The following is a 123,817-nucleotide window of genomic DNA, read 5'->3' as shown; positions in this document are numbered from 1 at the left end:
ATTTTGTTAAAGTCTGGGGATATTGTGCAGAGTTATGGTCCTTGGACTTGCAAAACTCACTCAAATATTCAATTCTCCAAACATTTTTCGTCATGATTGAGGATATTGATTTGATAACACATTGTTTCATCATGACAATTTATAGGTCAAGTTTGAATTTGTTCCGGTTTTATGATTTTGTGCAGAGTTATGGTCCTTGGACTTACAAAAATAACTCAAATAATCAGTTTTCCAAATTTGTTTTGTCATTCTTGAGGATGTTGATTTGATAATAGGTAAATAGTTTTATCTTGACAAGTTACCAAGCTCGAAATTTGTTTGTCTGATGATTTTGTGCACAGTAATGGCACTTGAAATTAGAAAAATTCACTTAAATAATCAGTCATGCATGAAGATATTGAAGTTATAGATAAGTGAGCATTTTGTTCAAGTATAAGTAATTTTTAACCAGTAGAGGACTATGTATTACCATGCAATACTCTTAGAATGCTTGTTATGTTAATTTCTCTTCTTTTGTGAGAAAATTATTTGGTATATTAGATCATTGTAAGATCTAGATGTTCATCAGACAGAAAAGCCTAGGGCTCAAATGACTTCCCGTGAATTTGTGTTCTCTGTAAAATTTTGTTGATTGTGTATTGGAGATTCTAGCAGGTGGTTAATTTATTCCATGTTCAGATAAAAGAATTAATGTTAGGTGTACATGTCTGTCTGGCATTTTCCTCTAAGTCGATGTTTAGATTTCGGTGATTGATTCTGTAACTCAAAAAAAACCAATAGGTTCAGGAGATGTGGTTTGATAAGACAACTATCCATCAGAGAGCATATGAAGTAGAGAAGATGTTGGAAACTATACATGTACGTTACAACAATGAGCAAAACCCATCCAGCAGATAGGATAGCAAGCTATGCCAGGCTCTGACTCTACCTTGTTGAAAACAATGAAAAAAAACAAAAAAAACATCCAAAACAACAGTTCTGTCTGATTATGTACAAATCAAAGAATGGAAACTGGTATAATATATACAATAACAAACATCAACCTATAATGTCCTATATATATATATATATATATATATATAGAGCTATTTGGTGTATGGATAAAAGTAAAATAACAAATTTACTGAACCGTGAGAAAAATTCTAAACATAAGTTCCTAATAAACGATAAAACACATCAAACGAATGGACAACAACTCATATTCCTGACTTGGTACAGGCATTTTCAAATTAGAAAATGGTGGATTAAACCTGGTTTTACAGGGCTAAACCTCTCACTTTTGCATCAAATTCCATTACTGGTATATTTACAACAATGCATGGACAAAACAGACATAGTTTTGTTCTTCTCATATATTTTATGATAGTATGCTACTAAACCCCTAACAGGAAGGATTGTGCCTGATATTCATATGATGAAAACATAATCTTTCCATCAGTTTATTTGAGGGGTGGAGCTGGCATGTCAGTTAACTGCTAGTAGTCTTGTTATTTATGTATTATTGTCATTTTGTTTATTTTCTTTTGTTACATCTTCTGACATCGGACTCTGTCTTCTCTTGAACTGAATTTTAATGTGCGTATTGTTATGCGTTTACTTTTCTACATTGGCTAAAGGTATAGGGGGAGGGTTGAGATCTCATAAACATGTTTAACCTCGCTGCAATTTTGCGCCTGTCCCAAGTCAGGAGCCTCTGGCCTTTGTTAGTCTTGTGATTTTTAATTTTAGTTTCTTGTGTATAATTCAGAGTTTAGTATGACGTCAATTATCACTGAACTAGTATACATATTTTTTTAAGGGGCCAGCTGAAGGACGCCTCTGGGTGCGGGAGTTTCTCGCTACATTGAAGACTCATTGGTGGCCTTCAGATGTTGTCTGCTCTATGGTCGGGTTGTTGTCGCTTTGACACATTCACCATTTCCTTTTTCAATTTCATCATAGGTAAAATTGTCAAAATAGGGGTACAGCAGTCATCACTGTGTCACAATCTCAATCAGAACAAAAACAAACAAATATTTAACAAAGAAGATTGTCTGTCTGTTATGGTTCATCTGACCTTGGCCTTGTTTTTATGATAAGTTTGTAATATTTTCAACGTAAATTCAATCATGATCAGTATCCTGTATCTTTCTATAATATAATCCAACCCAATGATAACTATAGCAAACTTCGTCTTGTAAAAAAAAGAAGAGACCCCAAAGGCAAGGTTGCGCAGATTGTTTCTAAATTTTAGTGTCTCACCAACAATATACTGATCACATCTAGAACTTTTAAAAGTAGCCCTGCTCTGACAAAAGATATTGCTTTTGGTGTTTTAGCTTACTTTAAACTCACAAATAAATTTACATCAATAAAAATAATAGAGTGGGAAATATATTTTGAGCCTTAATTTACTTGTGCATGAACATGATGAATAACAATTTAAGGGTAGATCTGGTAGATACCTAGTTTGATATCAAATAAAATTTTCAAAAAACAAGAGTGCTTTATATTAACAATATGCAGAGTTAATGTGACAACAAAGGATCAATTGTTATATAAAATTTTGACTGATCAGAGTCCAACACACTTTTGTCTTCTTTGTTATACAAGTAGGGATGCTTAGTCAGTGAGGTTAAGTTTTACATATTGGAGATATTTTAAAAATAATAGAATATAATTATAATTGTGACCAACATATCATTCTTTATTGTATGCAAATCTTAATCATTCATTTCTGAGGTACTTGCTGCTCTAAAATTGTGTCAAGGGAGACAAATCAGAATCTCAATTCCAAGAAGGACAAACACCAGCATAGACAAAACAAATAAGTCAAACAATGGCCTACAATCTTATTTAAAAAACATGAGATTAAACAATAATGGCATTATAAATCTCCATTCCAGATGTTTGTTTGCTCTGACCTGAATGAATGAATGAAATGAACTAAAACCTTAAATAAAATGGACAAAGTACAATAATCTATTTAGAATTTATTATAAACAGCATAACATGCATAACCTAACAAACAATACACATTTATAAAACTACCTGTCTGATTGAGTATTATCATCAGAACACCAGCTATTAACGTAATATATTATGTATGTAGTAATTCTGTCATCTATCAAGCATTTATAAAAAAAAACCTAATTGAAATGTAACTTTAACAATGCGGTAAAAACTTGTAGTTAATTCTTTAACAGTGCTGCAGTAAATTTTTAATTTAAAAAAAATATAAAAGCAAATGGTTTCTTCAAATCATTTTGAACAGTTTAACTGACACAATACACTTTTAATATGATAGTCTTTATAATATGTGTGAACAGATGCATGGTAGCGTTGATCTTAAACAATGAACATGGATATCTCTTATATAGGTACATAGTCTAACAATGAACTTTAATGTCTCTTACATAGGTACAACTTTAATGTCTCTTACATAGGTACATAGTCTAACAATGAACTTTAATGTCTCTTACATAGGTACAACTTTAATGTCTCTTACATAGGTACATAGTCTAACAATGAACTTTAATGTCTCTTACATAGGTACATAGTCTGACAAAGGATATGATGCAACATTAACTGATTCTTGAAAAGAATTTCAAAGGATAGGGTTCTTTTCAACAATTATCTGTTGCTGATATCTAATCTTTATTTGTGTACAATTCATTCCAGATTCTAAAAGGAGACAGTATCACTTAACTGGCTGATGAATCATTATCTCATGTGCGTACTAATAGTAGAATTTAAAAATAAAAAAAAAGTGCTATCATGATTTCAGAATCAAGCATCAACGGATCATAATACATAATAACCAAGACAACACTAGGTCTTTGAATGTAGTCGTTATTATTAGAACTAGATATTACAAAAGATAAAAAGTCAAAATAACATTGGTACTCAATTTGGAAGATAACAATGAGTGACATGTACCATAAACTGTAGAGTCTATATATTACCAAAAACAATACATTTAAAAAAACTTTAAACTGTAACAGACTATGAGTGAAAAGGCACATTAAATCATAACATAATGACATAATTATACAAAATAAGCAGCTAACTGTGACATTTTGTCTTTTGGTTTTCCTCTACCTCGACCTCTTGACCTTCCTCCTCTACCACGCCCACCTCTACCAGCTGTTCGACTAGCACCTCCCCTTCTTTTCATTCTTGCATGATGTTTTTCTACCAATGGTTTAAATACCGGGTCACAAAATACACAGCCTGAGTGTTCAGTTTCGTCTCCTTCTAGTGGGGTTTTACCCTATAAAAAAACATACAAAATACAATGTTTAATCTAATTCTAATAGTATGATTGTATCAAACAAATTTTGTATTTTTTAACACAGGCTGTGATTATCCCTCATAAAAGCAACTGCTTCTAAACAAGAGGGAGAAGATATATTTTCTCATTTCTATCCAAACTGCTTTTCTTTATTATCTCATAAAAGTTCTCTCTGACCCTCACACTCCCAAATAATTGAAGTGCCAGCTGTGTACTTATTGCAAATCACTTTAAGCCTAAGCTTGTAATCAACTTGATCTTTTACCTCTGACAGTTGAAATCAATGGTGTCATTGAAATCTTTTCATGTTTAATGCAGGAGGACAGACTATCGTTGCAATATTTCCTTGCACACATTTATTGCAAGGGAATAATATCCAGTGATAAGTTGTTCAAACTTAATCCACAGGATTAGCCACTATGAAGGGGAAACAGTTGAAACATGATTGCCTTATTTAAGGTCACATGTCGCCTGAGAACACAGTTATTTCATACATAAATATGCACATCAAAAAAATTTGCACCAGCTTTATCAAAAAATACATTTTGAAGGTGTAGTGTAATACTTTTGGGAAAATTATAAAAGGTCTATTGACTCCAACTCTAAATAGGGACAATATTATGCCAAGGGGTCTATACATACATATTTTTGACCTTTTCAAACTACTTACTATATAATGCTTAAATTAATATAAAAAAAATTAATTAGGTGTATGTAAAAAATTTGCAAGTTAAACACTGTCCATACTAGGGATTCTATTTGTAGACAACAAATATCAAAGGATGATAACTGTGTCCTTGGACCATGTACTGTAAAGCAACTTATTTTTGCGAGCGATTTATTTTCGTGACTTTCGTGAGTACAAAAATAACGTGATTATAAATCATCGCAAATATGTAAAACTTAGATCTTTCCTTATTAAATTTCATCAAGTAAATCAGAAAATTGCGAAATTAAATAGCCGCGAAGTGGTCAAGAAAGGGTAGAACGCGAAATAAAGTATCCCCAAAAATAAGTTGGTTTACAGTATATACTTATAAAACATACATACCTTGCTAAAATCTACATTAACAATGTGTGAACCACAGTCTTCACATATATATAGGTATAAAACATACATACCTTGCTGAAATCTACATTAACAATGTGTGAACCACAGTCTTCACATATATCTTCTGATACTGATACTTTATGGGCATTGTCAAAAAAGTTGATCACAACATTACACCTAAAATTAAATTAACATTACATGTACACACACACAGTTTATGGAGTTTTTTTAAGAAATATATTTTGTTGTCTGCTCTATGGTCGAGGTTGTTGTCTCTTTGACACATTCCCCATTTCCATTCTCAATTTTATTATTAATAAACAAGTGCCTGAATTTTTACTAGTGAAAAATATGCCATTTTAACTGGATTTATGACTTAAAATTCGGTTATTGATTTGAGAATGTATGTTAAGCAGACGGTCGGGCATCTGGCTGCAGTGTCCATGCATTTATCCATGAACTGTTCAACCAAAGCTTTTCAATTTTTAATATGTTGTTACTGATGACAAAATAGAGGTAAGGTTCGATATTGATGATTTTCACTTTCACCATTCAGGAGTTTTGGTTCTTGAAAGATTGAAATATGGTGTTTTCAGTCGTGTCCATGTTTTAACTCATGAACCATTCAACCAAAGATTTTCAAATTCTAATAAGTTGTTAATGCATAACCAGATGCTCTGTAGGGCGCAGCTTATACAACCGCAGAGGTCGAACCCTGAACAGTTGGGGCAAGTATGGACACAACATTCAAGCTTGATACAGCTCTGAATTTGGATTGTGATTAAATAGTTGACACAACATAGGTTTCTGACACAGAATGAATGTGGTGTAAGAACTTAAACTTAACAACTTAAAAATTCAAAATTGGACATTTACCTATTATGGTCCAATATCCAAGATCTAAATACATGGATGGATTCAGCATATCAAAGAACCCCAAGAATTAAATTTTTGATGAAATCAAATAATGTTCAATTTTGGACCCTTTAGACCTCAATGTGGACCAATTTGGTAACTGGGCTTAAATATTAAAAATCTAAATACATGGTTAGATTCAGCATATTGAAGAACCCCATATATTCAATTTTTGTTGAAATCAAACAAAGTTTAATTTTGGACCCCAATTTGGACCAACTTGAAAACTGGGCCCATGATAAAAAATCTAAGTACATGTGATTCAGCATATCAAAGAACCCCCATAATTCAATTTTTGATGAAATCAAACAAAGTTTAATTTTGGCCCCTAATTCCTAAACTGTTGGGACCAAAACTCCCAAAATCAATCCTAACTTTCCTTTTGTGGTCATAAACCTTGTGTTAAAATTCATAGATTTCTATGAACTAATACTAAAGTTATTGTGCGTAAACCAAGAAAATTGCTTATTTGGGCCCTTTTTGGCCTCTAATTCCTAAACTGTTCGGACCAAAACTCCCAAAATCAATCCCAACCTTCCGTTTGTGGTCATAAACCTTGTGTTTAAATTTCATAGATTTCTATTTACTTATACTAAAGTTAGAGTGTGAAAACCAAATGTCTTTGGACGACGACGACAACGATGACAACGACAACGTCATACCAATATACGACCAAAATTTTTTTAATTTTTGTGGTGGTATAACAAAATGGAGGTCAAGTTCGATATTGATGATTGTCACTTTTACTGTTCAGGAGTTATGCTCCACAAATAAATGTAAAACAAATCTGGTTTACTGTCACTCTGACAGCCTCTTTTTAGATTATTTTCACTTCACTTTATTGCAATCTAGTGTGCTTGGCAGATCTTGTCTAACTGAGGGATGTTCTAGAACTGATTATTTGAGGGGGGTTCCGAAGGATTCCAATAAAAAAATGCTGGGTGGTGGTTATTTTCGAAAGATGGCATAGGAAATGGAAATAATTTTGTACTTTTATGCATGGTTGAGTAAACTAAAACGTGCCTTCTGATCCCCAATACAATATAGTAAACTAAAACGTGCCTTCTGATCCCCAATACAATATAGTAAACTAAAACGTGCCTTCTGATCCCCAATACAATATAGTAAACTAAAACGTGCCTTCTGATCCCCAATACAATATAGTAAACTAAAACGTGCCTTCTGATCCCCAATACAATATAGTAAACTAAAACGTGTCTTCTGATCCCCAATACAATATAGTAAACTAAAACATGCCATCTGATCCCCAAAACAATATAGTAAACTAAAACATGCCTTTTGATCCCCAAAACAATATATATTTTCAGAAACAGCCTAAATCAATTGAGCTGTTCAGCCTTTCATGTATTTATATAGCATCTAAAAAAAGCCAAAATATTGACTTCTTGTAAAGAGTCATCTGATAATTTTGTGAAAATGATATTTGAAAAATTGAGACACCTGCCAGATTCTATCTATCATGGTTGATAAGACAACTTTATTTGACTGAAGTATATAAGCAAGAACATACAGAAAGAAATACACATACAGTTTATTCTAATGCAACAACGTTTGTAACGTTCATTTTGATTGGATAACGTCACTTATTTACATGGCATCAATTGACAATTGATGCTATGGGACGTACGCGCAAGCGCAGACGGCATATGACAGATTTTAAATACATGTTTTAACGTTGTTTTCTATCAGTTTCATTAGAATGGAGATAACTGTATTGTATTTTAAGCTCCGACGGCATCAATTGGGGATTTGATGGTCGCAAATACCTGTTTACTGTCTCCGCTAACGCGTCGCCAGTAAACTTAATTTGCGACCATCAAATCCCCAATTGATGCCGTCGGAGCTTAAAATACAATACAGTTATCTCCTAAATCTATGAAACAATTTTCATGTACAAAGTGAAAAATATTATTCTATATTTTATATTCAGTTAATTTCATGATTATCTGTTTCCATGGTCTAGAAAAAAAGCTTATTTTTCAGAATATTTCATCTTACTAAACTGTGTGACAAGATCTAGAGGAGAGACAATAACCTTAATATGACTCATAACAAAATTATTTGAAGAAGTCTGCAAAATTGAACTACAAGCAGTATAAAGTCCTCTTACATATTGCAGGCCATTCTCCATTTTGGAGCTGAAGTCTGATCTAGCACCAAGATACCATTCTCACATTCTACACATTCTGATACCCCTGTCTGTGATAATCCATGCTGGCATGTTGGATGGGTACACTCGTTACAACCAAATCCTTTCTTCATGTCTTTGAATGGTGGATTATTGTAACAATAAGGACAAAGAGGGTAACACTGTAAAATAATAATTATTTCTACTCATTAATAAAAAATTTGTAAGGATTCGTGAAACCCAGTGTCTTGCCTACTTTTGCTTTTTTTCTAGTGTGATAGGGGTATGCTCAACAAAAATGGTGAAAAAATTATTAAAAACTTTCCTCTAGATACTATCTTTTGTTTTAAAAACTTTAAATGTAGAATGTGTGTTATGTTAACTGGAAGAAAAACTAAGTCTCTTCACAAATAATATACGGAAAAACAGGAAATAAATGTTTTTAAATTTCCTTCTTGATACTAGCCTTTGGTCATAAACAAGCTTCTGTTAAAGTTTGGCCTGATAACATTATTGCAGACTTACCTTTCCCTTTACACCAGTTGTCCATAAAACTAGTTCATAATCATCCAGTGGACATTTTAATTCTTTATAAAGTTTGATATTCCCATTCTGTGGCAGTGTGAATGTATCATCACAGTTAGAACAATGGAGACGACTAGGTTTCGCTTGGATGAATTTCATAAAACGACGACATTTACCACATCTGAAAAATACAGAAAAAGGGATGATTACTTTGCTTGTGTGATTTCTTTAAATCTATAGCTATTACCGTGGATTCATTTATTTTCATGGGTACCAATTTTCGTGGATGAAGGAAATCTCGCATATTCGTGGATATTTAATTACATGGCTTTGCAAAGTCGCATGTATAAGATTCGTTGAACATTTAATTTCCTGGTTAACCTGTACCAACCAAATCCATGAAAATGGTATCCCACAAATAATAATGAATCTATGCATAGTATCATCCTTCCTTGTAGAATAAATTGCTTCGCTGAGCGCAGCTGGATATGACCGCAGAGGTCCAACCCTGAACCGGGGCAAAAATGGACACAATATTAATGCTTGATACAGGTCTGAATTTGGATTGTAATTAAAAATTTGACACATAATAGGTTTCTGACACAGAATAACTGTTGTTAAAGAACTTAAAATTGGTGATATGATTTGAATTTATACTATTTTTTTTGCTTTTGTGCAATATACTATGCTGTTGCAAATTGCAATATTCATTTCTAAAATAAATTTCTTATATATTATTCATATTGAATCATTTTGGGCACATAATTACGAAAAAAAGGACAGAGAGGTGATTACTAAACAAACTAAAAATTTATATCCGACAGCTTATATACATACAAAAGTGTTTAGGTTTTTGTGTTGTTGCTTTCTCACTGATGAATACCAAACTTCTCCTTGTATTTATGACAACAAGACAAAGTTTATTTTTCAGATAAGATATGTAGGATATATACCTGGACAAAGATTTACCACTAGTACATACCTGGACAAAGGTTTACCACTAGTACGTACCTGGACAAAGGTTTACCACTAGTACGTACCTGGACAAAGGTTTACCACTAGTACGTACCTGGACAAAGGTTTACCACTAGTACGTACCTGGACAAAGGTTTACCACTAGTACGTACCTGGACAAAGGTTTACCACTGGTACGTACCTGGACAAAGGTTTACCACTAGTATGTACCTGGACAGTACGTACCTGGACAAAGGTTTACCACTAGTACATACCTGGACAAAGGTTTACCACTGGTACGTACCTGGACAAAGGTTTACCACTAGTACATACCTGGACAAAGGTTTACCACTAGTACGTACCTGGACAAAGGTTTACCATTAGTACGTACCTGGACAAAGGTTTACCACTGGTACATACCTGGACAAAGGTTTACCACTGGTACGTACCTGGACAAAGGTTTACCACTGGTACGTACCTGGACTTCAGAAAGAAAAGTTGATTGAGATTGCTAAAAGATGTAAAAATTCTCTCTGGAAGGATGTTTTACTATGCTTTTCCACTGCAAAACCTATTGCTGAGATTTCTGTCAGTGACATTTTATCCTTAGATATTTTGAACTTTTCTTCTTTGGATGATTTCCCATATTACATTCAATGGGAAAAGGGGGGTGTGCAGTCAGTAAGTGACCTTTTTAATCGTGAAAATATGATTTTTTATAAATTTGAGCAATTTCAAGAAAAAGTACAAACCAACAATTTTATTAAATATTATGGTTTGATATCAAAAATCCCTAACACTATGAAAAAATGCCTTAAAGATAACTGTCTAAATCAAGATTTAGATAAGTCTAACCCTGGTGATACTTTCTTAAAAAAAATCAGGTGTAATGTGAAAGCCAAATTTGTATATAAAAACTTAGTAGATGAAGTTATTCAACTACCAACAATTAAATTTTTGAAATGGGCGGAGCTGTTAGTTATTGATACTACAGAATGGTCAGAGTATTTCATGATAACAAAAAAGTCTTGTAGAGATGCTTATTTAAGAACCTTTCAATATAAATTTTTGCATAGAATTATAGCAACTAATACCTTTTTGTACAAAATCAAATTAAAAGATACCAAGTTATGTACTTTTTGTAAACTTGGAAAAGAAACCATTGAACACCTGTTTTTTGAATGCCCAATAACTTTTCAATTGTGGCAGTCTTTCTCCAATATTGTGAAACTTTTTTTTGTAAATTTTGATCTCAACAAAGAGAATGTGTTTCTTGGTTGCAAACATGAAAGTTTATTATTGAATCTGCTAATCATAATTACAAAGAATTATATATACAAATGTAAATTAAATGAAACAAAACCAAATATGATTGAGTTAAAGAATAAAATAAAGAAATACCAATTTCTTGAAAATCATATTGCAAAGAAAAATGATAAAGTCCAAGTTTGTGAAAAATTTTGGTCTCCTTTACATGTAATATTTAACTAAGTGTTGTTTTCATATTATCTATGTTTAGTTTAGAGAAAAGAAATAATTTATAAATTATGAGCAAATTTATTTCTTTAAAAAAATTGTATTAAAAAGTAAGTCATGATACATATTGTAGCAAAACAGATGAGTGAAAGTTTTAGTGTTGTATGTGAGTAAGTCAGAGAGAGAGAGAGAGAGAGGAGAGATAAATCAAATACAATTTATATGTAACCTAAAATATTTCTATTGTTAAAAATTAATTAGTCAGAGATTCTTTTTGTATATTGCTATATTTTTTTCTTATATATTCTGTATTTACCCCTTGATACCATTGTCAGGTGGTAGTTTAATGGGGTGTGTAAAATCCTGACTATTGAAAAACAAATAAAAGATAAAAAAAAAAACGTACCTGGACAAAGGTTTACCACTGGTACGTACCTGGACAAAGGTTTACCACTGGTACGTACCTGGACAAAGGTTTACCACTAGTACGTACCTGGACAAAGATTTACCACTAGTACATACCTGGACAAAGGTTTACCACTAGTACGTACCTGGACAAAGGTTTACCACTAGTACGTACCTGGACAAAGGTTTACCACTGGTAGGTACCTGGACAAAGGTTTACCACTGGTACGTACCTGGACAAAGGTTTACCACTGGTACGTACCTGGACAAAGGTTTACCACTGGTACGTACCTGGACAAAGGTTTACCACTAGTACGTACCTGGACAGTACGTACCTGGACAAAGGTTTACCACTGGTACGTACCTGGACAAAGGTTTACCACTGGTACGTACCTGGACAAAGGTTTACCACTGGTACGTACCTGGACAAAGGTTTACCACTGGTACATACCTGGACAAAGGTTTACCACTAGTACGTACCTGGACAAAGGTTTACCACTAGTACGTACCTGGACAAAGGTTTACCACTAGTACGTACCTGGACAAAGGTTTACCATTAGTACGTACCTGGACAAAGGTTTACCACTAGTACGTACCTGGACAAAGGTTTACCACTAGTACGTACCTGGACAAAGGTTTACCACTAGTACATACCTGGACAAAGGTTTACCACTAGCAGCCAGTGATGAAAAAGTCACTTCAAACAACTCATCCATCCCATTTATATTCTCCACAAAATATTTAAATTTCAGTCTGAAAATGTTAAGTGCATGATGTAGAACATCCTGGAAGTCAGCTTTACCGTGGGCGATGAGATTCAATTGTTTTTCTACGGCAGATCTCATGGTAGACAATACTAGTTCTTGATCAATCTGAAAAATAAATTAAAAAAAGTCTTATAACTTTTAACAGATCATTTTTATGGTATCAATATATGAAATTAACAACTATAGGTCATTGTACAGCCTTCAACAATGAGCAAAGCCCATACCACATAGTCAGCTATATAAGGCCCCCAAATGATAATATAAAACAATTCAAACGAGAAAACTAACGGCCTGATTAGAGGTTATTTGACATGTGTAAAAAGTTACTAATAGGAACTAGATGGAATGGGGAATCTGTATTAATAGATGAAAAGTAAAATAACAAAAGTACAGAACTCCAAGGTGAATTCAAAACAGAAAGTTATTATAAAAAGCTCAAACACATCAAACAAATGGAAAACAACTGTCATATTCCTGACTTGAAGTATTTTGAAATTTTATCACTTGGATTGTTGATATGAAAAATTGAACTCCCTAAACCTTCAACAACTTTTGTGCTATGTTTTAGTCCTTAACAGGCTGTATATATATACTATTATCTTCTGAAGGATAAATTCACAGAAGAACTCAGTAAACAATAAAATTAGTATGTATCTTTGAATAGGACATTCAAATTAGGTCATCTATTTTCAGAATTTAATTCCATTATGACTTTTTCATTTTCATCAATCATAAACACCTCTATCCTTCATTACTAAAGAATGATTTATTTTCTCTGATCACAAGTTTCATACACTTGTATGTTTGTGGATCATGGTCAAAGTCTCATACATGCATATAGAATTATTTTACTTCATTGAAATTTAAATTTCTTGCCAACCTATACCAAGAAAATTGGTATCCCACTAATACTAATAAATAAATCCACACTATGACCTTTTTGATAACCATGGACCCACAAATGATAAATAAATCCACACTATGACCTTTTGGATAACCATGGACCCACAAATGATAAATAAATCCACACTATTACCTTTTGGATAACCATGGACCCACAAATGATAAATAAATCCACACTATGACTTTTTGAGAACCATGGACCCACAAATGATAAATAAATCCACACTATGACTTTTTGATAACCATGGACCCACAAATGATAAATAAATCCACACTATGACTTTTTGATAACCTTGGACCCACAAATGATAAATAAATCCACACTATGACTTTTGGATAACCATGGACCCACAATTCTAATGCAATTGTTTTGTATCAATGGTTCTGATTGGATGACAGTCAGCGTAAGATTATCTATCTCCTTGTCTGTAACTAAGAAAGCCGACATTTTGAATTGCTGAATGTATTGACATGTAATTTCTACAATAATAAGCCAAAAAACTCACATGTTGCACCAAAAAATCTTCTTTTTATCAAATTTTATTACATTCTGAAGCGGCACAGAAGCCAGAAAAGGCCCGGTGTTTATGTTTGACGCCGGAAGCACACCTATGACGTCACCTAGTGTAAGGACCAAAGAAGATAACATCTTTTCGCGGAATTTTCTTTAATGAAGATTTTACACTAAAATAATAATTGAAATTTAATTTTGAACTTGTTTTGCATTAGAATAGAGATAACTGTATTGTATTTGAAGCTTTGCGGACATTCATCGGTAGTTTTACTGTCACAAATACCCATTTACCTGTCTCCGCTACGCGTCGCCAGGTAAACTAAATTTGCAACAGTAAAACTACCGATGGACGTCCGCAAAGCTTCAAATACAATACAGTTATCTCTTAAATGATAAATCAACACTTTCACCTTTTGATAACCATGGACTAACACTATTCCAAGTGGTGTGGGTTTGAGCTTCCGTCCAGCTATTACATTGACATAATTTCTCTCACAAATGTTGTTTATATGTACAGATATACTGGCATCAGTTCCTATGCCATGTTTCTCCATCAGTGTAATCAATTCACTTTCAGTTAAATAATCTGGAGGGCTGGTTTGTCTCTCAGCAAGCTTTGCCTGCAAACAATGACACAACAGTGTATAAAACTTTCATAAAAATGTCTCAATCGATGTTGATTCAATGTAATTAAAGTATAAATAACTGACTGGCAAGCCAATCACTTTAGTCACAATTTGTAAAAGAAAAAACATTAATTTCATATATATATATTACCTCCCCCATATACCATTTTTACTTAGTAACGTCAATTATGATCAAACAGCAGGAGACAATTATTATCTTGTCAAATCACCTGGTTTCATTCCTGTTGCAGTTCAACAATTCACTCAATTTTTGTTAATAACCTCAATTTGTCTTCTTACTTTTTGAACTATGTCCAGTGCACAATGTTTTGTCGATATTGTCAACATCACAATGTCAACTTTATAGTGTCGTTATTGTGTTTACATTGTATCCTATCAATATGTTCTACACCTTTCTGTTTACATCGTTCACATTGTATACATCGGGATGTTGACAATATCGTGTCGACATCATGTTTATATTGTATATATATAGAGTCTATAGCTTTCTGTTTACATCGTTCACATCGTATGCATCGCGATGTTGACAATAACGTGTCAACATCGTGTTTATATTGTATATATATATATATATAGTCTATACCTTTCTGTTTACATCGTTCACATCGTGTGCATCGGGATGTTGACAATAACATGTCAACATCGTGTTTATATTGTATATATATATATATAGTCTATACCTTTCTGTTTACATCGTTCACATTGTATACATCGCGATGTTGACAATATTGTGTCAACATCGTGTTTATATTGTATATATATATATGTAAAGTCTATACCTTTCTGTTTACATCGTTCACATCGTATACATCGTGATGTTGACAATATTGTGTCAACATCGTGTTTATATTGTATATATAGAGTCTATACCTTTCTGTTTACATCGTTCACATCGTATACATCGCGATGTTGACAATATCGTGTCAACATCGTGTTTATATTGTATTTATATATATAAAGTCTATACCTTTCTGTTTACATCGTTCACATCGTATACATCGCGATGTTGACAATACTGTGTCAACATCGTGTTTATATTGTATATATAGTGTCTACACCTTTCTGTTTAAATCGTTCACATCGTATACATCGTAATGTTAACAATATAGTGTCAACATCTTGTTGTTGTTGTATATACATTTTTTTTCGTTCTTTTTTTTAAAAATAAGTTAACATGGTTAAGCAGTTAGTTTTATAGTTAAAATTGTTTCCATTTTTCATGTCGGCGTCTTTTATTGTTAACTATGCCATATAAACTTTGCTCAATGTTAAAGGCCATACGGTTATCTATAGATGTGCCAGTTAGTATGTATGTACTGAAAATGTTACTTATTTGCAATCACACCACTTCTTTTTTTATATATACCTTTTTGTTTAAATTGTTCACATAACAATGCTAACAATATTGTGCCAAAATCGTGTTTTTATTTTATATTGAGTCTATGGTACGTATATAAACGTTAAACTAACTGCATTTGTTTGCACCTGTCCTTAGTCAGGAATCGGTCGTTCAGTAGTTGTCATTTGTTGAATTGTTCATACGTGTTTCTGGTTTCATGTTTTTTACATTAGACCTTTATTTTTCCTGTTCAAATAGTTTTACACTAGTGTTTTTTTGTGCCTTTCATAGCTTGCTACTCGATAAAAACCAAAAGTCTGCATTAATGACAAACCTATTAGGGTTAACTTATAAAAGATGTAACTTAAATAAAAAGTTGTCTCATTTGAACTTATACCACATCTTCTTATATGTATACATCGCTATGTTAACGATGTCAACGATGTAAACAATATATAAGAGTTCAAACAATGTTAACGAAGTTGACTAGATATCGGTTTAATATTGTGTACATCGCGATGTTAACGATGTCAACGATGTAAACAATATATAAGAGTTCAAACAATGTCAACGATATTCACACGACATCGTGTTAACCTTGTATACATCGCAATGTTAACGATGTCAAGGATGTAAACAATATATAAGGGTTCAAACAATGTAAACGATGTTGACAGGACATCTTGTTAACATTGTAAACATCGCGATGTTAATGATGTCAACGATGTAAACAATATATAAGAGTTCAAACAATGTCAACGATGTTGACACGACATCGTGTTTACATTGTATATATCGCAATGTTAACGATGTCACAATGTAAACAATATATAAGGGTTCAAATAATGTAAACGATGTTGACACGACATCATGTTAACATTGTAAACATCGCGATGTTAACGATGTCAACGATGTAAACAATATATAAGAGTTCAAACAATGTCAACGATGTTGACACGACATCGTGTTTACATTGTATACATCGCAATGTTAACGATGTCAACGAAGTAAACAATATATAAGAGTTCAAACAATGTGAACGATGTTGACACCACATCGTCTTAACATTGTATACATCGCGATGTCAACGATGTATACATTATATAAGGGTTCAAACAATGTAAACAATGTTGACACTATATCGTGTTAACATTGTAGATATCGCGATGTCGACAATATTGAATAACCATCCTTCATTGGACATGAATGTACTTTTTTTCAAGATTTGAACTACTGTTGTCTTACTTTTTTCATAATACTTGGATAGAATACTTTTATTCTTTCAAACTTATAACTTTTTTAACTTACTTCTTCAAGGCTGAATGTTTGATCCTTTTTAAACTCTGGAAGTGTTTCATCATCCATAGCTTTCCATGTCATGACAGATGTGAACCCCGGATCAACAATCACATGACCTGTACAAGAAAATTTCTCAGGGCCTATCTCAAAATACACTTTTGTCTGAAGATATTTACAATCTGGCATAATCTGAAAATGAAAATTATAAACAATTGTAAAAACACAAAATCTCTATAAATCATAACATTTCTAAAACCTAAATTCTAAATTTTAGTTCATCATGATGCACTTTACTTTGGTATTAATAACATAAAATTAGATATACTACTATGAAATATCTGGTAATAAAATTGTAAAGTCTTCAGTTATCTGCCCCTAACTCTATCAGAATTTACTGTAGCAATAAAATATCTGGTAATAAAATTGTAAAGTCTAAAGTTATCTGCTCCTAACTCTATCAGAACTTACTGCAGCAATTAAATATCTGGTTATAAAATCTTAAAGTCTCCAGTTATCTGCCCCTAACTCTATATCAAAACTTATTGCAGCAATATAGTGCGGTGACAGAAGTGTAAAAAGTCGTCTAGATCGCGAGTTTAATCTCCCCAAATAACACACGGCTAAAAATGGTCTTAACTTAAAGACAAATATGTCTTCTTTAGTTTTTGCCCTGTCGTCAGAATTTCGTACGGTCACATTTTTCTAAAAAGTCGTTTTAATGACTAGTAGTATATTGGAGAGTTTCAACCCCCCTTTTTCAAAATGAAAAATTTTGTACGTTTGCTTACATTTAATTGAAATAGTTTTTCCTGAAGCCATTTTTATATGTCAAAATATTCTATTTAGTATTTTATTTTCTTCTAATCTATAAAATTTGCGAAGTTTGGACTGTTTAAAATTGAGGTAATTTTAATTGCAAATTCAGGCACAAACTTTAGTTTCTTCTTCATATTAGTAATAAAAATTATCCCATAATATTTTAAGCATATAGTATTTCATAAAACTAATAAACGATAAAAATTTCGGAACTAAAATATAAAAAAAAACCTTAAGAAATCAATGGACTAAAAACTTCAATTTCAACACGGAACTTAATCACTTGCCTTCCGTCACATTTTGTGTATTAGTCAATAATTTGCTCTCAACTGATATATGAAATTACTACTTTTTTCGCTATTATATACACACATTTTCAATTAAAGTGCACATATATGCCACATACTTTGTTTTTATATGTTTATATTCTATGTTTTTTTGTTATAAAACATCAAATATACTTTGTCAGAAAAGTCTTATTGTAAAATCAAAATAATTGACGGATAGTTTCAGTAAATATTCCGTGATATGTCAAGTCCGTTGCAACTTGCTCCAATAAGTCCAAAGAAAAGACAAAAGTCGTTCAATTTTATGCAGTGCTTAATATGCGAAAAAAAAAAAACTCGACTGGAATTTTGAGTCAATTTACCCATATAGGGAAGTCGATTTTTGTATCTGCATCGAATAAAAGATTGGATGAGGTGAACATCAAGATGTTTCATGCACAGGCACTTGTTTCTGTCAATATGGTGCAATTATCCATACCCGTACGAAAAATCACCCTTGTGATATTCCGTACGGGTATGGATAGTAAACCCCATATTGACAGAAACAGGTGCCTGTGATTTCATGCGATAGCTGTTAATTCGAAGAACTCCATGCAGGCAGTTTATCATCGTTCATGCTACAAAAGTTACACAAGTTAACATATTTGTGCCCCCTTTTAGAGCGAGGAAGCTTCTTATCTGATATTTAATGACGACATACAATTATCGGACTGTTGTCCCCCAGTTTCGAGTATTTGTATGCGTTCAACTGGAGCGCTTGTATATTTTGTTGCAACAAAACATTTTAGAAATATCAAAAACTACTCGAGTTTGAATCAGATGAGCGTATGAAGAATGTTTTATCCGTGTCAGATAAAGTTAAAATTGAAATAGTTTTTCCGTCTATCTTTTAAATTTCAAGCACTCTGTCATTTTGGTTGCATTACAAATCATTTGCTAAAAACGAAAAAAGACCAACAAAAATCCAAACCCGTGGAAGCAGATATCTCAGATCACGATACTGCTTTTACTAATTTTATTTTGGCTATTGACAACGATTTAATGGTCATTCCTCATGACACCGTTACTTGATAAATATAGATCTTTTCTTCCGACTGACTCTAATTTAAAATATTCTACTTGTAACATGCGGTCTAAACTTATTGATTTATATAGAAATTCAGTTGTCAAACAACTTCAACAAGTTCAAGGCAAATATAACATAATATATAGTAGCAAAATAACTATTTGAGATGCCATATCAGCTGCTAGGCAATTGAAAACTGACCTCAAAATCTCAATGTCAACGGTAATAGACACAAATAACGGACAGATATTTCATTCCGCTGCAAGTATACTTAGAAAAGACATCGGAACTCTAAAGAAGAATACATAACTTCGGATGAATTGTCTCTTCCTTCTTCAATTCAGTCAATGCCTTCATATTTATTGCAATTCATTTTATAGTTACTCGATCAAACTGAATACAACCAAGACTATTCTCAGGAAATGGCACCAGAGAAATTGCGTAAATGCTAAGCAATTGTTAAGTCAATCGTTTGTGTGACCAATTTTGTTTTACTCTTTTTCATTTAGGATTGGCTTTACAAATGTACCATTAATGTTCAAAACACCTTGTTGAAACATTGAATGCCAATGGATTTTATGCTTCTTAAAGTAAAGTGCGACCCTATCTAATGTGTTGCCAACCATGAAATTGAGCGAATTCAAGATAGTGTGTACATCTCGTATATTTGTTTCCTCAGCATCTTTGCAGACACGCATATGGATGTCATCAGACCTTCCTAAACCCCCTTTTAGATCTCTGTTAAATCTTGGATGAATTGATAGGGATGGTTTGAAGCTGGTATTTTTTTTAGGAACAAATGTCTTCGGACTTCCTACAATACCTTGTCTATACTTGTAAAAAAAACCTCAAAATAACGTGTTTGCTTTGAGAAGAACCTTTCATGTGTCTTGTCATGTCTTGTGACGGTTGATCAAAATGAAGATGATGAAGATAACGGTTGATTTGGTATAAAGCTTGCTGCACTGGTACACCCAGGTTAGGGGAGTGTTGGCGCGTCCTTAGAAAAGTTAAACCCCGCCACATTCTGTATGTGTCAGTTTCAAGTCACGAGACGGTAATGCAGTGTTTGTTGTTTGTTTCTATATACTATATTTGTGTGTTTCTAATTTATTTTGTACATTGATCGGGCCGTTATATTTTTCGTTTGTTTTACATTATTTATTTCGGGAATTGAAGACTTTGCAGTATGAATTTTACTCATTGCTGAAGCCCGTACGGGACCTATAATTGTAAGTTAATTTATGTCTCATTTGCAATCATATCACATCTTTTTTTTTATATGGAATACATTTGAAGTTTGTGGTACGTTGCAAGGAAAAAAAGGGGGGATATAGGTACAAAACCTATAATGTAATAGATTTTAACCAGAGTAAAATATACAACAACAGATAATACTATGGAAGCAGTAATAATTGTGAAAAAAACCAAAAGCAACCAGTAGTCTATAAAAAAAACCTGAAGTATCCGCAAATTCAATTTTAGGTTATATTTGACTGTAGTGTTCTATTGCTTTGGTTTGATACCTCACCCAATATGATAGTTTAAAAAATAATTTTAAAGTATTGTCCTGCATGACACTTGATGTTTACCTGAAATTGAAATTTGTCATAAGGTTAAGGTGCTCTAAACATTTTAAAGGTTGAAAACTTGATTTTTGAAGTTTTGTTTATAAAACGTCGTTTTATGAATTTTTTTGATAAAAAAAATCTCAATGATTAAGGTTTATGTATAATAACAAACATTACTAAAGCCAAAACAGTATCATTTGTATTTAGGTAGAGTTTAGAAATTTAAAAAAAATGTCAAAATTGGAACCTTCCCAAATTTTCACAGATTTTTACATATGACTTTGACCTCAATTTTAAAAAAAAGTGACCATATCAAGTCTTGACGACAGGCATATTATTATAGTACACGATTTCTTCTTTCCAATGATATATTATATAGGTGTGTGTTCGGTGGGGAGATTAAATTCAAAAAAATCTGCCTTCAGTCACCGCACTAATAAACTATCTGGTAATAAAATCATAAAGTCTCCAGTTATCTGCCCCTAACTCTAGTCTTTATCAGAACTTACTGTAGCAATGAAATATCTGGTAATAAAATCTTAGTTTCCAGTTATCTGCCCCTAACTCTATATCAGAACTTACTGTAGCAATAAAATATCTGGTAATAAAATAATATTCTCCAGTTATCTTCCCCTAACTCTTTCAGAACTTGCTGTAGCAATAAAATATCTGGTAATAAAATCATAAAGTCTCAAGTTATCTGCCCCTAACTCTATCAGAACTTACTGTAGCAATAAAATATCTGGTTATCTGCCCCGAACTCTATCAGAACTAACCGTAGCAATAAAATATCTGGTAATAAAATCGTGAAGTCTCCAGTTATCTGCCCCTAACTCTATCAGAACTTGCTGTAGCAATAAAATATCTGGTAATAAAATCGTAAAGTCTCCAGTTATCTGCCCCTAACTCTATCAGAACTTACTGTAGCAATAAAATATCTGGTAATAAAATCGTAAGTCTCCAGTTATCTGCCCCTAACTATATCAGAACTTACTGTAGCAATGAAATATCTGGTAATAAAATCATAAAGTCTCCAGTTGTCTGAGCCTAACTCAGACTCTGTTGCACTTCTCATTGGTGTGATCGGAGGGTGATCCCCAGCGTCTGTTCCTTTCCTTAAAATAAACAACACATTTGTCAGGTAAATAGTACAATGATTATGAAAATCACAATTTTGACTAATTTGATAATTTTGACCCGCAGTTGACCTTGATCATATGTTCAAACTAATATATTTGCTTTTGTTATGCAGTGTTTAAGCTATAAAAGTAACCACTGCAAAAAAAACCCAAATATTTCATAAAATCTAAGACAAGTAAAAGTGATAGTAAAGAACTCCTTATCAATTATAGCTACCCTTTAATTACTGCATAGTTACCTTGGTTTCTGTATACCAGTACTCAATAGTTCCCTGACAATAGTTCCCCAATCAGGTGATGACTGCTGTTGCCTCAATGTCCCCCTGTAATCATCAATATCAATGTTAAACAAGATGAATATTATTTATTAATTAAAGTTATACCTCTGAATAAAAAAAATACCAACATTAAACATAGGTGAAAGTTATAATTTAGAGAAGTAGAGAGCAACATAACAGTAGATGGTCATAAAGTGACAGATAATTGTATACATTAATATAGAGTGGAGGAATCGGCCACAATCACCAGTATTCATGGTGAGAGTCACTAACAAGTATACATTAATATAGAGTGGAGGAATCGGCCACAATCACCAGTATTCACTGTGAGAGTCACTAACAAGTATACGTTAATATAGAGTGGAGGAATCAGCCACAATCACCAGTATTCATGGTGAGAGTCACTAACAAGTATACATTGATATAGAGTGGAGGAATCAGCCACAATCACCAGTATTCATGGTGAGAGTCACTAACAAGTATACATTAATATAGAGTGGAGGAATCAGCCACAATCACCAGTATTCACAGTGAGAGTCACTAACAAGTATACATTAATATAGAGTGGAGGAATCAGCCACAATCACCAGTATTCATAATGAGAGTCACTAACAAGTATACATTGATATAGAGTGGAGGAATCAGCCACAATCACCAGTATTCATGGTGAGAGTCACTAACAAGTATACATTGATATAGAGTGGAGGAATCAGCCACAATCATCAGTATTCACAGTGAGAGTCACTAACAAGTATACATTGATATAGAGTGGAGGAATCAGCCACAATCACCAGTATTCATGGTGAGAGTCACTAACAAGTATACGTTAATATAGAGTGGAGGAATCAGCCACAATCACCAGTATTCACAGTGAGAGTCACTAACAAGTATACATTGATATAGAGTGGAGGAATCAGCCACAATCACCAGTATTCATGGTGAGAGTCACTAACAAGTATACATTGATATAGAGTGGAGGAATCAGCCACAATCACCAGTATTCATGGTGAGAGTCACTAACAAGTATACATTGATATAGAGTGGAGGAATCGGCCACAATCACCAGTATTCACGGTGAGAGTCACTAACAAGTATACGTTAATAAATATAGAGTGGAGGAATCAGCCACAATCACCAGTATATGGTGAGAGTCACTAACAAGTATACATTAATATAGAGTGCAGAAATCAGCCACAATCACCAGTATTCACGGTGAGAGTCACTAACAAGTATACATTAATATAGGGAGGAGGAATCGGCCATAATCACCAGTATTCACGGTGAGAGTCACTAACAAGTATACATTAATATAGAGTGGAGGAATCAGCCACAATCACCAGTATTCACAGTGAGAGTCACTAACAAGTATACATTAATATAGAGTGGAGGAATCAGCCACAATCACCAGTATTCATGGTGAGAGTCACTAACAAGTATACATTGATATAGAGTGGAGGAATCAGCCACAATCACCAGTATTCATGGTGAGAGTCACTAACAAGTATACATTGATATAGAGTGGAGGAATCAGCCACAATCACCAGTATTCACGGTGAGAGTCACTAACAAGTATACATTTATATAGAGTGGAGGAATCTGCCACAATCACCAGTATTCATGGTGAGAGTCACTAACAAGTATACATTGATATAGAGTGGAGGAATCTGCCACAATCACCAGTATTCATAATGAGAGTCACTAACAAGTATACATTGATATAGAGTGGAGGAATCAGCCACAATCACCAGTATTCACAGTGAGAGTCACTAACAAGTATACATTAATATAGAGTGCAGAAATCAGCCACAATCACCAGTATTCACAGTGAGAGTAACTAACAAGTATACATTGATATAGAGTGGAGGAATCAGCCACAATCACCAATATTCACGGTGAGAGTCACTAACAAGTATACATTAATATAGAGTGGAGGAATCAGCCACAATCACCAGTATTCACAGTGAGAGTCACTAACAAGTATACATTGATATAGAGTGGAGGAATCAGCCACAATCACCAGTATTCATGGTGAGAGTCACTAACAAGTATACATTGATATAGAGTGGAGGAATCAGCCACAATCACCAGTATTCATGGTGAGAGTCACTAACAAGTATACATTGATATAGAGTGGAGGAATCAGCCACAATCACCAGTATTCACGGTGAGAGTCACTAACAAGTATACATTTATATAGAGTGGAGGAATCTGCCACAATCACCAGTATTCATGGTGAGAGTCACTAACAAGTATACATTGATATAGAGTGGAGGAATCTGCCACAATCACCAGTATTCATAATGAGAGTCACTAACAAGTATACATTGATATAGAGTGGAGGAATCAGCCACAATCACCAGTATTCACAGTGAGAGTCACTAACAAGTATACATTAATATAGAGTGCAGAAATCAGCCACAATCACCAGTATTCACAGTGAGAGTAACTAACAAGTATACATTGATATAGAGTGGAGGAATCAGCCACAATCACCAATATTCACGGTGAGAGTCACTAACAAGTATACATTAATATAGAGTGGAGGAATCAGCCACAATCACCAGTATTCACAGTGAGAGTCACTAACAAGTATACATTGATATAGAGTGGAGGAATCAGCCACAATCACCAGTATTCACAGTAAGAGTCACTAACAAGTATACATTGATTTAGAGTGGAGGAATCAGCCACAATCACCAGTATTCACGGTGAGAGTCACTAACAAGTATACATTAATATAGAGTGGAGGAATCAGCCACAATCACCAGTATTCACGGTGAGAGTCACTAACAAGTATACATTAATATAGAGTGGAGGAATCAGCCACAATCACCAGTATTCACGGTGAGAGTCACTAACAAGTATACATTAATATAGAGTGGAGGAATCAGCCACAATCACCAGTATTCACGGTGAGAGTCACTAACAAGTATACATTGATATAGAGTGGAGGAATCAGCCACAATCACCAGTATTCACGGTGAGAGTCACTAACAAGTATACATTAATATAGAGTGGAGGAATCAGCCACAATCACCAGTATTCATGGTGAGAGTCACTAACAAGTATACATTGATATAGAGTGGAGGAATCAGCCACAATCACCAGTATTCATGGTGAGAGTCACTAACAAGTATACATTAATATAGAGTGGAGAAATCAGCCACAATCACCAGTATTCATGGTGAGAGTCACTAACAAGTATACATTGATATAGAGTGGAGGAATCAGCCACAATCACCAGTATTCATGGTGAGAGTCACTAACAAGTATACATTGATATAGAGTGGAGGAATCAGCCACAATCACCAGTATTCATGGTGAGAGTCACTAACAAGTATACATTAATATAGAGTGGAGAAATCAGCCACAATCACCAGTATTCATGGTGAGAGTCACTAACAAGTATACATTAATATAGAGTGGAGGAATCGGCCACAATCACCAGTATTCACGATGAGAGTCACTAACAAGTATACATTAATATAGAGTGGAGGAATCAGCCACAATCACCAGTATTCACGGTGAGAGTCACTAACAAGTATACATTAATATAGAGTGGAGGAATCAGCCACAATCACCAGTATTCACGGTGAGAGTCACTAACAAGTATACATTGATATAGAGTGGAGGAATCAGCCACAATCACCAGTATTCACGGTGAGAGTCACTAACAAGTATACATTGATATAGAGTGGAGGAATCAGCCACAATCACCAGTATTCATGGTGAGAGTCACTAACAAGTATACATTAATAAAGAGAGGAGGAATCGGCCACAATCACCAGTATTCACAGTGAGAGTCACTAACAAGTATACATTAATATAGAGTGGAGGAATCAGCCACAATCACCAGTATTCACAGTGAGAGTCACTAACAAGTATACATTAATATAGAGTGGAGGAATCTGCCATAATCACCAGTATTCACGGTGAGAGTCACTAACAAGTATACATTAATATAGAGTGGAGGAATCAGCCACAATCACCAGTATTCACGATGAGAGTCACTAACAAGTATACATTAATATAGAGTGGAGGAATCAGCCACAATCACCAGTATTCACAGTGAGAGTCACTAACAAGTATACATTGATTTAGAGTGGAGGAATCTGCCACAATCACCAGTATTCACAATGAGAGTCACTAACAAGTATACATTGATTTAGAGTGGAGGAATCTGCCACAATCACCAGTATTCACAATGAGAGTCACTAACAAGTATACATTGATTTAGAGTGGAGGAATCAGCCACAATCACCAGTATTCATGGTGAGAGTCACTAACAAGTATACATTGATATAGAGTGGAGGAATCAGCCACAATCACCAGTATTCACGGTGAGAGTCACTAACAAGTATACATTGATATAGAGTGGAGGAATCAGCCACAATCACCAGTATTCACAGTGAGAGTCACTAACAAGTATACATTAATATAGAGTGGAGGAATCTGCCACAATCACCAGTATTCACAGAAAGAGTCACTAACAAGTATACATTGATTTAGAGTGGAGGAATCTGCCACAATCACCAGTATTCACGGTGAGAGTCACTAACAAGTATACATTAATATAGAGTGGAGGAATCAGCCACAATCACCAGTATTCATGGTGAGAGTCACTAACAAGTATACATTAATATAGAGTGGAGGAAACTGCGACAATCACCAGTATTCACGGTGAGAGTCACTAACAAGTATACATTGATATAGAGTGGAGGAATCTGCCACAATCACCAGTATTCACAGTGAGAGTAACTAACAGTGATCCTTTAAAGGTCATAAGCTAACAGATATATAAAAAAATTAAAATGTGATTTTGTTTGTTTGTTCAATCAATAATGAAAAAAGATAATGATTTGCTTTTAGCAGCCAGTTTATTTCAATTTTGTCAAAACAAGATAAGAAAATCACTAGTGAATTATTCACTTGCAAGGAAAAGTATGTCAACATTGAAAGTAATACAAAGGTGAACAATTTGGTGACTGATTCAATCGACAAAAAAAAAAACCAACTCTTATACAGATAAAAACAAAGATGGACTTATTTTTTTAAACCTTTAAAAAGGTTGAAATTAAACAGACCTAGAAAAATCCAATTGCATATGGTCACAATCTATTTATACTTATGTTTATTTAGAGTTATGACCAGTTGGCAGTCTTATAAGGTTAAATAGATGGATTATAGACTAAAGTACATACTAACTACTGATATATTATTTACTCCATGCTTTGTTTATAATTCATTTTAGACTTATTGTAATTTGGATATACAGTTTAGTTTGTTATAAATCAAATATGAGAATTTGAGTAAAATTGGTGAAGTGGAATCTGACCGCTAATGCCCCTTTCACTAATTATATAATTCATCTTTTGTCAGCTATTTCAATTTACAGTATTGGTGTGATTACAGAGAGATAAGGCTTTCACATTAATAATCAGAATATTGCATTGTTTCCGTTCTAGGATAACTTATGAAATAACTTACACTAAATCAAAGTTCTCAGGATATTGTGTTGTTTCAGTTCTAGGATAACTTATGAAATAACTTACACTAAATCAAAGTTTTCAGGATATTGTGTTGTTTCCGTTCTAGGATAACTTATGAAATAACTTACACTAAATCAAAGTTCTCAGGATATTGTGTTGTTTCAGTTCTAGGATAACTTATATAATAACTTACACTAAATCAAAGTTCTCAGAATATTGTGTTGTTTCAGTTCTAGGATAACTTATATAATAACTTACACTAAATCAAAGTTCTCAGGATATTGTGTTGTTTCTGTTCTAGGATAACTTATATAATAACTTACACTAAATCAAGGTTCTCAGGATATTGTATTGTTTCCGTTCTAGGATAACTTATATAATAACTTACACTAAATCAAGGTTCTCAGGATATTGTATTGTTTCCGTTCTAGGATAACTTATATAATAACTTACACTAAATCAAAGTTCTCAGGATATTGTGTTGTTTCAGTTCTAGAATAACTTATATAATAACTTACACTAAATCAAAGTTTTCAGGATATTGTGTTGTTTCAGTTCTAGGATAACTTATGTAATAACTTACACTAAATCAAAGTTCTCAGGATATTGTATTGTTTCTGTTCTAGGATAACTTATATAATAACTTACACTAAATCAAAGTTTTCAGGATATTGTGTTGTTTCAGTTCTAGGATAACTTATATAATAACTTACACTAAATCAAAGTTCTCAGGATATTGTGTTGTTTCTGTTCTAGGATAACTTATATATTTATAAATGTAATAACTTACACTAAATCAAAGTTCCCTGGATATTGTATTGTTTCCTTTCTAGAATAACTTATATAATAACTTACACTAAATCAAAGTTTTCAGGATATTGTGTTGTTTCCGTTCTAAGATAACTTATATATATATAAATGTAATAACTTACACTAAATCAAAGTTCCCTGGATATTGTATTGTTTCCGTTCTAGGATAACTTATATAATAACTTACACTAAATCAAAGTTCTCAGGATATTGTGTTGTTTCCGTTCTAGGATAACTTATATAATAACTTACACTAAATCAAAGTTCTCAGGATATTGTGTTGTTTCAGTTCTAGGATAACTTATATAATAACTTACACTAAATCAAAGTTTTCAGGATGTTGTGTTGTTTCCGTTCTAGGATAACTTATGAAATAACTTACACTAAATCAAAGTTCTCAGGATATTGTGTTGTTTCAGTTCTAGGATAACTTATATAATGACTTACACTAAATCAAAGTTCTCAGGATATGGTGTTGTTTCTGTTCTAGGATAACTTATATAATAACTTACACTAAATCAAAGTTCTCAGGATATTGTGTTGTTTCCGTTCTAGGATAACTTATATAATGACTTACACTAAATCAAAGTTCTCAGGATATTGTGTTGTTTCAGTTCTAGGATAACTTATATAATAACTTACACTAAATCAAAGTTCTCAGAATATTGTGTTGTTTCAGTTCTAGGATAACTTATATAATAACTTACACTAAATCAAAGTTCTCAGGATATTGTGTTGTTTCTGTTCTAGGATAACTTATATAATAACTTACACTAAATCAAGGTTCTCAGGATATTGTATTGTTTCCGTTCTAGGATAACTTATATAATAACTTACACTAAATCAAGGTTCTCAGGATATTGTATTGTTTCCGTTCTAGGATAACTTATATAATAACTTACACTAAATCAAAGTTCTCAGGATATTGTGTTGTTTCAGTTCTAGAATAACTTATATAATAACTTACACTAAATCAAAGTTTTCAGGATATTGTGTTGTTTCAGTTCTAGGATAACTTATGTAATAACTTACACTAAATCAAAGTTCTCAGGATATTGTATTGTTTCTGTTCTAGGATAACTTATATAATAACTTACACTAAATCAAGGTTCTCAGGATATTGTGTTGTTTCAGTTCTAGGATAACTTATGTAATAACTTACACTAAATCAAGGTTCTCAGGATATTGTGTTGTTTCAGTTCTAGGATAACTTATATAATAACTTACACTAAATCAAAGTTCTCAGGATATTGTGTTGTTTCAGTCCTAGGATAACTTATATATATATAAATGTAATAACTTACACTAAATCAAAGTTCCCTGGATATTGTATTGTTTCCTTTCTAGAATAACTTATATAATAACTTACACTAAATCAAAGTTTTCAGGATATTGTGTTGTTTCCGTTCTAAGATAACTTATATATATATATAAATGTAATAACTTACACTAAATCAAAGTTCCCTGGATATTGTATTGTTTCCGTTCTAGGATAACTTATATAATAACTTACACTAAATCAAAGTTCTCAGGATATTGTGTTGTTTCCGTTCTAGGATAACTTATATAATAACTTACACTAAATCAAAGTTCTCAGGATATTGTGTTGTTTCAGTTCTAGGATAACTTATATAATAACTTACACTAAATCAAAGTTTTCAGGATATTGTGTTGTTTCCGTTCTAGGATAACTTATATAATAACTTACACTAAATCAAAGTTCTCAGGATATTGTATTGTTTCTGTTCTAGGATAACTTATATAATAACTTACACTAAATCAAAGTTCTCAGAATATTGTGTTGTTTCAGTTCTAGGATAACTTATATAATAACTTACACTAAATCAAGGTTCTCAGGATATTGTGTTGTTTCCGTTCTAGGATAACTTATATAATAACTTACACTAAATCAAAGTTCTCCGGATATTGTGTTGTTTCAGTCCTAGGATAACTTATATAATAACTTACACTAAATCAAAGTTCTCAGGATATTGTGTTGTTTCCGTTCTAGGATAACTTATGTAATAACTTACACTAAATCAAAGTTCCCTGGATATTGTATTGTTTCCGTTCTAGGATAACTTATATATATATAAATGTAATAACTTACACTAAATCAAAGTTCCCTGGATATTGTATTGTTTCCTTTCTAGAATAACTTATATAATAACTTACACTAAATCAAAGTTCTCAGAATATTGTGTTGTTTCAGTCCTAGGATAACTTATATATATATAAATGTAATAACTTACACTAAATCAAAGTTCCCTGGATATTGTATTGTTTCCTTTCTAGAATAACTTATATAATAACTTACACTAAATCAAAGTTCTCAGAATATTGTGTTGTTTCCGTTCTAGGATAACTTATATAATAACTTACACTAAATCAAAGTTTTCAGGATATTGTGTTGTTTCTGTTCTAGGATAACTTATATAATAACTTACACTAAATCAAAGTTCTCAGAATATTGTGTTGTTTCTGTCCTAGAATAACTTATATAATAACTTACACTAAATCAAAGTTCTCAGGATATTGTGTTGTTTCTGTTCTAGGATAACTTATGTAACCTTGTGTATACAATCTTTCAGCTACCTGCATTGTATGCTGTGGACTAATACCTGTAAAACCATTCATATAATTTTTGATAAAGAAAATAAAAATTCTGCTATATTTGTATCCTGTAACAACCTTAATTTTAAATGAAATCAAATTTTTTATCAAGCACCATTAAATTTGGGGAAAAATTTCATCAAGTGAGCTACTGCTCACGGAGGAAACCCCCGACCAATTACTTCGCGTTAAACAGGAAGTTGCTGAGCGATGAATCTGAAATCTCATCAGAACAGTATAGCTGACTTATATAAAAACTAAAACCAAGTTTTAAAAATCCTTGTAATGCAGTTCCTGAGAAAAATGTGACGAAAGCATTCAGCTTGGATGTCATGTAAAAAAATAATGTAAGTGTTTTCCATAACAGGAAGTTGTTACGAGATGAATTTGAAAACGCAACACATTGTTAAACTAACTTACATAAACCTTGAAACCAAATTTCCGAAATCTTTGTAATGTAGTTCCTGAGAAAAATGTGACAAAAATGTAAGTGTTCAGTTAACAGAAAGTGTTGAGTTGTGGTTCTGAAAGCACATCAAATGGTATAGCTGACTTATATAAACCCTGAAACCAAATTTAGAAAGCCTTGTAAATTAGTTCCTGAGATACATATTCATTGAGACTGACGGGTGGATGGCTGATGGATAGACAGAGGTAAAACAGTAAACCCCCACTTTTTTAAATCGGGGGTATAGCTATATTATCATTAAGACAGAAGGCCCTCTAGTTTCTGTACTTGTTGGAATCTTATATTGAAAGCACCTCTTTTTTATTTACTATGACATCACAGTTGTGTAGCTTTAAAACATATTCACAGAAGTTAATTAATTTCCATTATAATTGGCAATATCTAAAGAGAAAGTTCTTACAACAAACAACATGGACAAATTGATGATTTTCTGTTATAGTTTTAAATTTAGATTTCATTTGCATCAAGACTTGAAGAGTGGAAAACAGAAAAAAAAACAAGGCTAATCAAGAATCTTCACCAGGATATATACTGAAACAATCCATTTATATCTTTTTTAATAAATGCTCCTTATTTGTTTAAATAAAAAACTTACTGCGACTTGTCTTTAATAACAAATAGTGATTATAACAAAATTTAAACTTCCCTTTAAGTTTTAAAAACAAACTGGACTTAATATTTTATATTTGTGCATTTTACCTAGTCCAGAACTAGCTGATCGTAACATTTCTATAGTATTTAGAGCTTGTGGTCGACCTTTGAACTTTTCCTCTTGTACAACCTTTGTAACTCTGTAATAAATTCATGAACAAAAATTATGTATTTTAGAAAGAAAAGATAGGACAATCAAAAGTATAAATATGAACTTCAACTTTCATTCAGAAAAAAATTATTGTCATGTTGTTAACAAGCTAGCTCAGAAATTGATAGTTTCAGCCGGCCAGTCTTTGCTCTTTTTGCTGTTTACATTTAACCTAGATCATATACTATTCTAAATTACAGCCCAAAACTATAAAATTGATATTTCATGGCAATAATTCTAACATTGTTGACAGATTCTGAGGGTAGATACAACTTGTCCATCTTGTCATGCTGATCCTTTTTTATAATTTTACACCTAGCTCATCAAGTTTTCACAATAACAGCCAATAACTGAAAAAAGTTTGGATATTTCAGGGGCAATAACTTCAAAACATGTACCGGTAAACATTTTTTTCTCCGGTTGTATGCAATTTGTCATGCTGATAATTTTGGCATTTTACACTGTTAAGCAAGTTTCTATAGGAATAATACAATCTATTATGCAGTTTTAGAGGAGTATATTTTACAAATATCAGACAGACGTAAAGTGATAGCAAAAGTTCAAATTCTGTTACATTCTTACCTTGCTGAGTCAGCAGATTTTATCATATTAAGGAACATCTGTGCTACTTCTTTATCAAAGATTCTGACTCTGTCCCAGTCCAGATAAATACTCCGTCCACCAGGGTGAGCTATCTGTAATATGGACCATGTTTTACAGAAGATTTCACATACAAATGGCCTCTTAGGTGACAGATTTACTGTTATAAAATAAGGCTTTTAGTTTTTTTGCATTTGAATTGTCTCCCATTTTTTATGTCAGACCCTTTTAAAGCTTACTATAAGGTACGGGGTTTTCTCATTGTTGAAGGCCTAACAATGAACTATAAGGTACGGGGTTTTCTCATTGTTGAAGCCCTAACAATGAACTATAAGGTATGGGGTTTTCTCATTGTTGAAGGCCTAACAATGAACTTTAAGGTATGGGGTTTTCTCATTGTTGAAGGCCTAACAATGAACTATAAGTTATGGGGTTTTCTCATTGTTGAAGGCCTAACAATGAACTATACGGTATGGGGTTTTCTCATTGTTGAAGGCCTAACAATGAACTATACGGTATGGGGTTTTCTCATTGTTGAAGGCCTAACAATGAACTATACGGTACGGGGTTTTCTCATTGTTGACGGCCTAACAATGAACTATACGGTACGGGGTTTTCTCATTGTTGAAGGCCTAACAATGAACTATACGGTACGGGGTTTTCTCATTGTTGAAGGCCTAACAATGAACTATACGGTATGGGGTTTTCTCATTGTTGAAGGCCTAACAATGAACTATACGGTATGGGGTTTTCTCATTGTTGAAGGCCTAACAATGAACTATACGGTATGGGGTTTTCTCATTGTTGAAGGCCTAACAATGAACTATACGGTATCGGTTTTTCTCATTGTTGAAGGCCTAACAATGAACTATACGGTATGGGGTTTTCTCATTGTTGAAGGCCTAACAATGAACTATACGGTATGGGGTTTTCTCATTGTTGAAGGCCTAACAATGAACTATAAGGTATGGGGTTTTCTCATTGTTGAAGGCCTAACAATGATCTATACGGTATGGGGTTTTCTCATTGTTGAAGGCCTAACAACGACCTATAAGGTATGGGGTTTTCTCATTGTTGAAGGCTTAAAATGACCTATAAGGTATGGGGTTTCTCATTGTTGAAGGCCTAACAATGAACTATAAGGTATGGGGTTTTCTCATTGTTGAAGGCCTAACAATGAACTATACGGTATGGGGTTTTCTCATTGTTGAAGGCCTAACAACGACCTATAAGGTATGGGGTTTTCTCATTGTTGAAGGCTTAAAATGACCTATAAGGTATGGGGTTTCTCATTGTTGAAGGCCTAACAACGACCTATAAGGTATGGGGTTTTCTCATTGTTGAAGGCCTAACAACGACCTATAATTGCTTTTATCCTCCTTCCCTTTGCCTATATAACTAAGTTCAACCACTCTGATATTTTACCATTGTGTATTGATTATTTTACATTGGATACCAATTTTCATGGCTATTGTGGTTACCTGGAAATTTTTTCTATTGTAATTTATGAAGAATTTGGCGATACAACAAAATCAAATATCAATCCAAAAAAAATGGTACCAACAAAAATAAATGAATAAACATGTACAGTATACCATATATCTGTTTTTTTTGCGTGTGTTTAATTTTAATTTACATCTGTTCTTTAAACATTTCATAGATAAAACTGTTAATTATAGAATTAATATTTTATGTACACTCATTTAACCCTAAAGGAAACATTACATTTGTATGTAAAATCTGTCTTTTGTGTTGATTGGAAAATCAAAAGAGTATGTTTAATTAATTGAGATATCTTGTTTTTTTAATAATTAAATTTGCTAATACATATCATATCTTTGACAACACAGAAGTTAGTTACATGTTCAAAAATGTTAATTACCGACGCCTATTGATTGTTGTCATAACTCGATAGTGTAAAAATTCAATTAAAATATATCACATTTTAACGGATATTTACACATATATGCTTTCAAAATTATCTGTTATACATGCACAAACTTGCATAAAATCATAATTTTTTACCATGCCACAATGGACATGATTAAAGATCTATGATAATGTGTATTTAAGTTTGTAGTACACATATATATATGAAATCAATTATCTGCCAGTCATTTACATTTTATGTTTAACTGTACATCTTTAACAATATAATACAGTATTTTTTTGCGTGTATTTTCCCATTAAGCAAAAATTTAACCTTCCTATTTTGTCATCAAATCACCAAAAAAAGCTGACTCGAAAAAAACCTGATATACGGTATCTTTTGTAAACTATCAGCATATATATATATGTTTATATTCAAATCATTTGATCATAGTTTTCTCATTGGCAATCATCCAACATCTTCTTACTTTCATCAATAGACTAACCTGTAAGTTAATGACCCAGTAGGCCTCTGGTTTAAAAGATTGTATCTTATCATGTCTGTCCACACATAATCCTAAGGTAGGTGTCTGGCAGGGTCCATAAGATATCAGGGTACTGTCTAAATCTCCATATTTACCCTACAAATAGAATACTATAGATATCAGGGTACTGTCTAAATCTCCATATTTACCCTACAAATAGAATACTATAGATATCAGGGTACTGTCTAAATCTCCATATTTACCCTACAAATAGAATACTATAGATATCAGGGTACTGTCTAAATCTCCATATTTACCCTACAAATAGAATAGCTACAGATCTATAAGTTAAAAAGGAGAGATGCAGTGTAAAAAAAGGCAATGGTCTACATTTATTGAAATGTTTGTTGACTAATATGTTGACTGCCTGTTGTTTTCTGGTCTGTAGGAGTGGTTGTTTTCTGGTCTTTATAGTTGGCAATCCTGTTTGTTTAAGATATATTTGACACATATTGATAATAAACAGCTGCGCCATGAGCGCATGATACGCCGGACGTCTGGTGTGAAAGTTTTTAGCAATAATCATAAATAGTTTCCGAGAAAGTTTTTAGCAATAATCATAAATAGTTTCCGAGAAAGTTTTTAGCAATAATCATATATTGTTTTTCAGATACGGCGGGACATGTGAAACATCCCCCCCCCCCCCCCCCCCCCCCCCTCTTTCTCTTTTTTTTTAAACGAAAAACTAAATATCACTAAAATAAAATTTTGAATCAAAACCAAAAAGTATACAGATCTTTAGATTAATATAACAAAGAAGTGTGTAAAGTTTAAAGCAATAATCATAAATTGTTTTTGAGGTACGGCACGATATGTAAAAACAAGAGTGCACACGCTGAAATGTCTCGCCTTCTATACTAATCATTGATATTATGTCGATAGTCCTAAATATAAAGCTAAGCTTTATTACAACTGTCACATAAACTTAACATTAACCAAGATAACTAAACAAAGACCAATGAACCTTGAAAAAGAGGTCCAGGTCAGATGAACCATGCCAGGCAGACAGGTACAGCTAACAATGCTTCTATACAACATATATAGTTGACACATTACTTATAGTTTAAGAAAAATAGACCAAAACACAAAAACTTAACACTGTGCAATGAACCATGAGAATGAGGTCATGGTTAAATAAAACCTGCTCGACTGACATAAAGATCATAAAATATTTCTTGTTAAAATCCTTATTCTTTCTATTATATTTCCAGAAACATCTAATCTTTTTCACTTTAGATACATTTATTTTGTTTCTATGTTGATAAAACATTTATTAATAACAATAAACATTACAATACTAATTAATATCAAATAGTGGTATTAATAAGAAACATTTATTGAATCCAGTACTTTTCATACATTTCGTTTTCAGTTCATGTTTATATGTCTTTTTTTTTTTTTTTTTCAAAGTAAATATCTTTTATTATATATCTGCTGCTTTAACAATTTACTCGGATTACAGCGAGTATCCCTGTAATTAGTTACTGAATTTCCAGGGAAAAAGTTCAGTAAAGTATTAACGTGTTTACATCTTTGACCCAGTTAATTGTACTTGACCTTTTGTGCTGGATTAGGTACAAATCATTGTCCGAAAGCTAGTGCAAAAGGAAGCACATGTTTGTTGTGAAAATAAATTTTTGGATTAGATAAAACTTGTTTGGTAAGTGTTATTTACTATTCGTTAACGATTTTGTCATAGAAACAAAATAAATGTATCTAAAGTGAAAAAGATTAGATGTTTCTGGAAATATAATAGAAAGAATAAGGATTTTAACATGTGATTTGATACCAACAAAGTGAACATACACACAATATATTACTTGATGATATTCGGTGTAAATTTAACAAATCAGTGTTGAATTATAATCATTTTAGTTTTATATATTACATTAAATAAAGTGTCTTGTTTGGTTTGTTTTTACATACAAAAAATGAAAAACCAACAACTACAACATACATGTACAATATAAAATCTAGCATAGCTATTGATTATCACACCACACAATTGTATACATTTCAATTACATATAATTTTGAATATTTTTAAGCATCTTACTTATTGTTTTATTTCTATACTCCATCAGATGATATCTGTATTTAAATTCTTGTTTAAAGAAGCTTATTTAATAAAATACAAATTTTATTCCAAAAAACTTTAAAATAAGTACATTCCATGAAATTGTGTTGATAAGTATCTGGTATCCCACACACTGAACACAGATTGGTGTTTTTAATTTTCCATGTGAAAAGATGTGTACCTACAGGTAGTATATAATGTAATAATTTCCATCGAACCATTTTTAATTTATTGTCTTCTAAATAATTAAAGATAAAATTTAATGTGTATTTAATTTTTGGTTGAATTTTATCTATATTTAGTTCTTTCCGCCATTTTGTAAACCCTATAGGAATATCTTTATTTACATTAGATAAGATGACATAAATATCTTTATTATTAATTTTTTGTAAATCATATATAATTGCGCCTTGTTTTAAACATAGTTGTTTTTTACAATTAACAATAGTTTTTAATGAGTTTTGTTTTTGTAATATATCTTTCCAATGATTTGGTATGCTCTTTCTTATTTGTATTATTTCTGCAATCCAATTTCTTTTACATTTTAACTTATTGAGTATTTTTTCTTTTGATATTCTTCCTCTGTCATCAATTATGTCATTTACATAGATTATGTTGTCTTTTATCCAATGATTAAAAACTAAACTGTGCCCATTTAACTTTATGTATTTGTTACCCCATATAATTTGTTGTCTAATGGTTCTAAAGTTTTCTGGTTTATTAGTTTGACCACCGCCATATTTTACCCAGGTTTTAAGTATTTCAAAGTAAAAATTAGGGATTTTGTTGTTTTTGATATTTATTGATTTTAAATTATCCAGATTCATGTGAAATATTAAAAAATTTGATCCATATTGATTAAAGTATAATGTGGGAATAATTTTCCAATTTGACTGTTCACCTTCTATTAATCTTTTTACCCATTTAATTTTTATTGCATCAATAAACTTGTCAATATCTATCATTCCAAGTCCTCCCTCAGTTTTTTTCATGTTAATTGTTTTTCTTTTAATTTTTTCTTTTTTATGGTCCCAAATGAATTCATAAATCATTTTTTTAAACTTAAATAGTGAATCTTTGTCGATATCAGTTACAGAAGCTAAATATGTTATATTTGGTATAACTAGAGATTTCACGACAGTTACTTTTCCGATCATTGTTAGCTTTCTTTTTTTCCATGAGTTAAGAATTTTTTCAGATTTTTGAAGTTGTTTTTCTATGTTTAAATTCATACATTGAGATTTATTATATCCAAAGTGAATGCCAAGGCTTTTAACAGTCTCTTTGCTCCAGTTAATATTCTCAAAATTGTCTTGAATATGTTTTAATTTTCCGAAACCTAATCCTTCAGTTTTACTTCGATTTAAAATAAGTCCTGATAGAGAACCAAATACTTCAATTATATTAAATGACTGAGATTTCATCTTTAGAGCAGAGAAACAATGTAGTATCATCAGCTAACTGGCTTATTATAAGGCTGTGCGTTTTTCCATCTAACTTTATATTTATTCCCTTAAGATTATTGTCGTTTCTTATTCTACAGGCTAATATTTCGACTGCAAAGACGAATAAAATGGCGCTTAAAGGACATCCTTGTCGAATTCCTCTAAAAATATTCAGTGGGCTTGAAATCCATCCATTATTAGAAATACATGCCTTGATATCTGCATACAAGGTTTTGACCCATCTTAACATAGAATTTTCTATACCAAATTTTGTTAGTGATTGATACATGAATTCCCACTCTAGGGAATCAAAGGCTTTGGAAAAATCTAGAAAAAGTATAGCTCCATCTATTTTTAACTTTTCTGCATGATCTATAATGTCTTGTATCTGACGTATATTAAAACCTATATAACGGTTTTTAATGTATCCATTTTGGTCACTGTGGATAATTTTTGACATCACAGGTTTTAATCTTTGGGCTAATGTATATGCAATAATTTTAACATCAACATTTAATAGTGTAATTGGTCTGTAATTACCTAATTCAGTGGGGTCTCCTTTTTTAAATATTAGAGAAATTAGGCCTATTTTTTGTGATTCAGATAACATTCCTTTTTTATAGCAATAATTAAAGCTTTGAATTGCATAATTCTTTAATTTGTCCCAAAATTCTCTATAAAACTCTACTGAGAGTCCATCTAGGCCTGGGGATTTATTTAATTTCATTTGAAAAATTGATTTTGTACATTCTTCTGTTGATAGAAGTCCATTTAGAGAATTGCTTTCTTCTTTACTTAATGATTGTTTAATATTTGTATCCTTAATATATGTGTTTATAAAATTTTTATCTGGTTTAGTGCTTGTGTAAAGCTTTTCATAATATTTCTTTTCTAAATTTAGTATTTCTGATTGTTTTGTAATTATCTCCCCTTTATCGTTTTTTAAATTTATTATATTTTTTCTTGTTTGTCTACTTTTCTCTAATCCTAGAAAAAATTTAGAATTCTTTTCCCCTTCTTCTATCCATTTTATTCTTGAACGTATTTGTGCACCTTTTGCTTTATAACTATAAAGAGATTCTATCTCACTTTCTAATAAATTGATTTCGTTCTTTTCTACTTCACTTGGTTTATTATTATCCTTTCTTTTCTGTAATGTTTTAAGTTTTTTTTCCAAATTTTGAATTTCATTTTTCCTTTGCCTAGATTTATTTTTGCAAAACTGTATCGTTGATTCTCTTACTTCAATTTTAAACAGGTCCCATAGTTGTGATAAATTTTCAGTGTAATTGCTTTTAAGTATAAAATAGTCTATAACTTTTTCTATTTTATCTTTATAAGATTTGTCAGTTAGTATGCTGTTGTTTATTTTAAAGAACCCTTTACCCTTATTATCATTGGACATGTTAATTTTCAATGAAATTGCCTGATGGTCTGTACTAGAAATTAGGGCTGGTCTTATATCTGTAGACTTTATCATAGTTCTCAATTCCTTACCCGTTAGAAAATAATCTATTCTACTTGCCTCATCGTCTTTATTTTTACGTTTCCATGTATATTGATATAGTTTCGGATGTAATTGTCTCCAAATATCTTCTAGTTTGTTTGTTTTTATTAAAGTTTTCAAACTATTTGTAATTTTTTGTTCTCTTTTTTTATTATTATTCTTTCTATCTGTACTACTCAATGTTTCATTCATATCTCCCCCTACTACTAAAATTCCGAGACTATGTTCTTCAATTATTTTATTTACATTTTTAAAGAAGATGTTTCGCTTTTTTTTCTCATTAGGTGCATATAAATTTATTAAAGAAAATATGTTGTTGTTTATTTCAACATTTACAAGAATTATGCGACCTTCTTGATCAGTAAAAGTATCAATTATCTTTGGGTTTATTGTTTTTTTAATAAATATAGCTACTCCTTTTGATTGTGTTGTGCCAAAACTGTGAAAAATATCTGCGTCATATTCATTACTTACTTTATTTTCTATTTCTTTAACAAAATGAGTTTCTTGGATAAAAAGTATATCTGTTTTTTTATATTTTAACCAAGTATAAAGCCTATTTCTTTTTTCTTTTTGGCCTAGTCCTTGACAATTTAAGGAACAGATATGTAAAGTTTTATTCATTATTCTTATATTTTTTGTAGCTTAAAGCGAGTATTTTAAAACTAAATACATTTGACAAACATACATGTATACAACAACAATAACATGCATAGTATAAGAAAATATATATATACATTAAGAACAACAGTATATTTAACATGATAATAATAACTATACATATAATAAATACATGATCTTTTATATATATTTTATCTATCCTAAAAATTGGACACCATTTCAGGAAAGGTGTACATGTTTTAAATAATTTGTGTAGGGATTTTCCCACATCTATAAATAGCCATAGTTTGCTCATGTAATTTCTATTAATTGTTTTTGTTCTGTTGAATTCTATTGGTTCTAATAATGCACTTATATTGCTATGTTTTGTTTTAGTTGAAGTTGATTGTATCAATTTTGTTTTTATTTTTGTAGGTACTTCGGATATATTCGACACCATTTGGTAACAGGATAAATTTTCTTGTTTCACAAGAAGACTAAAACTCTTGGATTTAGTGATGCTGAAGACTTTTACAAGAATACATACGTGTGTGAGCAATACTATTGCTGGATTTTGACTAGGAATTCCTTCCCAGTATCTATATCTGTGCGTGTATTTGTATAGTGATGCAATATATTGAAGCCAAAAGTTAATACGAACGAATTTACATGTACAGTGTGTTTTTTTCCAGATGTAATTATGATCTGCAGTTAAATGTTGCTGGATTACTGGTTGGTTCATGGATTTATTTTCCCAGCTGCATAAGATTGGAATTTTGAGATTCTTACTCCAGTAAAACTGTTGGAAGTTATATTTTGTTTGAAAACTGTTCTTTCTAGTATGATAATACATACATAAAGGAATCGATATTGCAAATTTATGGAATATTATTAGATATTTATTGTGTATAGGTCTGTTTATTAAAGAACATTCTTTAATTATGTTTGTATTCTTTGCATGATCCAGTTGATAACACAAACCAATACATTTTTTTTTTCTATTACTCTTTGACATTATGTTATAACATACAACATTAGTTCTTTTCTATTTTACTCTTCTTTCCATTACTTCTTGAAAGTATGAAATCTAATATTCCATCACAATCATCACTACATATTTTGGTATTTTTACTGTTTTTTTTTAATTTACATAAAAAGCATTGTCTTCAAGGTGGTTGTTTACCTTTAGGAATATGCTTGTCATACATATATGTATGAATAATAATAAAAATATATACAAACAAATCATTGTAAGCAAAAAAGTATATAGAGATGATAAACCAACAGAAAAAAAAGGAGTTAGCTACATAATTGTTTATACATGTTTATTTCTCCTTTTTAACTTTGTGTTTTTGGTTTGGTTGTTTGATTCTCTCTATCGAAAAGGTCTGTTGTAGGAGTTGTTGCAGACCTTTTTGAGACTTTATTTCCAGGAGTGGTTGCACTGGTTTGTTTCTCAACTAGAAATTGTTGCATTGAACTTTGTTTTTCGTCTTTCGAATCATTTTGACAAGTTGTCTTCTTTTTACCAGATTTTTTTTTAGCTTTTTTAGAACTTGGTGTTGCTGCATCTCCTGTATATTCGTCATTCTCTTCATTGGTGATTGATTGAAATGAAGGTTGAGATTGATGAGTAGGTACCTTTTGTGAATTTTTGTTTTGAGTTTTCTTCAGATCAAGAGTAAGCGTTTCCTGTGATTGTTCGTTAGGCATGTCCTGCATTTGTTCAACTTCAGGTTCATGTTGTTGAGCATGTGCAGCCTCATCATTGTTATTGTCATCAGTTTCTGAATCTGTGTTGTCATCATCAGTGTTTGTTGATTCGTTTTCATTATGTTCATTGTTGTTGTCTGAAAAGGGCTCTTCACATTCTGATTGTTTGTGTCCAGATTTTTTACATATATTACATGTCCAATCATTTGGACAATTGCTGATGAAGTGGCCCTTTTCGAGGCATTTTTTACAAACTATGTCGTCTCTGTTTTTAGTTGGCTGACCTTTATGTAAGATTGTTGCTCTGTAGTTTCCTATTGTTACTTGTCTTGGAAAAGGATGTTCCATCGGTTCACAATAAAATATTCGGTCTCCTGATAGGCAGTTTGTTATTAAGCCATCAACTCGTATGCGCTCCCTAAAGTATCTGTGTACTAGTATTTTACACCCTGCATTCTCTAAGAAATAGGTTATCTGACCATCGTCAGCCGAGCATGGAATGTCTTTTACTCGAATTTTAACGTGATCTGGGTTTACACTACCTTGGAATCTAGGGTTTTGTGAATAAAAATTCACCAAACGGTCTCTTACCACAATTCCTGATATTAGAAGCTTGCTGCGATCGTCTTTACTCTGTGTGTAGACTCGCCACATACCTCGAACTCTTTGAAGCGCTCTCAGATGGGAAGAGGGTATGAGTTGACCAATTATTTTGTAAAGTTCGTGATGCAAAAGGAAATCTTTGTCAGAGGGTTTTGGACCAAACATATCTGATTCCAATAAGAAAATTGGTTTCACACTCATGTCGTTGTTATTACCATTTTGGACTACCTTTGAATATGTTTCCGCCATTTTTTCTTTGTTTACAGTTGAGTTGGCACTGTCGAAATTCAATGATTTTGTCATTCCAAGACTCAAAAGAGCAAAGTAATTGTACCATATAATGGTTACTAATAGTTTTAAATACTGTTCTTTCAGAAATTTGACAAATTATCGTTACTAATGATTCAAAAATCTAAATTTTGTAAGAGCTCAGAAAAACTCCGTAGTGTCCACTGGGCCGCTTAGCACTTTCAATCTAAAAATCACAAGTAAACTGCGAGCTACTGCTCACTGATGATACCCCCGCCGCAAGTGGATAATATTAATAGTGTAAAAATATGCAAGTGTTCGGTAAACAGGAAGTTGTCGAGTGATGAATCTGAAAACGCATCACACGGTATAGCTGACTTATATAAATCCTGAAAAAAAATTTCAGAAATCCTTGTATTGTATTTCCTGAGAAAAATGTGACGAAAATTTTCAACTTGGCTATCATGTGTAAAATCGTACAAGTGTTCGGTAAACAGGAAGTTGTCAAGTGATCAATCTGAAAACGCATCACACGGTATAGCTGACTTAGATAAACCCTGAAACCAAATTACAGAAATCCTTGTATTGTAGTTCCTGAGAAAAATGTGACGAAAATTTTCAACTTGGCTATCATGTGTAAAATCATACAAGTGTTCGGTAAACAGGAAGTTGTCAAGTGATCAATCTAAAAACGCATCACAGGGTATAGCTGACTTAGATAAACCCTGAAACAAAATTTCAGAAATCCTTGTATTGTATTTCCTGAGAAAAATGTGACGAAAATTTTCAACTTGGCTATCATGTGTAAAATCGTACAAGTGTTCGGTAAACAGGAAGTTGTCAAGTGATCAATCTGAAAATGCATCACACGGTATAGCTGACTTAGATAAACCCTGAAACCAAATTACAGAAATCCTTGTATTGTAGTTCCTGAGAAAAATGTGACGAAAATTTTCAACTTGGCAATCAAGTGTAAAATCATACAAGTGTTCGGTAAACAGGAAGTTGTCAAGTGATCAATCTGAAAACGCATCACACGGTATAGCTGACTTAGATAAACCCTGAAACCAAATTTCAGAAATCCTTGTATTGTAGTTCCTGAGAAAAATGTGACGAAAGTTTCATGGGACGGACTGACTGACGGACGGACTGACGGACGGACTGACGGACAGACAGAGGTAAAACAGTATACCCCCCCTTTTTTAAAGCGGGGGTATAATAAAATATTTCCATACACCAAATATAGTTGACCTATGGCATATAGCATTAGATAAAAAGACCAAAACTCAAAAACTTAACTTTGACCACTGAACCATGAAAATGAGGTCAAGGTCACATGACATCTGCCCGCTAGACATGTTCACTTAACAATCATTCCATACAACAAATATAGTAGACCTATTGCATATGGTATGAGAAAAACAGACCAAAACACAAAAATTTAACTATAACCACTGAACCATGAAAATGAGGTCAAGGTCAGATGACACCTGCCAGTTGGACATGTACACCTTACAGTCCTTCCATACACAGAATATACTAGCCCTATTGCTTATAGTATCTGAGATATGGACTTGACCACCAAAACTTAACCTTGTTCACTGATCCATGAAATGAGGTCGAGGTCAAGTGAAAACTGTCTGACAGACACGAGGACCTTGCAAGGTACGCACATATCAAATATAGTTATCCTATTACTTATAATAAGGGAGAATTCAACATTACAAAAAATTTGAACTTTTTTTTCAAGTGGTCACTGAACCATGAAAATGAGGTCAAGGACATTGGACATGTGACTGACGGAAACTTCGTAACATGAAGCATCTATATACAAAGTATGAAGCATCCAGGTCTTCCACCTTCTAAAATATAAAGCTTTTAAGAAGTGACACTACACGAAATCCCGGATTTGAAGAGGTATGCAAATGTTATGTTAATGTATTCAGAGACCGGCATTTACATATGTTTACAAACCGCTGCATTTAGTTTATCTTGTCTTTACATGTAGTAAATATCAACATTTCTTGTGCTATACCCTCCTATGGGCGGTTATGAGAGACCGCGGTTTATAAAATATATTAACACCTAATGAAACCATTTTAAAGTTTAGAATTTGCATATATTTATAACCATCTCAAAACTTTCGCAAACTTATGTATTTGTTTACCTCTGCAAATGGAAATCTTTGTCATGTATTTTTCTATGATGTAAATTTATCCGCAAATGTGTTTCTTTGTCTAGGTAGCAAAGCATCATCATTCAAATAATTTTATAGGGGTTATAAAGTGTAAGGTGCATCTACATTTGCCTGGTATGTAAACCAATTGAAAACGAGAACTTTATAGAGGGGTGTAAAGCATCATTTCCTTTAATCTGCAGAGACCTGTCAAATGTATTGTAAAGGAATATTTTTGTTAGTCTTTCTAGTCGGCTGAAATGTATGTCAAATCAGAACATATCAAAAGCCTTTGAGCATATTCCTAAATGTATGGTAAATACATAGATTTGCAGACAATTTGTTTAATTAAGAAATGTGGCCAAATGATAATATCAATGACATGTGTAAATATATTGGGCATATGTAACTTTGAATACATATGCAAAGAAATGATAAAGAAAGATATTTCAGACAGCTAGAAATGTATGTGTAAATATATTGGGCATATGAAACTTTGAATATGTATGCAAAGATATTATAAAGAAAGATATTTAAGACAGCTAGAAATGTATGGTAAATAGTTATATTTTCTTTTAGTTTGCTGATATATTTGAAAGGTGCAGATTATATGGACAAATATTGCCATAGCTTTACTAAGCTATGATATGACAAATATAGCTGCTTTGGGATTGGTTTTGGCATATTGGTAATATCATTTATTATACATATATTTTAATAATTTCGTTTTAATAAAAAAAAAATCGGGTCTACAAAATCGGTTCTTGATCTCTTGATGTACTGCGTGAATTTCTTTATCCATCAAAATCTTCTACTCTCGAGAAGTTATGATGGTTCATTCGCGTAGCATAACACGATCGTTTCCTTTGAGTATCTCTTTGAAACTTCTGGAATTGCACGAGTCATAATTCACTCTGTTTATAAAACATAGAATTTACTTTTTTTAAAAGAGACATATACACTACATTATGTATTATATGCTACTGCAGAGACATATATACTATATATATATATATATATGTCTCTTGTTACTGGTAGAAATAATACACATATACAAATTAAGCCAAAGCAATACTAGATAGTAACAAATTTAAAATCGATAGCATTCGGAAGGTTATCGAGCGATTTATCAAGTTTTTATAAAAAGTCCAAGTTTCTGAAATAGTCTAGAAATATTCCTTCATCTGTAGTAAAGTTGCCACATAATATTTGACACAAAACACATCTTGAGAGAATGCTTTTTTTTTTAAAAGAATCGGCTAGTTTGCACACATAACTATATAAACGTTAAATCTATTGACGAATATTTTCCTTATCCGTTAAGTCCTGTCACGAGATGTTGAACTCCGTGTGCTTCATGAAGCGTCCTCTGCAAAAACTTTCTTGTTAAAGTTAAAAATTACAAACAAAGAACCAGTGAGTCACGTGTCATAATTGACACACAATTTACCAATGAAATCAACAAATGGAAGTTTTTAACGACCTTGACTGGCTATACAGCCCTTGCACGGTCGGTCCAATGAAATCAAACAAAATCGATAGATAATATCATTCCATCAACGAGATGTCGCCCTTCCTCCGATCGACGGGGTTTATCAGCAGTTAAGTGTGACAATTATCACCTTTTACAGAAAGATCTGGTCCGAAAAGATCAATAGAAGACAACCGCTAGTATCAATATCCATCAATATAATAAGGCACAAATAATTATCATTTCTTTATGATTCATAAATTGTCTTAAAACAATGCTACCGTTATCACTTGATTGTGTTGTTTTAAATACGCAAAACTTAAAACAAGTTATAGAACTATCAGTCATTCGAAATCTCATTTACCGCCTATTTTATCCTAAAATTTTACAGCGTTCATATGTACTTTGACAGGAATCGTTTTTTTATACGCCTGTTTATGGGACGTATTATGGTATACCGTTGTCCGTCTGTCCGTCCGTCCGTCACTATAACTCAAAAACGCTAGACCCAATTCGCATGAAACTTTGGTGAATTGTTAATATCTATTGACGTGAGCTCCCTTTCGTTTTTTATAAATTTTAGATTTTAAGTTTGCGAGTTTTGGCGTTTTATTTGTGAAAAAAAGGGGGATTTTCCAGTGTTCGGACAATAACTTAGAACACTTTCACCAATTTGCACGAAACTTTGGTGAATTTTTTATATCTATTGACATGAGCTCCCTTTCGATTTTTATAAATTTTAGATTTTATGACCCAATTCGCATGAAACTTTGGTTTATTGTTAATATCTTTTGACGTGAGCTCCCTTTCGTTTTTTATAAATTTTAGATTTAAAGTTTCCGAGTTATGGGGTTTTATTTATGTAAAAGGGGGTGATTTTCCAGTTTTCGGACAATCACTCAAAAATGCTTTCAGCAGTTTTTATAAAACTTTGGTTAATTGTTTATATCTATTTACGTAAGCTCGCTTTTTAATTTTATAAATTTTAGATGTTAAGTTTCAGAGTTACTTGATTTTATTCATAAAAAAAGGGAGGACTTTCGAGTTTTCGGACAATGCTTTGAGCAGTTATCATACAACTTTGGTGACTGGTTTATATCTATCAAGATAACCTCCCTTTAGTTTTTCATGATTTTCTGATATGACATTGAGAAGTTATTGAACTTTATTCTTTGAAAAGGTGACGGGCGTATCATGCGCTCATGGCGCAGCTGTTTATATTTTCTATCATGATCAAATAAGTTTGTTTTTTTTGTTTTTTGTTGTTGTAATAATTGCATTTAACATTGTCTTTGTACACATTTCAATTGAAATAACATTGAAACATGATAGAAGCTGTTAATATCAATTCCTTTGGTCCCTGGCGGATAAAAGTATTCGTCCCATTGGCTATCATACGACATCTTTTATTTTACATACAACTCCTCCGTTCACGATGTTGTAATACCTATGCAGGTTGAACTTCAATTTAAAGGTTTATCTATTGAAGTTTTAGTTCTTTGGGTACCAAACGTGACCTTTTTAAATAAATTAATTTGTAATTAGTTAATTATGCAAAGTGCAAATCTGGCAGAATCTATCAATGCAAATGCCCATATATTCAAATAACTATTCAAAATGTGAGGTTAGTTTATAAATTAATAGTCATTGTAAAAAATGCTTCAAAAATAAAAAAAATCACAGGTGGCTCAAATGTAAAAAGAAATGTTAAAACGAATTGCTTTTGGCAAGAGACGCACACTCATTTCATGATTGTACATAAGTTATGGACTAGTACTGCACCCGTAAAGACTAGCATTGGGGGTCGCAGGTCATAGTCCAGTTACTAGCAACAATGATTTTTTTTTTATTGATTTTTTTGGGGGTGGGGTATGTGAAATACTGCTTTCCTGTGATGCATCTACTTGTTATCTTTCGTAAACTTAGTAGGTTCTTGCTTGTTAGGACAACAGTTTTGCGCTGGAAAAAAAAACCTGCAGTTTCTATTTTCATTTACTAAGATAAAGATTGGGGTGCTCCTGAACACTCTTACAATTTTCTGTAAAGTTTTCAGTAAAACAAGAATGTTGACAAATATCATATGCTATGAGAATTCAAAGACGATTTAAGTAGAGCAAACAAAAATTAACCGATCGTTCCGAGAAGGGTAAAGAGTATTATGAGAAAAAATAATATATTTCAAATCTATTTGCTCCTATAAATTATACGGCGCTTTTTGCTTTTAACAGTCATAGTATAAAAGAGGGTCTGGAAAAGGAGGGAGGTGGGTGTTCTTCAATTCTTAATATTATTTACGCCATTTTTTCTCTTTTCTATATAAATTTTGCCCATTATTCTCTATTTTTTATATTCTAGAAGCCCACTATTCTCTATTCTTAAATTTTTGGCCTATCCTTTTCTTTTCTATTCTTTATTTTTTTAGCCCATTATTCTCTATTCTGTAAACTCCATCCACACCCTCATAGAAGATGCCATTCTAGTTATCTACGTCTTTTTTTATTTCACTAAATTATTATGATTGTATTTCTTGATGTTAATTTTTTTTATTTCTTTTTTAAAAGTAGTGTGTTTTTCTAACCTAGATTTGTATGTTTAATTTTGCTCCAGATTTTTTTTCATTTTCAGTGCAGTTTCGTGTTCCCCTCGAAGTGGGCAATTTTTCTTCATAATCCAAAACTATGTACTTATATTTCAAGATAACACGACACCGAATGGCACATCTCCCGATTTCAAAATTTTTTTTCACACTTGTTCTTTGAATCGAGTTACATTAGAATATGTATTAAAAGAAATGGCGGTCATCATTTTTGTTTTTTCGTAAATTTGATTAGAAAACGTCAATTTTTACGACAAATTTACACAGGGAAAATGCCTTGTTTTAACTTTTCTTTTTTTATTTAAAGATGTTTCAATAGATGGCTTTGTTCTTATATACGGAGAAAACTAAAAACTAACATAATATCCCGGATTAATGCCTCTAAGATGCATGCTTTTTGTATTAGTTGTTATTAGCTTTCAACTAGCTGTCAGTAACTGCGAGTACTCTGTACTTAAAGTCTTTTGGTTGTTGGGATGTATAAGTACCCTTCCACGTCCACTCTGTTTTTTTAAGATGTATTCTATTTGTATCCATCTGATGAGTTAAGCCTTTTTAAACTGATTTCTACAGATTATTCTCATGTTGTACTGTTACACCACTGTCCCAAGTTAAACTGGTCCGCAATTCCATCTTAAGCTTAGCACCGTTAAGGCGATAAGGGAACACATTAGGGGTCCAGTTTATGTCCCGGGTTAGAGGGAGATAGGGTTGTCGCCTTTAAACGAGTTTAACCTGACCACATTCTGTATGTTCCTGTCCCGAGTCAAGTAGTCTGTGATTTAGTTTGTTGCTATGTAACATATTTGTTTTTCGTTCATTATTTTGTACATACATTAGGTCGTTTGTTTTCTCGTTTGAAGTGTTTTACATATGTCATTTCGGGACCTTTTATAGACGACTATGCGGTATGGCTTTGCTCATTGTTGAAGGCAGTACAGTGACCTATAGATGTAAATGTCAGTGTCATTTGGTCTCTTGTGAATAGTTGTATCATCGGCAATCATACCACATCCTCTTATTTTTGTTTATATATATAGAAACACATATGTCATCATCCTTGCAAACTGTATGCAAAATTTCACTCAAATACACCAAGTTCAAATCCAGAAAAGCGCTTCGGACGCAATAAATTATTAAACGTGTTGTTTTATATTTCAACATTCTGTCGTTCGTGAAAAATTATTAAAGAAATAATGATCCCGAGAATATATATGCACCTCAATATAGGTAAAAAAAATATATCGGCGCAATATATTTAAAAATGCCAAATTAAGCAACCTATCATAAAAAAAAAACATTGACAAGATGCGAATCGTTAGTGTATGTACTAACACCAGGTAAATCATTTAAAAGTTTAAGCTTAAAACTGTACATAATCCTACGAAATCAGCCGTATAATCTTATACTAGTATACCAAGTGCGGGACTGTCGAAAGGACACTGGTAAAACAATATGATCCCAGTATTTAGCCAAGAGCACACAATTTATATTAGCATATATAATGATGTTCTATTTTATAAATTATTATAAATCATTTGGTGACAAAATGTCTTTTTGTATAAGCAGTTCATAGTGGATGGTAATTGGAAGATATCAAATATAGCAAACTTACATGTACGTCATTTAATTTTGACTTTGATGAAAAGTTGTTTAATTGGCAATCATATCACATCTCCTTATGTCATAATGATTTGAGTTTTTTCAAGACTAACCAATACGTACTAGGAGAATAAACTATGTTGCTGTTATAGCTTGAATCTTACTATTGTTGTGAACATGTGATGTTATAATTTGATAGATTTAATACTTGGTATACTAAATATACTTATTTCGGGGCCTTTTATAGCTGACTATGCGGTATGGGCTTTGCTCATTGTTGAAGGGCCGTACGGTGACCTATAGTTATTAATACCACATCTTCTTTTTTTATAATTATTAACTTTCATATTCAAGAAACCAACAAATCTTTACTAAAACTACCGTAAGAGATTAGCAGTAGAAAAATACTTGTCCATTCTGCATTAGTCACGTGTTATCTATATGTCTTTGGTTTTGATTGTCGTTAATTGGCCGGTTGCTGTGTTTATCCCACATTTCCATTTTTGCAAATAAATAAATAGCAACCCTTTTAATTTACATAAATACTTGTATACTTGTTAGAAAAACTCCTTATAAGACTGTGAATACTCTCGTGCTTTTCCCGAAGCCCATGTGACCAATATGCCCCCCCCCCCACAAAAAGGCACCGTTGCTAATCGCATGTGAGTCGTTTTGTCTCCCCACTTTGTGAAAAAGGTGTGTTTTTTACCAGCTGTACCAGGCATGTATATCATATCCAACTCAAAACACCAAAAGCACACCAATCTCCGAAGACCAAAGTGCAAATTAATATGAATCTTAATTAAAAATGATTTTAAGATTAGTCCCCCGCGTGACGCGTTGATGTGGACATTGAAATATCGGGCGTCCGTCCTTCCGTCCGGTCTTGTTAGCTCTCTAACGTGTACAATTCTTGCCAGATTTTTATTAAACTTATATATCAGGTATATATCAGCCTTGTTGCTGACAAGTTTCAAAAATCAGTGCCGACTAACTGCTTATTGCATTGAGTAAAAACAAAAAGCGACTCAAAGACAAACACCAGTTTACAAGTATACGACATAAACATGAGGATGTCAGAATGTGACAGTAAACCGGATTTATTTTACATTTATTGATGACTTGCAATTTTTATTACCGGATTTCCAGTCCCGTTATTGATTTATTGTTGTACTGCGGACGAGCAGGCGGACTGCTCCAGTCGTTTCCGTGCGATGACTGCAGGGGCGTAGCTTGGGTCTTATATATAGTGAGGCAATTCGCCGAGCGAAGCGACGCGAACAAATTTGAGCCGAGCGGATCGAGGCGAAATTTTTTTTGGGGTGTTTGAGGGCCTGAAACGCATTTTCCTGGATTTAAATGTATGATTTGTGATCACAACCTAATGCCATATCGCCATATCGCAACATATCTATATGAGGAAAGTTAGTCTTGATACAACACTGTCTTTTGGGATGACAAGTACTAAATATTATGGATATAACTGCAAAAAAAAAAGTCAGATTGTAAAATAAGTTCATGCAAGTTAATCGTTGACAGTTTTTTTGTTGCTCATCATGAACGTCTGATACGACCGTCTTTCCGTAAGAAAATGAAATATTGCCTATCAAAGTGTTATAAAGGACGGACAGACAGACATACATGTTATTAATTTTTAATATTGTACTGTTTGTATATTTGTCTCATGTTTGTGTGTCGGTTTAAAATAGCCCTACAGAGCTTATGTTATTTGTACACGTAGTTACCGACTTTAAAAACAAAAAGGGAGTGTAAATATTTCTACCGATATGTCTCCGACCGCGGACTTTCTCTCTTTTTTTTATTGGGAACACACATTAGTATGTCACAGGGGTGGATCCAGGTTTAAATACTAGGGGGGCGAAACAATGACAAGTATATGCTAAAAAAAGAGAAAAGTGCATGTTTAGGGGGCGTATGCCGGGTCCGACCCTCCCCCATTTTTTCTTCCATCTGAATCCGCGCCTGTGTCATACACAATTTAAAGATCTACGATCTATACACAATAAATCGGATATAATGCTGTCATGATACTAAAGAACTATTATATTAATTTACCCGGATCCATATTATCCGTGGATTCTGCAGTGACTCTTTCTTTTTTTAATAAGATATTTGTCTATGATTTCCAATTTTGGAACTTTTTACAAATTTATAATACCAATGACGGGCGACAATGTATGTTTCCGTAAAAAAGCTTCACAGAAAAAGACGATGATCTAGTATTTTCTTATTTGAAATAAAACTAAGTGTCAAGTACATGAAAATATTTCATATTTTTTAATTTTTTTTTGGTCAAAAAAAACTAGTGAGGCAGTTGCCTCATTGCCTCAATGGAAGCTACGCCACTGTGACTTATGAACATTTCATCCAAAGGTTTTCAAATTTTAATATGTTGTAACTGGTGAGAAAATGGAGGTAGAGTTCAATATTGACAATTAACTTTACATCAATCAGCAACAACATTATTTTGATTTGAAATGAAATGCTATTGCTAAGAAATATTTTTAAAATTTTGAACCTTCGATTAGAACAAATACATGTACTGGGATTTTTTTTATATCATTATACCTTTAAATAGGATACAGTCGAGATCGGGAAACCAAAGGGCACCAAGATATTTTATTAAAATTTTGAATTGATTGAATACTACTATATATATCTTCAGAATAAAACTGATACAGGAACAGGAAGGTTATTGAAATTGATGTAGTTGTTTTTTTCATTAATGCTGGTCTTTTTTATTTTTGTTAAAACACGAAATACAGAGATTATGTACCTGTTTTAAAAATTAAACTACCTGCTTTGTATCGAATCTATCATCGAATCTATTATATCTGCTACATGTATGAGAAGCGGGGAAACGAGAATGTTGGTTTTTTTTTTTTATATATTATACAAAAGATAATTGTTTAAAAACAGTTTCACTGAATATAATTTCAACATATTTTTAGATACAATGTTACAGTAACTGTCTTTATTTCTCTTTTAATTTTCTAGCATATAAACTTTAAATTATCTGCGTTTTTCAAAGTATTAACACGTTTTCACGAATAAAAACTGCTAATTTAAGGATGTCTTTATCTGGCAACTCTTGACTTGCGTAATTGGTATAATCTGTTTACAACGTCTGGATTTTATTATACACAATTAGCGTTACATTGTATTTGATCAATTTTGGTAATAAACACATTTTGGTAATTAACACATTTCAAAGTACCCTGTAGTGTTAAAAGATGAACCATTTCACAGTCACGAAAATCCCTTCATTTACATACAAGTGACACATTTACCACCTATTAAGGGATAGTTAATTCATGCTCTTTCTTCGCAGTATAGCCAGTCGAGGTCGTTAAAAACTTCCATCCTCGTCATCTCTTTCTTCATTGTATTATTAGACATTTTCAATTGTAAACATAAACATAAACATTCTGACAACATTCTGATAAAATACATGTATGTGCATACTCGTGTATTTTCAATTTATAGGATCATGCAAAACACACGCCTTGGCTCAAGTTATATTGAAATAATTATGAACATTTTAAAGCAGTGTTTTGTTATGCAAGCAAGATCTTAAAAAAAAAAAAAAAAAAAATCCCATTACTGATAAAAAAAAGTTCCATGGGTCTGGAGTAAAGCTTTGGAGATTTCCTTATTTATTCAAATAGAAAAAAATATCATCGGTCCGACATATATAAAGCACCTTGCCATTTTTTAATATCATTAATTATATCTTTAAGCAGTTCTGTTTTGAATCGGGAAGAACAATATCTACTTCAATTCAAATATTCGCTCGGTGTGACTCTCTGAAACCATCAATACGTGAACTTTTCTGCAAAAAGTACAATACAATATATGGATTTATTTTTTCCGTAAATGCGAAATTATCGACACATCTTACAGCATTTACTAGAGTCTGGATGGGGTCTTTCATATCTGTATTCTATGATAATTTAGATCATATTTCTCTATTTCTTTTATATTTTATGCCCATTGTCATGATTATTTTCTATTCTGTATATATATTAGACCCTTTTTATCTATTTTTTATGCCCCACCTACGATAGTAGAGGGGCATTATGTTTTCTGGTCTGTGCGTCCGTTCGTCCGTCCGTCCGTCCGTCTGTCCCGCTCCAGGTTAAAGTTTTTGGTCAAGGTAGTTTTTGAGGAAGTTGAAGTCCAATCGACTTCAAACTTAGTACACATGTTCCCTATGATATGATCTTTCTAATTTTAATGCCAAATTAGAGTTTTTACCCCAATTTCACGGTCCACTGAACATGGAAAATGATAGTGCGAGTGGGGCATTCGTGTACTGAGGACACCTTCTTGTTTGGGAGTAAATTGGTTTTTTTTTCTTCTTTTAGCTCTAATCATGACCCTCATTTACGTTTGTTGTGCATGCGAGATATAAACTGCAGTCTCGCAAAGCTATACCTGTGTGAAGACAACTTAACAGTATCAATGTTTCATATACTAACTATGAAGTAAATAACATGCATTTCTTTACGTACATAAATACATCCGACAAATGTTTGCAAAAATAACCAAATATTTGTCAGCATTTACTTTGGTTGTAAATGTTTTATAAACCGCGGTCTCTCAAAACTTTGCATACGTCTATAAAGATATGTTGCAAATATTTTTTTTTTTTTTTTTTTTTTTTTTTTTTTTTTTTTTTTTAATTTTCATTTTTTTTATTGAAATCTGTACATTTGTTAGTAATGAAAACATCGAATACCGGTACCTTATCCCGGCCTCGTTAATGTTAGCAATAGATCATGTAAATATATATGTGTTAGTATTTGTTAGTTCATTTTACAAAAAAAATATATCAGCTGTAGTTACAATATAATACAACATTTTTCATTTGCAATAAAAAATAACATAATAAAAGTTCAAAAATAAGGACCACAAATACATGAATTCATCATATTAGAATAATCATTTTAACAAACATACAGATATTCAAGATTTTTTCGTTTTTTTAAGAATGGAAAATTTGAGGTTAAATTAATCAATTTAAATTAATCAAAATTTAAAATAAAGAAAAAAAAAGAAAAAATTAATACAGAAAAAAAAAATAAAATAAAAATAAATATAATTTTCTGATGAATATTTGATGTAGCTTTTTTGATAGTTCAAAAATTAACATTCTATCATTTTTTTCACATATGAATTATAATAGGACTTTAATTACAATTGAAACAAATGAGTAAATAGAATCCACAATTTATTAAAACTCTCAAGTTTATTGTTTCTTACTGCTATCCACTTCTCTAGATTATATAGATCTTTTAGTACTTTCTTCACAGCATGAATTGATAAAACTTTCTGGAAATATCTTGTATTATAAATATATTGTTTAAGACACAGAAAAATCAGGTTTGAAATTTCACCCTTGTATACATGTGAGACATCACCAAACAAAAAATTCTTTTTGGTGAATGAAATACTTATACCATTAGATAAAAACCATATATCTATTTCTTCTAATAAATTCTGGACATTTTCACAATTCCATAGTACATGTTCTATAGTTTCTATTTCTTCCTTACAAAAATTACATAGCTGGCTATTTATGACATTAATTTTACACAAAAATTTGTTTGTAGCTAATATTCTATGATTTACTCTAAACTGTAACCATTGTAATTTTGTGTTATTAGTAACTGCAAAAGGAAGTTTGAAAATTTCTCTCCATTCCAATTCATTAAGTTCCAAAATTTGATTCCACTTTTTCTCCCCATTAGGAACTACTTTAGGTATTAACATCCAATATATATCTTTAGTTCCCTTTTTCCTTTTTAAAATGGTTTGAACAAAAGAGGGAATAAAAGGTTCTGTGAGCTTATTATCTCCCCTTGAATACAGCTTCTTTGTCTTATTTAATGCTGAAATGATACTATTATACATCATTATATTCCCAGAAATATCAAATTTGTCTTTTATTTCCCCATATGAGAGAAACTTTCCACTATTACTAATCACATCATTTACAAAAACAATACCTTTATTATACCAACTTCTATAAAATACATGTTTATTGTTGATATTTATATTCTTATTCATCCATAATGGACTAGCAAGAAAATATTCCCATGTAGAATTTATTTCTTTATCTGCAAAATATTGCCATGCTTTAAATACATCAATCCAAAATTTATTTTTGACATTTGAAATAGTATTTGTTGTGTAACTATTTCCTAGTTTAAACAATTTTTCTTTATCCATATTTGTAAATAAAATAGTTGACCATTTACAGTTAGAACTAAACAATTTTCTTATCCATGTACATTTTAAAGCTATCATAAATAGATGAATATTTATCATCTTTAAACCACCATTCTTATAATCCATGTGTAACACTTCTTTTTTAACTCTATGAACTGGTGAGTTCCATAAAAAATAATAAATAGCATCATTAATTTTCTTAATCATCTCAGCATTTGGGTTTGGTAATGTTAAAAAGAGATGATTAAGTATTGGAAGAATAAGAGTTTTAACCACAGATATTTTACCAATAACTGTTAAGTTTCTTTTAGACCATGTATTTATCAAATTTTTTATCTGATGATACCTATCAGTATAATTTAAGTTTAAAATTTTATCAAGATCAATATCAAAGTTTATCCCTAACAGCTTAAAAGAAGTTGACCCCCATGATAAATCTCTGTTCTGACATAACATTTCTCTACTGTATTTTTTACTTCCTATCCATACTACTTGAGTTTTTGTAAAATTTATCCTTAGTCCAGAAAGTTTTGCATACCAATCTAGCTCTAATAAAGCTTCTTCCATAGATTCTTCACTTCCATCTAAAATCAGAGAAGTGTCATCTGCAAACTGAGATAGTTTATGTTCAACTTGAGAAATTTCTATACCCTGTATTTTCTTATGTTGCAAATATTAATATTTATTAAAGTAACTATGATAGTGGAAAGTATTAGTAAATAAAATACATGTCTTTACATACATAAACTATATCGACAAATGTTTGCAAATATAACACGAACATTTGACAGCATTTACTTTGGCTGTAAATGTTTTATAAACCTCGGTCTCTCAAAACTTTGCATACGTCTGTAAAGATATGTTGCAAATATCGATATTTATCAAAATATTTATGATAATGGAAGTATAAGTAAATAAAATGCACTCCTTTACATACATAAACGATATCGACAAACGTTTTCAAATATAACACAAACAGTTGATAGCATTTACATTGGTTGTAAATGTTTTATAAACCGCGGTCTCTCAAAACTTTGCATACGTCTGTAAAGATATGTTGCAAATATCGATATTTATCAAAATAACTATAATACTGGAAAGTATTAGTAAATAAAATACATTTCTTTACATGCATGAACGATATCGAAAAACGTTTGCAAATATAACACGAACATTTGACAGCATTTACATTGGTTGTAAATGTTTTATAAACCGCGGTCTCTCAAAACTTTGCATACGTCTGTAAAGATATGTTGCAAATATCGATATTTATCAAAATAACTATAATACTTTAAAGTATTAGTAAATAAAATACATTTCTTTACAAGCATGAACGATATCGAAAAACGTTTGCAAATATAACATAAACATTTGACAGCATTTACATTGGTTGTAAATGTTTTATAAACCGCGGTCTCTCAAAACTGCCCACACCTCTGTAAAACATTTATGTAAATTTTAAACTTTGCATACATCTCCTATCATGGAAAGGGCATGCAAATATAAGGCCTATCTTTACATATCTTTAGAATATGAATAAAGATATGGAAATAAAATAATTATCTTTAGCATATCTTTGAGAATGTCCAAAATAATGCCAAAGGAATAATACATTTACATATACATTAGTAGGTCCGCAAATATATCTGGCAGAAAAGTAGTTACATTTGTCAAACATTTACATGATTGCCCAAATTGTTGTAAATCTGCCTTTTCGTGTAGTGTGAGCTAACGCCGCCGCCGTAGCCGCCGCCGGATCACTATCCCTATGTCGAGCTTTCTGCAACAAAAGTTGCAGGCTCGACAAAAAAACCCTCCCCCTGTTCTACAAAATACTCAATAACTCAAAAATGAATTTTTTAATCATCACCAAAAAGTATACAGATCTTAAGATTGATATAACAAAGAAGTGTGTAAAGTTTAAAGCAATAACCATAAGTCATTTAAGAGATACGGCCCGACATGTAAAAAAAACCCTCCCCCTTTTTACAAAATACTCAATCACTCAAAAATGAAATTTTGAATCATCACCAAAAAGTATACAGATCTTAGGATTAATATAACTAAGAAGTGTGTAAAGTTTTAAGCAATAATCAAAAATCATTTTTGAGATACAGTGCGACATGTGAAAATAACACCCCCCTGTTTTAGTTACAAAGTGCAGTAACTCAAAAAGTTTTAATTTTATTTTCACCAAAAAGTATACAGATCATTTGACCATCATAAGAAACAACCATATTAAGTTTCATGAAATTTGGATAAGTCGTTCTCAAGTTACGGTGCGACATGTTTACGCTGGACAGACAGACACCGGACATTTGTATACCATAATATGTCCCGTTAAAATTTTGACGGTCGTATAAAAACTAATATCTTCATAAAATCTGCAGTGGTAATCTCATTATGGATTAAACAGACAGTCAGGGATATAACTCTATAGGGTTATTACAGAAAATAACCTGCATGTGTTATTACAGATACTTTCATGAGTTGTCTACTCTTTAAATCTCATTATGGATTAAACAGACAGTCAGGGATATAACTCTATAGGGTTATTAAAGAAAATAACCTGCATGTGTTATTACAGATACTTTCATGAGTTGTCTACTCTTTAAATCTCATTATGGATTAAACAGACAGTCAGCGATATAACTCTATAGGGTTATTTCAGAAAATAACCTGCATGTGTTATTACGAATACTTTCATGAGTTGTCTACTCTTTAAATCTCATTATGGATTAAACAGACAGTCAGTGATATAACTCTATAGGGTTATTTCAGAAAATAACCTGCATGTGTTATTACGGATACTTTCATGAGTTGTCTACTCTTTAAATCTCATTATGGATTAAACTAATATCTTCATAAAATCTGCAGTGGTAATCTCATTATGGATTAAACAGACAGTCAGGGATATAACTCTATAGGGTTATTACAGAAAATAACCTGCATGTGTTATTACAGATACTTTCATGAGTTGTCTACTATTTAAATCTCATGGATTAAACAGATGGGAGAACAATACAATATCCTCACACAAAATATAACTATTGACTACATTATATTGGAACATATCCTCACACAAAATATAACTTTTGACTACATTATATTGGAACATATCCTCACACAAAATATAACTATTGACTACATTATATTGGAACATATCCTCACACAAAATATAACTTTTGACTACATTATATTGGAACATATCCTCACACAAAATATAACTATTGACTACATTATATTGGAACATATCCTCACACAAAATATAACTTTTGACTACATTATATTGGAACATATCCTCACACAAAATATAACTATTGACTACATTATATTGGAACATATCCTCACACTAAATATAACTATTGACTACATTATATTGGAATGTTGTTTGTACTTTACCTGAAAGAATTTAGTTTGATATCTGGTAAAGGCACATCCAATTCTTAAATCTAGTTCCTGTCTGGCATCAACTGATAAAGCTTCATTTTTATTTGGTTCACCAAGTCGATTCATGGCACCTTTTATATCTTTGTCTGTAATAGCACTGAACTTTGCCCTGTAAACTGTCTGAAATAAAACAGATTGGTTTAAAATTTTTAAAAGAATTCATCAAAAGCTCTAGTATACTATACTTCTTAAAAGAAAACAGACATTGGAGATATCTTCATATTTTGTACTAAGAATACAATTCCACTATGTAAATTTAAAACAACTAACTGCAGAATTCTATGCAACAAGGCGAAAAAAGTTTTTCATTTTGTGCTATGTGCATTTTCAGCTGATTCATAAATATTTGCCTTGTTCTTCCCAATGTCAATATTGCATACATCAATATATAATTGGAAAGTTGCCAATAATTAAGTTTCTGACAAAACGCTGCTGTTTGATAGTTACAGTTGTAGAAGGAACTAAACTATTTAAGGAATAACAGTACTGTAGTTAAAGAGTTGTCACCGTCCATTGTTGATTTGACGGTCACAAATGCAGTTTTACTGGCGGCGCATAGCACAGACAGTAAAACGGAGATTTGCGACTGTCAAATCAAAATTGACGGTGGCAACTCTTTCAACTACAGTACTGTTATTCCAATTCTAATGTTAACAAAAAGAAAAAATACAATAAAACTTGAAAAAATGTCTAAATTTGACAAATAGAAAAAAATCCGCGAAACTTCATGAATGATTTTGGCAAAAAGACGTCATGGCTAAACGTGACGTCATACAAATGAAAAATTACAAACTGGAGGTTATTACATTACCTGTACGCTTCAAATTCGGATAAAATTACATTAAAACGGCGAATTCGAGGTAGGTGTTGTTTTATTTTTGATTATATAGTAGTAAATGAACATTTGTTGATTCAATCAATTCAAAATGGCGGGTCCCTCCTTAGTTACGCCTGGTCAACTGTGGATTTGACGGCAACTTTTAGCCAATGAAAAAAATGGTTACATCCAAATAGCATTAGAATAACATATATATACACTTAGTACATTAAATAAACAATCACCCAGATATCTATACTGCATTACAAAGTCTCTTTTCATTTCATCATGGTCATTGTTTTATGTAAGTACTACTTGAAGGCAAAACAATAACCTAGAAATTCATAAGAAAAGATTCAAAGTTAGAACTGCATGTCTTAGAATTAGATACTGACTTTTCCAATTCCTGGTTCATACTTCGTAGAATTAAATACTGACCAGTCCGATTCCCCAGTTCATACTTTGTAGTATTAGATACTGACCAGTCCAATTCCCCGGTTCATACTTTGTAGAATTAGAGATCATTAGATACTGACCTGTCCATTTCCCCGGTTCATACTTTGTAGAATTAGATAATGACCTGTCCAATTCCCTGGTTCATATATTGTAGAATTAGATACTGACCTGTCCAATTCCCCGGTTCATACTTTGCTCTACACATTCCATAACTTCAAAACAAATGTTTTCTCCTTCCTTGTCACAATCTAACCATAACACTAGGAAATCTACACCTCTGCCCTGTAAAGAAAGTAAATCCTTATGGTGTTATCTTTACCTACTTCTTTAGATAAAATGATACAATGTAATTTATTTCTACAATGATAGCCTTACTTCTTTTATGATACAAAAAAATGTAATTTATTTCTACATTCAATTTGATTGCCTTACTGGTTACAAGTTACATTTCTACACTGATTGCCTTACCTCTTTTGATAGAAAAGTTGGCATTCTTAACTTTTCTGTTGCTTCTTTTTTGTGTGTTGGTCCAGTAAACAACTCACTCTGAAATTTACATTAAACATTTAACATATTTAAAAGTTCATTTCCTGATAATGTTAAACCAACTTAAGAGGATAATTTGATGCACAATTTTAAATTTTACTTCTATAACTTCAGCAATGGTTGCAGACGAAATGTCTGTCATGTGTAAAGGAAAGATTTTGGAATTGTTTTGTTTTTATGCAAGTTCCTCCTTTTAAGGAGCACTAAATTCAAGTTTCTCCATTTCGGTGGTGGACCTATCATTCATCTATGATATTCTTTTATAGGTCAACATTATTTTCAGAGTTCTCTGGACTATTCAATAAAGTTTGAGAGAAGCTCTACTGTGATAGTCAAGTTTGGTATATTTTTACCCCTTATTGATCAGATTTCAAACTCCTGTGATCATGCATATGAACAGAATCAGTAGATGTTTTTCTTTCTATATATAATGGGGACGAAGTCCCCTATTACAGTAGAAAATTCAATAAAAAAAAAAAAAAAAAAAAAAAAAAAAAAAATAATCGGGAATATTTTTTTGTCATGTTTTTAAATTTCCAGATCTGTGCAGAAATCTACTTCCATTTCCGGTCTTGTTTGCACGAGACTTTGAATAAAATTTATATCTATCAGTCTAAGAAAGGAACTTAATACTAATTCATTTTTAACCAGGTGCTCCGCAGGGCACAGCTTTATACGACCCCAATGGTTGAACCCTGAACAGTTGGGGCAAATTTGGTCACAATATTCTTGATTCTGTCTGAATTTGGATTGTGATCAAATTTTTGACATAATATAGGTTTTTTTCAAAAATTTAATGTGGTCAAAGATCTAACAAATCTATTGCACAATACATGCAATACTGTGCAATTGGAGATTTCTTGAAACTTTTCAAAATTCGAAATTTGAAAAATTTTGAAAAAAAGGAAGCCCTTCAAAAAATGGAAAACAAAAAATTCCCCACACCCCACTTTTTGAAACCCCCTTGGAGCAACAACCCTTAAACTCAATCCCATGCTTTCCTTTGTAGTATTGAACCTTGTCATGCTTGTAGTACAATTTTATAGAGATCCATGTTATTGTCATGATTGTTTGGAAACTAGAAACATGCTTCTTTTTGGCCCTTTTTTGGCCCCTAATGCCTACATATTTTGGGCAATCAACCCAAAACTTAATCCCAGCCTCCCCTTTGTTATATGGTACATTGTGGTATAATTTCAGAGAGATCCATACAATTACACACAAGTTATTGTCTTGAAACTAGAATCAAAGCGCAAAAGCGCTGTAAAAGCAGTTAATTACAGGTTGTGTGCATTTCTAGTCCAGTTATATCATTATCTTCCATAGTACAGAGGTGGTTTGTAGTATTTAAGATTAAGAGTTCTCTTATACCTAGTTCCCCTATAGTCACCCATAGTCTACTGTTTCAGTATATTTTCTGTACCTCGCCATGTAATGCATTTTTAAGACATAAAAGAACTGTTCCTTATTAACATAAGTAGACTATTTTTAATTATTGATTATATATACGCATATTCAATGACTCCCATCCTATGAAAAGTAGTTCACAAAGATTGACTAGTCACCGTACTGTGTGTATTGCAAGAACATCAAGTAACATAATGGCAAATGTACATAGTAACATGTCAACTCTTTTGATGACCTTATTTTTTCTAACTCCAAGCAAAATTATTTTTCAGTATAAACATGATAAAGTAATTTACTGGTATGAATGAAAGAGGAGTTTTTAATTAAGACATCTGGTGGTCATTTATAATAGCTGTCTCATTAGCATTTTAACCACTTCCCATATTTGCAATTAAGACAATCATGACAATCATGACAATAGAAGAAAATGATGCAACCCCAATCTAATATAAATTTATTTATATAAAAATAAAATTTAGTATACGATTCTTAACAGGTACAAATCCAAGAGCTGATAGCTCTGTTGTGGAAGAAGATGAATAAAAGGTAACTTGAATTACCATAAAAGAAGCCCCACTAACACAGGCTGCTTTGTTCCATTATCGTTATGATGTATTTTTTTTTCTTCAAACAAGAATGTGTCATAAGTACATGGATTTACCATCCGTACAATCATTTTTTATGTTCAGTGGACTGTGAAAATTAGGTAATATCTTTAATTTGGCAGTAAAATTAGAAAGATGATATCATAAGGAACACATGTGTACTAAGTTTCAAGTTGATTGGATTTCAACTTCATAAAAAACTACCTCGACCATAAACTTTAACCTGAAGCAGGACGGACGGACAGACCAGAAAACATAATGCCCATAAATGGGACATAAAGATAGTAAGACTTGTTACATAGATACCCGCCAACTTTTGAAAGTTCCCATGGTTTTTTTTTAGTGCACAACAACAATTTTAAACATTACAATTTTTAGCTAAGTATTTTGCACGATCTGGATTGTCTAGAAAAAGTGTCATATTTATATAATGAACTTACATGCCTTTTTCTTAAGTCTGTTTGCATGATTCTAGTTATTAAATCATTACAAAAGATGAACATGTAGCTAACAAACCAGAGTTTATTTATTTGTGTAAGAATATTAGATGCTTGTTCAAATTTCCAATTTTGAATTATGCACAAAGATGGACCTTTAACGGGTTGGGAACAACACTCCAAATGAGGGGTAACCCTCATTGGAAGAACATTACAACCCACTGTAAAAAATGAGCACCTTTATATTCATATTATTTGATGAAACGTTTCCCCAAGGACTATGCATCTATTAAGTATTAAATGGTCAAAAATTTAAATATGTCAAAAGAATTTTGTGATGTTTCTAAACTTATATATCTTCTTTATTAATTTGACCCCTTATTTAGAAAAGTTGTTCCAAATATAATGAATTTTCCCACTTTTGAGTTAAAAATCTTTCAACATTAAAATGACCCCTTGTTTTAGGTACAGTCCTTCATTTAAGGGACACCACTCATAATGGGAAAAGGGGGGGGGGGGGGTGGCGGCACAACCTGTTTGTTGGTCTTTGTGAAAAAAAAATAGTATATTGTCCTTTAAATGATTTAATAGCATACAAAAATATAAAATATAATATGTTACAACAAGTATTATGTCAATAAATTAGTGGAAAAAATACTATTTATTATCTTTATAGTAGTACAGTCATGACAGTAGACTTCAGCCAATCAGATACCCAAAATGTCAGCTAAAAATATCCGATTACCTGTGATATTCAATTAGACGATGAATGTATATTCGTTGAATATGCTACAATAATAAGTAGATCTATTGCTTAATATGTGAAAGGGCACGAGGATTGATGGAGTGATTTTTATCAGTTACATCACCAGGCTATTGGTACTTTACGGAACGGAACGGAACGGAACGGAATTTCATTTAAGGTATCCAAAGGGGGCATTTATCAAAATTTCGAAAAATCTTTAAAACAAAACAAACTTTAAAATTTCTGTGTTTTACGGTTTTCCATATACAAATAACACAAATGTATACTTAATCTCATCTTCACAGGTGAAATGTGTAATAATGTATAACATCGGGAAATATTCTGTAGATGAATATGTCGGATTGTCCTGATAAATTATCATGAAATTAACGCATTTGCAAGTCATGCATTATGATATCTAGACTGACCTCACGTCGTCCTTGATAAGAGACAGTGATCAAGTTGAATCTGATTTAAACTTTTTAATTTATTTTTCCGTTCCGTTCCGTTCCGCAAAGTACCAATTGCTCTGAGGAATTGGTATTTAACGGAAAAAACGGAAACAGACATCTTTAATGTAATTAAAGCAGTATGATAACAAAAATTGTCTGACACCTCTTTTTGCATGAGTGGTATGTGTTTTAGATAGCATTTTCGACTTGATCAATAATATAAAATTTAACACAAAGGCAGGTTACACAAAAAGTCTTTCTCCTTCCATCGGTAATTATATTTTAAAAAAGAGGCCTTCAACAGCCCGTTCCGACGATGATTAGAGACGGTGATCAAGTTGAATCTGATTTAAACTTTTTAATTTATTTTTCCGTTCCGTTCCGTTCCGCAAAGTACCAATTGCTCTGAGGAATTGGTATTTAACGGAAAAAACGGAAACAGACATCTTTAATGAAATAAAAGCAGTATGATAACAAAAATTGTCTGACACCTCTTTTTGCATGAGTGGTATGTGTTTTAGATAGCATTTTCGACTTGATCAATAATACAAAATTTAACACAAAGGCAGGTTACACAAAAAGTCTTTCTCCTTCCATCGGTAATTATATTTTAAAAAAGAGGCCTTCAACAGCCCGTTCCGATGATGATTAGAGACAGTGATCAAGTTGAATCTGATTTAAACTTTTTAATTTATTTTTCCGTTCCGTTCCGTTCCGCAAAGTACCAATTGCTCTGAGGAATTGGTATTTAACGGAAAAAACGGAAACAGACATCTTTAATGTAATTAAAGCAGTATGATAACAAAAATTGTCTGACACCTCTTTTTGCATGAGTGGTATGTGTTTTAGATAGCATTTTCGACTTGATCAATAATATAAAATTTAACACAAAGGCAGGTTACACAAAAAGTCTTTCTCCTTCCATCGGTAATTATATTTTAAAAAAGAGGCCTTCAACAGCCCGTTCCGACGATGATTAGAGACAGTGATCAAGTTGAATCTGATTTAAACTTTTTAATTTATTTTTCCGTTCCGTTCCGTTCCGCAAAGTACCAATTGCTCTGAGGAATTGGTATTTAACGGAAAAAACGGAAACAGACATCTTTAATGTAATAAAAGCAGTATGATAACAAAAATTGTCTGACACCTCTTTTTGCATGAGTGGTATGTGTTTTAGATAGCATTTTCGACTTGATCAATAATACAAAATTTAACACAAAGGCAGGTTACACAAAAAGTCTTTCTCCTTCCATCGGTAATTATATTTTAAAAAAGAGGCCTTCAACAGCCCGTTCCGACGATGATTAGAGACAGTGATCAAGTTGAATCTGATTTAAACTTTTTAATTTATTTTTCCGTTCCGTTCCGTTCCGCAAAGTACCAATTGCTCTGAGGAATTGGTATTTAACGGAAAAAACGGAAACAGACATCTTTAATGTAATTAAAGCAGTATGATAACAAAAATTGTCTGACACCTCTTTTTGCATGAGTGGTATGTGTTTTAGATAGCATTTTCGACTTGATCAATAATACAAAATTTAACACAAAGGCAGGTTACACAAAAAGTCTTTCTCCTTCCATCGGTAATTATATTTTAAAAAAGAGGCCTTCAACAGCCCGTTCCGACGATGATTAGAGACAGTGATCAAGTTGAATCTGATTTAAACTTTTTAATTTATTTTTCCGTTCCGTTCCGTTCCGCAAAGTACCAATTGCTCTGAGGAATTGGTATTTAACGGAAAAAACGGAAACAGACAACTTTAATGTAATTAAAGCAGTATGATAAAAAAAATGTCTGACACCTCTTTTTGCATGAGTGGTATGTGTTTTAGATAGCATTTTCGACTTGATCAATAATAAAAAATTTAACACAAAGGCAGGTTACACAAAAAGTCTTTCTCCTTCCATCTGTAATTATATTTTAAAAAAGAGGCCTTCAACAGCCCGTTCCGACGATGATTAGAGACAGTGATCAAGTTGAATCTGATTTAAACTTTTTAATTTATTTTTCCGTTCCGTTCCGTTCCGCAAAGTACCAATTGCTCTGAGGAATTGGTATTTAACGGAATCAACGGAAACAGACATCTATAATGTAATAAAGGCAGTATGATAAAAACAAGTCAGACCCTTCTTTTTTGAATGAGTGGTAAGTGTTTTAGATAGCATTTCGACTGGATCAATATTTAAATAAACAGCTGCGCCATGAGCGCATGATACGCCCGTCGTCTTGTGAAAAAACATTTTAATGTAAGTGCGGTTCTACCCACACATCAACCTATCTTAGAATGAAAATGACCTTTATTTTACACATGAGGAATGTCAGGGAATGAAACTGTACGTGTATTGCTTGGCCGCTCAAGTCCTCTTGATTTATAACGGATTAAGAAACAAATTGAAAACATGTACTAAGATTATTTGCAAAAGTAATTGCATACATTTAATTCACTGTCCGTGTCACTGCTAGTCATGATAGCCCTACGATACAAACATTTCACTAGATTTTTTCGGGACAAACTAACATGTAAATCAAAGAATTTCAAAGAAAACGTTGTCGGATAAGTCCGAAAATTAATAAGTGCGCTTAGACTAAGAATGTTTTAAGGGTTTTATCAAACGAAGTTATGGGAAAGAAAAGAACGAAAATAGAATGCTTTTTGATACACTTTTAAAAGGACCCTTAATGCATTCTTTGTGTAATCGTAAACTATGACTTACGAAGACTTTAAGAGAAGTTTCTTGTTACCGCGGGCCCCTGTATCATGAAAACCTATCTTAAGTTTCATTTAAGAGAAAACGCTTTACAAGAAGATTACGATGGTGATAAGAGAGTATCTACAATCCCCTCGTGGGTTATCTTAACAATTTAACGGCTATCTTAGTATACACTTACGATAACTAGTTAAGATAGCCCTATTATCGACTTCGAAGTAACCGTCTTTGATTTCTAAGAGAATATTAGTATTTGCGGCAAAATCGGTATTAAAACTAAAGTCGTCTACTGTATGTGTTTAAAAGAATGCTAAAAATATACTATGATTCGTTTTTTGTTGCAGACTCTACATCGACTGTCAAGTAAAGCCCTGTTTAATGCTCCTTTCTGGCATAGATAATAAACGAATATTCAAGTTAATAAATTCTATTCTTCAAAAACACATCTACATGGAATGGTAACAATAAATCAAGAGAACAAATCAACTAACATATCATACAAATACGAATGCAATCCGCAATACGAAAAACCCCATAACTGGTTAAGGCGAGATAACTCTCTTAAAAGGATGTTATCTTTACCAAACGTCTTGACCATACCAAACTGACATATAACACCTGTTCATTGATAATTTGTATTATTCTATGTATTTTTTGTGATTTTGTCCCATGTACATTTTACTTCATAACTCTTTATTAACATACTGTTTGTAGATTTTTTTTTACTGATATGTAATAATACGTATCAGTATTACCACCGTAGGTATAGTGTCCGGTTGAGACCGTGTTTTTTCGAGTGATTTGATCGGGTTTTTTCGAGAGCGTCCAGTTTTTTTCGAGAGACTAAAAATGTAAACAAACAGACATGTTTTCCTTTAACACGTAAAATAAATGCTTAAACTAAATTTACAAGATCAAACAAGTTAAGTAAGTATTTGTGATGAAAGGATGTTGCCAACCATACATACTTTGCAGTTAAAAAAGTTTGATTTGGCCTAATAATGCTTTTATGCCAAAATATAGAAAAAAGCAATTTCTATACACATACCAATGCAAATTTCAAAGAGCATGCACACATGATGTCTTTATATCCTTACATTTACATATGCTATAACAAAAGTTTTAGTTATTGTAATTAAAAGGCAATTTTAAGGGTATATTCATTTCCATCTGTCCAAGTTTTTTCGAGAGCAGTTCGGGTTTTTTCGAGAACAGTTCAGGTTTTTTCGAGAGATAAACCAATTTCTTACGGTTTAAAATGTGCTATTTAAGTACATTTGAGTTTAAAAACGAATGAAAAGTCATCGGTTCTTTCAAAGTTTATAACTAATGCATTACAGCAGTTTGATAATGTTGCATAAGCACATACATTTCATAAAAAAAAACCATAATTTATTTCTATATGTTGTTGTTTTGCATTATGAATTGCATGGACACCGGTATGCTTTATACCTATATTATTTGGATTAATCAAATCTACCTATGTCTATAGAAAAAAATGTTCACATCATGCATGATCACTGTATTCAAAGGACACTGGTTAACGTATGGTTAGATCAATCAAACATATTGCCATCCATGTTATTGAAATGACGGAACTGAGCTAGCATGCTGATGTCCAGATAAACATATTGCATAGATCCAAATATACGTATATCGATATGAAATTTATGTGATTTAAAAAATCTACATTTTAGAGTGCCATGGATTTTAAGCTGAAACTATTCGTAATTTGAACAATCGTTTTGTGGGCACGGTCAAATTTGATTGATATTTAAGTACGCATTGCTTTTGCGCCAATTCTTAAAAGTTGTAGTTTTTCATTTGCGCCAAAAAATAAATATTGCTTCTGCGCCATTGTGCAGGTAAACTAATTAAAAAGTGAAAATATAGAAAATTTAAACAATATCTACGGACACACCAGCTGTCGTCAGGAGATAGGAGAAAAAAAACAGATTAAATACGGAATGCACCTCTAGAACCGAAATTTACCGCTGATATTATAGTAAGACCTTTGCCTATAGGTTTTGTAACAGAACAGACTTTTAGTTTTTATAAATACTTTGATTAACAGCAGTCATTATTGTGGTTTTATGACTTTTAAGGAGTTACCATTTTTTATAGTGCTTTGATAAATCCGAAAATGTTTTAACAATTTGCAAACATTTTTTTATTATAGTGTAAACCAGTGTTTAGTGCTCATATTTTTATGAAGATATATTTTAAACATATGTTTTAATATTTATGAGACCTTGTTTCTAATATAAAATTGAGAATGGAAATGGGGATCACTGTTTCTTATCATCTTCGGAAGGCCCCTTTTTAAATTTATAATTACCAATGGAAGTAGAAAGACCTTTTGTCTAACCTGTCTTTGTGTTATTTTTTATACGTCCGTCAATTTTGACGGAACGTATTATGGTATACAAATGTCCAGTGTCCGTCCGTCCGTCCGTCTGTCCGTCTGTCCGGTGTAAACATGTCGCACCGTAACTTGAGAACGACTTATCCAAATTTCATGAAACTTAACATAGTTGTTTCTTATGATGGTCAAATGATCTGTATACTTTTTTGTGAAAATAAGATTACAACTTTTTGAGTTATGGCACTTTGTAACTAAAACAGGGGTGTGTTTTTTTCACATGTCGCACCGTATCTCAAATACGATTCTTGATTATGGCTTAAAACTTTAAATGCTTCTTAGTTATATTAATCTTAATATCTGTATACTTTTTGGTGATGATTCAAAATTTCATTTTTGAGTTATTGAATATTTTGTAAAAAAAAAAGGAGGGGGGGGGGGGGGGGGGGGGTTTACATGTCGCACCATATCTCAAAAACGATTTATGATTATTGCTTAAAACTTTACACACTTCTTTGTTATATTAATCTAAAGATCTGTATACTTTTTTGTGATGATTCATTTTTATATTTTCGAGTTATTGAGTTTTTTGTAAAAAAAGAGGGTTTTTTTTCACATGTTGCGCTGTATCTCTATTGCTTAAAACTTAACAGGCTAATGTTGCGTCGGGTTTCCAAATACATCTTGTACAATTACATTATAGATGTCTGTTTCCGTTGATTCCGTTAAATACCAATTCCTCAGAACAATTGGTACTTTGCGGAACGGAACGGAACGGAAAAATAAATTAAAAAGTTTAAATCAGATTCAACTTGATCACTGTCTCTAATCATCGTCGGAACGGGCTGTTGAATGCCTCTTTTTTAAAATATAATTACCGATGGAAGGAGAAAGACTTTTTGTGTAACCTGCCTTTGTGTTAAATTTTTTATTATTGATCAAGTCGAAAATGCTATCTAAAACACATACCACTCATGCAAAAAGAGGTGTCGGACAATTTTTGTTATCATACTGCTTTAATTGCATTAAAGATGTCTGTTTCCGTTTTTTCCGTTAAATACCAATTCCTCAGAGCAATTGGTACTTTGCGGAACGGAACGGAACGGAAAAATAAATTAAAAAGTTTAAATCAGATTCAACTTGATCACTGTCTCTAATCATCGTCGGAACGGGCTGTTGAAGGCCTCTTTTTTAAAATATAATTACCGATGGAAGGAGAAAGACTTTTTGTGTAACCTGCCTTTGTGTTAAATTTTGTATTATTGATCAAGTCGAAAATGCTATCTAAAACACATACCACTCATGCAAAAAGAGGTGTCAGACAATTTTTGTTATCATACTGCTTTAATTACATTAAAGTTGTCTGTTTCCGTTTTTCCGTTAAATACCAATTCCTCAGAGCAATTGGTACTTTGCGGAACGGAACGGAACGGAAAAATAAATTAAAAAGTTTAAATCAGATTCAACTTGATCACTGTCTCTAATCATCGTCGGAACGGGCTGTTGAAGGCCTCTTTTTTAAAATATAATTACCGATGGAAGGAGAAAGACATTTTGTGTAACCTGCCTTTGTGTTAAATTTTGTATTATTGATCAAGTCGAAAATGCTATCTAAAACACATACCACTCATGCAAAAAGAGGTGTCAGACAATTTTTGTTATCATACTGCTTTTATTACATTAAAGATGTCTGTTTCCGTTTTTTCCGTTAAATACCAATTCCTCAGAGCAATTGGTACTTTGCGGAACGGAACGGAACGGAAAAATAAATTAAAAAGTTTAAATCAGATTCAACTTGATCACTGTCTCTAATCATCGTCGGAACGGGCTGTTGAAGGCCTCTTTTTTAAAATATAATTACCGATGGAAGGAGAAAGACTTTTTGTGTAACCTGCCTTTGTGTTAAATTTTTTATTATTGATCAAGTCGAAAATGCTATCTAAAACACATACCACTCATGCAAAAAGAGGTGTCAGACAATTTTTGTTATCATACTGCTTTTATTACATTAAAGATGTCTGTTTCCGTTTTTTTCCGTTAAATACCAATTCCTCAGAGCAATTGGTACTTTGCGGAACGGAACGGAACGGAAAAATAAATTAAAAAGTTTAAATCAGATTCAACTTGATCACTGTCTCTAATCAAGGACGACGTGAGGTCAGTCTAGATATCATAATGCATGACTTGCAAATGCGTTAATTTCATGATAATTTATCAGGACAATCCGACATATTCATCTACAGAATATTTCCCGATGTTATACATTATTACACATTTCACCTGTGAAGATGAGATCAGGGATGGGGTAATTAAAAATGTAATGGTAATTAAGTGTAATGCATTACAATTTTCCATGTAATTGAATGTAATGTGTAATTGAGCATTTTTGTAATTACATGTAATGGTAATTTAATTAATTACATTGAAAAAAGCATGTAATGCTCAATTACTTTTGAATTACATTTCAATTACATGTACTTTTTTGGTGTTACAGTTAAGGATTTGTGTTTAATAATATAAATTGTAAAATTATATATATTTTTCAAATACTAATATCAATTCTTTTTTAATATATGAAGTCTGTATTTGTTCTGAAGTTTTTATACCATTTATTTGACTTACAGATTTTTTTTTTGAATAGTCTTATAATTTAAAAAATGTGATAATCATATATAAGGGTTGTTCAGTTTTTAAGAAAGATCTTGAACTAAATAGATTGATAAGTAATAAACACCTTGTTAAACAAAACAATAAAATGTGTCACTGTGAAACATCTTTCTGAAACAGTTTAAAATCACTGCATACAATCATTTTGTCAAATTAGTATACACAAAAGGATTATAGAATTAAAAATTAACAGCTGTAAAAACAAACAGCAATTAATCAGATTAAAATGTCCAGGGGCAATGCCACTATTACTGATATTTTATCTAATTAGCAAACTATTGCTAATATTTAGACATTATATACATTGCTTGTACTAAAAAAAAATCAATATTGTGACAAGCACACTTTTTAATATTTTTAAAGTAAAATAAAAAAATATTTTAAATTCATTTATAATTTATTTATTCATATTATGTTTAATTCAAAGGAGTTCATTTCTGAGATGTCAAAATACCCCTTGATGTATTGGCCAGTTAATGGGAACAAATTCCCTCTCCTATCAATATAATGATCTTCTAATCATAAAACTTCCATGTCCCGATCAAGCAATATCTTGCACAACATTAGCTCCTGTAGAAAGACTATTTACAATTGCTGTTTTCAGACCAGAAGATTCAGACTAATTGACAAAACATTAAAATAACTATATCAAATGATTATCAAATGCAATGCTTCAACTACATATGCTTACATGAATATTTTAGACATGCATTATATAAACATGTAAAATATTGTTAAAAAAAATCGTGATGAAATGTAATGTGTAATTTAATTAATTACTTTAGTAAAGTAATTGTAATTTAATTAATTACATTTCAAAAACTGTGTAATGTGTAATTAGTGTAATTGACCATTTTTGCAATGTAATGTGTAATTTAATTAATTACATTCCAATGTAATTGACCCCAAGTCTGGATGAGATTAAGTATACATTTGTGTTATTTGTATATGGAAAACCGTAAAACACAGAAATTTTAAAGTTTGTTTTGTTTTAAAGATTTTTCGAAATTTTGATAAATGCCCCCTTTGGATACCTTAAATGAAATTCCGTTCCGTTCCGTTCCGTAAAGTACCAATAGCCCATCACCACAATGTTTGCGTAAAAAATTATCAGCTGATTATGTAATGATTAAATTTGTTTGCACTTGCAGTTTTTAAATCCTATATTTATTAAAATAAATCAAATGTCCTGAAATATTTATGTGAATTATTATCTTCCATCCATAGTTTGTCTTTACTTGTTTAGTATAAAACAAATTAATATCCATTTTTACATTTTCACACAGGTAAACTAATTTGGCTATAAATAGATCAAAGCATGTCTGTGTAGAATCTCTAATCTAAAATCGTAATTGTTATAATTTTATTTCTTTAAATAATCAATTTCAAATTTATGAAAATAATCATGATTGATAAAATAGTATTGCATAAAGTTTACGTTTTCGGAAGACTATTTTAATGTTTAGGTCATAGTTCTAGAGGCTTCTTCACAAATATGTAAACTTCTTCTTCTCTCCGTATAAGCTTCCTTTATAAGGAACACCAAGGATTATCTCCAAGTAAAAGTACTATTTACACATTAAAATATATGTATGTTATATATATTTTAAAAGTTAATATCCACCAGTATAATACACAGTAAAAGAAAACTCTTTCTATTTACACATAAAATCCGAGTGTCTTTTATAAACGTTAAAACACAACTTATACGGAATAAAAACTGTTTGTTTCAGACCGTCAACCATCCATTGCCTCAAGCAACTTTAAGCGTTTGATATACAGTTTATAACACATCTCCCTTGTTTTGGTTTCTATCATATTCATTATCTTGTCGTCTCTTAGTGTTTTTGAGAAATGCCTACAGTCTATAATTAGCCTGATGATATTTGATTTAGATTGAAAGACACTGTGCCAGACTTCAGCTGTTATATGTTGAGTAACAAATGACTTGATTGGTTGAAAGTATGTAATTCTAGTATTTGATAAAATTGGACACTCCAGGAGAAAATGAGAGATATTTTCCTCAGAAAGATTACATAGTTGGCAGACTGAAGACGGTGCTTGATTAAATTTCGCTCGATCAGAATTCAGAACAAAGGTTCCTGAAACTATTCTAGCTTTAATAATAGCTTTCCGAACTTCGGCTTTTGTCTTGTCAAATATAGTCCATACTGGATGATTTTTGCCAACAAGAAGATGTTCAGTATCCATATGTTTTAAAGTTGATTTAGATTCTGCGTCGTCCCTTAGTGTATTTTGCCAGTATGTGTTCAGATGCTTCGTCACAAGAGATTTCGTAAACAAACCAATATGGCTGCCACATGTGATTACATTTGCACACGTGAACAAAATATTTCTGACAAAAGTCAGACTTCTCTTGTCAAAAGGGATTTATATTTATATTGCAATAAATTATTCAAAAGGAGGTAAATTCAGTTTAGATTATATTTCTTATTCTATGAGCATTTAGAGTTTAATCAAAATTCTCCCAACATCAACGTAGAACCTGAGACTACTATAACACATAGTAGTCTCAGGTAGAACCTACTGCTCTTGTCAACTGAGTCTTATACACATACACGCGTAGATTGACTGGTACCCGATCATAATATAACACATATATCAAATAGCTAATGCCCGGAACGTAGTAGCGGGAACCAGGATAATACGTAGACAACATACATAACTAACGAAATTGAAAACGCTTACGGTTTCTCGTTCATAAACCGAATTCTGCTTTGAATTATAGAAAATGCAATATTAATTATCATGATCATGTTCAGTCGACCTTTCATTGTTATATCAACGTTTGAACTGATTAAAAAATCTTTAGATGTCAGATAACACTCGAAATTGACCCGACCTCTTTCCACACGGATTACAAATAATGATAGTTTGTAATCAGGTTGACTGCTTATAATGCAAAATATACATTAATAACAAGTTTTTTAAAACGAACAATACACACTGATCGTTTCTTTATTTCTCAATGTAAATGAAAGAAACAAAAACCATATCATACCATAACTAGAGGCTCCAAAGAGCCTGTGTCGCTCACCTTGGTCTATGTGAATATTAAACAAAGGACGCATTTGAATTCATGACAAAATTGTGTTTTGGTGATGGTGATGTGTTTGTACATCTTACTTTACTGAACATTATTGCTGCTTACAATCATTCTATCTATATTGAACTTGGCCTAAGAGCTTCAGTGGAAAATGTTAGTTAAAATTTACAAATTTTATGAAAATTGTTAAAAATTGACTATAAAGGGCAATAACTCCTTATGGGGTCAATTGACCATTTAGGTCATGTTGACTTATTTTTAGGTCTTACTTTGCTGTACATTGTTTCCCTTTACAGTTTATCTCTATCTATAATAATATTCAAGATAATAACAAAAAACGGCAAAATTTCCTTAAAATGACTAATTCAGGGGCAGCAACCTAACAGCAGTTTGTCCAATCCATCTGAAAATTCCATGGCAAATAGATCTTGACCTGATTAACAATTTTACTCCCTGTTAGATTTGCTCTAAATGCTTTGGTTTTTGAGTTATAAGCAAAAAACTGCATTTTACCCCTATGTTCTATTTTTAGCCATGGCGGCCATCTTCGTTGGTTGGCCGGGTCACACCACACAATTTTTAAACTAGATACCCCAATGATGATTGCGGCCAAGTTTGTTTAAATTTGGCCTGGTAGTTTCAGAGGAGGAGATTTTTGTAAAGATTATCAAGATTTACGAAAAAATGGTTAAAAATTGACTATAAAGGACAATAACTCCTAAAGTGGTCAACTGACCATTTTGGTTATGTTGACTTATTTGTAGATCTTACTTTGCTGAACATTATTGCTGTTTACAGTTTATCTCTATCTATAATAATATTCAAGATAATAACAAAAAACAGCAAAATTTCCCTAAAATTACCAATTCAGGGGCAGCAACCCAACAACAGGTTGTCCGATTCATCTGAAAATTTCAGGGCAGTTAGATCTTGACCTGATGAACATTTTCACCCCACGTCAGATTTGCTCTAAATGCTTTGGTTTTTGAGTTATAAGCCAAAAACTGCATTTTACCCCTATGTTCTATTTTTAGCCGTGGCGGCCATCTTGGTTGGTTGGCGGGGTCATGCCACACAATTTTTAAACTAGATACCCCAATGATGATTATGGCCAAGTTTGGATTAATTTGGCCCAGCAGTTTCAGAGGAGAAGATTTTTGTAAAAGTTAACGACGACGGACGCAGGACGACGGACGCCAAGTGATGAGAAAAGCTCACTTGGCCCTTCGGGCCAGGTGAGCTAAAAAGGAGAGGAGAAAAATGAACATTTCCGGATCTATTTCTGGCCAAATGACCCCCTACATAGATTTGTTGGACGTTGCGTACCTGTACCTCATGACTTGAAAGTCAGGCTTTAAAGCACTGACTTTAAAAATGCTTGTTTTGACCCTTAATTCCTAAACTTTGGCCCCATAACCCCTAAAATGAATCCAAACCTTCTACTTGTGGTTTTAACCATTGCTGTATAATTTCAGAGCAATTGAAATACTTCTACACAAGTTATTATCCTGAAACTAGAAAAATGCTTGGTTTTGGGCCCTTTAGGGTGCCTAATTCCTAATCTGTTGGGACCTTTGTCCCCAAAATCAATCCCAACCTTTCTTTTGTGGTATTGAACCTTCTGAAATTTCATGAAGATCTATTCACTTTAACTAAAGTTATTATCTGGAAACCAATGTGTCTTTGGATGACAACGACGCAGACATCATACCATTATACGATCCCAAATTTTTTTTGGGGTCGTATAAAAATTGTTTGTTTAAAAAAAAAAAACGTTACCTGATGACACTCAGCATTTCTTTGTTTACATTGAATATGACATCATAACTTAAAGAATGTCACAACTAAAATCCCTAACAACAGAACCAAAATCTGAAACGTTGTGGTATTTTCTGTTCTCTTTTTAACATGTTTGATTTAAAAAAAAAAATCATACAGACTTCGTCTCCATTTAAAGGTAATGCCTGCCTCATATTAACAAAAGAAGGCAATATGCATTTACCTTTATGTGTTTTTTTTTTCATATAATTTCCAGAGGAGATTGTCGTTCTTATCATTTTCAGAACGATTTTGTCATCATCATCAACATTTACAAATGCAAGAGCACATGAATTATTTTATCATGAAAACAAGAGAATTTTAATAGGGTTTTTATTTATAAAATCAATAAAAAAAAAAAATCAGGAAAATTTCCCGAATTTTTCATTCTACTAATGAACTCAAAATCGTTAACTTTTTTTTTCAGATCTACTTCCTGTTCCGGTTTTCTCCGCTTTTGCGCAGATATCTGTCTTGTTTGCATGAGACTTGGAAAAAATTTATATTTATCAGTCTAGTAAAATATAAGATTGGATCTCAATACAAATTCAATTTTAATAATTGTTTGATATGAAAAAACGCTACCTGATGAAAGCGTTTCTTTTGTTTACATCGAATATGACGTCATAACTTAAAGAACGTCACAGCTAATTCCCTAACAACAGAATCAAAATCGGGAATGTTATGTACGGTATTTCGGTTTCTTTTATCAACGTGATTGAATTTAAAAAATAATACATACAGACTTCGTCCCCATTCACAGGTTATGCCTGCCTCATATTAAATAAATTTCTATCAAAACTAAGACTCAAAGAACTTTTTATATTATTTATATGGGGACAAAGTCCCCAATAACAGTAAAAAAATCAATAAAAAAAAAAAAAATTGGGAATATTTTCCGGAAATTTTCATTGTACTAATGAACTCAAAATTGTTCCATTTTTTGATGTCATGTTTTGAATTCCTGCATCTGCGCAGAAATCTACAATGTACTTCCTTTTTCCGGTCTCGTTTGTTTGAAATTTTGAGTAAAATATATATTTGTCAGTCTAGTATAAAATAGGATGACGCAATACCAATTTCATTTTTAATAATTCCTTGATATAAAAAACGTTACCTGATGATAGCGTTTCCTTGTTTACATTGCATATGACGTCATAACTTAAATAACGTCACAACTAAAATCCCTAACAACAGAACCAAAGTCGGAAACGTTACGGTATTTCTGTTTCTTTTTTTTAACAATTATTTAAGTTACAAAAAAATAATTCATAGAAACTTCGTCCCCATTTACAGGTAATGCTTGCCTCATATTAATGATAAATAAATATGATTTTAAAAGGCGAACATTTGAAATTGTTCATAATTGTGTCCCGTCCTTATTATGGGGACGAAGTCCCCAATTACGGTAGAAAAATCAATAAAAAAAAAAAAAATCGGGAAAATTTCCCGAATTTTTCATTCTAGTAATGAACTCAAAATCGTTAACTTATTTTTTCAGATCTAGTTCCTGTTCCGGTTTTTCCCGCATTTGCGCAGAAATCTGTCTTGTTTGCATGAGACTTTGAAAAGAAAATTATATGTATCAGTCTAGTAAAATATAAGATTGGAACTCAATACAATTTCATTTTTAATAATTGTTTGATTTGAAAAAAAACGTTACCTGATGGAAGCGTTTCTTTTGTTTACATTGAATATGACGTCATAACTTAAACAACGTCACAGCTAAATCCCTAACCACAAAACCGAAATCGGGAACGTTACGGTATTTCCGTTTCCTTTATTTTACATGTTTGAGGTAAAAAAAATTAATACATACAGACTTCGTCCCCATTCACAGGTTATGCCTGCCTCATATTATGTTCGGTGGGGCTATGGTCTTTTACCCGAACATCATTGCGATATATAAAATTAAACTTTGTTATATCATGTATAAGTTTTGGCAATAACTCTTTATTATTGTTTGAATTGTAACTTTGTCAGGCATGTAAGGTATAATTTTTTACTTGTCCACATTAAAGCAAAAAATTGTCTGGGTGCTAAAATGTATGAGTTTGGTGAGTAGGGCATAGGATTTCTACAACCCTGTTAGCTAAGCCTAAGGCTTAAATCATGAATGTCGATTTTAAAAGCTCATTACAGCTTATGTTTGTCTATGTTTGTATACCTTGCAGATTCTAAATAAAGCTTAAATTTATAATGCATCTGAAACCTGAATAATTTACCGGGTCAACCTTATCCCAGCTATTGTACTTTCCAACAAAATCAAGACCATATACATGACCACAAACAGACGTCATTTTGAAAAACACGTTTTCTCCCGTTGGAGGAAAAACACCTCTGTATTCATGGACAGAACAAGCTCCATTTGACCCTTTTCTACTGTTCATCTGCCCATTGGATAAAAGCTTAGCAATCGACTGGGCTAGAGACGGTTTCTCAGCAACCATCAGAACGGTCTTCATGTTGACGTTTTAAATATACTTCTCTGGCACTAGAAAAAAACAAATATTCTTCATTTATCAAGTGTCAAACTTTTAACTGATGGGCGCTGACATATTGAATTACAAAATAACGTGGCGAATCTCGTCTAGGACGATAGACCTAAAATAAATCTGACTTATCCGTGCAAGGATTATTTGGTCCGTAAAGATAAGGTAGGCACTTAAAGTTAACCATCGAGAGACGTTAACCACCGAGAGTTGGTTTTTAGACCCGCCCAGTGCACCTAAGCACGCCTACTTTTGGAGCTCTTTAGTATGAAGATAAGAAAAATATACGAAATTACGGAACTGTATACCCTGTTTTATCCTTGTTGTTGGTGTTTCTTGCGCATGCGCACAAAGCACGGTGATAGTTACGGTTACTGACTCAGGAACCTTGTATATTATATACGTTTTAATAAACTGGATCCTTGTTGTGTTCAGTTATCGATACACTACGATGGAATTACGGACCAGTTTAACATAAACATGGTAAATTGATAGACAGCTGATAATCATAATTGATTAAGAAATAACCTGGAAGAAGAAATGAGTTAACTATTGATTACAACAGAGACGAGAATGCCATCGTGTTTGTTCTGCTAAAAAAAGCAGGAACATTGGAGTTTATGGTTAGATTTTAAATATTTATTGTCTCCAAACTGGGTAAATTTGATATAGTAACACCACCCCCCCCCCCCTTTTTTTTTTAAATAACTCGAGAACCACACATCTCGCTCGCTTAACAAAGTAACAATAAGAAATAATTATTGTTAGTTTCAAGAATAATTAATCGTCAAAACTTATCCCCTCCCCGACATCAAAGGAAGTTAAATGTATTATCCCAAAATTAGACCAAATTTTTATGATATAAGGACGTCTTGACAGGCTATTATTTTATTTTGTTTTGTTGGTTTTTTTTTTGCTTTGACGTCTTCCTCCTGTATGAAAAAAAACCATAATAGACCCCCCCCCCCCCCCCCCCCCCCATTTTTCCCCATAATATAGCTTTTTAAGAAGTCATAATTATTTGGACTACCCCTGAATATATTTCAGACAGACTCTTCTCTAAAAAAATGTAAACATGATTTGAGAGAAATCTTTGGAATAGTTTTTTAAATGATTTAATTATTATGTCATGTATATAATTGACATTAACATAGTTATAAACTGAGACTACTAGTATAACACATAGTGTTATAGTAGTCTCAGCTATAAACTTTCCATTGTATTGACCAATATGACTAACTCATATGCTCTTTCCCATAAATGTCACAATATCAATATATTACAGTAAAACTGATAGTTTGATGACATTGTTTAAGACTATTGACCTCAGGTCAGCCTAAACTGAGTTTAAAACTGTAATTTATTCATTAAAACAGTTCAAGACATGTACCTTCTGAAATGTGATTGCATCAAAATTAAACCTAAGGCATAACATACTTAGTGTGCAGGAAGTGCCACCAAATAAATACTGATTTGTAAAATTAGATGATGATATTTGTGAAGTCAAAGATATTATAGCTAGTTATAACTGGTTTTAGATATAAATCTGAGTAAAAGGTTGATTTATATGTGCTCTTTCATGTTTAGATTATAATTTAAATTTAATCTTTTGAAGTTTTTTTTTATAATATTAAGACATTAAAATCACAATTATTTATTTATACACAAAAAAATAATTTTTGTCCTTTTTTAGTTGAATGACTGTACACAAACATTATACACACATAATTTTGATAATTCTGTAATGTTTTTTTTTCTATAGCCCCAGAATGTGACAAAAGACTTATTAATCCAGATTTACAAAAAATAGAAATAGTTCAGCTACCATAAGACTGCTATGACAAAAATTTTGCAGTTTCCAGAATTTGAGGTAGAGTATAGTTAGGAATAGTTTGATTATGCAGATGCTTAGTTTGCCATAAACAATTATGCCCTTGATACAAAAGCAGAGGAAACAAAAAAGTATGAAAATAGTTGAAAAAAGTAATCATTATTACCTAGTCATATACTGTAAACAGAAAAAGAGAAAAGCACTGGTTATGATTTGGTATTTTTAATAGCATTATCATTTGTCCATAACTTGGAATATATACTGGATTGAGCTTGACATTTATTTAATATCATTGACACATGGTTGCAAGAAATGAAAGATGGTAATTTAAACCTAGCAATTTTATTAAGATTTAAAAAAAAAGCTTTTGATTTGGTAGAATATGACTTTCTTTGTTTAAAGCTCGACATGTATGGATTTAGTGAGACTACTGTTAGTTTTTTTTAAGTCGTACCTGAATAACAAAAGGTATACATTTGTAATGTTAACTCTGAACAACAACATGTAAAATTTGGTGTTCCCCAATGTTCTATACCTTGTCCTCTATTGTTTGTGCTATTTATAAATGACCTTCCCTTATGCATTAAAAATTGTGAAACAGACCTATATCGTTGTATATGCTGATGACACCACTATTCATAAATCAGGGGGAAACATCTAGAAAATATAAATGATGATGTTCAAGAAGATTTGTACAGGGTTGAAGAGTGGTGTAAAATGAATAACATGTTCATAGATGCAAATGAAACAAAATCTTTGATTACTGGAACAAAGCAGAAACTATTCAGACTTTTCAACCAAACTTGATAATAAATTAAAGTATTACAAAATTCTTCATGTGAAAAAATATTAGTTTCAAAATTGACAGCCCACTAAGTAACTGTAGAAATCAAATTGACCAAGGTTGTGCTAATATATCATCCAGAATATACCATCTTTCTTAAATACATTTTTTTTTATATAACTGCAAGAAAACATAATACAATGGGTGTTCTGCCCCTAATTGACTACTGTTGTATTATTTGGGATGATTGTAAAAATTGAGGGATAACAAGAATTTTAAAAATCCAAAAAAGGGCAGCATGATAAATTCTAGATGCAGATCCGTTATCCCTCTTGGTATATAGGAGCACTATATTCTATGTTAACCTCCGCCAGTAGGTATAAACAAATACTGTTGATAGACGGTATATAGGAGCACTATATTCCATGTTAACCACCGACGGTAGGTATAGACAAATACTGGTGATAGACGGTATATAGGAGCACTAAATTGTATGTTGATAGACGGTATATAGGAGCACTACATGTATATTGTATGTTAACTACCGACACTAGGTATAGACAAATACTGTTGATAGACGGTATATGGGAGCACTATATTGTATGTTAACCACCGACGGTAGGTATAGACAAATACTGGTGATAGACGGTATATAGGAGCACTATATTGTATGTTAACCACTGACGGTAGGTATAGCAAATACTGTTGATAGACGGTATATAGGAGCACTATATCTTATGTTAACCACCGACGGTAGGTATAGACAAATACTGGTGATAGACGGTATATAGGAGCCACTACCGACAGTAGGTATAGACAAATACTGTTGATAGACGGTATCAAAGAGCACTATATTGTATGTTAACCAGCGACGGTAGGTATAGACAAATACTGTTGATAAACGGTATATAGGAGCACTATATTGTATGTTAACTACCAACAGTAGGTATAGACAAATACTGTTGATAGACGGTATATAGGAGCACTATATTGTATGTTAACCATCGACGGTAGGTATAGACAAATACTGTTGATAGATGGTATATAGGAGCACTATATTGTATGTTAACTACCGACGGTAGGTATAGACAAATACTGTTGATAGACAGTATATAGGAGCACTATATTATATGTTAACTACCGACAGTAGGTATAGACACATACTGTTGATACACGGTATATAGGAGCACTATATTGTATGTTAACTACCGACGGTAGGTATAGACAAATACTGTTGATAGACGGTATATTGGAGCACTATATTGTATGTTAACCACCGACGGTAGGTATAGACATATACTGTTGATAGATGGTATATAGGAGCACTATATTGTATGTTAACTACCGACAGTAGGTATAGACAAATACTGTTGATAGACGGTTTATGGGAGCACTATATTGTATGTTAACCACCGACGGTAGGTATAGACAAATTCTGTTGATAGACGGTATATAGGAGCACTATATTGTATGTTAACCACCGACGGTAGGTATAGACAAATACTGTTGATAGACGGTAAAAAGGAGCACTATATTGTATGTTAACTACCGACGGTAGGTATAGACAAATACTGTTGATAGACGGTATATAGGAGCACTATATTGTATGTTAACTACCGACGGTAGGTATAGACAAATACTGTTGAAAGACAGTATATAGGAGCACTATATTGTATGTTAACTACCGACAGTAGGTATAGACACATACTGTTGATACACGGTATATAGGAGCACTATATTGTATGTTAACTACCGACGGTAGGTATAGACAAATACTGTTGATAGACGGTATATAGGTGCACTGTATTGCATGTTAACCACCGACGGTTGGTATAGAAAGAGGTTAGAAACATAGTGTTGATAGACGGTATATAGGAGCACTATATTGCATGTTAACCACCGATGGTAGGTTTAGAAAAATACTGATAATAGACGGTATATAGGTGCACTGTATTATATGTTAACCACCGACGGTAGGTAGAGAAAAATAGTATTGATAGACGGTATATAGGAGTACTATAATGCTTGTTAACCACCGATGGTAGGTATAGACAGGTACTGTTGATATACGGTATATAGGAGTACTGTATGGCATGTTAACCACCGACGGTAGGTACAGACAAATACTGTTGATTGACGATATATAGGAGTACTGTATGGCATGTTAACTACCAACGGTAGGTATAGACAAATACTGTTGATAGATAGTATATAGGAGGACTATATTGCATGTTAACCACCGACGGTAGGTATAGACAAATACTGTTGATAGACGGTATATAGGAGCACTATATTGTATGTTAACTACCAACAGTAGGTATAGACTAAAACTCTTGATAGACGGTATATAGGAGCACTATATTGTATGTTAACCACCGACAGTAGGTATAGACAAATACTGTTGATAGACGGTATATAGGAGCACTATATTGTATGTTAACTACCAACAGTAGGTAAAGACTAAAACTCTTGATAGACGGTATATGTAATAGCACTATATCGTATGTTAATCACCGACGGTAGGTATAGACAAATACTGTTGATAGATGGTATATAGGAGCACTATATTGTATGTTAACTACCGACGGTGGGTATAGACAAATACTGTTGATAGACGGTATATGGGAGCACTATGTTGTATGTTAACCACCGAGTCACCGACGGTAGGTATAGACAAATACTGTTGATAGACGGTATATACATTGTAGGAGCACTATATTGTATGTTAACCACCGACGGTAGGTATAGACAAATACTGTTGATAGATGGTATATAGGAGCATTATATTGTATGTTAACCACCGACGGTAGGTATAGACATTTACTGTTGATAGATGGTATATAGGATCACTATATTGTATGTTAACTACCGACAGTAGGTACATGTATAGACAAATACTGTTGATAGACGGTATATAGGAGCATTATATGTATGTTAACCACCGACGGTAGGTATAGACATTTACTGTTGATAGATGGTATATAGGATCACTATATTGTATGTTAACTACCGACAGTAGGTATAGACAAATACTGTTGATAGACGGTTTATGGGAGCACTATATTGTATGTTAACCACCGACGGTAGGTATAGACAAATACTGTTGATAGATGGTATATAGGAGCACTATATTGTATGTTAACTACCGACGGTAGGTATAGACAAATACTGTTGATAGATGGTATATAGGAGCACTATATTGTATGTTAACTACCGACAGTAGGTATAGACAAATACTGTTGATAGACGGTTTATGGGAGCACTATATTGTATGTTAACCACCGACGGTAGGTATAGACAAATTCTGTTGATAGACGGTATATAGGAGCACTATATTGTATGTTAACCACCGACGGTAAGTATAGACAAATACTGTTGATAGATGGTATATAGGAGCACTATATTGTATGTTAACTACCGACGGTAGGTATAGACAAATACTGTTGATAGATGGTATATAGGAGCACTATATTGTATGTTAACTACCGACAGTAGGTATAGACAAATACTGTTGATAGACGGTTTGTGGGAGCACTATATTGTATGTTAACCACCGACGGTAGGTATAGACAAATTCTGTTGATAGACGGTAAAAAGGAGCACTATATTGTATGTTAACTACCGACGGTAGGTATAGACAAATACTGTTGATAGACGGTATATAGGAGCACTATATTGTATGTTAACTACCGACGGTAGGTATAGACAAATACTGTTGAAAGACAGTATATAGGAGCACTATATTGTATGTTAACTACCGACAGTAGGTATAGACACATACTGTTGATACACGGTATATAGGAGCACTATATTGTATGTTAACTACCGACGGTAGGTATAGACAAATACTGTTGATAGACGGTATATAGGTGCACTGTATTGCATGTTAACCACCGACGGTTGGTATAGAAAGAGGTTAGAAACATAGTGTTGATAGACGGTATATAGGAGCACTATATTGCATGTTAACCACCGATGGTAGGTTTAGAAAAATACTGATAATAGACGGTATATAGGTGCACTGTATTATATGTTAACCACCGACGGTAGGTAGAGAAAAATAGTATTGATAGACGGTATATAGGAGTACTATAATGCTTGTTAACCACCGATGGTAGGTATAGACAGGTACTGTTGATATACGGTATATAGGAGTACTGTATGGCATGTTAACCACCGACGGTAGGTACAGACAAATACTGTTGATTGACGATATATAGGAGTACTGTATGGCATGTTAACTACCAACGGTAGGTATAGACAAATACTGTTGATAGATAGTATATAGGAGGACTATATTGCATGTTAACCACCGACGGTAGGTATAGACAAATACTGTTGATAGACGGTATATAGGAGCACTATATTGTATGTTAACTACCAACAGTAGGTATAGACTAAAACTCTTGATAGACGGTATATAGGAGCACTATATTGTATGTTAACCACCGACAGTAGGTATAGACAAATACTGTTGATAGACGGTATATAGGAGCACTATATTGTATGTTAACTACCAACAGTAGGTAAAGACTAAAACTCTTGATAGACGGTATATGTAATAGCACTATATCGTATGTTAATCACCGACGGTAGGTATAGACAAATACTGTTGATAGATGGTATATAGGAGCACTATATTGTATGTTAACTACCGACGGTGGGTATAGACAAATACTGTTGATAGACGGTATATGGGAGCACTATGTTGTATGTTAACCACCGAGTCACCGACGGTAGGTATAGACAAATACTGTTGATAGACGGTATATACATTGTAGGAGCACTATATTGTATGTTAACCACCGACGGTAGGTATAGACAAATACTGTTGATAGATGGTATATAGGAGCATTATATTGTATGTTAACCACCGACGGTAGGTATAGACATTTACTGTTGATAGATGGTATATAGGATCACTATATTGTATGTTAACTACCGACAGTAGGTACATGTATAGACAAATACTGTTGATAGACGGTATATAGGAGCATTATATTGTATGTTAACCACCGACGGTAGGTATAGACATTTACTGTTGATAGATGGTATATAGGATCACTATATTGTATGTTAACTACCGACAGTAGGTATAGACAAATACTGTTGATAGACGGTTTATGGGAGCACTATATTGTATGTTAACCACCGACGGTAGGTATAGACAAATACTGTTGATAGATGGTATATAGGAGCACTATATTGTATGTTAACTACCGACGGTAGGTATAGACAAATACTGTTGATAGATGGTATATAGGAGCACTATATTGTATGTTAACTACCGACAGTAGGTATAGACAAATACTGTTGATAGACGGTTTATGGGAGCACTATATTGTATGTTAACCACCGACGGTAGGTATAGACAAATTCTGTTGATAGACGGTATATAGGAGCACTATATTGTATGTTAACCACCGACGGTAAGTATAGACAAATACTGTTGATAGATGGTATATAGGAGCACTATATTGTATGTTAACTACCGACGGTAGGTATAGACAAATACTGTTGATAGATGGTATATAGGAGCACTATATTGTATGTTAACTACCGACAGTAGGTATAGACAAATACTGTTGATAGACGGTTTGTGGGAGCACTATATTGTATGTTAACCACCGACGGTAGGTATAGACAAATTCTGTTGATAGACGGTATATAGGAGCACTATATTGTATGTTAACCACCGACGGTAAGTATAGACAAATACTGTTGATAGATGGTATATAGGAGCACTATATTGTATGTTAACTACCGACGGTAGGTATAGACAAATACTGTTGATAGATGGTATATAGGAGCACTATATTGTATGTTAACTACCGACAGTAGGTATAGACAAATACTGTTGATAGACGGTTTATGGGAGCACTATATTGTATGTTAACCACCGACGGTACGTATAGACAAATTCTGTTGATAGACGGTATATAGGAGCACTATATTGTATGTTAACCACCGCCAGTAGGTATAGACAAATACTGTTGATAGACGGTATATAGGAGCACTATATTGTATGTTAACTACCAACAGTAGGTAAAGACTAAAACTCTTGATAGACTGTATATGTAATAGCACTATATCGTATGTTAATCACCGACGGTAGGTATAGACAAATACTGTTGATAGATGGTATATAGGAGCACTATATTGTATGTTAACTACCGACGGTAGGTATAGACAAATACTGTTGATAGACAGTATATAGGAGCACTATATTGTATGTTAACTACCGACAGTAGGTATAGACACATACTGTTGATACACGGTATATAGGAGCACTATATTGTATGTTAACTACCGACGGTAGGTATAGACAAATACTGTTGATAGACGGTATATAGAAGCACTATATTGTATGTTAACTACCGACAGTAGGTATAGACAAATACTGTTGATAGACGGTTTATGGGAGCACTATATTGTATGTTAACCACCGACGGTAGGTATAGACAAATTCTGTTGATAGACGGTATATAGGAGCACTATATTGTATGTTAACCACCGCCAGTAGGTATAGACAAATACTGTTGATAGACGGTATATAGGAGCACTATATTGTATGTTAACTACCAACAGTAGGTAAAGACTAAAACTCTTGATAGACGGTATATGTAATAGCACTATATCGTATGTTAATCACCGACGGTAGGTATAGACAAATACTGTTGATAGATGGTATATAGGAGCACTATATTGTATGTTAACTACCGACGGTAGGTATAGACAAATACTGTTGATAGACAGTATATAGGAGCACTATATTGTATGTTAACTACCGACAGTAGGTATAGACACATACTGTTGATACACGGTATATATGAGCACTATATTGTATGTTAACTACCGACGGTAGGTATAGACAAATACTGTTAATAGACTGTATATGGGAGCACTATATTGTATGTTAACCACCGACGGTAGGTATAGACATATACTGTTGATAGATGGTATATAGGCGCACTATATTGTATGTTAACTACCGACAGTAGGTATAGACAAATACTGTTGATAGACGGTTTATGGGAGCACTATATTGTATGTTAACCACCGACGGTAGGTATAGACAAATACTGTTGATAGACGGTATATAGGAGCACTTTATTGCATGTTAACCACCGACGGTAGGTATAGACAAATACTGTTGATGGGCGGTGCAAAAGAGTACTATATCGTATGTTAACCACTGACGGTAGGTATAGACAAATACTGTTGATAGACGGTTTATGGGAGCACTATATTGTATGTTAACCACCGACGGTAGGTATAGACAAATTCTGTTGATAGACGGTATATAGGAGCACTATATTGTATGTTAACCACCGCCAGTAGGTATAGACAAATACTGTTGATAGACGGTATATAGGAGCACTATATTGTATGTTAACTACCAACAGTAGGTAAAGACTAAAACTCTTGATAGACTGTATATGTAATAGCACTATATCGTATGTTAATCACCGACGGTAGGTATAGACAAATACTGTTGATAGATGGTATATAGGAGCACTATATTGTATGTTAACTACCGACGGTAGGTATAGACAAATACTGTTGATAGACAGTATATAGGAGCACTATATTGTATGTTAACTACCGACAGTAGGTATAGACACATACTGTTGATACACGGTATATAGGAGCACTATATTGTATGTTAACTACCGACGGTAGGTATAGACAAATACTGTTGATAGACGGTATATAGAAGCACTATATTGTATGTTAACTACCGACAGTAGGTATAGACAAATACTGTTGATAGACGGTTTATGGGAGCACTATATTGTATGTTAACCACCGACGGTAGGTATAGACAAATTCTGTTGATAGACGGTATATAGGAGCACTATATTGTATGTTAACCACCGCCAGTAGGTATAGACAAATACTGTTGATAGACGGTATATAGGAGCACTATATTGTATGTTAACTACCAACAGTAGGTAAAGACTAAAACTCTTGATAGACGGTATATGTAATAGCACTATATCGTATGTTAATCACCGACGGTAGGTATAGACAAATACTGTTGATAGATGGTATATAGGAGCACTATATTGTATGTTAACTACCGACGGTAGGTATAGACAAATACTGTTGATAGACAGTATATAGGAGCACTATATTGTATGTTAACTACCGACAGTAGGTATAGACACATACTGTTGATACACGGTATATATGAGCACTATATTGTATGTTAACTACCGACGGTAGGTATAGACAAATACTGTTAATAGACTGTATATGGGAGCACTATATTGTATGTTAACCACCGACGGTAGGTATAGACATATACTGTTGATAGATGGTATATAGGCGCACTATATTGTATGTTAACTACCGACAGTAGGTATAGACAAATACTGTTGATAGACGGTTTATGGGAGCACTATATTGTATGTTAACCACCGACGGTAGGTATAGACAAATACTGTTGATAGACGGTATATAGGAGCACTTTATTGCATGTTAACCACCGACGGTAGGTATAGACAAATACTGTTGATAGACGGTTTATGGGAGCACTATATTGTATGTTAACCACCGACGGTAGGTATAGACAAATACTGTTGATAGACGGTATATAGGAGCACTTTATTGCATGTTAACCACCGACGGTAGGTATAGACAAATACTGTTGATGGGCGGTGCAAAAGAGTACTATATCGTATGTTAACCACTGACGGTAGGTATAGACAAATACTGTTGATAGACGGTTTATGGGAGCACTATATTGTATGTTAACCACCGACGGTAGGTATAGACAAATTCTGTTGATAGACGGTATATAGGAGCACTATATTGTATGTTAACCACCGCCAGTAGGTATAGACAAATACTGTTGATAGACGGTATATAGGAGCACTATATTGTATGTTAACTACCAACAGTAGGTAAAGACTAAAACTCTTGATAGACGGTATATGTAATAGCACTATATCGTATGTTAATCACCGACGGTAGGTATAGACAAATACTGTTGATAGATGGTATATAGGAGCACTATATTGTATGTTAACTACCGACGGTAGGTATAGACAAATACTGTTGATAGACAGTATATAGGAGCACTATATTGTATGTTAACTACCGACAGTAGGTATAGACACATACTGTTGATACACGGTATATATGAGCACTATATTGTATGTTAACTACCGACGGTAGGTATAGACAAATACTGTTAATAGACTGTATATGGGAGCACTATATTGTATGTTAACCACCGACGGTAGGTATAGACATATACTGTTGATAGATGGTATATAGGCGCACTATATTGTATGTTAACTACCGACAGTAGGTATAGACAAATACTGTTGATAGACGGTTTATGGGAGCACTATATTGTATGTTGACCACCGACGGTAGGTATAGACAAATACTGTTGATAGACGGTATATAGGAGCACTTTATTGCATGTTAACCACCGACGGTAGGTATAGACAAATACTGTTGATGGGCGGTGCAAAAGAGTACTATATCGTATGTTAACCACTGACGGTAGGTATAGACAAATACTGTTGATAGACGGTACTATATAGGAGGACTGTATTGTATGTTAACCACCGACGGTAGGTATAGACAAATACTGTTGATATACGGTATATAGGAGTATTGTATTTTATGTCAAACATCGACGATAGGTATGGACAAAATCCGACAAATACTGTATACAGACAGTGTATAGAAGAACTGTATTGTATGGTAAACACTGACGGTTGGTATGGACAATTTCTGTATCATGCATCAATTGTAAATAAAAGTATCATGTAAGTGACACAAGCTCATTGAAGCCTCTAGTGTTGATATTATTAATGTGGAGATCTGGTCTAATTTATCATTTTCTCTATTACATGCATGATAACTGCAACAATTGAATTGAAATAAAAGTGATAATATTTCTGTTGTAGGTTATCAAGATTTAGTGTTTCCATACAAGTGACAAAGATTGAAGAACAAAAACATCTCAAACTTTACAGGACAGAGTAGACTTTTTTCACTGTGCTTAGTTTTGTCTTTATGTCTAAATTATGATACCTTTGAAAAAACCAATAAAATATGGAATAACATTTATTTCTATCTTATAAAGTGGAGTGAAGAAATAAGGGGTCATTGAAAACATAAGAATATATTGCTATCATATATGCAGATCAGCAGCCCATACATTTGCTATAGCACATAAATATGGGACCAATAATTTCAAGTTGCCTTTTAAAAAAGACCTTATTAATGTTATGCGAGATACCACCAAAGACCACTAGGTGTTGATCAAATGATATTGTAAATAAGAGGGTTGTCCAAAATATTTCCAACAGCTGTTTGATATACACTACCTTAATCAAACCACAATGGTAAAAAAACAGTTTTGGTCAGTCTTAAAAGAAGCAAATATAATTTAGAAAAAGTGCAAGCTGTTGATAAAAACTACAAATAACTACCAGTCCTAAATGTGGGTGGAGATTACCATTTAGCACAAATGAGTTTCTGGACTAAAGAAAGTAATTTCGGTACAAACCGATTATACCCTTTCAAAAACTATGTGTAGTCCCTTTTATAAAAGTGGCAGATTATCTTTCTATCTAGAGTATCTATGACAACTAACTGCTGTTCCTAGTGACGTTAGTCTTTGGTTTTTGAAAAGATTGGATATATTGTCACAATTCTTTTCTAAGGTACCGGTCTGATAAACAGGAAGTAGCCAGATTAGCTACTAAATATATGCACACTGAAATATAGTCCCTTAAAATTCCCATGGCTGTGTACATGTTCAGATACGAACTATGAAAATTTTGTTTATATCTTTAGAGAAGTAAAATCAAGTATGTATGTCTTTAGTTTTGTCAAATTGCTGTCTTGTTTTGTCCTGTTATTAGGTAACAGTACTGATACAATACTGTAAAAATACGGAGATGTGGTATGATTGCCAATGAGACGCCTACATGTATCCACTCAAGTTCAAATAAAGTGGATGTAAGCAGTTATATGCAACCATACAGCCTTCAACAATGAGAAAAATCATATCAAATAGACCCTTGTAAATAGGTGTTGATCAAATGATATTGTAAATAAGAGGGTTGTATATTTCATGACGGTATAATACTAAACCCCTAACAGGAGGGATTGTGCCTGATATTCATATGATGAAGACATAATCTTTCAATCAGTTTAATTAAGGTCTGGTTCTGGCATGTCAATAACTGCTAGTAGTCTGTTGTTATTTATGTATTATTGTCATTTTGTTTATTTTCTTTTGTTTCATATTCTGACATCGGACTCGGACTTCTCTTAAACTGAGTTTTACTGTGCGTATTGTGTCGCGTTTGTTTTTTCTACATTGGCTACAGGTATAGGGGAGGGTTGAGATCTCAAAAAACATGTTTAATCCCGCCGCAATTTTGCGCCTGTCCCAAGTTAGGAGCCTCTGACCTTTGTTAGTCTTGTATGATTTATAATTGTAGTTTCTTGTGTATAATTCGGAGCTTAGTATGACGTCCATTATCACTGAACTAGTATACATATTTATTTAGGGGCCAGCTGACGGACACCTCCGTGTGCGGGAGTTTCTCGCTACATTGAAGATCTATCGGTGGCCTTCGGCTGTTGTCTGCTCTATGGTCGGGTTGTTGTCTCCTTTACACATTCCCCATTTCCATACTCAATTTTATAGTATGATTTACATCTGCAATAATCACGAAACAATTAGAGACAAGTTTGGGTCTAAATCTGTATGTCCCACATAGTCAAATTGACCGAAGAGAGAGGCGAAAGATACTAAAGGCTTATTCAAACACATAAGTCAATAATAAACTGACAAAACCACGGCAAAAAAAAAGAGAAAGATTAAAAAACAAACAACAGAATGCAAAACACAACAAAGAACATCACAGACTGAACAAAACGAACCTCGCCAAAAAACTGGTGTGACCAAATGACTAATTTATCTCAGCCTTACATTATTTAGCAGACCCTTTATTATACCAAACCAAACAAAGTTCTTTATGGTACAATGTTTTTGATCCATCGGTCTGTCAGTCCTGTTCTCGTTATTGAAACTCCTCTGAAACCACATAACAGAGTTTTATAAATCTTTGTAGATAATGAGGAAATTATGAAATTATCAATTCATTGATTTCCTATATACTCCTATAACAGTTTGTCATAAAATCTGTCTAAAGACCACAACAGAGTTTCATGAATTTTTTAGATAGTTAGGACATGCTATGTCAATCTAATTAAAAACCGATCTCTCATCGCTCCTGTTTCTGATATGTCGCGTGGGAGATCTAACGAAACCCGCTTTGAGGTCACATGTGAGTGACCTCGTAGGTGTGTCTTTTTCGACCAATGAAATTGAGTCTTCCACGATCTTGGAAGTTTAACGTAAGGCAAAGGGATGTAACTCATTTTATTTACGACGAAATCGTCAGTCAAAATAATTCATAAACTTTTTTGATTGGCTTATTAATAGGTCGTCAACTTATTTGCATATTTTTATATATTCATAACTTTTAGTTCACTCACATGTGACCTCAAAGCCGGTTTCGTTAGATCTCCCACGCGACATATCAGAAACAGGAGCGATGAGAGATCGGTTTTTAATTAGATTGATGCTATGTAAATGTGCATATTGGCAGAAAATCATGATTAATTTTTTTATGCCCCACCTACGATAGTAAATGGGCATTAGTTTTCCGGTCTATGCGTCTGCTCCTTCGTCCGTTTTCTCGCTTCAGGTTAAATGTTTTGTTCAAGGTAGTTTTTGTTGAAGGTCAGGTCCAATAAACTTGAAACTTAGTACATATGTTTCCAATAATATGTTTTTTTCTAAGCTTAATGCCAAAGAAGGTTTTTTTCCCCTATTTCACGGTCCACTGAACAAAGAAAATGATAGGGCAAGTGGGGAACGGTGTACGATGGACACATTCTTGTTTTTGTCGAGCCTGCGACTTTTGTCGCAGAAAGCTCGACATAGGAATGGTGATCCGGCGGCGGCGGCGACAGCGTTAGTTCACTTCTTAAAAGCTTTATATTTTAGACGGCGAACGACCTGGATGCTCCATACTTTAAATACAGATGCCTTAAGTTTGGAAGTTTCCGTCTGTCACATGTCCATTGTCCTTGGACTCATTTTCATGGTTCAGTGACTACTTGAAAAAAAGTTAAAAGTTTTTGTAATTTCTCTCATATTATAAGTTTTTGGTGGTCAAGTCTATATCTCAGATATTATATGAAATATGTCTTGTATATTTGGTGTATGGAAGGATTGTAAGGTGTACATGTCCAACTGACAGGTGTCATCTGATCTTGACCTCATTTCCTTGGTTCAATGGTCAAAGTTAAGCTTTTGAGTTTTGTTCGTTTTTTCTAATACTATATGCAATAGGTCAACTTTATTTGGTGTCTGGAAATATCTTATGATGTCAGCCTCGCAAGTCTCATTTGACCTTGAACTCATTTTCGAGGTTCATTGTTCAGTGTTTAGTTTTTGTGCCAAGTGTCATCTGACCTTGACCTGATTTGTATTGAATGATTGTAAGGTGTAAATGTATTCCTCATTTTGGTCATATGACCTTGATCTCATTTTCTTTGGTCAGTTATTAATAAGTTTATGTGATAATTGTAGTAAAACTTTATATTTAGGTCTATCAACATAAATAAGGCGAGAAATTTCAACGTGTGTACTCTTGTTAGGAATTAGGAACTATGCCTTCTGAACTTAGAATTTCGGCCTAAATATACTTCTGCATATCTTCTGAAATTACACAACAGAATTTCATGCGTGTTTGAACTAAATAATCTGTTGAAATTTTGTTTGCTTAGTGACAATGTCGGGCTGTGAAGTATGTGAGCGTGCTCACAAAGGTTCTTTGATTACACACAGTCAATGCATTGTCTGTGCTTCCCAGATACAGTCTGTATGCATTTTCTTTGTTGTAAATTAAATTAAGTTTATGTATTGTACGTCGTTCTTAGTCTTTATACATTGTTTATATGCTTTGACTATGAGTCTAAGATACTTCTATTGTCGGTATATCTTAGATTTAGTCGGTTAACACTGTCTATGGATCAGAGACACAGTATGTATGCATTGTAAGTTGTTCCAAGTTGAAATAAAAGTCTGTATGTTTTGCCTGTTACTGCAAGATAAAGTGTGTGCACTGCCTGTGGCTCTTATATACAGTCTGTATGCATTTTCTGTATGCTTTATCTATGGGTCTAATTTTTAGATACAGTCTGTATACAAACTGTATCTCTGACCCATATACAGTGTCCAAAAAAACTCTGTTTTAAGATCTCTAACCCATATACAGTGTGAAAATGATCTTTGGTTCTAAGATGCATTTTGTTTGATTGGCTGAATGCTTAGTATATATTGGTTTCGATATATGGTCTGTATGTATTGTATGGATCTTATATATTTGTATTTTTTTCCATCTGATGAGTAAGCCTTTTTCAACTGATTTTTATAGTTCGTTCTTATGTTGTACTGTTACACCAAAGTCCCAGGTTTTTGGAGGTTTGGGATCCCGCTAACATGTTTAACCCCGCCACATTCTGTATGTATGTGCCTGTCCCAAGTTAGGAGACTGTAATTCAGTGGTTGTCGTTTGTTTATATGTTACATATTTGTTTTTCGTTCATTTTTTGTATATAAATTAGGTCGTTAGTTTTTTCGTTTAAATTGTTTCACATTGTCATTTCGGGACTTGTTATAGGTGACTATGCGGTATGGGCTGTGCTCATTGTTGAAGGCCGTACGGTGACCTATAGTTGTTAATTTCTGTGCCATTTTGGTCTCTTGTGGAGAGTTGTCAGTAGTGTTTGTGGGACAGAATGAACCCATAAAGGTGGACGTCGGACGCTGACGCTATATTTGGACCTGGGTGTGAACGCCGACGCCATATTTGGGCCTTAACGCAGACGCCATGGTCGACCATGAAATCGGGACGCGAATTTGAGGTTGGACCGTATGATTCGGACATCGAGACACCGACGCCATATTTGGGCTTTAAAACTTGGACGCTATACCTTAATGTTGCATCAGGCTACCCTTTAAAGTGACGTCATACCCTTAAAAGTGGACGGTATATTCTCGAAAATGGACGAGAATTTGTCTTTGATAAACGCTTACCCAACCCCTAGGTAATAAGTCTGTGATAATTCTGAAAAGAATCTTCTACCTCTTAAATAATTAACTGCTTATACATGTTTATAACAACTGTAAGAATTCTCCAAGATATACTATTTATATTAATCAGAAAAACTGTCACTCAATGCAGTAGGCGGAACTATTCCCGTGTAAAGAGAATTGGATTAAAATGTTTGATATCAATACATAAAATATTTGTCTTTATCTTTTTAATTTTTGGATTTCTTATCTTATTAACATGACAATCGTGAAACATTCAGTAGTATTGCTTTCTACGGAAGCCCATTTAGGACCTCCCAAAAATATAAAATTATTTGAATTCGAAATCACGAATTTAAATTGTTATCTCGAGTTTTATAATTCGTTTTAACAGATTAAATTTGTGATAATGAATTGGTGAAAATCGTTATAACAGATCTTGTAATTCGTTATTAAGAATTAAATTCCTTATCACAATTTTTTGTAATTTGTGATAACGATAAATTCGTTATAACGAATTGTAGAATTTGTTTAAACTGATTAAATTTGTGATAACGAATTTGTGGAATTCGTTATCACAGTTTTTATTGTAATTGGTAATTTCAGATTAAAATTCATTATCACAGATTTTTAGCCCACATGGCACGCAGAATAAAGAGAGCTTTCTTCCTCACTCTGCACCCATCGCTGTTTATTACTTTTACAAAAATCTTCTTCATTAAAACCTTTCTGACAAAGTGAAACAAACTTGACCGCAATCAATTTAGTTTTAACGCATTTTACACTATACGTAGAAATTTTTGTCGTGTAAACGGGTGGGTTTATTAGCCAGTGACCCAGTTTACACACCGAAACTCTCCGGGGGAAAATATGTCTAATTCTCATATTTCTTGACCGAAATATTTTTATTTTTTATTTTCTACCAAAGTTTTTTTAAGCGGTGAATATCATTAGTGTGTGTACCTGGATACATTTTACACAGATGCAACGGAAATAGTTTCGCCAACATGGTTTATCGATATGTAAACCTAGGGATGAAAATCTTAGGTTTTACACTTCGATTAACCATGTTGCCGAAACTAATTCTTTTGCTTCTGTGTAAAATATATTAATTGGCGATACACACGAAGGAAATCGCCTGTCTAAGAAGACTTTAAATTAAGAAAAAGGAATACAAATGTTACTGTCACGAATTATGGGTATCAAACACATTTTTTATGCCCCCGCCGCTAGGCGTGGGAGAAGTTTAGTCTAGCCCTTGTCCGTCAGTCCAGTCCGTTTGTCGGGTACGTTCCCAGAAATGGTTTCCGTTTGCCTCAACCAAATGTTATAAATTCAACTTATACACTATGCCAATTACTAAAACACACAGATAAAATTTTAAATTGAAGGGCGTCTCTTTTATAGTTCGTGAGTTATGCCCCTTTACAAATGGTCAAAGACGTAGTGTTTATTCTGTAATTTCCGCTCTCTACATTTAGTTTGCCTCAACCAAATGTTATTGAATTAATACACAATGTTTATTAACACAAAACACTGAGTCTGATGATCAAGTTTGAAATTGGGTGACGTCACTTTTACCGTTCTGAACTTGTGCCCATTCAGCGCTAATTTACAAAAACAAAACAAAACCAACAAACAACCTAATTAAGTGTCCAATCAATTTTGCTAATTTTTAAAATAGAAATCGTTAAAACTAAATTGCTCGTGGTCAAGTTTGTTTAACTTTGACCAAAAGGTTTCAGTAAAGAGAAAAAAGCTAACTTAACCCTGTGTGCCAGGTGAGGTAGTTCAAATTTAGGTAAAAATGTTTTTAATCTGGAATCACAAATTACATTAAAAAAAAAATGTGATAACAAATTCCACAAATTCGTTATCACGAATTTAATTCGTAATAACCATTTATACAATTCGTTATAACGATTTTAATTCGGTATCACACATTACAAAAAATTGTGATAACGAATTTAATTCGTAATAATTCGTAACGAATTACAAAATCTGATATAACGATTTCCAACAATTCGTTCTCACAAATTTAAGCTGTTATAACGAATTATAAAATTCGTAATAACGATTTAAATTCGTGATTTCGAATTCAAATTATATTTGTGGGAGGTCCTATGGGCGTCCGTAGCTTTCCGACTTATTTGAACCACTTAATTAATATCCTATGGTCCTGTTTAACATGACATCTCAAATAATTAGATTAAGAGATAAAGCACATCTGGTGATTAAAAATAAGTATCTTTATACACTTTCTTTCAATAACATGTTTACAGGTGTACACTTTTTTATTTGGTTCTAATTAACGGACACCAATTATAAAAATATAGTCTGTGACATTAAATAATTATCTTTATCTTTTAGATAAGCATGACAACCGTAAACATTGAGTAGTATTGCATTCCAACTCATTTCAACCACATATAATTACTATCATATGATTAGGATTTCAACCCAAATGATTAACTAAAACCACGTCTGGTCATTTAAAATTGTTTCTCATTTAACATAATCTTAACTATATATTTGAAAATTCCACGGTCGTAGTTGGTTTTTATCTTCAAAAATACGTACACGGATAATATATTTAATCAATCAATATTTATATACAAGGAGTTTGGATTGGGTTTACAGAATAGAGAATAATGGACGAAAAAATAAATAAAGAATGATATGGGCGAGAAAAATAAAGAATAAAGAAATATGACCAAAATAAATATAAAGAATAGTGAAATAGGGACTGGTAAAATATGTCGAATAGAGAAATATACGACTGCTTAAATATAAGGAATTTAGAATTATGGGATGTTAAACTATAAAAAAATTATAAAGGAATACAAACAAATACGACTGTTACAGTATATAATTGCAGTAGCATTTTTTGTTTGTTTGTGCACGTGCAAGAATTATGTCCGTGCAGAGAAACAAGAACCGGTTTGCACCGGTATAAATGAGATGATTCTGGCTCTGTAGGTGGCCGGCTCTTAGCATACGGTCCAATCAAACAAGTTTTATGTCTATATAGTCCTTAACATAAAATTATGATGAAGATTACTAAATGCTTAAGGAAGAAAGATGATCAGGAGGATTCATTAATTATACAGAAACACAAAAAATTGTATTGACTATAAAAATTATTTCAACCGTATAGAAGATAAATTAGTCTACTGTACTTATACACAACACATTTTAGCCTATTGCAAGGCAAAATTTATGTTCCTATCCAATATACCCTTTATCCCGCGGGGTGGCCTCTTTTACAAGACCTATACCTATTGTATTTATGGTTAACGTGTTCTAAACATTCATGAATTATTTGCCAATGGACGTTAAGCAATCAATTACTATTTCCGTTTATTTCCTTAAATACGGCTTTGAGTATAACAAAGCTGTAAGAGAGATACTAAAGGTTTCACTGGAATTAACACTATGGACGAGTTTTGTTTATTTATTAATAGCGAAAACTCGCTTTCATCCATCGTTTGAAAATAACGTACGTGGCAATTTCAAAGTGCGCCTTGCAAAACGCTATACGTTGGATGGATCGTGGGAATGTGCATTGAAGGTGTCGTTCATACCGGAATTAGAAGCCTAAACGAGACGTATGTACTTCTGTTCCGATTTCGTGCACCAGTCGTACGTTAGGGAAAATCTCTCCATATTCTCCAGTCGATACGATTAAATGAAGATATCACGGACGTGACGTTTGGGAAACCAGTCTATTTCACGGTAACCAGGAATGAATTGTATCACATCGAATTTGTTTTGAGATACGATCATCTTCAAATATGTCGTCTAAAAGATGACCATGTATTTCTCTTGCTATATTTTCGAAGGAAGTGAAGTAAATCTATAAGAGGAAACTACTCACTGTCATTTAGGAAATTACGAGTATGTTTAATTGCAATATTTGCTGTAAAGTGTATGTGTGGCCGCACGATCTTCAAAGACATATAAGAAGTAAGCATTCTTCCGATGAGCCACTATACCACCCAGGTGTTACCCAGCAGCAACAAAAGCAGTAACAGCAGCAGCAGAAAAAGAAGCAGCTGCAGCAAAAGCAGCAGCAGAAGGCTTTCGTGTTTAGACACCCTTTCACCATGATTGTGTCCGGTCCAACCTCCTGCGATAAAACTTATTCTATTTTATTTGTTTCAACACATAAAAAAAACTGTGAAGTCCTAGTCCAGACAGGATCGTTTGGTTGTATAAAAGGTGGCAACCTCTTTACGAGGAAATACAACGAACATGCAGTGCTTCCACTCGTTGAATTCATTCGTGGATTTCCTTTTGATCTCGAAAGGGACGATTTTTTCGATCCCAACATTCGAAACATGATCCTATTAGATGACCTCATGTCGACATCGGACAAAGACTCCAGAATAAATGATTTGTTTACGGAAGGGTGTCACCATAGGAATTTATCGGTCGTCGTTTTTAATCAGAATTTATACTTTGGCAAAGACCCCACCCAGAGAGGAAACTGTCATTATCTCATTCTCTTTAATAACCCCATTGATCGACAGCCCATCGTGACTCTTGGCCGACAGATGTATCCTTCTCGAGGGGACTTCTTTCTCCGGAAATTTGAAGAGGCAAAGAGGACACCTCTCGGGTACTTTCTTGTTGACCTAAAAGCTAGAACCCCAGAAGCCTCCAGATTGTACACAGAGGTCTTGCAGGTCGGTCAAGGAGAGACACCAGACGGACAGAGGGATGACGACCGTCTCTCGAATACTTTTGAAGACGATAGTTCGGTCTCATCAGACGAAGATATTGCCGACGAGACAACACATATTTCGTCAGAGGATGCTGAAACACGGAAAGATCTCATCGCCTGTCAGGATTGCGGAGTACTTAGTGTTTGCTCACCTACGTGGATGAGAAGCCCAACGTCAGCAAGGTTGTGGGAATAAAAACGGCATTGCCCTTAACGATGACCGGGAAAGATGTAGAGGATGCTTTGAGTGGATTGCCCGTGACCGTTTGCTATGCAGAAGACTTGCCTAGATATGTGAGCGACAGGCGTAGAAGGTTTGTGGTCAATACGGACAACTGTGATCAAAAGGGGAGTCATTGGGTTGCATTTCATTTCCCCGCATCGGGTCCATCAGAATTTTTCGACTCCTTAGGACGATTACCGGAAAAGTACCAACGCTATTTCAGAAATGTACTCATCGTCAATGGACCGAAATACTGTGTGGTTTGCAATCAAATCCAACCCGATGATTCAGATACATGTGGCCTGTATTGCATTTATTACGTCAAATTGAGATGTCGGGACTCGAGATGAAGGACATTATCAACAACTTTTCATCCACTGACACGATTCAGAATGACAGTAAACTCGTAGCTCTATTTGGTTAAATGAAAAATAATGATACAAAAAAAAATAATGAAAAAAACAAAGAAAAAAACAGAAGAAAAGAAAAAAAAATCTTAAAACACCTACATGGATGTATAGCAGGTCTCAAGTCTTGAAAAACTCTTTCTAGGGTCACTAAAAGTATTCACCCTGGAGGGTAGCCTGGTCAAACATTAAGATATAGCGTCCAGGATTTAAGCCCAAATATGGCGTCGGCGTCTCGATGTCCGAGTAACATGGTCCAACCCGAAGTTTGCGTCTTGATTTCAGGGTCGACTATGGCGTCCGCTTTAAGGCCCAAATATGGCGTCGGCGTCTGCGCCAACTTTCGAATATGGCGTCAGCGTCCGACGTCCACCTTAATGGGGGTCATTCTGTCCCACAAACACTACTGTTGTCTCATTGACAATCATACAACATCTACTTTTTTATATTATATATGTATTATCTATACGTATATATTTTCTATATACGAATTTTACATGTTTAGATGATGCAATGAAAATTCAGAAGATATGTGGTAATATTGCCAATGGGAAACTTATCCACCAAAGACAAACGAATGTGAATCAGCCACGAGTTACACATATGTATTCATGTAAAATGCTATTAAAACCCATTCCTGATTAGATGTGACGAAAAACGAAAACTAACAGCCCGATTAATGCTGAAACGATAAACGTAAAATTAATATCAAAGACAGCAACCAATAACAATACAGTGCTCCTATATATCGTCTACCAACAGTATTTATCTATACCTACCGTCGGTGGTTAACATGCAATACAGTACTCCTATTTACCGTTTATCAACAGTATTTGTCTATACCTACCGTCAGTGGTTACCATACAATATAGTGCTCCTATATACCGTCTATCAACAGTATTTGTCTATACTTTCTGTTGATAGTTAACATACAGTATAGTGCTCCTATACACCGTATATCAACAGTATTTGTCTGTACCTACCGTCGGTGGTTAACATACAATACAGTGCTCCATTACACAGTCTATTGACAGTTGTCTATACCTACCGTCGGTGATTAACATGCAATATAGTGCTCCTATATACCGTCTATCAACATAATTTATCTATACCTACCGTCAGTGATTAACATGCAATAAAATGCTCCTATATACCGTCTATTATTATTTTTTTTCTAAACCTACCGTCGGTAGTTAACATGCGATATAGTGCTCCTATATACCGTCTATCAACAGTATTTGTTTATACCTACTGTCGGTAGTTTAAATACAATATAGTGCTCCTATATACCGTCTATCAACAGTATTTGTTTATACCTACCGTCGGTGGTTAACATACAATATAGTGCTCCTATATACCGTCTATCAAGAGTTTTAGTCTATACCTACTGTTGGTAGTTAACGTACAATGTAGTGCTCCTATATACCGTCTATCAACAGTATTAGTCTATACCTACTGTCGGTAGTTAACATACAATATAGTGCTCCTATATACCGTCTATCAACAGTATTTGTCTATACCTACTGTCGGTGGTTCACATACAATATAGTGCTCATATAAACCGTCTATCAACAGTATTTGTCTATACCTACTGTCGGTAGTTAACATACAATATAGTGCTCCTATATACCGTCTATCAACAGTATTTGTCTATACCTACCGTCGGTGGTTAACATACAATATAGTGCTCCTATATACAGTCTATCACCAGTATTTGTCTATACATACTGTCGGTAGTTAACATACAATATTTTGTTCCTATATACCGTCTATCAACAGTATTTGTCTATACCTACTGTCGGAAGGTAACATACAATATAGTGCACCTTTATACTGTCTATCAACAGTATTTGTCTATACCTACCGTCGGTGGTTAACATACAATATAGTGCTCCTATACCGTCTATCAGCAGTATTTGTCTATACCTACCGTCGGTGGTTAACATGCAATATAGTGCTCCTATATACCGTCTATCAACATAATTTATCTATACCTACCGTCGGTGATTAACATGCAATAAAATGCTCCTATATACCGTCTATTATTATTTTTTTTCTAAACCTACCGTCGGTAGTTAACATGCGATATAGTGCTCCTATATTCCGTCTACCAACAGTATTTATCCATATCTACCGTCGGTGGTTAACATGCAATACAGTACTCCTATTCACCGTATATCAACAGTATTTGTCTATACCTACCGTCGGTGGTTAACATACAGTATAGTGCTCCTATATAACGTCTATCAATAGTATGTGTCTATACCTACTGTCGGTAGTTAAAATACAATATAGTGCTCCTATATACCGTCTATCAACAGTATTTGTTTATACCTACCGTCGATGGTTAACATACAATATAGTGCTCCTATATACCGTCTATCAAGAGTTTTAGTCTATACCTACTGTTGGTATTTAACGTACAATGTAGTGCTCCTATATACCGTCTATCAACAGTATTAGTCTATACCTACTGTCGGTAGTTAACATACAATATAGTGCTCCTATATACCGTCTATCAACAGTATTTGTCTATACCTACTGTCGGTGGTTAACATACAATATAGTGCTCCTATAAACCGTCTATCAACAGTATTTGTCTATACCTACTGTCGGTAGTTAACATACAATATAGTGCTCCTATATACAGTCTATCAACAGTATTTGTTTATACCTACCGTCGGTGGTTAACATACAATATAGTGCTCCTATATACCGTCTATCAAGAGTTTTAGTCTATACCTACTGTCGGTAGTTAACATACAATATAGTGCTCCTATATACAGTCTATCACCAGTATTTGTCTATACATACTGTCGGTAGTTAACATACACTATTTTGTTCCTATATACCGTCTATCAACAGTATTTGTCTATACCTACTGTCGGAAGGTAACATACAATATAGTGCACCTTTATACTGTCTATCAACAGTATTTGTCTATACCTACCGTCGGTGGTTAACATACAATATAGTGCTCCTATACCGTCTATCAGCAGTATTTGTCTATACCTACCGTCGGTGGTTAACATGCAATATAGTGCTCCTATATACCGTCTATCAACATAATTTATCTATACCTACCGTCGGTGATTAACATGCAATAAAATGCTCCTTTATACCGTCTATTATTATTTTTTTTTCTAAACCTACCGTCGGTATTTAACATGCGATATAGTGCTCCTATATTCCGTCTACCAACAGTATTTATCCATATCTACCGTCGGTGGTTAACATGCAATACAGTACTCCTATTCACCGTATATCAACAGTATTTGTCTATACCTACCGTCGGTAGTTAACATACAATATAGTGCTCCTATATACCGTCTATCAACAGTATGTGTCTATACCTACTGTCGGTAGTTAAAATACAATATAGTGCTCCTATATACCGTCTATCAACAGTATTAGTCTATACCTACTGTCGGTAGTTAACATACAATATAGTTCTCCTATATACCGTCTATCAACAGTATTTGTCTATACCTACTGTCGGAGGTTAACATACAACATAGTGCTCCTATAAACCGTCTATCAACAGTATTTGTCTATACCTACTGTCGGTAGTTAACATACAATATAGTGCTCCTATATACAGTCTATCAACAGTATTTGTTTATACCTACCGTCGGTGGTTAACATACAATATAGTGCTCCTATATACCGTCTATCAAGAGTTTTAGTCTATACCTACTGTCGGTAGTTAACATACAATATAGTGCTCCTATATACAGTCTATCACCAGTATTTATCTATACATACTGTCGGTAGTTAACATACACTATTTTGTTCCTATATACCGTCTATCAACAGTATTTGTCTATACCTACTGTCGGAAGGTAACATACAATATAGTGCACCTTTATACTGTCTATCAACAGTATTTGTCTATACCTACCGTCGGTGGTTAACATACAATATAGTGCTCCTATACCGTCTATCAGCAGTATTTGTCTATACCTATCGTCGGTGGTTAACATGCAATATAGTGCTCCTATATACCGTCTATCAACATAATTTATCTATACCTACCGTCGGTGATTAACATGCAATAAAATGCTCCTATATACCGTCTATTATTATTTTTTTTCTAAACCTACCGTCGGTAGTTAACATGCGATATAGTGCTCCTATATTCCGTCTACCAACAGTATTTATCCATATCTACCGTCGGTGGTTAACATGCAATACAGTACTCCTATTCACCGTATATCAACAGTATTTGTCTATACCTACCGTCGGTAGTTAACATACAATATAGTGCTCCTATATACCGTCTATCAACAGTATGTGTCTATACCTACTGTCGGTAGTTAAAATACAATATAGTGCTCCTATATACCGTCTATCAACAGTATTAGTCTATACCTACTGTCGGTAGTTAACATACAATATAGTTCTCCTATATACCGTCTATCAACAGTATTTGTCTATACCTACTGTCGGAGGTTAACATACAACATAGTGCTCCTATAAACCGTCTATCAACAGTATTTGTCTATACCTACTGTCGGTAGTTAACATACAATATAGTGCTCCTATATACAGTCTATCAACAGTATTTGTTTATACCTACCGTCGGTGGTTAACATACAATATAGTGCTCCTATATACCGTCTATCAAGAGTTTTAGTCTATACCTACTGTCGGTAGTTAACATACAATATAGTGCTCCTATATACAGTCTATCACCAGTATTTGTCTATACATACTGTCGGTAGTTAACATACACTATTTTGTTCCTATATACCGTCTATCAACAGTATTTGTCTATACCTACTGTTGGAAGGTAACATACAATATAGTGCACCTTTATACTGTCTATCAACAGTATTTGTCTATACCTACCGTCGGTGGTTAACATACAATATAGTGCTCCTATACCGTCTATCAGCAGTATTTGTCTATACCTATCGTCGGTGGTTAACATGCAATATAGTGCTCCTATATACCGTCTATCAACATAATTTATCTATACCTACCGTCGGTGATTAACATGCAATAAAATGCTCCTATATACCGTCTATTATTATTTTTTTTCTAAACCTACCGTCGGTAGTTAACATGCGATATAGTGCTCCTATATTCCGTCTACCAACAGTATTTATCCATATCTACCGTCGGTGGTTAACATGCAATACAGTACTCCTATTCACCGTATATCAACAGTATTTGTCTACACCTACCGTCGGTGGTTAACATACAATATAGTGCTCCTATATAACGTCTATCAACAGTATTTGTCTATACCTACTGTCGGTAGTTAACATACAATATAGTGCTCCTATATAACGTCTATCAACAGTATTTGTCTATACCTACTGTCGGTAGTTAACATACAATATAGTGCTCCTATATACCGTCTATCAACAGTATGTGTCTATACCTACTGTCGGTAGTTAACATACAATATAGTGCTCCTATATACCGTCTATCAACAGTATTTGTCTATACCTACTGTAGGTAGTTAACATACAATATAGTGCTCCTATATACCGTCTATCAACAGTATGTGTCTATACCTACCGTCGGTGATTAACATACGATATAGTGCTATTACACATACCGTCTATCAAAAGTTTTAGTCTTTACCTACTGTTGATAATTAACATACAATATAGTGCTCCTATATACCGTCTATCAACAGTATTTGTCTATACCTACTGTCGGTAGTTAACATACAATATAGTGCTCCTACATGTGTATATACCGTCTATCAACAGTATTTGTCTATACCTACTGTTGGTAGTTAACATACAATATAGTGCTCCTATATACCATCTATCAACAGTATTTGTCTAATACCTACTGTCGGTAGTTAACATACAATATAGTGCTCCTATATACCGTCTGTCAACAGTATGTGTCTATACCTACCGTCGGTAGTTAACATACAATATAGAGCTCCTATATACCGTCTATCAACAGTATTTGTCTATACCTACTGTCGGTAGTTAACATACAGTATAGTGCTCCTATACACCGTATATCAACAGTATTTGTCTGTACCTACCGTCGGTGGTTAACATACAATACAGTGCTCCATTACACAGTCTATTGACAGTTGTCTATACCTACCGTCGGTGATTAACATGCAATATAGTGCTCCTATATACCGTCTATCAACAGAATTTATCTATACCTACCGTCGGTGATTAACATGCAATAAAATGCTCCTTTATACCGTCTATTATTATTTTTTTTTCTAAACCTACCGTCGGTAGTTAACATGCGATATAGTGCTCCTATATACCGTCTACCAACAGTATTTATCTATACCTACTGTCGGTGGTTAACATGCAATACAGTACTCCTATTCACCGTATATCAACAGTATTTGTCTATACTTACCGTCGGTGGTTAACATACAATATAGTGCTCCTATATAACGTCTATCAACAGTATTTGTCTATACCTACTGTCGGTAGTTAACATACAATATAGTGCTCCTATATACCGTCTATCAACAGTATGTGTCTATACCTACTGTCTGTAGTTAACATACAATATAGTGCTCCTATATACCGTCTATCAATAGTATTTGTCTATACTTACTGTAGGTAGTTAACATACAATATAGTGCTCCTATATACCGTCTATCAACAGTATTTGTCTATACCTACTGTCGGTAGTTAACGTACAATATAGTGCTCCTATATACCGTCTATCACCAGTATTTGTCTATACCTACCGTCGGTAGTTAACATACAATATAGTGCTCCTATATACAGTCTATCAACAGTATTTGTCTATACCTATTGTCGGTAGTTAACATACAATATAGTGCTCTTATATACCGTCTATCACCAGTATTTGTCTATACCTACTGTCGGTAGTTAACATACAATATAGTGCTCCTATATACCGTCTATCAACAGTATTTGTCTATACCTACCGTCGATGATTAACATACGATATAGTGCTATTATATATACCGTCTATCAAGAGTTTTAGTCTATACCTACTGTTGGTAGTTAACATACAATATAGTGCTCCTATATACCGTCTATCAACAGTATGTGTCTATACCTACTGTCGGTAGTTAAAATACAATATAGTGCTCCTATATACCGTCTATCAACAGTATTTGTTTATACCTACCGTCGGTGGTTAACATACAATATAGTGCTCCTATATACCGTCTATCAAGAGTTTTAGTCTATACCTACTGTTGGTAGTTAACGTACAATGTAGTGCTCCTATATACCGTCTATCAACAGTATTAGTCTATACCTACTGTCGGTAGTTAACATACAATATAGTGCTCCTATATACCGTCTATCAACAGTATTTGTCTATACCTACTGTCGGTGGTTAACATACAATATAGTGCTCCTATAAACCGTCTATCAACAGTATTTGTCTATACCTACTGTCGGTAGTTAACATACAATATAGTGCTCCTATATACAGTCTATCAACAGTATTTGTCTATACCTACCGTCGGTGGTTAACATGCAATATAGTCCTCCTATATACTGTCTATCAACAGTATTTGTCTATACCTACCGTTGGTGGTTAACATGCCATACAGTACTATATATCGTCTATCAACAGTATTTGTCTGTACCTACCGTCGGTGGTTAACATGCCATACAGTACTCCTATATACCGTATATCAACAGTACCTGTCTATACCTACCATCGGTGGTTAACAAGCATTACAGTACTCCTATATACCGTCTATCAATACTATTTTTCTCTACCTACCGTCGGTGGTTAACATATAATACAGTGCACCTATATACCGTCTATTATCAGTATTTTTCTAAACCTACCATAGGTGGTTAATATGCAATATAGTGCTCCTATATACCGTCTATCAACACTATGTTTCTAACCTGTTTCTATACCCACCGTCGGTGGTTAACATGCAATACAGTGCACCTATTCACCGTATATCAACAGTATTTGTCTATACCTACCGTCGGTGGTTAACATACAATATAGTGCTCCTATATAACGTCTATCAACAGTATTTGTCTATACCTACTGTCGGTGGTTAACATGCAATACAGTACTCCTATTCACCGTATATCAACAGTATTTGTCTATACCTACCGTCGGTGGTTAACATACAATATAGTGCTCCTATATAACGTCTATCAACAGTATTTGTCTATACCTACTGTCGGTAGTTAACATACAATATAGTGCTCCTATATACCGTCTATCAACAGTATGTGTCTATACCTACTGTCTGTAGTTAACATACAATATAGTGCTCCTATATACCGTCTATCAATAGTATTTGTCTATACTTACTGTAGGTAGTTAACATACAATATAGTGCTCCTATATACCGTCTATCAACAGTATTTGTCTATACCTACTGTCGGTAGTTAACGTACAATATAGTGCTCCTATATACCGTCTATCACCAGTATTTGTCTATACCTACCGTCGGTAGTTAACATACAATATAGTGCTCCTATATACAGTCTATCAACAGTATTTGTCTATACCTATTGTCGGTAGTTAACATACAATATAGTGCTCTTATATACCGTCTATCACCAGTATTTGTCTATACCTACTGTCGGTAGTTAACATACAATATAGTGCTCCTATATACCGTCTATCAACAGTATTTGTCTATACCTACCGTCGATGATTAACATACGATATAGTGCTATTATATATACCGTCTATCAAGAGTTTTAGTCTATACCTACTGTTGGTAGTTAACATACAATATAGTGCTCCTATATACCGTCTATCAACAGTATGTGTCTATACCTACTGTCGGTAGTTAAAATACAATATAGTGCTATATACCGTCTATCAACAGTATTTGTTTATACCTACCGTCGGTGGTTAACATACAATATAGTGCTCCTATATACCGTCTATCAAGAGTATTTGTCTATACATACTGTCGGTAGTTAACATACACTATTTTGTTCCTATATACCGTCTATCAACAGTATTTGTCTATACCTACTGTCGGAAGGTAACATACAATACAGTACTCCTATTCACCGTATATCAACAGTATTTGTCTATACCTACTGTCGGTGGTTAACATACAATATAGTGCTCCTATAAACCGTCTATCAACAGTATTTGTCTATACCTACTGTCGGTAGTTAACATACAATATAGTGCTCCTATATACAGTCTATCAACAGTATTTGTCTATACCTACCGTCGGTGGTTAACATGCAATATAGTCCTCCTATATACTGTCTATCAACAGTATTTGTCTATACCTACCGTTGGTGGTTAACATGCCATACAGTACTATATATCGTCTATCAACAGTATTTGTCTGTACCTACCGTCGGTGGTTAACATGCCATACAGTACTCCTATATACCGTATATCAACAGTACCTGTCTATACCTACCATCGGTGGTTAACAAGCATTACAGTACTCCTATATACCGTCTATCAATACTATTTTTCTCTACCTACCGTCGGTGGTTAACATATAATACAGTGCACCTATATACCGTCTATTATCAGTATTTTTCTAAACCTACCATAGGTGGTTAATATGCAATATAGTGCTCCTATATACCGTCTATCAACACTATGTTTCTAACCTGTTTCTATACCCACCGTCGGTGGTTAACATGCAATACAGTGCACCTATATACCGTATATCAACAGTATTTGTCTATACCTATCGTCGGTGGTTAACATGCAATATAGTCCTCCTATATACTGTCTATCAACAGTATTTAGTCTATACCTACCGTCGGTGGTTAACATGACATATAGTACTCCTATATACCGTATATCAACAGTACCTGTTTATACCTACCATCGGTGGTTAACAAGCAATACAGTACTCCTATATACCGTATATCAAAAGTATTTGTCTATACCTACCGTCGGTGGTTAACGTAAAATATAGTGCTGTCTATTAAAATTATGTGTCTATACATACTGTCGATGGTTAACATACAATAAAGTGCTCCTATAAACCGTCTATCAACAGTTTTCATTTATACCTATTGTCGATGGTCAATATAACGTATTATATGGTCCGTATATAGTGCTCATATATACCGTCTGTCAAAAGTATCTGAATTTACCTACCGTCGGTGGTTAACATACAATATAGTGCTCCTATATACCGTCTATTAACAGTATTTCTTTATACCTACCGTCGGTGGTTAACGTAAAATATAGTGCTCCTTTATATACCGTCTTTCAATAGTATTTCTTTATACCTACTGTCGGTGGTTAACATAGAATTTAGTGCTCCTATATACCGTCTATCAACTGTATTTGTCTATACCTACCGGCGGTTGTTATCAAAACAAACTATTTTCAATCGACAGTCCAAAGTTTCGTATCTATACTTCACTCTGAATGACTGATGACATTTATTTGACCAGTAACATTCCCTATTGTATTCATTATTTAGTTTTCTCCCTGAACTTGTCTGAAATATTTGCGGCTGTACTGATGGCAAACAACAATCAATCAATTTCTTAAAGTACTTCTTAATCTAAATAATATATTATTTTTTAATCTAACCAGTAATATGTGATCGGTGAATGTACGTATGACAATTACGCCAATTTTGAAAAAGCATATTTTTTTCATTTGCGCACATTGACATTTTTTAATTTGCGCCAAATTGATTCGAAAGGTTAGGTCTGATAAATTTAGATGATAAAATTAAACTTGTTTAATTAAACGCAGCAATTCAATGAACACAAGCTACAATATAGATAAATGTGTGTATAGACACATGTTGAGCTCATGGGTATCATCATTTAATCACACTTCTGGTACCCGAACATTTACTTTCATATATGGAACCGATGCCATAAAGAAAAAAACAGGCTTTAACTTATACAAATTTTGATAAAAAAGGGGATGCTTTATTGTAGGGAAGATATCACAAGGTTGCAGTTCAACAGAAGTGTTGCATGACAATACTCAGTTAAAAAAGATTTGTGCATATGCAAATGTGCTTTTTATGTCAAACTGTTACAATCTTATTTTATAAAGTGCTACTTCAAGTGTGATGTACACTTGCAATAAACTTATCCTGCTTTCAATCCCCCTCCTCCTCCTCGTCACGTGTGAGCAAGTGGCAGGTGGCAAAAGGCCAGAAGGAATATTTTTGTTATTATATAAATAAATTCTATACATCTTATATGCCTCATGACTTGTGTTTACCTGTTAATTTGTGCAAATGAAGAAAATAAATTTGGCGCAAAGAAATAAAAAAAATAGGCGCTAATTAAGTGCAGATTGACGCAAATGGAAAAAGCCGAAGCAAATATAATCTTTTCTCGTATCAAGATTTCAAGATTTTATTCATAACCTCAGACACATACTTGTGTACAAGAGGACAATAATATATACAACCATATTAAGATAATACATAGCGAGACAGGACAAACGAAACACAAATACATAGTATTATTTCAAAAGACAATTGGTATAATTAGATTAAGTATTTTATGATTTTCTTCACGAAAATTGATAATTTCCTTTGAACTTGTACGTTACATATAGACAACAAGCCAGTGAATTTCTTCTTGCTTGGATTCATTACATAGTAATTTGGTACAAACTTTGATCTAAGAGCAGAAACATCAGCATTTTTACAGGTAAACAATATATGAAACTCATCCCCTATTCCCTCATTACATAATGTACATATTCTATTTTCCCTCGCGATCCCCGCCCATCTACCCGTCTCAATAGGTAACTTCAAATTCGAGCATCGAAGTTTATATATGTAATATCTGTCCTTGGGTAATAATCGCAATAGATACGGTTCCAAACCAAACTCAAGTTTGAATTAATAAAGAATAGAATTCACCCCTATCAGATCAAATTGGTGTTTTCTTTCTTTTTTTCGTTCAGTTTCATCTAGTCCATTTGTTCATTTGACTCTGTCTCCATTACGACTAGGATGCATTTTAATTTATAATGTAAAGTCGTTCAGGTTTTTGTTTTATTATATAAAAAAAAGAAGATATAGCATGATTGCCAATGAGACAACTCTCTAAAAGAGACAAAGTGACACCGGAATTAACTATTAAAAAAAACCTTTAACAGATAACGGTACGCTGACGGTACAGATGTCTGTAAATTCACAAATTAATGCGAGGTTTTTATTATTGCGACAATAATTAAGACTCGCATTTTGAAGTATGGCGTTTGAATTAATCAGGATTTTTTCTTAACCGTTGTAATCAAAATCTCATTTCAGGCTATAATGACACTCATCGCATTAGATATTTAACAATTGCACGCAACAAATTTACATTCAAAGACTATGAATTTGATGTATATTTGACAAGATTAGTTCGTTTAAGGTGCTAAAAATTCTATAATTAGTGTATTATTCTCCCAAGTTTATTTGAAAAGGTATAATTCCTCTATACAAATGGCAAAATCTTTCATAAAATATCCAGTAAGTTGGATAAACGTTTACCAAATCATCTCAATACAGTTTGATTTATATATTCACTTTGCTATTCCGTTCTTGCACAGTGATATAGTTCATTTTGCGTCATCCCATATTCTAGCAAAGGGAGATTATCTCAGCATCACCGTTACATTAGTAATAGCTCTCGTACATAAAATAGTTAGCTCGAACTGTATGATCCTGTGTGAATCTGATCTTTATATTAAAAGTGCATAAATGGTTCACATATGGGTCTTATTTAAACATTAAACAGTATCAAAACAATTAGTGCATTATAATATAACCAAATAGGCATGCAAAAAAGAATCAATAGGCAAAATATGCTTGTCTACCGTCTAATTCTAATTGCTAATATTTACTGTATTGTACATAGCTCAATTCCATTCCATTCCATTCAATTTTATTTATTTTTTAATTTTCAGCAGAAAACAGTATTTCTAACAATTAAATTGAATTAATTTGATATGACGTTGACACACGGTAATCACTCTCATGTTTTTATTTACATCGCTGTCAATCATCCGGTAAAGATGAATATTCATTACTACCCTCGGTAGTTAACGTCCCTCGATGGTTAACTTTAAGTGCCTACCTAAAGATAAGGGCTTATTCTTCCTAGAAAGCTAGAAATTCATGCTAGACATTCACTGTACAATAAAGGCGTAAAAGCATATTTTAAACTGTGTAAATCATTTGGTAATCAAAAACCAAAGATAAAAACATTTTTTTCGTATTTACTTTAAAGCCCATTTATATGATAGTGAGATGTGGGGCTCGGAGTTACATGAGCACTGAGAACAAATTATCATGGCTTGAAACATCCATTTTTTAACATCTTGATAAAGATATTTACAAACTATTAGAATTTAAATTTAAGGAAACTGTTTTTTGCACAATTGAGATTAAAATATATCCAAATTTGTAAAACGATTTTTTTTTCTGTTTTTAGAAACGGCAGTAAGAAAAATCATAAATTGCGTCCATATAAACTGTTTAACAAATCTCAATTTCAATTTGAACCATGATTAGATTTAAATAGGGATGAAAGACATATGATTACTAACTTTCGACTAACACATACATTAGCAATAGAAGCTGGAAGATACAAAAATATCAGATGTAAATTATAGAATATGTCGAATTTGTAAAAATAATAGGATTTCGAAAAGACCAAAACTTGAAGTGAAAAGAATATTTTAACAAAACGCATTTGACTAACAGGTCGAACAACTGATGTTCTTAACCCCTGCCATTGACGATTGCTAAATAAATTGATCACGAGATGTAACATGGATCTTAATCATTAATTTTTAATACCAATCACATACCTGCCAACTGTCACTATTTGCGGGGGGTTTCCCCAATGGAGGCTCCCAAATTGAAATTTTCAAAGATCAATTATGTCCACAATTTTAACAAAACAATTAATTTTACAATGAATTGAGGCTTATGAAAGTAATATGAAGAAGCCAAAACATTACACTGTATTTGAAGGCCCCCTTGCAGGTTTTTAGGAGTATGGCAGCCATCTTGCACGCAAAACCCCAATGAGTATTTTGAAAACTTGGCAGGTATGCAAACAGAAAATAATAAAAGAGGGACGAAAGATACCAGAGGGACAGTCAATTTCATAAATCGAAAATAAACTGACAACGCCATGGCTAAAATGAAAAGGACAAACAGACAAACAATAGTAACATGAGACAACATAGAACACCAAAGAATAAACAACACGAACCCCACCCAAAACTAGGGGTGATCTCAGGTGCTCTGGAAGGGTAAGCAGATCCTGCTCCACATGTGGCACTATGAGATAACAAATCCGGTAAATAGTCTAATTTGGTAGGTCACATTTATGAAAGGGAAGGGGATTGTAGTTACGACGTAAGGAACATATCCGATATCATTTGTGAAACGGTTATTCGATAACGGTCAACCAACTCGTGATGGCGTCCGTAAACTTGCGGAGAAGATGGTATACCGCAAACATGAGGTGCAAAAATTTGTACACCATATCCGGCATGATTTCGACAATTAATGTCTCTTCAGTGTCTACATCTACATCGTTGAAATGCAAAGGGTCTAAGAACCATCACGCAAGTATTAATTAGGTCATTCGATATGGTGCTCATCAAAAACATATTTACATGTGAAACAAGTGTGGACACAGATAAGTGTGGATAGTATATTTGGATATTTGACAGTGTTTTACTGTATGACAAAAGGAGTTCTATGTTTTTCATATGGTGTTATTAACTGTGTTGCACGATGACAACCAATCTGAGCATTTGGAGTGTTATTTATTTAATATCCTTTTTTTATGGGGCATGGAGGAAACAGTAATTGCATTAGTTACCAAATGATTATGATAGAATATGTTCTACATCTTTGATTTTGGATACATTTTGTAGCTAGGAGAGCAACACATAATAGGTGTATTTGTTCACGTTTTTTTATTTTTTCTAAATGGGAGATGATATCTAGATTTGAGAACATGATATAAGGAGCCTGTAATTCAGTGGTTGTCGTTTGTTTATGCATTACATATTCGTTTTTTGTTTATTTTTTTAACATAATTAATAATGCCATTATTTTACTTGTTTGAATTGTTTTACATTTGTCATTTCCGGGCCTTTTTATATAGCTGATTATGCGGTATTGGCTTTGCTCATTGTTGATGGCCGTACGGTGACCTGTAGTTGTTAATTTCTGTGTCCATTTGGTCTTTTGTGGAGAATTTTCTCGTTGGCAATCATACCAATCATTTTATATGTTGCATAACAATGAACTGAGCTCAAAGCAAAGTACTTTAATAATACACTTAGACAAAGAGCTAAATCCAGTGATATACTTTGTACTATAGGTCCTTCATGAACATCCATCGATCAAAACCATATCTCAATAACATTCCATACCATGGTTGGATTCAGAAGTCCTGAAAAAGACATGATTTTTTTTATCGTATTTTAAGTATATATGCAGAGGTTAAAACTTTATTGTGGTATAATCATTCAGGATCTAGCAACTATCAATTTGCTTCATGCACATATTGCTATAGGTTGAGTGCCCCTCTGTAAGAAATAAGAACACACCTCCTCCTAATTTTAGTCATCTGATGAAGAAACATTCAAAACTATAAAATGTTATCTTAGACTTGTCAGTGTCTATTTACCATTGCCACTGAATCAGTAATATATGTACACATAATTATATACATGTAAGACTAACATTTTAAAGTACATATATAAGACTAAAACTGTCATTTGGTCTTCACTACATCTTCATTCCCCAAGACATTTTCAAATCTGACTTCATGATAAAATAAGATGCCATAATCAGGGGCGGATCCAGGATTTCAGATTAGGGGGGGCGCAAATTTTTATTTTTTTGAGGTAAAATTATTGAAATATTCTTCTAAAGGGGTGCAATGTAGGTATTTCGAACTATTCTGAGGTAAAATTATTGAAATATTCTTCTAAAGGGGTGCAATGTAGGTATTTCGAACTATTCTGAGGTAAAATTATTGAAATATTCTTCTAAAGGGGTGCAATGTAGGTATTTCGAACTATTCTGAGGTAAAATTATTGAAATATTCTTCTAAAGGGGTGCAATGTAGGTATTTCGAACTATTCTGAGGTAAAATTATTGAAATATTCTTCTAAAGGGATGCAATGTAGGTATTTCGAACTATTCTGAGGTAAAATTATTGAAATATTCTTCTAAAGGGGTGCAATGTAGGTATTTCGGACTATTCTGAGGTAAAATTAGCGAGAAATTATTATTAAAGTTTCTAGCAGAAACCGCCTAAATCCACCCTGTCAACAATCTACAATCACTAGTGACTGACTACCGGATGGACGGACAGATGTAAAACAATATATATGTATATATATGTTCCTGTTCCGCGTAGAACTTCAAGTTATGATGGCAAGGTCTCCTACAAATTAGAAAAATCTACAACAATCTTCTAACACCCCTAACTTACGCAGTAAGAGATTCAAATTTGCATATATGAGTTTATAAAACTACAGTTATAAAGCTGCAGCCCTAAAAACAGAATCTGAAGACCATGCGAACATTTTATTTTGTTTCTGTGTTCCTATGCAAACCAATCTACAATTAAGACACCAGCACTTTTATAAGATGATCTATAAAGCAATATCAGGTAATAAATATCTCAACTAATCATTGAAAGACATGGTGCTCACTGGTATTAAAGAGATAATAGTAACTGCAATTACGATTATCCCAATATGGCGACGGTAGATATAGGTAAAATCTTTACACTCATTTTTCTTAAGGTAGCACAATACAAAGATTTTTTTACTTCCAATCACTAACCTTTAAAATGCTGTAACTTTCTTATAAATGAATAAAACATAATAAAAGAGGTATTTATAGATAGATAAAAGATTAATCTTTTAAATTAATGCAATATTTTTATTATGCAATCATTATGTAATCAATTATTATGTAATTAGTGGCAAAATCTGGGTAAGTTCACTTAAATGAATTTAGCTCTATCATCTTTTTAACTATACAGAAAATTTTAACGAAATCTTAATCAAAACATCATGGGCTTCAAAAGGGTGTCTCATATTGTCTCTATGGTATTCCATTCTCTCAAAAATCTCTAATTAGTGTAAACATCCTAACCACATAAAAGAAGATAATGTTTAATTAGGTGTAAAATTTGTTCTGTACCTTCTATCTGAAATCTGAGACACCCTTTTGTAGATAATGGCTATAGGAACAACATATAATACAATCAACCCTCTAGGGATACCTATGCAGAAGCTAATTTCATTTGAAAGCGGAAATTTGGTGAAAAATATTTTAGACACAGTTAACATTATAATTGGTTACATAATTGTTGCATGATACTAACATTGCATTAATTTGAAAGATTAATCTGTTAGCTATCCAAAACTACCACTTTTATAAATTTTCAAGCATTATTAAGAAAGATACAGCATTTTAAAACTTGGGAGTTGGAGTTATAAAATCTTTGTATTGTGCTACCTTAAATGTAGCATGCTTTTGTCAATAGTTACTCAGCTGCAAGGTTTATCTATACCAGTACATCATATTTGAATCGTAAAGGTGCACTGGATTAGTCTAAGCGCTTTGAAAATAGCCGTCGAAAAATTCGGGATGATAATCGTAACTCGGAAAAAAAGATAATCGTAATTATGGTATTTAAAAATGGAAAGATAATCGTAACTGGAAAGTGTTTTATTGATATTGACACTTAAAACATATATCTAATAGCATATAATGAAGTTATGTCGATGAATTATTTACGAAACGTTCCAACATCTTATGACATTTCTTTTTATGCATATATTATTAACAGTTCTTAGGAAAACAGCTACATATGTGTATTAATTTATGTTTTTTGATTGAGTTAAGTCTGCCAATTGATATTTTAACGTGTGTTTTTCTATGTTGTGATGTTATGCTATTGTTTTTTTACACTAGTAATTTTGGGGCCCTTTATAGCTTGTTGTTCGGTGTGAGCCAAGGCTCCGTGTTGAAGGCCGTACATTGACCTATAATGGTTTACCTTTTTATAAATTGTTATTTGGATAGAGAGTTGCATGTCTCATTGGCACTCACACCACATCTTCCTATATCTACATACTAGTATATCATAAAATTTAGTTTTTTTTAATAAAGAATGCCGTTAGTTTTCTCGTCTAAAGTGTTTTACATTGTCATTTCGGAGCCTTTTATAGCTGTCTATGCCGTATGGTCTTTGCTCATTGTTGAAGGCCGTACGGTGACCTATTTTTGTTAATATCTGAGTCATGTTGGTCTCTTGTGGAAAGTTGTCTCGTTGTTAATCATACCATATTTTTTGGGCATTTTAGCTACTTCATGACTGTCACTGAAATTTCGATATCTCAGAAAATAACTATAAACAACACAAATTTAATTTTGAATTATAACAATATGACATCCTTTAAACAGTTAATGCTATATAAGAATAGAGAAAGGTTGGGATTTTTTGTGTATTATGAAATTAAGTAACGTGGAGTTCTTTGACAAACATGGATTTGTGTTCTCTTATAGTTTGGCCAAAAGCCCGAAAATGAAGAATTGAAGTTGATGTGGCTTTAAATTGTCTTACAAGGAATACTTATTCAAAGAATGACTGCAAAGTGGAGAATAAAATAACGCATATTCCGCAATATTAGAAACAAACTAATTCAAAAATTCATAAATACTCGGTATATGAAAAGTATGATGCATACATGTGGTTTTGTTGTTTAAATGTACTTTAATCATTCTAATCATTTTCTGTGCTTTATTTTGTAATTCATTTGATTGTATAGCTCAAATTTTGGGCACCATGATTGGTTAATAAAATTATCTTATCTTATCTTATGCAT

At 33.0% G+C, this 123,817-nt stretch overlaps 1 protein-coding gene and 3 long non-coding RNA genes across 4 annotated transcripts; 3 read left to right on the top strand and 1 right to left on the bottom strand.

The window, feature by feature from the left end:
- Nucleotides 1-3,269: 3,269 nt before the first annotated feature.
- LOC143082085 (uncharacterized) lies at nucleotides 3,270-4,189 on the top strand. The gene is made up of 2 exons (XR_012980270.1): nucleotides 3,270-3,399; nucleotides 3,532-4,189. It is a non-coding gene; the product is annotated as an uncharacterized LOC143082085 (long non-coding RNA).
- Nucleotides 4,027-81,932, bottom strand: LOC143082084 (DNA topoisomerase 3-beta-1-like). Its single transcript, XM_076257629.1, has 17 exons — nucleotides 81,628-81,932; nucleotides 63,056-63,133; nucleotides 62,756-62,869; nucleotides 61,267-61,434; nucleotides 35,533-35,667; nucleotides 33,140-33,252; nucleotides 32,455-32,546; nucleotides 31,186-31,294; nucleotides 22,336-22,419; nucleotides 21,952-22,072; nucleotides 17,227-17,406; nucleotides 14,343-14,552; nucleotides 12,403-12,620; nucleotides 8,914-9,094; nucleotides 8,371-8,570; nucleotides 5,396-5,501; nucleotides 4,027-4,252 (listed from the first exon to the last, which is right to left on the bottom strand). Exons 1-17 carry the CDS (start codon nucleotides 81,865-81,867, stop codon nucleotides 4,028-4,030), a joined length of 2,574 nt encoding a protein of 857 aa, XP_076113744.1. The 5' UTR covers nucleotides 81,868-81,932; the 3' UTR covers nucleotide 4,027.
- Nucleotides 37,149-42,139, top strand: LOC143082083 (uncharacterized). Its single transcript, XR_012980269.1, has 2 exons — nucleotides 37,149-37,231; nucleotides 41,635-42,139. It is a non-coding gene; the product is annotated as an uncharacterized LOC143082083 (long non-coding RNA).
- Nucleotides 81,933-82,317: 385 nt separating the features above from the next.
- On the top strand, nucleotides 82,318-94,601 carry LOC143082082 (uncharacterized). Its single transcript, XR_012980268.1, has 3 exons — nucleotides 82,318-82,517; nucleotides 83,657-83,764; nucleotides 94,439-94,601. It is a non-coding gene; the product is annotated as an uncharacterized LOC143082082 (long non-coding RNA).
- Nucleotides 94,602-123,817: the final 29,216 nt, after the last annotated feature.

This window comes from Mytilus galloprovincialis, chromosome 7 (assembly GCF_965363235.1).
Source record: "Mytilus galloprovincialis chromosome 7, xbMytGall1.hap1.1, whole genome shotgun sequence".
Lineage (NCBI taxonomy): Eukaryota > Metazoa > Mollusca > Bivalvia > Mytilida > Mytilidae > Mytilus > Mytilus galloprovincialis.
Note: the sequence above shows the minus strand (reverse complement) of the source record. Positions and strands in the feature narration are given on the sequence as shown.

Coding starts and splice junctions, on each gene's coding strand:
- LOC143082084 (XM_076257629.1), bottom strand. CDS start 81,867: ATGAAGACCGTTCTGATGGTTGCTGAGAAACCGTCTCTAGCCCAGTCG. Junction 14,553..17,226: donor AAACATTCAGCCTTGAAGAA/GTAAGTTAAAAA, acceptor CATTGTTTGCAG/GCAAAGCTTGCTGAGAGACA. Junction 12,621..14,342: donor TAGTCCATGGTTATCAAAAG/GTGAAAGTGTTG, acceptor TTTATTTTTCAG/ATTGATCAAGAACTAGTATT.